At 44.5% G+C, this 144,179-nt stretch overlaps 1 long non-coding RNA gene across 2 annotated transcripts; it reads left to right on the top strand.

The window, feature by feature from the left end:
- Window positions 1–12,196: 12,196 nt before the first annotated feature.
- On the top strand, window positions 12,197–105,752 carry LOC139058381 (uncharacterized). 2 transcript variants are annotated; one of them, XR_011513378.1, is made up of 5 exons: window positions 12,197–12,356; window positions 29,950–30,079; window positions 32,175–32,310; window positions 105,353–105,544; window positions 105,650–105,752. It is a non-coding gene; the product is annotated as an uncharacterized lncRNA (long non-coding RNA). The 2 variants fall into 2 exon arrangements; XR_011513372.1 differs by lacking the exon at window positions 32,175–32,310.
- Window positions 105,753–144,179: the final 38,427 nt, after the last annotated feature.

The following is a 144,179-nucleotide window of genomic DNA, read 5'->3' on the forward strand; positions in this document are numbered from 1 at the left end:
GCTTCGTGATTGTTATACCATAGACTGGCGACACCCGCGAGGTAGAACAGCACATTGTTCAGTTTGGCTGGTTGGTTCCACGTGTTATGCGCGCTGACCCTCCCTTATGTGGTGAGCCAGTCCTCCACATTGGTGTCAGCCGCGCCATTGACGATGACAGGCTCGTGGTGACGAGGTATACCAGGACACGTGGTTGTTGCTGGATGTCTTTGTTGAGATGACAGGGTACGCGATCGAAGTTCCAGTGTCGGACATTTGAGCGCACAGCACTCTCCAACAAATGTGAAGGTGTTTATTTGATCAGACTGGGAGCAGCGCAGCACCGACAGTCTAGGCAGAGCACGGCCTCCGAGCGCGAGCGGCATTCACGAGCAAAAATGCTGAAGACGACCCCTATATGGTTCCAATCTCTCTCTCTCTCTCTCTCTCTCTCTCTCTCTCTCTCTCTCTCTCTCTCTATATATATATATATATATATATATATATATATATATATATATATATATATATATATATATATATATATATATATATATATTCCTCAAGCAGTTGTACTACCGTTGTTCGCGTCCGCACCTTGTTTGAATCATCGCAATGTACAACTGTTTTTCCAACCATTATCAACTCGGAATCGAATGAGTGAGATACAGTGCATATGTTTTTTCACATTGCATTCAATCAAAGAAGGCACAGGAGCGCGCAATCCGCGCCACGAAAGCGTCCTGTTTACGACAAACTTTCGCCCCCTTTTAATTACGGCAGCGGCATTTGGTGCACCCGAGTACAACTGATGTGGACATCTATCTCTCCGAATGCTTATCTTGGGCGATGTCTTGTGACAAAAAAAAAACTATACTGCACAAATTGGCGCGAGAATTACGGAAATAAAAAAATATGCTCGTTGGATCCATATCACCCTTTTTCCTTGCAGAAAAATGCTGGGGAAAGAAATGTTGCCGGTGAGGACCGCGTTCTTGTACGAAAAAAGGCGATATTTTTTGACGGGGCTAAACTAGAACATTAGAATTCATAAACTGGGTCTTCTTGTTTGATTCTTCGCAACCATAGATCAAACTTAGTTTTCGTTTTGTATGCTTCTTGTTTCCAGGAATAGCTCGCTCTAACACACTACACGCTTTAGGGTAGAGTGCCGTGCAATACGCCTTTGAAATAGATCGACTGTCGGCAATTTTTTCCAATAAATAGAGCATAACTCTGACGAACAAAGTCACATATTGCGCATTTAAGACATTCCAAGTTGTGGGTGCGGAATACTTTTCACGTTACGCCATGTAAGGGTCTAAGGGTGGGCAATTTTTTATGAAATTTAGGGAATGCAGTAAGGTTTATAACGGCATTTTAATTTTTTCTGCAACTCTCCATATTGTGATGATGCGCACTATAATTATATCTTGTTCCATTAACACATAAAAGCACTCACGTACTATACTTTTAGCATATATATGCAGATGAGCACGTACTTATGCCATACCCATAGGCTCTCATCATTCCGACCGTAACCCTGAAATTACCGGCTGCAAATACCGATTGCGTATTTCTTACTTCGGCTTACAAAGTATCGTGAAGAAGCTGAAATGTGTATTTGCCACCTGTTTTATGGTGTTGAAAAGTGAGGGGCAGCTGGTGTGCTTGTTGACTTGTGTGCGCTGTTCTGTTGTGAGCTATTAACGTGGTAATCGCATTTAAAATTGTGTTGTTCAGGGGAATTTCCGGCTGAAGTAAACATTTGTTGGTTTTGCATTTTTAATTTCGTTTCGTTGGTTTAGGAAATGTACAGTGAGAAGCTGATTCATTTGCGGGAGCATAAACCATGTCAGTGACCTTGTCGCAGGTAGATTTCTCTTGCTATACATGAAGGGCGTTGTTTTGTAATTACACCTTTGAATGTACGATGTTGTTAATGGTGCATTGTGGTGAGTTCCAGTTTCTATAATGGTGCTTGCCCTTTCAAAATACCTGTATGGAGGGATGTGATTTGTAGGCACAGCACATCTCGCCTATAGGTATAAATGAGTTAACAGTGTTAGAACGTTTCGGTATGGGGACAAATATGCGTTTTTAGCCAGCCAGCTAGCCAGCTAGGCAGGCAGCCAGCCTGCCGGATGAGATAGATAGATAGATAGATAGATAGATAGATAGATAGATAGATAGATAGATAGATAGATAGATAGATAGATAGATAGATAGATAGATAGATAGATAGATAGATAGATAGATAGATAGATAGATAGACAGACAGACAGACAGACAGACAGACAGACAGACAGAGATAGATAGATAGATAGATAGATAGATAGATAGATAGATAGATAGATAGATAGATAGATAGATAGATAGATAGATAGATAGATAGATAGATAGATAGATAGATAGATAGATAGATAGATAGATAGATAGATAGATTTCCGTGCTCCCGGCCCTTATAGATATCTCAGAAAACGTGCCAACTCTTTACAGCTTCTTTCCCAATAGCTTCCATTAAAACGCTTCACGGAATAAGGTGGAGGAGATATCAGAGGGAGAATGCAGGGATGTTAAGCGAAAATGTGGTTGGTTGACTATTCTATGCTGAGGAAAGAGATAAGGTGAACAGAAAGACGAGAGAGGAAGCAAAGATGCGGTGAGTTCAACCACACACGTAAAGGGCACCACGATGTCTAAAGCTTTCACACAAGCTAGTCGCCCTCAAGAAACACAACAGGGCCTTCCCAGCCTTGTGGGCCGGTGAGCAACTGGGACGGTGTTTGAGTAGCGCCTGCACGGACAATGACTGGTCGCCCAGTCATCGCAATGCGATAGACAACGGTATAAGACGAAATTATGCTCTACGCTCCTTTCAGTCGAGGAATAAACACTTTAATTTCTTGCAAACGGGAAGCTCATCTGCGCTTCACTGGCTCCAAATCACACCGACGAGACGATCAGTGTACCGGCATCGCAAAGAAAGCATAAAATGCAGAATGAGATACAGCCCGCCGTTCTCATCGCGGACACATTCACATCTCAGAACAAATGCCACGTTAATGATTGCGGGGGCGCTATCAAAGCCAGATATTTTTTAAGTTTAAAAAGTCGTCATTACGCTCCACGAGATGGTGTTTCTTACCCTGCTCCGGGAGCCTAACAATCATGTGTAATGCATCTGTGCAGACCCCCCCAACCCCACCCACCTCCCGTACCCATCTTCACGTTATACGCTGCCTTCTTTCTTGCAGCTTTGATTATGCGTTGGTAGTCGCTTCGAGCCGGACCCGAAGAAAAATTTTGTTTGAAAGCGCCGGCCATTATTCGCTGGCGAGGCAAAGCGAAATAACGGAAAAAAATGGGGGTACCGGCAGCTGAGATGGTTTCTTGCTTTTTGACCATGGGGCACTGTTATGTATAAATAAAAAAAGACCCAATGCCTTGTATATAGAAAAAAAAATTCTTTTATCTTCTGATAAAAAAACTTCACCAGCCTCCTTATGAGACATAACGTTTCAAGTTTATTTATTTTTCTTGCACGGTTGGAAGGTTCTTGCTGAAAGGATTTTTTTTTACATCGTAGAGAGAGCGAAGGGGCCTATGGTCCGCAAGAATCTCGTTTAGTTTACAGATGATACGTCCGCTTCATTAGCCACCTCGCCGACTGCTTCTCGTGTCTTACAAACTGCCTCCTGTTTTGCATATTTAATTACACATCTACTTATGATTGCTTTTTCCACTGCGAGTGTTACTTGTAATTTAATTACATTTCTTGGTTCCCTCACGTGTATGCTTCGCTTCATCATACTGTTATTATAAAGGGTATAAATAGGCGAACATTGTAACACACGCTTGGCTGCGAAAGAAACAGAAATAATTACTTTCTGCCTAGGATTATAAGGCAGTACGATGCACGCTTGGATAGGTTTTAATTACCGTTTCTCGACGACCCGATTCTTACTTTCGCAGCTCTTCTATTAATAACTGACTTCCTTGAAGAAGGGCGAAGTGGACAGCTGGTTGTGTGAACATTTATTTAACTTAATTGTGGCCACCCCACATACATTCGAAAGCCAGTACCTTCTTCTTTCTTTTCCTTCTTTTCTGTATACTACTCATGTCTATCTTAAATACACTTGCTTGAATGCGAATTAATTAGTACCGACATGCCTTGCTGATATTAATGTACTGAAGAAAGGATAGCTCAGCAGACATGTTTGACCCCGCAGGCAGGGTCACAAAGCCAATTCAAACAAAGCTGTTACTCAACACAGTGGTCGACAATGAGTGCAATATTGCGATTTCTGATGGAAGCCACATCCATTATACAAAATTTAGATTTTGCCATTATACTTTTAAATGTACATTTTGCGCATCTGCATAGGCCGACAAAACGTTCCTTCACCTTTCCGCATAGACAATGCACGTCCCCTGCGCGTTAATTGACGCAGCACCCTGTTTAGCTCACAGACACTCGTCCAGCCTTGAGCGGGATTTGGTATACGGCGTCCTTGGCACATTTCACGAAAGCTTCGGCATGCTTTGTTTCGCAACCACTTCGTCGAGCTGCCTTTCCACTGATCCTCAAGGGTAGCACAGAGACCTCATTTGGAGCAGAAAAAACCACAGGGACGCCATGCCTGTTTGCTACTTTTTGCATATATATATTGTAGACGACTTTATGCATATACCGCAAAACCATGCACTAAGTGCTGATGCCACTTTTTTTATTTTTTTTTACCGTTTTAAGAATTTTCTTAGCCAGAGCAGTGATGATCTCGCGGGGAAGCCGGCCGAAAGCAGCCTGTTAATTTGATTATAGAATCTGTCGTGCATTGAATGTGGGCATGAGTTTGTAAGAGCAAATTCCAGGCTCTAGCTTGCAATTGTCTTCTTAACTATCTTCGAAAGTTTAACCTAGCAATCGCTGCCAGTTTTTCGCCCTTCCAAACTGCCACATATTTAACTTTGTTAAAGTTAACAAAGCTACAGTACGCAAGTAAGTAAAGAAAACTACAGCAAGCAGTTGAAGCGAACGAAATCACTACACGTAAACCACCACCAATGAGGCCGCCTTTTCGGTGGTGTTGAGGCCTGAAAGTGAACGGTCAGAGTACAAGATTCGACTTCCAAAAGGGCCCAAAGGGAGGTGCAGGCAAATTCAGGATCGGATATCCGCGTACACTGCAAGATCCGCCCCCGCGAATATTTGATTCAGGACAAGAGCCAAAGTCGATACAGTGCGATGGCGCAGGAGTTTCGCTGACCAGCGAAAATTCCGAAACCAAAAGAATGCCCCTCGCTCATGCATAATACATGTGCTTATCACGCTCGCCTCTCGTCCGGTAGTCAGCTCGTGTCACCACATATGAGCCTTTTTTTATTTCTTTTTCTGTTGTTTTTTTAAGGCTTCTTTCGAAAGACGGGCATATATGCAGCGTAATTACTGTTTGTTGAAGCTTTAGCTACTATTTTTGATTCGTAGGAAGAAAAAAAGGCAAAAAGCAACTGTGAAAGAGCACCCACCATGTTGCGTCTACCCACCGCGAGCGCAACAGGCAAAGTACAGCCATGGAGCTCTCTCCTGTTTGAATAACGCTGCATTTGCGCTCACGATACCGATGCACAAAAGGTGTCAGAAAACTACGCGTAAGGACGTTTCGAGTTTTAGTAACAGTTTATTTGCGCATACGTATAGTTATTACTTCCTTAGTTTTTTTATGCAGGGTATGTTAAATAATTTTCTTGCTAGATTAACAGAAAATGGAAAGCGTGCCTGACAGAAGATTTCCATTTCTCCTGTGCCCAAAGTTATTAGAAGAAAAAAGTGTTGACACTGAACACTTGTCCCTTTTGTACTGTGCACTAGACAGGAACACAACACAATTACGGCGCACGCATATGCAGTTTTACCTATGGATATACGTTCTGTTTGAATGCAAATGACCGATGTACGCTTACGGATTGTATAAGTGCAAAAGTAAGCAGAGAAACAGAACCTTCAGTGATAAAGGCAGAGGCCACGGCGTGAGATACGTTCTCCTAGCCAATGACTATGTACCAGCCAAAGGGGAAAGGGAGAAACGAGGAGCATGGTGGATGACAATGAGGCATGCCGGGAGGGTCTGCTCGTAGCATAGTGTGCACTTCCATGCTATTTAAAGATCAAGTGAATCCGAAATGACCTCAATGCTGTATTTACACCATACTAAAGTGCAGAAAAACTTTAGTGTTTTGTGTGGTTTCATAAAGTGTGCCGTTACAACGGCTGTTTGATAACACGGGCAAGAGCCTCAGCCAAAAGCTATTGGTTGCCTACCTATTGAGGGACATCTGACAGTAATCAGAAACATTGCTACTGGTCGTATTTATTGTTGAGGAAACAACAAGAAGGAAAAGCTGGGGACACCGTAACTGTCTTGCATTTACGCGCACAATGCAGCGCGAAGGGAAGGTGATAGGGGAAATCACAATAAGAAATATAACACTACATGTGTATTGAACGGACAAAAGAAAGATTAAAATGCAAGTGGCTTGAAAGACACTTTTCGAATGCACGCGCCGCGCCCTCCCCCTCCCCACTCACACACACGCATGCACGTACACGCATGTACGCACACGCGCATGTGCACACACACACACACGCACGCATGCATGCATGCACACACACACACACACACACACACACGCGCGCATGCACGAATCAACCCAAAACTATCAAACGTTTTGGAAAAGGCCATTTTGGAGTGGAGCTGTATTGGCGCATGGCACTTGCAGATGTTCTAAGTTGAGTTGGGCGCAGCCGTCCATTCTATGGCTGCTTAAAGGCCACATCTCGCACTCCATGACCGAATTGTTTGCAGTATTTGTAGTGGATCATATTCGCAGTAAACATATTTTCCCGCGGTTTGCGGAATCTCTCGGTAATGAAATACGTTAAGCCTGGAACACGCAATTTCTACCCAAAAAGGGGCTAGCGCATCTTCTGCTCATACAATGAATTTCTAGCGATGAAGGCGCTCACTACTAATTCTTTCAGACCAACTCAATAAAGAAAGTAGCAGAAATGAATGCTGCAAGATTTCACGCCACAATTCCCTTATGGCAGGCGAGAAGCGATCGTCTGCGTACGAAGTCGATGCTCTATGCGTGGCCAACACGCATACACACACAGACACGCTCGCACAACGCCCGCCGAAAGGCAACGCCATCTTCCACGGTGCGGACAGCTCGCACCGGGAGCAGCAGGGCGTCACTGCGGCAGTGGCTGCGGCTGCGGCTCTTGCGTGGATCGATTAACTTCGCCCGCTCAATCTCCAGCAAACGATCACTTATTACGAGGTGGAGCGCGACATTCCGCGCGTGGTAGTGGCGGCAGCAACGCCCGCGGGACCGGTGTGTGTCTTCTGCCTCGCTTAATGAAGAAACCGCCATCAGTGCTGCCAGCGAGAGGGACGCGTGACTGGTTCCCTCGCTGTTCTCGCCACTTGCTGCCAGGAAAAGCGGCTCGCGTGCATTCCTGCGGACACGCCACAAATCCTCGGTGGAGCTCGGACGGAGCGAAGCGGCGTTGGCTGTAGATGAGTGCAGGGAGCAGCCCATGCAATGGCAGCGTTTGACTGCAGTCAATGAAAGGGCAATATGTCCGCGGAAACATTTTTTTCTAGTTGTGCTGTGTCGTTCTGCTCTGGTGCGTATTTCATGGTTGTTAGCTCGAGTGGGCGGATTCCAAGATTAAGTTGGCTGTACTGTTTTCTTGCCTGGCGTGTTCGGTATGTTATTATGTCGTTCGTGGGCAATAGCGGTTTATTGGTGCTTTCAGACGTGGTTTTGGCATTACTGGAGGTGCTGTCCTATCCACGATAGAGCAGGCTTAGACCTGATCTACAAAGCATTTTGTACGGAAGAAGCGCTCGTCGTTGATCAACCTTATTTGTTCATCAATGTTGTTCGAATCACATCAGCTGGAGCAGGTACAAGTTCGAGCTGGGAGTACCACAGCCCGGAAATATTTCCTGCCACCAAAATTTATATATTCGCTTATTACAGCAGCCATACGTACCCTTTGTTATACTTTAAAGCGTAAGCCTCAGAAGTGATAAATATAGGGCTTGTTTGTGTAAATGTCTTTGTCTGAATGTCAACCGCTACCTTAGCGAGCGCTCGTGTGTTTAGAAACGTGTTACGGGAATGGACGTTGCCTCAGCACACTTGGCCATTTCGAGCCACTCAGCCGGACGTTCTGTCATCATTCAGCTCCGTGTTTGAATATATGCCAGACCCGTCTTACTAGCTGCTTCGAACTGATTGATGGCCACGTTTATTTTGCAATACTAGCCTTCTTTTCGCCAACACTGTTGGTACGCTTCAAAGTGTAGCTGCTGAATAAAACCTGTACTGAAATTGCACAGGCGCCACCTCGCAGCCTGTAATGAGTTCGGCCAGTGAAAAACATCACTTTCAGTTTGTGAGCTCTCAAATTAATTTGCACTTTGTCATAGTTCGAGAAAATATAGGATGAAAGGCATTCTCTGTGCATGAAATAATCTCTCAGTTTCGATGGTGCGCTGAAATTCTTAAACATTCTATGGAAGTCTGTCGATAGTATCAGACCTTCTTTGATCAATTTTGGTGGCTAAATAGTAGCACGTACATTCGGTACATGGCTTAGATAAATATATAGCAAGTGTATGCATAAATGTATTTGTGTGGAATATAACGCCGACGGCGAAGATTCGCCTGGAGTGTCCGTTTCATTGCTATCGACATAAAGAGAACAGTGCCTTGTGACATCTCACTCCTGCTCTTAGGCCAAAGAAACGGCAACATACTAGTGCAGACAATCATATAATCATTAATTGTGCATTTTGTACACCAGTCTATGGCCAACCAAATTATCGCCGATGAACGTTCTGGCAAAATTTTATTGTAATAGGGCAAATCAGATCTGATGACAAACATAACGTCAACGCGGTACTGATTGTGCTGCGTCCTAATGATTGTCGGCATGAATGAATAGACAACTTGCTGCTGACGTCCTGTCTGGCCTAGTAAAGAACTAGGGTCCCTGGGGACCTCCCGCTTGGTATATATGTCCGGACAGGCAACTTCGGCGCTGGGAACGTGCAACATGGTACGCGCCACTGTGTATGAGCCAAGTTTTGGCCATTCACCCATAATGAATGCGCCATTGTGACACAAAGGGCGGAAAGCGTTAAATGTACTTTGATGGGTGTCGTACTTCTCTGTGCCATGCACTTCTCACCACCATTCTTCCCTAGACAAACGTCAGGCACCGGCTTCGTTTTTGCGACACAAAGAGCAACCAGTCGCAGGTTACGAGGCCGCGCGCTTGCCAACCCCTACCGCTGCTGCCTCGCAAATTGAAACAAACATTGTGCCATCTTTTTTAGAGCAGGATGTTTCGTTTTATCTGCTTTCTTTTGTTTCTGTTATCGTTCATTTGACATTCCCTGGGGCTTGTTCTTGCATTTTTAATTGTCTGTAAGCTTCCCATACTAAGCGAATGTGGACGTTCTCTCAGTGTTTAAATATGTAAGTGTTTCGGGACATTGAATACAGGCCTGGTCAGGTACGCAAGCAAAGTGAGCAGCTGGACTAGTTAGTTAGAGTTCATTGTTTGATGAACGCTTAAGCGCGGAAAGACGCACGAAGAAGAAGTACATGGGAAACAGCGCCAATGCTTCCTGCTGGCTGCCGTGTATTTAGTATCTAGTGGCATTGTTTCTAAAATGAACTAATAAGGCAAATAAGTTCTGCGGAATTCCGCAAGGTGGAGAAAGTATCGAGAAAGGGAAAGAATGTCGTCCACGCGAACGTAGTCCGAACCTTCAAAGGAAACCCTTACGAATTTCTCAGAAAGCGCATTTCGCCTATCTTCGCATCTCTGACCCTGTCAAATGTTTCCTCAACTGCGAAGCCCGTTGAGTTTGGCAAAAAAAAAAATCGTATGAGTTTCTTTTGAAGCTTCGTGCTACATTCGGGTGGATCACCGATCACAGGCACACGCGTGCAGGCTTCCTCAACATATCCGCAGACGCTGTCGTTCTGAAAACAAATCCGCACGCTAAGAAAAGAAATTTCGTGACCTACACCTGCAAGCCACCGGAAAATGGAGCACTATGATGCGATGTCGAGTTAAAAAAGAAATACTTGTTGCATAATGATAGAAACAAAAAGCAAGTCAGAGGTGGTGCCGAGGTGGTTCCATATATAACTATGTCTTTACAAGATAAAGTAGAGCAAGGGAAGGAAAATGCTAGAGCGCAAAATATATCGTAAATCTTTATTAACTAATGCAAGGTAGATGTCTATTATTCACTATAGCCACTTGATAGAGCGTGCCAATATAAATCATCATCATCATAATTCCTTTCAGGTAGGCTTGCAGCAGGCGCCAGAGGAAAATATTCATGCTGAAAGACACGTTCAATATCGGCGGGGGTGACGTTATCAAGCAGCAGATGGATTAGATTTGTTGACTAGCTGCCTTTTTCGGAGATAGGTTGGAAGAACAGATTAGCTGGAATGTGTTGGAATGGTACGTAAGTAACTGGGTGAAATTAAGTCATAATGCCTGCTTATTGCCTGCCCAACTATATACTTCATGATAAACCCATGAATGGACCAGACCACCGCCCACTTGCGGTCTTTTTTTTTCTTTTTTAACGACAGCAAGGAACTGGAACAATATGCCTGGTGAGGTTGGGCACTACTCCTACCTAGATAATTTCAAGGCTGTGCTCGATTCACTGTTTTACTAAATTCAATCCATCCCTCATGTAACACCCCGTCTCTGGGGTCTTCAATAAAAACAAATAAACAAGCTAATATGAATAATATAACTGCATATACTTATTTTTTTGGCGAGAAAGGATGGTACATTTGCTAAAGCTACGTTAACACACAGCTTGATGGGGTGGGGTGAGTGCCACGGCAATACTAACGACAGAGAGAGAGAGACAGAAAAGTAGAAGACAGGAAAGGCAGGGTGGTTAACCAGACGCACGTCCAGTTTGCTACCCTGCACTGTGGGAAGGCAGTAATGACAGAAGACACGTAAAGAAATCAAGGTACCATTCATTAAGAAGAAGCTCCACAAAGGGCATTCGCTAAGCAATAAAATACAGACAAGATGAGGCACTTCAACAGAACATAAGTAGAACTCCTAAAACACTTCAGCAAATAATTATTAGAAAGAGTCAATAATTTTTCTCGTTAACAAAAATATGTCTAATGTTTTCCGTGGTAGTTGGGTGAGCTCAGTGTTATTCCATCGAAATTTGCTTACTAACAGAGGGAGTGCGTAAGTTATGCATTGCCAGTATTAATTCTTTATTGTGGTTGTAAGAAGAAACCATGTGCCATATAACGTAAAACTATTCGATTGTGATTATATCACAATCTCCTGACATGATACTTATGTATCCGCCGGCGCAAGCATCGGGTGGTCACAGGGCCGTACCCAGGAATTTTTTTTCGGGAGGGGGAAAAGGGGTGCGCGAACTTCACCAGGCACGGAAAGCAGTAGGAAATGGTGGGGGGCTGGGAAGGCCACATGCTAACATAGAAGTTTTGGGAGGGGGGGGGGGGCATGCCCCGTGTGCCACCCATTGGCTATGCCATTTGGCGGCCACATGGAGAGTTGTTTGAACAGCCCATTCAAACGCTCTCTTCGTTTATAGAAGAAGAAGTCACCTTGGTTTCCTTTCAAACCGAGCAAGCATGAACACATCACACTCGATCAGCGCAGACACTCGCTGTCAAAACGCTGGTATGAGCAAGCGCAAGAGCAGCAGCGAGCGTAGTGACTTTTGTGCGGTCTATCAGTTCAACGCTAGAGTGGCCAGAACACAGCGCGCACTAAGCGCGATCCGTCTGTAGATCCATATCAAGATACGTTCATATGGAAATTGAACAAGAAGCAGCACTCGGCAGAAAACTGGCAACAGGAAACACGTCACGCCTAATGTTCGCCCTATCCGTTAGCTTAGGCGAGTATCGGAATAAAAACACGTAACATGAACTCACAGACAATGTCTTACATTTTTTACTCTTTCTCTTTAAAACTAAACAGTTATGAGTCTGAGAGAAGTTACAATCTGCAGCCTACTTATCTTGCGTCACCTAGCGACAAGACAATGACATTCCAGACGCGCCAGACGGTTGCGTCATGCGCCAGACACGCCACCGAAGTAAGCGAGTCTGGCTGTAGTACATGTGAGCGCTCACCTGTTCGGCGACCCATCTGTCATTTTCGGATGCAGTCTGTGGTCATAGCCTTCCGGCATATTCGGTGTTCCTTCTGCACTTTGACACGGTATGCCGTTGCAGTACTGGACAACGTAAAGGTGAGAAATTTTCTTTGAAAGTCATCTGCACTGCATTTCAAGCTATGTGCACTTACACGGCACGGTACTGGGGCGCTATTCTGGACATTCCGCCATTTTCTTCGATGCGTGACTAGGCGCGACGCGAACAAAATGACGCTGGTGGCCCCATTTTGCTTACGTAACGTGATGCCAACTTGACGTTTCGCCTAAGAAACTGAAATGAAGGCACTGAATGTAGCATTATCGGTAAAGCAAAACAGTTTTCCTCTGCAGTAAAAATAACGCAGCTAGCTCAAAGCGTATGATTATTCCGTCGAAAACGCTTCTCGCTTCCGTTGTTTGTTGCGTACAAGCCGTCGTCTGCTTCAATAGCTAGGATGTGTGTCCCCGGAAAATGGAATGAGTCATCGCATGTTTGCGCCAACGCGCTTCTTTTCTTCCTTGAGACAACATACGCGACCTACCAGTGGTGATGCGCGCACGTTCTAGGCCTCGTTATCGCTATCTCGTGAAACGCAAGTGACTCAGCTCGACTCGGCTGGCTGAGAAACGACCGAATAGGCTGTTTTAGCAGAGCGTTTTTGACGGTCCGCTCCGCTCAGCGGGCTAGCGGAAGCGCAAGTGCGCATGCGCGACCCGTTCAGCAGTGAGCGGGCGAGCGGACGGGAGCCCCCTCTCCGCTAGAAAGCTTTCTCAGCGGAGCGCGGCGAGCCCGTCAAGCGGGTCTAGCGAAGCAAAATGGCTGCCCCCAGTGCTGCTGGCCCGTCCACGAGGTCGTTTGAATCGGGATTTGTAAAGCGAAAACCTAGAGTACACTTTAGGAGACACGAAGATCTTCTTCTATTCGGGAGGTTGTGGCCATGAACCCGTTTCAGAACCATGCCATGTGTGCACATTTGTTTATGCGGACCACGTTTTAGGTGTACTGAAAGAGCAAAAAACCTTGTCTTGGCTACAACACAGCGTAACGGCTTTGTTAATGTAAGGATTATATATATATATATATATATATATATATATATATATATATATATATATATATATATATAAGAAATGAAAATGCAATGTATTGCGTGAAATGCCTTCAGACACTTGAGCAATTCCAAACATATTATTTTATTGCGGCAATTCTTACAACTTGAATATTATGTTCATAGCGGTTTTACCTTCTGCGGCAAGGTGGCGCGTCAGGCAAGCACATGCTAGAGTTACTGTATATGCTACCACAGGTAGCTACCTGCGGTAGCATATACAGTAACTCTAGCACATGCCTTTCGGACGCAGCCGGGCGCTCCGCTAAAACTGATTCTTCGCCCGCCGCTCCGCTAACTGTGAGCGGGTACGCGAGAGCGGTCCGGACCGTCAAAAACGTTCTGCTAAAACACTCTCACCGATAGCGTTGCGCGCACCAGAGGTACCCACTAGCGCGACGCAAGCGCCGGCGCTGCCATCTCTCGTTCATTTCGCACCGCGGGAGGAAACTTCAAGGCGCCGCCTGGCGTACATTTCTTTTTATAAATTATAAAGAGGCCGTTATCATAAATTTTGATTGTGCGAAAAGGCAATAATCTTGATTACAATACAAATGCAGCAGTGAAAAGTAGGCAACATTGTCGAAAGTTTGCTATGTTCAACCAATATCATTTCGTATAAACGCGTTCTTTTAAAGAATGATGACCCCAAACACAAATGCCCACACCACCCGAGAGCGATGCAAATACTATGAGCACGCGTTATGAACAAAAGATTTTCGTGGCGCCAAACGACGGGGAAAATGTGGCGATACGCATTCCTCTCGGCTGCCATTGCATATGGCTGCTCATTAGCATAATTCGCGCGGCTCGTTGCAGCAAAAATTATGGCGGGAAATCTCAGCAGTGGCGGCCCAGCACAACGTCACGCATCGTCAAAAAGACGTTTACGAAACAGCCCTTCCTGTGACGCTCCTCACGAGATATTCCTTCAGCCAATCAGCAAGCTGGCATGGCGCATATCTTGGATCGCCACCACATGTTCGCGCACATGCAGATGCATTGCACTGGCTTCTGCACGCTACCGCTCACATTCTTTTTGAAGCGCTAACAACACAATATATCCGCCAAGGACCAAAAAAATGTATTAATTCATAAAGTTTGCAGCTCTACGTCACGTTTCGTCATCTTGATGAAAACGCAAACTGACATTTCGGAAAACTTCCGTTTCCCGGCACAAATTTCAAGGCACGTGAGCTCTCCACAGCCAATCAGAGAGTAAACATGGCGGATAATGGCAGCCGTGCAGCCTCCATGTGTGTCGAGAATTGAGACCCTGAACGTTGTGGTGCAGTTAGCGAAAAACAGCTAGGCCGTTGTGGCCAGTCAGTATGGCGTGTACTGAATCTTTCTGGGACATGTTTGTGGCGATTTCGCTGACTCCCCTCATTAATGTAACTAATTTTGTTACTTTCTTGGATGCTTTTGAAGCACGGTGGCCGCACCCAGTGTTGCGATGCAGTTAGCGAAAAGCAACTCAGCCGTGGTGTGGTGACGCAGTTTCGCGTGTGCTGAATCTTACTTGGGCAAGTTTGTGAACGATTTTTATGCCCCCCTCCCCCACTCCCCCCCCCGCCCCCCTTCAACAACATATACCTCCTTTCGGTACTCACGCATATCGAAATACCGACGACAGATTGCCAAAAGTGATAACACGGGAGTGTGGTGCTTGCGTCGGCAGAACGCGGAAAAGGTAACGCCGAGGAGTTCAGAAACCGGGAACTTGTAACTCAAAAAATTCCGTCTTCTGAACGATTGATAACAGGCTCTGCACCCACCTATTTCTCATGGGCGCGAGTAGAAGGAATTCTGCGAGTGTCTGGCTGGGAGCGTTTCTTGTGACAACGTTTGCGTACGTGGCGTATCATCACGTCGGCTGAGGCCGAATTCTGTCGAAAACGGACAGTCGTCTGTGTATTTGTAATTTTAAACAGCAGGAAATAATACCCGTGAATCGAGGAATGCTTTGTAATCGGATGTTTCAGTCCTATATTATGTGTGGTAGTATTGTGTGGAATGAATCGGGTATTTTCTATGCTATGTTTGTAAAAGCGACTTGTTTTTGTTTGTAATGTCTCCTATTCCCCACTTTCGCAAGTTTCCCTATAAAGTCTAAATACCAAAATGGCACATGCTTGTAATTTACTTTTTTTCACCTGATGCCGTCCGGTGGACCTTCATACGAAAACTAGCGCTGCTTACTTGGTGCCACAGCCTTGGATGAATGCACCGAAAGCCCGGAACGAGTATTTCTATATAGAGCGAAATAAACACTTCCTCATTTTCGAAGGCGTTTTGCACTCCATGAAATCGCTCGTTGCACAGATTAGATGGAGCATTGTAAAGATCGATCGCACTAATATTAATTATGCTAAATCAATAAATTAAGAGCCATTCCACTTTGTGAAGGCGGACGACAAGCGGAGCTGTATATATAATGATAAAAACTATGTTGATTCTTGATCGGAAAAAAGACATACCACAATGAATATCGCGTTTACACGATTTTTGTAGTGTAAATTAATGGCACCGTCAAAGCTTTTTCTTTAATCTTTTAGCCTTTATATTTTTTTAGATTATTTGGTCGTCAATGTGACTCTCGCTTTATGATTTCTATGATATACGGCCTGTGGCTTTTTGGCGACACTGTAAAGGTTCTTGGTCAATGTGAAGTCTGTACATGACCTATTACGCGTAGTGGGCACCCTGATGTTAGTGGAACATCAAATGCGGAACGTTTCCAAGTAAAACGCCACGAACAGTTTTCGGTCTCGCTGAGACACATCTACTTTGAAATCACCCACAATAACCGTGGCAGCGGGGTCGGTAGGGGTTATCCAACCAAAGGTGCATACGACTAGGCGTTTGCGGCACGATCTCCATCCGCATTGCGTGCCGCCCACCGTCGCCGTGCACATTCCCGCTTCTATTCACGACGGCGTTCTTCTCAGGCGCGCTGTTCTTACTGAGTCCTCATCACACGCGGCTTACGCGTTCCGCGGGTGGAAAGGAAGTGAGATAAGGCTATGTGGTTTGCCTATAGAGTCCGCGATGTCAAACCCGAATCCATACTAAACAGTAACTATCCCGATCTTACTTTTTTATATGATATTTTTTATAACAACACGTTTTGACACTTCTCACGATTCAATGCAGCTGGGGCATACCCGGCGATACGCTTTTGCTTTATGCTTTAGATTTTTTAGCTCTGGGGTGGCCGACATATCTTTCGCTTACGCACACAAACCGCCATAACCTAGCGCATATAAGCTCCGCTGTCAAAAATGATTACTCACCAAGAGAGCACGCGGATGAGTAGAAGCACAAGCAAATGCCACTTCGTTCAGCGCAGCCGGCGTAATGCGTAGCAGCTATATATAGCGTTGGAAACGCGCGCACCTAAATCCGAAACCGGAAGTGTGGTTCAGGTGTTAATTCCCCCCGCTTGGTGGGCTACAGTCTATTCGGCTGCTGGGTCTATGGGAGTTTGCGGCTTCGTGTGAATGTATTTCTCTACAATACGCAGTCGAAGGGCCCCTCCCCCCCCCCCCCTCCTTCCTGCGCTGTCTCCCCGCTCTCCACTATATATGTGGCGCGCGAGATTGAGCCGCGATAGTTAGTTCCCTTTGCGCCTGGTCGCGAAATGCGCAGTTGCTGCCGGAGCTGCCGGAAACACAACGCAGCCCCCCTCCCACCCGTCCTCCCACGGCCTTTCCAGCGAAGGAAGGCGGATCCTTTGCTCTCCGCCTTCTTCCTTCGCACGTGCCAGATTGAGCCGCGATCATCCACTTCCCTCGCATGCTTTCACTCGCACATACAGCACACTATGCGAGGCGACTGTGTGATCCCTCTTGGATTTTATACGGAACATCGCAGCGACTATTGATTGCAATGAAAAAAAAATTAAAGCTCATTTCTTCAAGAAAGACGGTTGAACGCGAAGCTTTCCCCCAATGAAAACTGAATCAAAGTCGAAAGCCAACGACCACCGGATGAACCCAAGAAATGCTGAGCAACCCGATGCTATGCATATGTGATTTGATTGTATTTTTTGAAAGTTGAAGTAGAATCAAGGCACATTTCGTTAGGTTGCGTAGCCTCTATTTTACCCGCCGTGGTTGCTTAGTTATGGTCTTAGGCTGCTAAGGACAAGCTCGGGGGATCGAATCCCGGCCACGGCGGCCGCGTTTCGATGGGGGCGGAATGCGAAAATGCTAGTGTACTTAGATTTCGGTGCACGTTAAAGAATCCCAGGTGGTCCCAATTTCTGGAGCGCCCCCCTCCCCCCCCCCCTCCAACTACGGCGTGCCTCATCATCAGATTGGGGCTTTGGAACGTAAAACCCCGTAATATAATTTATTAGATCCCGTTCATCGCATGCTCACACAGATTTTCACGGACGACCTTAAACTTGCACAGTATTGCCTTGTGATCGCTGTGGTAGACGGTCAGAGGCTCTGCCATCGTAACGTGACACAGCCTGCTTGCAAACGTGAAATCAATGGAAGAACGGTGTCGCGTCGTGGGTCTCTGTGGCGTCTTCAGTTTGAGCGAGTAGCGATCTAGCATGAAACTCTCGATCGAATTGCCGGGCTCATTCACCACATTGATGTGAAAGTCACCGCACACGAGGATCGGCATGCTATGTGGCTTTAAGGTCTTCATCGTTTCTGTCAGTAACGTTTTCGTGTCACAAGGAGACGTGTATGGTCTGATATATACGCTGGCGATCACAAGACCGGTAGGCATCTCGACTGCAGAAGCGTCTCCCACATGGCTTCTGCACGCCATTGCCGATACACGGTATCTACCTTACGGGCACGATCACGCTACCGCTGGCGTTCGCATACGACAGCCTCTTCCGCCGCGCGCTGGACCCACGGCCTACCAATGAGGATGGCGGGGAAGGCATTTCGTGACGCACGTGATGCAATGCAGATATATACAGTTCGTCTTGGTAGCATGGCGTTAAGCCATCTTTCTTTAAGAAAGGGACCTTGATTTTTTTTTCCAGATCCTAAGACGAGCCCGTGTTCACGCGCAGCTGCTATCTCCAATATGCAGGGAAGCTCAGGTAATCGCTTCCGGGGGTGGTGTCAGGCCTAGCAGACGCACCTTGCGCTTCCAGTGAACTTTGTGCGCATGCGCTACACTTGCTGAGCTCGTCCCGTCGCGCCGTTATCAGGCACTGACCGGCCGGCCAGTCGAACTTGGCGCGGTACTGCGAATGTAAATTGTATTGTTCTACACAGATATGTAAGTTGGCTTTCCTGCAGCGCGTTTTCGCGCTCACGGACCAATCAATCAGACATACAAATCGTCGCCTTAAAAACTGACATTCACGACGTAGGTGAAAAGCGAATGGGTGCGAGAAATCTCTGAGGAAAGGTAATAAACTACTCGCCACGGAGAAAAGTATGTCCAGAGGAGTGTCATACGGCTTATGAGAAGTCAGCAAATAGGAACGTGTATTGCTTCTCCAGCAAAGGGAACGGCGAAGCACTGTCCTGGCTTAGTGGCAGTGCCCCGCATCTCTAACCCGGTTTCCTCCAACAGCAGCGCACAGCCTTCTTATCATTCCTGGGGGCACCCCGTTTATTGTTGCTTGTTGTGGGAGAGTATCTGCAACGCGACCTCCCGAATGCCGCGAGAAGGCCCGGAATCTAACGCACCATCCACGAATGAGCTTCTTCTATTCCTTCTCTTCTTTCTTTTGTTTCGCAGTGTGCTATCCAATTTTGTTAAACAACTTCCCCTCTTTCATGAAGTAGTTCTGCGGAGAGTTGCTACGAACGGGTGGATGTCTGATTTTTCCTTTATTCAACTTCCCCTCTTCTCTTTAGGCTTTTTTTTCTGCTGTACGGAACTCATACTGTGTGCGTCATTTAAAGAAAATGAAGCCATGAGATAAATAAACTTCCTCAGTTGTAGTGATGCTATGGGTCGTCATCCGGCAACAAACTAATCTAAACGGCTAAGTTTAAGCAAAAGTTTACAGTGAAGCTGGTAGGGCAACTTACATAGAAGTCTTCAAAAGCGATATATGCGCGTTTTCGGGAGTGACCTTGGAGGAGTAAATCATCCGCTAAATTTATATATTTAAAGAACGGTAGAAGTTTTAAGGGTTTTGTGAAGGAAAACTTTTTTAAGTGTCCGTAAAGTCTGAAGCGCCGCCGTTGTCCTGGGAGAAACAAATCTTCCAGAAATTTGACATTCGGAGATAATGAGATTAGCATTGTAGCTGGCATGCATAAAAATTACTTAGGGTACGATTATGAGCTTAAGAAATCATTCCTCTACTTTCGTTCTTTGCCCTTAAAGGGGGCGATATACAACAACGTAATACTTACATTTCTCGGTGAGCGGGAAGCACTAAACGTGCCATCGAAATTGAAACGTCTTTCTTTTCGTTTGACTTGGTCAGTGTAATAAGTAATAGTAGTAATAAGTAGGAGGACACCACCAACGCTGTATGCAACTCCACATCCGTCGGAGAGCAGGATATCAGTGCGCTCGCTGTGAACCACTGCCTGTCACTTCAACGATGAGGGTACGAGCGGACAGCCCGTGCGAATCACTTTCCTATCGCCCTCTCTGGATAATGGCAGGCTTGAGAAGAGAGCCTAACATGTTCCTTGCCGCGATGCCCGCTGAAACGTTGTGACGTTGGGACGCGAGGTGACGGCGCGGGTACCATGCAGCGGCTGCAAGCACTCGACGGTGAGCGCCCGATGGTGTACACGGCGACTATAGGTCGGCGCATTTCGCGACCAAGTCATAGACGCTACGATATCAATTTTAACGCGACAGCGTTAAGGAGCTCGTGTCTCAGAAAAGCCGGTGTCGTCGGCGTTGGCGTCGTCGGCGTTGGCCGTGAGCGATAAATCCCAGCAGGCACTTCATGAATAAGAAACAACTTCCAAGATGGGCAGGGTGCGAATCGAACCAGGGTATCCGGAGTGTGAGATGGAGGCGCTACCACTCAGCCACGAGTTCGATGCTTCAAAGCGGTACAAAAGCGTCTCTAGTGAATGCGGCGTTGCCTTAGAAACGAGCTGTTTCTAAGGCTCAGGCGTGCGTCGCTTGCTCAGGCGCACATTTCGTTGCCGCGCCGAACGCGGCACTGCTCGACGCCCACCGCGTCCGATGCGGGGCACGTAGTCGCTGCGCCGTAGCTCACTGTCTTACACCCCTTGGCGGGTCGACGGGAACGCTGTCGCGTTCCACTCTTGAAGGCGAAGCTTAAGCGTCCTCCAATTTTAACGCGACAGCGTTAAGGAGCTCGTGTCCCAGAAAAGCCGGTGTTGTCGGCGTCGGTGTCGGCGTCGACGGCGTTGGCCGTGAGCGATAAATCCCAGCAGGCACTTCATGAATAAAAAACAACTTGCAAGATGGGCTGGGTGGGAATCGAACCAGGGTCTCCGGAGTGTGAGACGGAGGCGCTACCACTAAGCCACGAGTTCGATGCTTCAAAGCAGTACAAAAGCGCCTCTAGTGAATGCGGCGTTGCCTTAGAAACGAGCTGTTTATAAGGCTCAGGCGTGCGTCGCTTGCTCAGGCGCACATTTCGTTGCCGCGCCGAACGCGGCGCTGCTCGACGCTCACCGCGTCCGATGCGGGGCGCGTAGTCGCTGCGCCGTAGCCCACTGTCTTACACCCCTTGGCGGGTCGACGGGAACGCTGTCGCGTTCCACTCTTGAAGGCGAAGCTTAAGCGTCCTCCAATTTTTTTTCACTTCAATGCCTGGGCAGACGAATTTTCGTCGAAACATTGACTGCGAGTTTGAACTTGTATGCAGAGGGGAGCCATGTTTACGGTGATGTATGAGCAAGCTAGGTTTAAGCTCGGTAAATAATTACAGCCTTACTAAAGCACTTACCTATAGATGAGTTCCAGAGCGCTATAACTGCATATAGCTCACCGCGTACAAAGTTGGCCTACTGTCGGAAAAAACTGAATGCGGCACTAAGTTTGCATTTCGAGGAAATAAGGGATATTTTTAGGGTTCTGCGTAGACAAAGTTTCAAGAACGTTAGTTAATTACGGGCTTGCTGCAATTGTGCGTCCCACGGCCGTTATCTGCAATGTTTGCCAGCTTCCCCGCATAACTGTATCTCTCACTGAGTTCTCATTCGGTGGAAACTGGGGGCAGGGTAAGAGTAATGTGCAACGAAAGCTTAGATTTTCTGAAAAAATTGCGGGCTTTGAAAATAATAACACATAGTCGCTCATTCCCTGTTTTCATCTGCGACACGAAGCGCATAAGCTGAATGAGGCGTTTTGTTTATAATAAGTCAAAGTAAACGTACAATTATGGGTGATGTTTACTCAAAGTTCGAACTTCGTGAATTATTTATGGCACTTTGACGTAAATTGGTTGTTGAGACTGGTACTTTCTCGAGCTGTAGTAAAACTGATTCCTCAGATAGTCCGGGAAAAACTTGTTTAGATTACGAGTGCCAGAGGTCATTGCTTATATACACATGAGGGTGCCGGCACTTGGTGTGTACAGAAGGAGACTGCGTGTTCCTGTTTGCGCCTGAAAGATCAAATTGCACGCGAAATCTTCAGCTCCCGCATTCCCAAGACAAAGAGAGAGAGAGAGAGAGAGAGAGAGAGCAAAATAATTGTTGAAACATACAGAAGCCAGCCAGATTACCTGTCCGTTTTGGTGACTGTGCACTGGAGGCGGGGGGGGGGGGGCGGAAAAGAGGAGAAAAGATAAGATAAATCATTGAGTACGTGATAGCAATTTGTTGAGCTCCATCCAATTTTGCAAGTGAGTAGCTGTTTAGATGGCAGGCCAACTATAAAGAACTTATAAGAATGATTTAAGCTTTGTGGATTCGGCAGCATAACATAGTGAATTGCCCATGTGAAGTTCTGTCTGTAGGTCTCGTTTCTTGAAACAGAGGACCCAAGCATGTGTTCATTCGTCAAGCTCTGAACCTTCTACCATGGGTAAACAAAAAACAACCTTGTTACCTTAGAACTGCGATCTATGCTGGAAAAAATGTGTGTGGGAATGTAGCAGGAAAGATGAGGACAAAGTAAGATTAGTTGGGAATGGCTACACGCGTGCCAATTGAAGTACAGGGCTCAAAGCAGTGCGATATTTTAATAAGTGTTACGGGTTAATGTCCCCGCGATTGCATATAACTTGTGCCTACACAGTGCGACAGCAAATGGGTTGCTAGATTGACGCTCACATGTACCTTCGTATATTTACACAATTTGTGTCGTATGGTTTCTTTGTACTGTCAATGTATACCGTAAGAAGCATTTCAATGACGTTACAGATAATACAATTCTTTTTTATATTCCAATATGTTATCTTCGGCTTTAAGTAATCAGTTATCACAGCTTCTCTTCCTCGATCCGTGCAAACATATCGTGCGGTGGAGCACTTTCTAACTTAGATGTTTGACGTAGTAGTTCTGCGGAAACCCGAAAGGTGGAGAGAAGTAATGAATAAAGGGAAAATCAGACATCCACCCGTTCGTAGCAATTGCTACAAACGAAATCCATACGGATTCCTCGAAAGAAAATCCTCAGAGTTGAAGAAAAGTTCGTCCTGGTCCGGGACTCGAACCCGGGACCACCACCTTTCCCGGGGCAGCCGCTCTACCATCTGAGCTAACCAGGCGGCTAGCAGATGGCAGTGCGAAGAATCTACCATCTGAGTGGCCAGCCGCTAATATGGTAGAGCGGCTGCCCCAGTAAAGGCGGTGGTCCCGGGTTCGAGTCCCAGACCAGGACGAATTTTTCTTCAACTCTGAGGCTTTTCTTTCGAAGAATCCGTATGTGTTTCGTTTGTAGCAATTGCTACGAACGGGTGGATGTGTGATTTTCCCTTTATTCATTACTTTCTAACTTACTGTGATAGGTTGGGTCGCTTGGACAGGTGTGATTTTTCTGAGAGGAAAATAAACGTCCCGCTCAACAGAAATTTGTTTGACAACCCTACGCAGTTTCCTTGCGAACAGCAACGTGCTTAATTTGATTTGGTTTGTAGGCAGTCACAAACCGTATTTACATTAGTTGTTTACTTTCCAAAATACTTCAACAATGGCATTTGTGAATATGCGGATAAGTGTTTTTACTGCACAGCTTTATGTATTCGTTGATTTCGCAGGTGGCTGCACTGTACTTGCCCTTCATGGTGCTACACTTACCCTTTCTCTTTTGCATTTTATCATTCCCTCCTTCTTTAGTGTAGCGAAGCAAACCAAATTTCCTGTTTGCACAAACCCCCTTCCTTTCTTCCTTTACAGCTCTATCTGTCCGTAAATGCACAGTGTAGATGAACTGCTATTAGCGGATGTGTTTAAGGAGCGTTTCTTTCTGCCCGTTTCATTTCTTATTTTGCTAATGTTTACATCTTTTGGTCTTGAATGTTGCGAGGTAAAAGGGCAGCCTGAATCGTTCAACTGCAGCATGGGACAGTTTGCTCTAATGTAGTCTGCCTTCCCGTTCCTCTGAAGTTATTAAACAAGAAGCACGAACACAGTGCTGCAGCTTATTGCGTCACCAGACAGTTAACAAAGCTGAATCACAAATATTTTAATGCGTGTCTTGCTAAATTATCGCCTATGTCTTCAGCGTAGTGTTAAAAAAAAGCAAAACCCTGTGTGCGCACAGGAACCAATAGCGGAGCCACCTCGTCGTTCTTTCGCCTGACAGTGCGGCACATCCTTCGTCGTGGCCCATGTCCTTAAGAAGGCAGGCCAATCGAAATAAGAGCACGTTCCCGAGAGTTCCCGTCACCAGAGCCATTGCTGTTTCGTTTTCTGCGCACTACCCCAAGGACTCAAAGCCTTATAGCCGTGTTATTGTGAAAGCCTACAACTGTGACGGCGGTAGACAACTGACAAAAAACCTCGAATGGGAGCTCAGGATGAGGAAACGAAATGAAGAATAAAGGAGCCACCTGCGTAGCACAGCTCTCTAATGGAATCCGGACAGGCGAGAAAAATGGTTCGACAAGTACGAGCTTCTCGGAACTGCACAGCGAGGTGGTGTGACACTGAGCGGTAATGCCTTATATCACCGTTGCGAAACGAGACCTGTATTGTAGGCAGATAGCGACAGGGAAGACGGGTATTTCTGAAGACAGTAAAATAAAAATAATAAATGTGAGCAGGCAGGTACTGCTAAATAATTAAATTTGGAACGAATTATAATATATACTTCAACTCCTGAGTACCACAGCTCACGCCTTATCGGAAGCAGTCGGTCGTACAACGCAACAAAGGACCAACGGGTGCCGTCTCTAAGGCAGACGACGAAGTTCAGCTGGAGTTTTTATGTCGGAGTTGTTAACAATGCAAGGTCCACGTATACATCGCACGGATTCTGGATGGCGGTAGTCGGAGCTCGTTTATCAGAAGACCTCGCTTTGTAGTTCCGCCTGTAGATAGTGGGCGAAAGCCGAATCTTCATTAACACTTTCGGAAACACCATCCTCATGCCATATTAAAGCACTTAACATCCTTCAGAACGCACTACATAGTCTACAGTTTCACAAGTTGCAAATGTGCAAGCTATCATGGTTTTAGCTCCTTGTCACGAGTCTTAGCTGATAAGCGTTCTATTTAATAGATTTGAATTGAAGGCACACATTCCCGGCTGACGAAGTGGCCTTCCTCTAGGCAGAGCAGAGCCCTGTGTCAGCTTGTTAATTCGAGATCATCGCTTTTTGAACGCCGTGATCGGATCCATGTACGATGCGCAAAGATGCAACAAATCACCGCTATCGATTCGGCGTTCGGTAGGGCGCTGCAGAGGCCACCTTGTCAAGGAGCCGATTCTGGAGAAGCTATTAGAGAAGTTACTGGAGAAGAGATACTACGGAAGTTACTAATGTTAAAGTCACTTCTTAGATTCTGAAACCCTTCTGTAAACTCGAAATAAGGTACATATTTCCTTCTGCCGTCGGAGTCACATGAGACCTTTAGTTACTTGTAAGAAACATTCCGTAGGTTCAATGTCAGATGCAGCTTTTCGCTGTCCTGGATTGAGAAACTTAAACAGCTATTCCGCAACACTCGTACTATGGCGTTCACTATCCTACCAAAACTGGCAAACTGGTTGTCGAAGTATCATGTCGTATAGATAAAGTATGAAAATTTATTGTAGCGATACGACAAAGTGACGCTCGACAGTATCTGTTGTTAGTGAATGGCTTTTAACTCGTACGTAGGAACGTTCGGTTACCGAACTGTCTACTATAATCCGCATCGGGAAAGCGTAACAGATTTTTTTGACAAATGAGTTCTTGACACTATACGACGCATTGTCGCTTGACCAAAACTTCCAGTCCTTCCAGAATTGCACATACAAATTGGCGCAAACCGTTCCAGAGCTGTTACAAATCCTACTTTGTTTTTGAAAGTACCCTGTCAGCATAAACTAGAGAATTCTAGAATGCATTCTGGCCAATCAAAATACAAGAGCCCGACTGAGATGCCTTCTCGTTTCTCTTTGTTTTTTGTTTTTGTTTTTGGTTTGACAGCGTTTGCGTCAACCAAAAATATCTCCAACGAATGGTACATGGCTCCCAAGAGAAGTACCTTATGGCAGCTCACGGAATCGAAATTGAAGGCTTATAACCGTCATGCATACGAATTTATTTCGCTGCAGAGAGCAGCAGATGAAGACATGTAAGTTGACTCAGCTACGGTTTTGAATCAGCAATGGGACACAGATATGTATTGCGTGAAATTTTCTTGGATGTCTGAAGGAAGGTGTCGAGCCAAACCTGAACCCGAACCGAAAACGATACCCGAGCCGGAATTCTAGCCGGAACTGAACCCGAACCCAGACCGATATCTTTAGAACGTTCCTGAAGCCTAACCTGAACTGACAAAAATCAAAACTGTTAGCGATTTGCCACGAAACGGTTCAAACATATAGGCAGATCGCCCTCGTGTTGAAGCAAGGTAGATCGGTGCGAAATCGTGCGCCGAGTTTGGTTGTTTAATTATCAGTTATAATTTCAGCTCAACGCTCCGTCAACCCTTTTCGCTTCTCGTGTTTTCCTGTAACGCACATGCTGCCTGGACCGAGCGTTTGTGCGGCTGCTTTCACGTCGATGTCATGGCTCTGCTCTAGCTGTGCTGCGTACCTACGCTTGCCGAAGTTTGTATCAAGCTGGTGCTCCGTTTGCATCTGCGAAGCATACTGTCTTTTGAAATGCTCAGTGCCTAGCGCCATCTTCGAGAATGGTGAGGTGAGCTAGGAATCCATGAGCGCGTTATTGCATTGTACCTAAATTAGAGGAATCTTTATGTGGAATTAAGCCGCATTCCATTTGGCTTAACGGGGCAAATTTGGCCAACGTGCCGCGCGACTTAATGTAAGCTGTGTGGCACGTTGCTATATGCTATTTATAACATCAGTTCTATAGCTGTTCTGTGGGCATTTTGATGCACAGAAAATAATGTGCGTTGTTGTGCGTTTTGAGACAAGTCTACGACATTTTGCTTCAAGATTTTCACTTGCAACTGCTGTACCTGTGCTTTACTAGTATATTAAACATAACAATATATGTCGTTTTTCGATATATCCAAGACACAGTTTTAAAGCCTACAGTGTTATATTGCTAAAGGGCAATGTGTCCTTTGCGAAGTAAAAGACCTAACGATGATTCGTTTGTGACGCGAAAATTTCCTTTTGGTAATCCATGCGCCTATACGTCTTGAAAGAGCAATATTTTCTACTAGGCATGTTCGGATATTCGAAATTTCGAATACCAATTGAATCGGCATTGTTCTACGATTCGTACTCGTTCGTGAATCCAGTAGTTGAATTTGTCAAATATTCGTTTTATTCGAAGAAAGAACAAGGGTTCTTCGCCGTCTAAAGACCAGAAAGAATTATGCAAACGAAGACTCATCTTGATGATTAATGTAAAGCATAACCGCAGTTGTGCAAACGTCATAGTCCTAAGAAACATACTGAGGTGGTCATATGCACAATAGTTATTTACCGTTGAATGAGCATGTCTCCTTTTAGGCAGCTTATCAACTGCGTTTTATTCAATTTATATGAATGCATTTATTATGTAACCAATTTTATTGTGTTTGCATTTCTTCAAAAGGAGGCGAGCAGCTGTAATAGTGCCTTATGTTCTTTCAATGATCATTATGCTATAACAGATTACTTTCGGACGCCCTATTCCTTCTTTTCCTTACTTCCAATGTCATCGTGCACCCGATTTGATCATACTGTTTTATGGTGCGTATGTGTCAAATAATATAAACAAGCCCTTCGTTGCCGAAAAGGCTCCGCAAAGTTTCTCATTTCACTTTTCAAATTGAATATATTTGATATTTCATTGACATCGGACGGCCATTCCTCTATCATAGCTTATTCGACTCGAACCAAAAATGTCGCTATTCGAATACCCCTATACATTTCTACTGTATTCCCTCTATTCATTATGGATGACAATAAAAGGAAAGTTGGAAAGGAGAGGTTACACACCAAGGCACTTCACTGCGTACCACACACTCTTTGCGCCGGCGCTGCCTAGGAAAAGCATCGTTATGTGTTTTGCTGCTGTAGCTGTAAAGCTTTATTGCTCAATAATATTGAGAGAAAAATGTCAGGGAGAAAAATGAGCTCCATGTGCCAGGGAGCTCATTCCAAGACACAAAGTATCATTGCTCAAGATATCATTTACTGTTTATCGATACCCGTGGAATGGCGTCGCTTTTCGTCGTTAATAAAAAGATTTCTTTTCAGGGTAGGAGGTATTCGGAAGGCGGCGGAGGGGAGGGGGGCGTGTAATTACAAATTGCACAAAGGAGGTCAAGGAATCATGGATACAACGGCACAAAGAGATTATGTATCTGTATAGGACAACTGGTGCGTGAAGCACGAGCTTAGAAGAAAGTAGATGATGTCGGTGGAAACTTGGTACGTTGTATAAAAATTTTAAGCCGGAAAAAGCGAGAAATACTGACACATGGTTCAACGTCGTAGCAACGCTCGTACGTCATGTTAATCTACCAAAGTTTAAGCAGCCGGTGTTGCGATTTTTGTTTCAACTCATCACATCGTTGACTCATACAAGTGAACGAAGTCCTTAAAACATTCATCCAAATAAAAAAAACACGATAAGCGTAAGTAGGCTTGTAGTAAACGACACATAAGACAATATTGCGTGCGCAGGGTTACCGAACACAAATAACGACTATTCCTGGAAAGCTATGCTGAATGTGTGGAAGCAATCTAAAGTTGGTCCTCTAACGTTTTCAGTCTACTTACGTCGGCTTTTTGACTATTTGTTAGGAAAAAAAAAAAGCCTGTCTGAGCCCAATGACAAGCTGATTTCCTCGCCTATCACATACGCATCTCTCCATGTGAGTCCCATCCAGAAGATGCTCTCTTTGTTTCTTCTGCTGCAGATTACCGTGTAGGTCGGCTGAGTAGCGTTCGACGATTTAAACCTTTGCCTTATGTTAACACCCCTATTTTCGTGTCTACACTTATCTGAATGATGTTAGATATTGGAACACGAGGCAGCTATCTGAACAGTAATGTGGTGTTGTTGTTTCTCTTAAACAGAGGGTTCCACGTGCCAAAATCACGAGCTTATTATGAAGCGCGCCATAGTGGGGTCTCCGAAATTATTTTGACCACCTGGTGTTATTTAATGTGCACCTAAATCTACGTACGCCAGTGCTTTTGCATTTCGCTCCCATTCTAATCCGGCGGCCGTGGCTGGGATTTGATCCTGCTACCTCGTGCTTAGTAGTGCAACACGAAAGCCACAGTAATGTGATGTTAAGAGCCATTGCATGGAGCCGTGTATGTCGTTAGTGTGAATAGGCCTTTCTCAATATTTTGAGATATCTCGAACTTCACAATGACCAGAGATAGTTCCACAGCCTTATCACGTATCACTGAAGCCATACATTCAAGCTTTAGCAGGCTACGAGCTTCTATATGTGCTACACGGTATCCGGGTAACCTAAAAGTCGGCTGCGAACCTAATGCCATGGACCATCATATGAGATTACAACTTTTACCCGGTTTGGTTCTAACCGACGAGAAGAGACGTTACTGTGCCGCCTGGGAGTAGGAGATTTTTTCACAAATGTCTGCTCATTCCTAATTGAAATGGTGACAGTGCCGAATGCAGCAGGTATGGTGTCGAAGAAACGAGCAAACATGTACTTTGTGACTGTACCACATACGAAGGTGAGAGGAGTGCCCTTTCGGACAGCTTTGAGGCACTTAGACGACATGCCTTTCACAGAGATAGTCTTAGGCCCGTGCCCACGTGAGTCTGCTATGTGCAAGGTCACAAAGGCGCTTCTCGTTTTCTGAAATGCACCAGCCTGTATGACCACCTGTGACTGACTCAGCGATGAACTCTTGTGTGTTTAACAGTGCAAAGTGAGAAATTTTTTCTTCCTTCTCCTCTTTTAACCCACTTTCCCCCTTCCCCAGTTCAGGGTAGCCTCCCATGGCTCTGTCATTGTTGACCTCCCTGCCTTTCCCTTATGACTTCTCTCTATCTCACGCACACGCTCTGTTAGTATTTCAGTAAGGCGATCTATTGCTTACAGGTAGCGCTAGTTCATCATCCTGGTTGGTGAAATTTCTGGGGAAAATGCAGATATTTGGAAATGTACCCGAGGGCCTCTTCACAGACCGTTTGGTGAGAGTCGAAGAACCGCTTCCCTTACAAACAACGAGGTAAGGAACATTTTTTTAAATTCATTTAAATCACGATGGCGTGATCAGCGTAAACGCACACAACGGTGTGCGTAATTTCAACGCGGTGCATTCCTTTGTGTTAAATACACGCATTTTAGCAAAATCATTTCACCTTTCTGAATGTGGGCACTAAGCCGATTGTAGCAAGTCCGTAATTTCTCATGCGCTGTCTTGATCTAGGAGCTTACAAGAAAGAAGGCCACTCAGTGCCTTTTTCATACCACTTCTCAAGCCAAGGTGCCATCGTCTTGTTTTTCCCAGTTTGGGTCAGAGTGCCTGGTGCACTGTGTCATATGTCCGTTGCAGCTTTTTTCCAAAGCACTGTGGGTTACACTTCTAGAAGGCTAAGACATTTTTGTTCTAAGCGAAAACCGCATCTTGAAATAACCTCTGTAAAGTTATCATGCGGCGATAAAGTACTCCTACTTATTATTCATATCGAGTAATGTTACGATAAATACCTTACATTAAAGGATGTTGCTATGGCCTGACAATGGGGCAGAAACAAATTATACCTTCTACTGTCGACATTCTTGATTATCTTGCCGTCACTAAACTGAATGCCCTGGGCATCTGCGATCGGCCCGCTTTTGAATCGCCTAATAATTAAACGTGATCAACTGGTCTTGTTATCTGTCCCGATGTTGCGTTCTGACATTATCCAATAATTTATCTGTTCGCTCACGTAGTCTCACCTGCTTTTCGACAAAGCAGAGAGCCAGGTTTGCCTCAGATATACCGCATTGTTAAAAAATAAGATGAAATTGGTGTTTTTAGGCTGATCTCCATATTAAGAAGTTGCCCATAAAAGAGGCACGACTTTATGTCCTGCGAGATTATTTATTAGAATAATCTATTCCAAACAATATATAAATAACATTACTGAATTTGTGCTAGTGACTGATCTGCAATATTATAAAGCCAACGCACACATATGTACCAAACTGGGAAGTACTAAACGATGTCGCAAATCTCGAATGGTGCAGTGTTTGTTTTCGCTAGCGGAGGCTTTCACTTTAAAAAGAGTTATAAGATTATACTCTTTGCGTGTGGAGGAAATTCCTTTGCTTTCTACAAACAGTACGAGCGTCGTAACTGCAGTGCAGGCGGTTCGAGGACTTCGCGACAATAAACAAAAGGATCACGACAGAGCTACAAACAATGATGGAATGTTCTTCTCCTTTTGTGTGTTCTTGTATGTATCGGAGCGATTTGCTTCTTTAAAATGCGGAAGTTATAACTGTCCGCTGTCTAAGTAAATCCCACAGCGAGTTTTTCGTTATAACCTGCCGCTTCATTTCAGCTTCAGTGCCAGCTCACTAAATTCTTACTTCCTCCACATTTTTTTTACTAAATTTAAATTCTACCATTTGTGTGGCAAGGCTTGTGAGCAATGGAAGTGAAGTTAAAGGCAAGGACAATTGAGGCGGGAACTAAACAGCTCGTATGCCGGGAGAATGGCGCATAGAATAGAGATGAGGAAAACAACGGACACTGGAGGGGGCTTTATTTTATGCCCCGCGTACAATCGTTTTGGGGGAACTTCATATGCATTCCGCCTCGACAAATAACTAATGCCCAGAAACGAGAAGCTCAGATGTTGACTAGGCGCAACAGCCAGCAGCTGAAATGCTTACCCGGCTTACCATAAAAAAAAAGGTTTACGGGAAGAGAAAGGAAAGGCAAACAATAGAATTTGTGGAATTTTTTCAGAGGGGAAAATTTATGTATAAAAATTAGAAGTCAACGGCGTGACCTATTATCTGGGTTGAGCTGAAATTATTTGGTTTATTCAAGCTGCTTTAGGATACTTCCTGTTTGCTATCCCTGAAAGCCACATAAAAGTCCGTCCGCTTTACTTCTCATATGGAAATGCCTCCCGCAAGCCGAACGTGACGTCACACAGATCTTGAGTTCACGCAATGCATCGTTTCTACAGTGGATAAGTAGCCAGAAGAAACGGTAAGAAATCGGGGGGCTTGTGAAGCGTACGCTACTGGCGCAACACTGCCTCTTAACATTACGCCTCTTAACATTAACTGCCTCTTAACATTAACATTACGCAACATTACAGAAAAAACATGGGTGCCGAGGATTGTGACATAAACCTCACATGATCACTTGGCTTGGCTTTCGGACTGACCTACGGAATGAAGAAATGACCTGCATGCTACGCTAGAGGCATTGAGAGACGGCTTCTAGCGGAAAAGGTATCATGGTTTCTCGCACAATGGCCTCGCCACATATCGTTTGCTATTACTCCGTAGGGAATAGCTCCGTTTGGATAATTATGTAAGTACCGCACTCTGAGGATACCGTTTTAATATTTTGAGCGTATAAGCAACATTTTCGAGAGAGCATAGTGAGGGAATCGTTAGGGAGGCCCTCACCCCTACTTCTCTCACTTCTCTACATTACTTCTCTTAAGCCTAGGCTCCTCCATACAAACCCAACATTTTAAAGCGAATTCCCGCAAAAATAAACATGTCCACAGTGAACGCTGCATTTTCCTCGTTCGATCACGCATCTAAAGGGCTTCTCGTTGATGCATCTTGTGACTGCAGTTTCGCGCCTCTTTTATACGGGATGTAAAACATATTATTTTGGACATATTGCAGCGATTAGTCAGAAAGTTCGATTGATATAGCTATTACCCTTGCTCGTGTTATTTGAAATGACGACTTCAGCTAGAACTCAATGACTCAAGCTTTAGTCAGAAAATGCTGTTTTATACAGGGTGTCTCACCTAACTTAAGCCAGAGTTTAAAAAAATTTGACTGTGACGTAGCCGAACAGGACCAAGGCAATGTCGTTTCCTGTCGCTTCGAGATACTCAGATTATTTTTTCGTTCCACCTAATTGATAACAATTCCTAAGTAATAAATTGACTCCTCAAATTCTATAATTAGGTGAATAATGTCAATGAGAAAACTGTAGAGCGACATGAAATACGCCCGACACAGCTTCCTGTTGCTCAATACGTGCTACACAAAAGTGTTTTTCCGAGCGTGAGCGAAGTCCGCGAATTGAAGCAAAACTGCCGCGCGACTGGCCACTCGAGGCACTTTGCGTGTATTCGCGAGCTTTTTTGATCCTCGGAAAAACTTTTATGTGGCACGTATTGAGCAACAGAAAGCTGTTTCGAGAGTTTTTCATGTTGCTCTACAATTTTCTCATAGATACTTTTCATGCAACTATAATATTTGAGAAGTTGATTAAATAATTAGGGGTTGTCATCTAATTAGGCGGAACGAAAAAAACTGAATATCTTCAAGTGACGGCAAACATTAGCTTCGTTCTGTCCAGCTACGTGGCACTCGCATATCCTTATACTCTGGTTACAGTTAGCTGGTACAGCCTGTATACGTAATTACCTAAAATACACATAGTACGTGAGCTACAACTACCACATTCTGTTACATGACAGACCGTCTTTATAATATCCTTGATAGACGAGTACAAAGAAACACGGTTGGGTTTGCGTATTTTTAAACGGAGCTTTTCCTCGTTACGATGTCTATTTACAGCAACAGCGAATACAAAATGTGTCTGCACGACAGGTAACGTTTTTCAACAGTGAACATCACTTTTAAACTAGGAGAAGCCTACCATCATTGTTTGTTCAATCAAGGATTGGTTCACGCATGTCAACACACGAGGTAAGAGATATCTCGCCTGAAATCGAACAAATGACAAGGCGTTTTCACAGTGGGCATTCTGACACCGCCATTGATAGTTTGCGGAAGTGAACAGATATACTTACGGTGCTAGCGTGCTATATTTTAGTTGAACTGTCTTTGTTTTTAGTTAATTGGAGATCACACTGCGGACCCATGATTATTGTATATAGCCTATGTTACACTCCATCATCAAGTTTCTATTGCCGCTTGTCCTACTTTGCGCTCCAAATCGCTGCTATTGGATATGGTCCTATTTGCCAGAGAAAAAAAAGGCGTGCTTAATCACTGCCTGCTTGTGTCACGCGCCCGGATGCAACTCCATCTCATCGCTCGTGTGCCCTCGCAAAATTACTGCACTGAAGAGACCGTATAAAAGACGACATGTTGCAGAGGAGAAAAAAAACTGTTCTTAGAAATTAACCAAAGTTTCTTAAAAGAAACGTTTATCGAATCCCACATACCGGCAAATATAGTCGTGTCAGGAGGTCTGGCGTACATTAAACGACAGTTTGAAAATTTTCGCCTATTTATGCCTACCTTCGAGATGATAGTGGTTCTAGTAAGTTCAACACAGCAAAGTTTGCAGTTGGGAAAGCAAACGACAATCGTCAATATTTTTTTTTGTCCGCATTACTACCTACGCGGAAAAATGCGCAGTGCACCAGTGAAACTTTATTATGGAAAAAAAAAAACATTGACAATGCGCTTTAACGCGAACATGCCTACTGTGTTGAAGCCCTACGATGGGCTCAAAATAAAATAAAATGTAGGATTAGAAAGGCTGTTTGCTCAGGATCTTTGGCAAGCGTTGCTATGAAAAAAAAAATGACACTAAGGCAACTAAATCACGAAGTATTTTGTTGTTAAAGACATTAACGAGCGCTAAGTGAGGATGATGTCGGAGTGCGAAACACACAGCAGAAACAAACGTTCTGCTGATTTACATTCTTCGTTTTACTGTCAAGCTTATTTCACTCTTGACTTCGTCCTTCTGATCTCCTCACTCTATTGTACATGACTACCAAGTCATCCGGAAGAAAGTAAAGGCTCCGAGACACGGTGATGAACAGTATTCAGAAGATCTGACTTTTATCCAAGTGTCCTTTTCTCAGACTCCTTGCTTATTACACAAAAAAAAGAAAAAAAATGAAATTAGTTACTTTTTTGTTTTTGTTTTTGGTGGTAAGAAGAAAATCCACGCTTTTTTTTATTTTTAGGTGACTATATATTTTAAATTGTCTGTCTGCTGTCATTCAACTGCGAAATTCTTCCCCACGTTGCCTAGATTGGCTGCTTGTCTGTAAATATTTTCCAGATTATTTATTCACGTTTGCATAATTTATTTCAAGAAGAATGATCGTGGCAATTTATTTGTTGCAGCGCGTATTATTTTACATTTTTTAGCTGACTGTGATACCAACAGTATCGCAGCGTCTCCCACTTCAGTATGTATTACGCATTGCCAATGTGTTTCAGTTTTATAACCTGTGCCTTGGCGCGTTATTACGGTTATAAATATCGCGTATGGGTAAAAATAACGCTATGTTTCGTCAATTTCCGGCCTTCTTCCCAGCCGTTCTCTCGCGCGAGTGTGAAAGCATACGCTTTTGCACTCCCAGTGCACAAGTACTGAATTTCTAAATTACATCTTGTAGTATGGGTCTTTTGAGGTATTTAATGGAGCAGTTGTACATCGTCTAGGAATGTCACCTTTAATACTTATTCTAAGGTTATTCAATGTTCTGTTCATGTAGAGTATGAAATTCAGTTTCTCTTCATGTGTGTCAACTTATATGCACTCTTGCTCTGCAATAACCTGCAATGCCTCCCGCTATGCCTCAAGTTTTTTTCTTTTTCCGTATTTGTAATCTGTCCCACACCGCATATTAATAAATCATTCTCTTCATGCAGCGATATATTTGTATATCACTTTGCAGGCACGTACCCAGGATTTTTTTTCGGGGGGGGGCCCACCACCACCACCACCACCGTCATCATCATCATCATCATCATCATCATCATCACCACCAGCCTGTTTTATGTCCACTGCAGGACGAAGGCCTCCCCCTGCGATCTCCAATTACCCCTGTCCTGCGCCAACCGATTCCAACTAGCGCCCGCGAATTTCCTAATTTCATCGCTCCACCTAGTGTTTTGTTGTCCTCGATTGCGTTTCCCTTCTCTTGATACCCATTCTGTAACCCTAATGGTCCAACGGTTATCTAACCGGCGCATTACATGACCTGCCCAGCTACATTTTTTTCCTCTTGATGTCAATTAGATTATCGTCTACAGCCGTTCGATCTCTGATCCAAACCACTCTCTTTCTCTCTTAAAGTTATGCCTAGCAGTCTTCGTTCGATCGCTCTTTGCGTGGTCCTTAACTTGCTCTCAAGTCTCTGCCCCATGTGCACTGGCAAAATGCACTGGGAAATGCACTAGCAAATGCATTGGCACTGCACATATTGCACTGGCAAAATGCACTGATTGCACACCTTACTTTTCAATAATAATGGTAAGCTTCCAGTCAGGAGCTGGAAATGTCTGCCGTATGCGATCCAACCTATTTTCATTCTTCTGTGAATTTCTTTCTCGTGATCAGGGTTCCCTCTGATAAATTGACCGAGGTAAACGTACTTCTTCACAGTCTCTAGTGGCCGACTGGCCATCCTGATCTCTTGTTCCTTTGCCCGGCTATTTATCAATATTTTCATCTTCTGCCTAATAATATTCAATCCCACTTTTACACTCTCTCTGTTAAGGTCTCCAATCATTTGTTGTAACTCGTCTGCATTGTTGTTGAATATAATAATGTCATCGGCAAACCGACGGTTGCTCAGATTTTTGTCGTCGATCTTTACTCCTAAGCCTTCCCACTTTAATAGCTTGAATTCTTCTAAGCACGCGGAAAATAGCTTTGGAGAAATTGTGTTTCCCTGTCTCACCCCTTTCTCTATAGGTATCTCCCTGCTTTTCTTGTGCAGAATTAAGGTAGCTGTAGAACCTCGTAGATATTCTAACGCGAAAGACGAGTCAGTAAGACGAGAAACTATTTACAGATTATATTTACAACAACGGTTGCAGCGCTGACCGGTTAGATTCACAGCGCGAGCCCAGTTCGTTCTTCCTCCACTTTTCTTGAGTGATGTCGCTTACGCGCCTCGTTCAAACAAACAGATACCTCACGCAGGTAGCAATATTTTCCAAGCTTTTTACGTAAGCGTTCTGTACTCCTTGATTACGTAGTGCCTCTACGATTGCTGATATCTCTACTGAATCAAATGCCTTTTCGTAATCTATATAAGCCACATAGAGAGGCTTATTGTACTCTGCAGATTTCGCGATAACCTGGTTGATGACATGGATGTGACCCATTATAAATATCTCTTCCTGAAGCCAGCCTGTTCCCTTGGTTGACAAAATCCAGTGTTAACCTTATTCTATTGGAGATTATTTTGGTAAATATTTTATATAATACTGTGAGCAAGGTAATGGTCCCATAATTGTTCAATTCTTTAACGTCTCCTTTTTTTGTGGATTAGTATAATGTCTGCATTCTTCCAGTTTTCTGGGACCTTTGCAGTCGATAGACACTTCGTATAAAGAGCCGCCAGTTTTCCAAGCATTATGTCTCCTCCATCTTTGATTAAATCGATTGTTATTCCACCTTATCCTGCCGCTCTTCATCGTTTCATGTCCTGCAGGGCCGTTCTGACCTCATCGCTAGTTATAGGAGAGTTTCTGTATTCTGTTCATTACTGTTTCTAGGTGAACTATCGTGACTCCTCTGGGTACTGTATACAGGTCAGCTTAGAATTTTTCCGCTGCTTTTACTATATCTTCGAGATTCCTGATGATATTATCCTTCTTATCTTTTAGTGCATACATCATGGTTTGTCCTATTCCAGGTTTCTTTTTTACAGATTTCAGGCTGCGTTCATTTTTTACGGCTTCTTCAGTCTTTCTCATGTTATAGTTTCGAATATCAGTTATTTTCGCCTTGTTGATCAGTTTTGACAGTTCCGCGAATTGCGTAATGGTGTGGGGCCGCCAGTCCCATACAACCCCGTAGAGCGCAGGACTCTGCGATACTAGACGTACTGCGCTCACCGCGAAAGGTTATAAAAACACCCACATAAGCACAGCAGAGAAGTGGCTACGTGAGGCGGTTCGACCGATAACTGTAGAAGCGTCATTCAAAACAAGTAATTGTTCTCCACTTCCGGCGGCCTTTTCTCTACTTCCTTTTTAAATAAGAAGATGTTGATCCATAAATATTCTCATAAACAACGGTTAACTTTTTTATTATTCGCTTTTGCTTGCAGTTTGGTTGTTGCCTTGGCTCTCCCTTAGTAGATCGCTTAATTTCTCAACTCCCTGCGATTTTTGTTTCCAGTCGCCAATTTTGCACGAAAAGTGCTACACAGTTAGGGAAAAACAGACGAGGTAACGGGCGACAGTCATCTTGCTTATGGGTTTAAGGGTTATTGCAGGGTTTCATGATGGACGCTCTTTCACATTATTTCCCACCTTATCTAACCCATATCACGTGTATATGGTTCCGGGCATCTGCCAGCGTCGGGGCGAGCCGTAACTCAAGGAAATAATGAAGCAAATGGATAAGTTAAACGCAATTGACGTTTTCTCCGGCCGCAACTCGTTCCATGAGACTACAGAACAGCTGAGTAACAGCCGCATCCCTCTCATGGTCCCAGAATTAGCCTAAACAAAGAAGGTTGAACTAACAAAAGCAACAGCTATGCGCGTGATGGTTGAATAGATGGTTACAGCTGAACGCATCTCGAGTTAATCGCGCGGGTGCGGAATCTACGAGAAAACTGACCTTCACATTACAAGAGATGCCGATAACTACCGCCATCTAAAAGGAGTGAAAAAGGCAGCATAATGCTGACCGATGAACAGCTGCAAAGTCTCAAGATTGATCTGGCGGCGCTTTAGGAATGTGTGAGGAGTGGTGGCGGGGGTGGGTAGGGGGGGGGGGGGTATGCCACTTGATTTCGGGGGGGGGGCCCGGGCTCCCCCGGGCCCCCGCCCCCCCTGGGTACGTGCCTGTCACTTTGTATTTTTTGAAATATCAGTGTTGCTTGCTCATATTATGTAGGTCTATATCGAATTTAATACCTCACATTCAACTGCCTTACCTAACATGATGTCAATTAAACTGCAGTAAACTACAACATCAATCAGCTTCACATCATCCTGTCAGTGCAACCAGTGAGTTGAACTGTTCGTGTATGAAGCAATAAAACGACGGACGCCGACCAAAAGAAGTACTAAAAAAGGATTAAATCTAAATGACGTTCGTGTATGTATCGCTACTTACATGTGGAAGCGACTGTTTGCATGGCAAATTTTGCGCGAACACTCCTTGCGTCATGATCTGCAATTATTCAATGAATAAACCAATTTATCAAACGTTATAGCTTGAGAATTGAAAATTCGCCGCTTGTCTTATCGATATAGGAATGGAACTCACCACTTTCCGACATTGTCGCTCTAACAGCCTCATCTGTTTTTTCTACGCGTGCTATTAACTTCTTAGACAGGAAACACTATTTAGTTTTTTTTTCTAAATCGGACATTAGTCCTGTGCAACCACTTCCACCTGTCGTCGTCGTTGTCGTCGTTGTTGTTGTTTCCTTTAACATTTCGCTTTGCCTCTTTTTCATATTTCTTGAAATTTTTGCACCACTGGGTATACATATTTGTTATCGCTCCATTGTATTTCTTTACATACTCTTCTCGTTTCTATTGCCATTTTATCGCGTATTTGCGTCCCTTGTGCTTTACACCCCTTCCCAACTATATGTAAGACCCCTATTGGCGTTTATGGTATGTGAATAAAAATATGCAGGACATTATAAATCAGTGTTAAGAAGTTGCACATCGTGTCACTGTCTTACTAGTGAAATTCTGCTTCAAACATTTAGAAAGTGTCTAATTACGCAGAACTTCTTTTTAACTGACGAAAACACATGCGCGACCGGGATACCACTACGTTGCCGCAAGAACGGCGTGGAAAAATATTTTCTCGTAAAGAAAAAGAAGCATTATGTTTTGTCGAAATTTAATAGTCGAGCTTCCTTATGGTACGTTTAATGGTGAGCAAAGTTCTTGCATGAATTAGCACAAAAGGCTGTCCGCTTTCCTCATGCTTACTTGTAAAGCATTTCAGTGATCAGACGTTTTACGAAGTGTTACACAGAGGCAGACCTTCTTACATATCTTATGTCTCAAGGTGTTCTTTATGTAAGAGAGAGAGAGAGAGAAGGGAAGACGGAAAGGCAGGGAGGTTAACCAGACTGAGTCCAGTTTGCTACCCTACACGTGGGGAGGGGAATGGGGAGTGAAAGAGGAAGAGAGAGAACTTAAGTGTAGGATGTCTATAGTCGGGCACTCAAGTCTGTTGCCCTCAGGTAGCGAAAAAGCGCTCGAACGGCTTTCTGTGCCAATGAACTGTGAGGCTAGGCTCCCAAGATCTTCGCTTCCGTAAATGGCCTGTCATCCAGTCTCTTTAAGGCACACTGGAGAGTCTCACGTTGATTATCGAAGCGAGAACAGTGGCACAGAAGGTGACTGATGGTCTCTTCACACTTGCACTTAGCGCACATTGGTGAATCCGCCATTCCAATACGGTAGCTGTAGGAGTTGGTGAATGCTACTCCTACCCACAGCCGACACAGCAGTGTTGCGTCACGTCGTGGAAGGTTCGCTGGTAATGTAAGTTTCAGTGATTGGTCGAGGCTGTGTAAGCGACACTTAGAGTTCTGTGGTGTATGCTAGCAACCTAACGTGATTGCACGAGCGAGACTGCGAAGCTCTCTTGCAGCGTCGACTCTGGATAAAGGCATAAGGAGTGTCGGTGAACCAGCCTGGGCACGTCGGGCAGCGTCATCGGCGAGGTGATTACCAACGATGCCACAGTGTCCCGGCAGCCACTGAAATATGATATCATGTCCTCTTTCAGATGCGCAATGGCAGGTTTCGTTGATTTGTGACACCAGCTGTTCATAACTGCCACGTCGTAAACTTCGCAAGCTCTGGAGGGCTGCTTTCGAGTCACAAAATATTGCCCATTTGTTGGGCGGAGCAGCGCGAAGAGCGGCTAGTTCAGAACCTGTAGATGTCGTTACGTGTGAAGTCTTGAACTTGATGACGACCGATTGAGATGGTAGAACAACGGCGTCCGTAGAATTTTCCGAGACGGAACCATCCGTGTAAACATGAATTCGGTTAGCGTATGAACAATGCAGAAGTTCCAATGTGATCTGCTTGAGAGCCGCGGTGATCAGGCTAGCTTTCTTCACTATTCCTGGAATAGCAAGTTACACAGGAGGCTTCTTCAAGCGCCACATAGGGGATGGCGTTCTTGTTGCGGGTGAGTGCCTCAAAGACAAAGAGTGCCGGTTAGCCGCAATTGATCTGGAGAACGCTGCCTTGGGTCTTTTCTCAGGCAAGCGAGCGAGATGGTGGTCAGGGACTCTGGATATATGGCGAACATGCGCCCGGACTGCGTCGATATCTATATAGGTCCTTATTGGGTTGTCTCTCGTGGTGGCAATTGTTGCCATGGTTGAAGCATTTCGAGGTAGCCCCAGACATGTTCGAAGGGCTTGGCCTTGAATGCGCTGTAGGACATGGATGTTAGTTTTGTTAGCATTGGACAGCACCGGTGTGCTGTCCAAAGCGACAATATTCTTCCGAGGGTTGACTCGTACGTCCTCAATGCCATTTAGCAACAGTCTCTCGAGTTCAACCGATACAACTTGCCTGTTGAGGAACCTCATGTTGTCGGAGGGTAGCACAGGTAAGAAAAGGATGGTGTACTTCGGCGAACTCTGCGGAGTTCTCATATTAGATGTGTCCACAGAGGCCCTAAGCATCCGCCGCTTTGCTTTCTGACTAAGGACAGTCACGTAGTCATCGTCGGAGCTGTCGTCGCTCTCGGTCGAGTCAATCAGGGTAGCCTCGCTGTCACTCGAGAGGCTGTTCCGCTTCCTTAAGGCTGCCGAAGCGGGCGCCTCCACATCAGGTGGGAGTGCGGGTGGCTCCACTTCCATTCCCGTCGGGCAGGGAACAGTGTTCCCCGGAAGAAAGCGAGAATTACCACAATATACTGGTGACTGCGAACAAACACTCAGCAATAGGATCACTTCTTCGTCTTCCTTCCTTCTATATGTAAGACGTCTCACTCGCAAAGTGGGGTCTTCTACGAGCAAATGGAATGTCGAGCCGGTGGACTATGCCCTATTTAAGTTCAGTTCCAACTCTGTGTGACCTGTAACATTGAATCATATCGTCATTCGTTATGAAACTACCGACTCGCGGTGTCCCCTTTCATTTCTTCAAGTGCTGACACTTCCGACGTGTGGCCAAACTCAGCAAATGAGTATTGCGCTGCTAATGATCCGGAAATGCACGCGACTTCGGGATGGTGACCATCCCGCGTCTAGCGGCTGCCTATTTTGGATACGCGTGCTTCACTGAAAAAATAAAGCATTCCTTGTGGTGCTTAAAGGACCACGTGTGGTCCCGTTGATTTAACAGTTGAGCACTTTCCTCCTTCGATGAAAAGTAAAGCGTTTACTGCGCAGGCAAATGCAAGTGGTAATACTGTTCAATCGGGCAACTGCTCTCCATATCAACTCGGCAACACAGCCCCTCAACATCCGCTTTATAGCTACCTAACATACCGCTGACGAGCTATCTCGACGAGCTTCATATGCAGAGGTACTGATGACAGAGTGCTTGCACAGGCCAGATATACCTGTACAAGAGACTGCGGAGATCGCCCGCAATTCTCTTTGCCGCTCTACGCTCACATCTTGCCGCAATTCCACAAATTCCTAGGAAGAATACGCCTGAGGCCATGCAGATGCTTTAATAGCGCCTGCATAAACTTAGCAAACTTCGCTCAACTTAGTATCTGTCTCGATCGGTCACTTGACTGAGAGCACCTCAGATCTTGATATATTTGAGGACATGGTATTGAGCAAAGGGGTCGCGACTATACAATACTCAAGCTTCCTGCACGCCTTCCAACGCGAGACCTAAAGCATCGTGATTTATGCGGAGAGAGAAACGAGAGGCATCTTCATAAGACGCACTGTATAGGCCAACACACTAGTGTCGCACTAGTGTGTCTGGTGTGTCACATGGAAGCGACCATATTCCGATGTACCTTAAGATCAAGGGACTATCTAAATGCTCCTCCGTGACCCTCCGGCGAATTGACTGGTCGGAATTTTGGTCACAAATGGAGGGAGTATCTCAGCAAGGGAAGCATTCAAGTCTGGAACACGAAATTCAAAAAGCCATGCAAGAGGCTACGCGTGCTTTTCAGCCTTTCCCGAAATATGCAGAACTTGAAGCCGAACTGCAGCAACTACGAGCCATTCGTCGGTGGGCTGAATGAAGATATAGAAGAACTGAATCCATCTATGATCTCAGAGAGGCAAGGCGGATGCAAAAGAAGATTCAACGCCGCATTGATGCACTATAATCTCAAAGATGGAAATGTTTCTGTGATCATCGGGTCCACGTCAGCGATTATCTCAGATATAAACCGTGCGTAGACTTCGCGTATCACCGCAACAGCGTGTTCTTTTGAAATCCCACGCTTTGCACCAAGGTCGCAGCGAAATTGACATTCCTGAAGAATTTTGCTCAAGACTTACCAGCTTGCAGCTCCAACGCGCACTTACACCATGTGCCACCCCTGTGCCACGGGATTCCCGCATAGATGTAATGTTTTCGGTGGAGGAGCTTGAAGCGGCACTGGCGACTTCCAGGCGCTCTTCGTATGCGGCGTTCGCCAATCTTGGGCAGAAAGCACGGCTCATGCTGCTAAACCATTACAACGAGTCTTGGCGCAACGGCTTGGTTCCACGTGAATGGAAATGCAGCCGCTTGGTTCCACTTCTCAAACCTGGTAAATCACCGTTAAACTTGTCATCGTACCACCCCATCGCTCTGGCCAGTTGCATAGGACAAGTAATGGAAAGAATGATTTCGACACGCCCAGAATAGTACCTGGAAAATTACAACGTGTAACCAGATGCTATGGCTGGCTTCCGGCGTGGGCGCTGATCTATAGATAATGTCATCGATTTGGTTACCTTTGTTCAGCATCAAAAACGTCGGAAACGACTCACTGCGGCATCGTTCCTAGACATAAAAGGCGCCTATGATAATATAGCACATTTTGCCATTATAGATGCTCTCATTGCAGTGAGGCTACCTTATGTCACTCTGAAAGCTTCCTTACTGAGGCAACCTCGGTGAAGGCTTCCTTGGTACTTCCTCAGCATAAGGAGCCAAACAATGAAATCTTCCTTACCTCACTAAGGAAGCCTTCATTGCGGTGAGGCTACCTTATGTCACTCTGAAAGCTTCCTTACTGAGGAGCCGTCGGTGAAGGCTTCCTTGGTGCTTCCTCAGCATAAGGTAGCTCCAAAGCTACCTTCATGCGTCCTTACGCCGCTCCTGGCCCTGAACGAGCGCTTCACCTCACTGCTTAACCACGTGTCATTCGCTTGCGTATGCGCACTGTCGCCCACCTGCGGAGAAGCGCGAGCACGGTACGTCTTGCCAGGCATGTTCGTTTCAGTCACGCGTGCGGCATGAAAGCATTGCTAGGCGTTGCTAGGCGTTGTAAGACGCCGGCGTGCCAGCGTTGCTGGAGCACATCAAGTTTTGCACTGTAATGCGCAACTTTTTTTGAACTTTTGTAAACAAAACTAGAAGAAAGCGTCCACGCTTCTCTATATTAGCTATTCTATTTAAAGATTGTGCGACGATGCAACATTTTTTAATAGAATAATGGTGTTCGCGGAAAGATTTGAAGAGATAATCTCGAACACAGGCATGCGCCAATGGCTCCTTACGTGAGGACGGGTGAAGGGAGCTTTCAGAGTACGCTTGCTTCTTCCATCGGTCCTTCGCTGTAAGGAGGCCTCACGTGAGGTTAGGAAGCGCTCGAAGGAAAGGAACGTTTTATTGTTTGGGCCAAGCTACCTTCATGCGTCCTTACGCCGCTCCTGGCCCTGAACGAGCGCTTCGCCTCACTGCTTAACCACGTGACGTTTGCTCGCGCATGCGGGTTGTCGCCCACCTGCGGAGAAGCGCGAGCACGGTATATTTTGCCAGGCACGTTCGTTTCAGTCACGCGTGCGGCATGGAAGCCTTGCTATGCGTTGCTAGGCGTTGCACGACGCCGACGTGCCAGCGTTGCTGGAGCACATCATGTTTCGCACTGTAATGCGCTACTTCGTTAGGTTTAGTAAACAAAACTAGAAAAAAGCGTCCACGCATCTCTATATTAGCTCATCAACTTAAAGATTGTGCGACGATACAACCTTTTTTATTGAATAGTGGTGTTCTGGTGTTCGCCTAAAGCTTTTAAGAGATAATCTCGAACCCAGGCATGGCGGCTACCGCTCCTTACGTGAGGACGGATGAAGGGAGCTTTCAGAGTATGCTTGCTTCCTCCATCGGTTCTTCGCTGTAAGGAGGCCTCACGTAAGGTTAGGAAGAGCTCGAAGGAAAGGAACGTTTCATTGTTTGGGCCTAGGAATGCCTTTGCGGGCTGCATGACAGTGTCCACAGAAACAGTTCGTGTGTACGTGCATGTGTGTGTTTAGGTTCTTCTATTCTTTTTTTATCCTCCTCTCTTTCACCTAGTGCATCCTTTTGCCCCTCCCCCAGTACAGAGTAGCCAACCGGAGATAATCTCGCGTTAACCTCCTTGTCTTTGCTTTGCCTTTCTCTCTCTCTGTCTAGCTTGCTTGAAACTCAACGCTTCTGTCTTCTTGGCCAGTAATTTCCCAAAGGATTGCAGCGGTATTAGTTACCATTGTCAGACGAAAAATTCGACACCAGGTTAGAAATTGCTCAGCAGAGGCTTGAACCAACGCGGTCGTACAAAAACTTGGATTGCCAGTTTGACGATTTCCAAAACAAGTGTTCTACATCTTCTGCGGAATGCCATTCGTGGGTGCTTTTACACTTCGAAAGAAGATACGGCCAGCATTTTAAAGTTTTACTCTAAGATTCTGTCGATATGGAGTGCGAAGTCAATGTAGCAAAGTTCATGATTCCTTCCCTCAAGATGCGCTGGGCCGCCCTACTTCACTGCGTCTTCTTGTAGACATTATGCGAAAGTAGGTCAATGTGCGGCTTAAGAAAACTGAGGCACTACCGGGAACAACACCATGTAGTGTTGTCATGCTGAAAACATGATCTGCAGATGATACAGCATCTGAGCAGCATGCGGAGGGTTTCCTCCGCAGGTGCGTGTACAAGTTTCGTTCGCCTTGCCTAATGCAGCTTCGCATTTGCTACAAAACTTCAAAAAGCTGCCCTGAAACAGTCCTTCGTCAAAATGGAGAAAAGTATTCGAAGTGACAATAGGCTCTTTCAGAAACACTTTCCCGCAAAAAGTAGATCAGTGCCTTCAACAGAAGCAGAGTTATAGGCAATCAAACACGACCTCTGCTGTGCACCAGTTCCTTTTTCAACGGCTTGCACTGCGAAGGCTACGGCGGGGTGAGGCGTGCCCACAACACTCCGACTTTTAAATGTCACCGTGGCGCGCAGTTTCAATTTAATTTTCGATGTTGACGTAGATGCCAAGACTTCTGATTTTGGGGCCCACGGCTTGCTAAACGTAAGTTAAGCGTGGTAGTTGTCAGTGAGCTACAGTGCGCTTAGCCAGTGGATTCGTGGCGGCACCCCACCGCGGCCGCGGTGTCTACGCTACATAGCCGTCCGCAGCCGCCAATAGCAGCCGTATATGGGAATTCGCTCCATTACGAAATAAAGCGTCCATTACAGAATGAGGAGCAGACGTCTGCTGAAAAGAGAGTTTGAGAGAAAGGTGACATCGCGCTCCGCTTGTGAGCTCGACGCACCACGTACGACAGCTAAAAATGGCTCAGTTGTCCACAGCAGCGTATGCTACCCGCAGACCAGGTCGTTTCACCAAGCCCGATGGGTTCTTCAGAGCCCCTTTAAATGTTCTCTCGCATGTAGGCGAGTATCCGAAAACGAGGCAACTGGTAGGCAATTTTCATATTCATCTTATAACCTCAATGGCCTCTCTCAAAGGCGGGTATTGTATTAGGAGTGGGTTATAGCAATAGAAGTATAACACTTTATTTTAATTTTTCCACTCAGGTAGAAAAAGGAATGCCATAAATAAATACACGTTTTTAACAAGTACACTTCTGTCAAGTGTAAGACGATTATTTATTACAAAGGAACAGATATGTCTTCGTAAAGGAACAAAGAACTAAATAATAACGAAATTAAAATGTTGCAGTACAATGTCATACCAGATAAACACGTCAACATATTGAAAACTATATTTGAAACAACCAAATGCGAAGCCGCAACGTTTGTAAACGCTTTGGAACATATGGCGGTGATCTGATGGGAAAGGCTGCTGCAGCCTGTGACTGCTCAGAAGTAAACCTGAAGCTGCAAAGGCAACGGGCACGTGGTCAGGTGAACTTCGAGCTCTATGCATTTGTCCTAAGGGTAATAAAGCTCCTAGAGGCCCTCGAAATCTAAGACAAGCCATCGCCAGTCAATTTCAATTTTCATGGTCACCACCTCTACACTACCGCATGATGAAAAGACTTAGCAGGCCCGAGTTCTCCCTGTTATATCGCCTGTTACATCGCTTAATAGCCTGCTATATCACTCCCTAATGGGGTCGGCGCGTGCTTTTACATCACTAAACCAGATAGAACTTGTCCCGTCGCCCTTGTGGATAAGATGTAAGGCTCAAGGAGAAGAAGAACATTATTTTTCTCAGTGCCCTAGAGTCAGTAAAGAATGCAATAATTTATTCCAACTGCTTAGCGTCGAGATAGCCCACATTTACTGTAGAATACATGTGATTTAATGTTAAAAAGGCGGCTTAGAAGTCGGCCTCAGGTACATTCCTCTATCCAGCTCCTAAGGGCTAGAGGGAGGACAATAGGGAAATAAAAAGAACAAGGTTGATGATGATGAATTAAGGACGCGGGAAAACGCATAGCGGCTTACTCTGCCCATGACCTAGTGACCAAGTCCGCACTTTTTCAAAAGGTGAGAAGAGTCACGATGGCCTGGAAATACATTACAGTCAACCCAACGCCTCAATTTAACGTCTTGTGAAGATGACTGGCTATCGAGGTGGGCAACCATATCAGCTAATTTATGTCACGCTTCCTAGTAGTACTAGGGACTTTACCATAGGACATGTTTTGTAGATTCTTGTGGCTTGCACAGTTCACAGTCTGGTAGGCTTAAAACTTAACCATCGTTAGTCATCTCTATTGCGAATTAGATCTTATCCTGATCTGATTACGCGCACGTCGCGGCTCGTACAGGCTCGTACAGCCTGTACGTATATGCTCGTACAGTCTACGCGCGCGAGCATGAAGAATTACTATGAAAGATATGGCGAGACATGTATAAATAGGGAACGCACTTGACCGATAGAATTGTGTTTGTTGTACCGTTTTGTTCATTACATATCTTTATTCATTCTGCTGTAAAATGCATATTATTTTATTTTCTCCTCATTGTATGCTGTACTTTGGTCTTTCGCCATGATTTTGGGCTTCCTACTTTACACAAGTGCTGTGTCATCGCCATCATGTATTTTTGTTTCTGAACCCCACACTAGCCTCTGGCTATGGGTTCAGTCAGTGTTTTGATAATTTGTATGGCAAGAGTAGCAATAAAATGAAAAAAAAAGTAAGGATGACCGATGACTTTGCGCGCCACCTATTGTTGTGATTCGAGTTTTTCTTGGCATTCGGGGTGCGAGTTTCCCCAGCAAAGCTTTTCATCTTGAGGTTAACAAAATCTAGGGAACTAAACTAGTCTAGACATCATGACAGTGCCCCTAAATGATTTCCGAGAGGAACACCACAGACGGGATCCGGCAACCGCATGCGAATGGTCAAACGGAACCGAGAATCCAGATCCCCCCAGAGCTTTTTTTTTTGCTTCACGAAAGACAGCACATTCCCTTTGCTTCTTGTTCCGTACATACATTCAAAGCAACAGCAAACTACACACGCACACATATGTGTAACAGCAGAATGGCATGCCGAACCTGTAATGCTGAGACCGCAGTAAATGGCAGAACAGAACAAAAAGCCAGGAAATTCAATGAGCACAGTAGTCAGAAAGTCAGAAGAAAACAAGATCCACACCAGGAAAAACAACTAAAACAGCACGACGAGCAATCACGAGAGAGGGCGCACGAAATGGAAAGCGGGGAACGGGGTATTGCCAAGGCCAATGGAGCAATCTGCTGCACCGGGTACAGAAGGAATTGAGCATGACTGAAGCGGTTCGGTGAGGTGAAGAGGGATCCGCGTGGTTGATGCCGCTGTGTAGAGAGACCAATTTGTGTAGCGGAACAAGAGACCAACATGCGCGAAGCTGGAAACAGCGGCTGCAATCAAGTGAGCTGTGCCCTCTGGAGACTGACTATACACAGCTGCAATCAGCATAGAGGGCACACAAACGCCATATATATTGCAGGGATATTTACACCCTGGATATAAACAGATAACTGGCAAGAGGAAGCTGCTCTATCCAGTACGCAAAAAAACAAAGAATGGAACTGAGATGTAGTCGGCATCCGTGTGTACGCTTGGAATTAAACAGACTGTGAAGAAGACACGTCTCGCCGTACAGCCGCATCGCCAACTCGCGACTCGGCTCGGCTCGCGCTGCTGGTTGCTGGCGTCTTTTTGGACGGTGCTTCGGGCTGCCTAACTGTTCCCAGTCACTGTTTCTTTTGCATCAGGAACCACTGATACACCTCTTCTCAAGACAGTATTGCAGTGTGCGCTTGAGTTGTTTAGAGCTGCAGCAGTATGTACCCTAACTGCAGGGGCAGGATAAGAAGAAGTAAATTTTAATGTAGAGAAAGGAGGGGAGGTCGCGCCTGGAGATCGTGTATCTAGCCTGCTACTCCTGACTGGAGAAAGGGGAAGTAGGAAATACAGGAAAAGGTAGGTGGCTGGTGAATATGCTATGGTACAATCATATATATAGTATACCTGTTGTCCAATACGCGGATGCGCGCTGTAGGGACAATACACGCAAGAGTAATCTTGTCCACACAAAAAGTTTCGCACACATTTCGCAATGTCTTCACGTCTCACAGGTTCTAGAGGCGATCGTCCAAATCAATCTCACGTAGAAAATTCAAGAGTGACTCTATGGCACGTTGGGTATGGTCAACTCTTCGCCACGCGCCTAAAACCTTTTCTTCCGAAAAGCGGTGAAAGTCCAAGCAGTCAACACTAGACTTAAGTGTTCCTAATTGTTTGAGGAGCACACCTTAGTAGTGAAGTTACCGCTGATGTAGATCAGGAGAGGTTCATGCAGAAATATTCCGCGGCCTCCTTCTCTCTGCGTGTGTAGATGATAGCCGAAGTTCGGAAAAGAACTAGTTGTTGTGGAGAAGATTGTAGGGCTCGCACAACATGCGATATCGTGGAAAACGGTTTTCATGGGTCCAGGCGGGTGCAAAAGGCCCTCCAACGTTGTCTATTGAGCTTGTCTAAAAACATCCTTTTTTTTTTGCACACGGGGTGACGTCCTCAAGTCTGATATCAATTCAGTTCATCTGTATTTCCTCATGGCGTGACGTCGGACTGCCCGCAGCTCTTCACATATAACGTCAACGAACGTTCTAGAATTCGATGTTTGGATTATGCGTGTTGTTGCCTGCATTGCTGCTGTAATGGGCTATTCAATCTTTTTCTGAGAAATTATGCCGTCGCAGGACTCTTCCAACTTGCTTTAAAATGCATCCCAGTCAGTGCGTCTCGTATGAGAACTTAGGAGTCTTGTAAACCATCTCAATTGTACATAAGTAGGTAGGTGATCACTGCCATACGTGCCAGCATCTGTGCACCAGGCAGCAGAAGACAAAAGACATCATGAAGTGATAGCTAAATCGAGAGCTGCTGTACATTGTACCACGAAAAAAATTTTGTTGAGCAGTCATTCAGGATGTCAATACCATTGCTGCTTGTGACGCCAAGAAGTTGTCTTCGTCGAATATTTGTGACCCTACTACCGCAAAGCTGGTGGTGCGCATTGAAGTCTCTTACAATTATATGGGGTCCTTGGCTGGAGTCAAGAACAAGTTTCAGGTGTCCAGAGTCAAATCTTCCCCTGGAAGGAATATAGCCACCGATGGTTGAGGTTGTCCGGCGCTTTAGCTTCAGTGTTACAGAAACGTATTCGTTGCTATTATGCACCGGAACTTGGTTTAGCGAATACGTTAGGTCACATCGCAAACATAGTAAAACTTTGTTAGGATTTGCACGTGTCTTAGATGCGAATTGTCCGTATCCAAAGAGCCAAAACAGATATGTTGTATTCAACTCGCATATCACAATAACTGGAAATCGGTGCTTCAGCACACTCTGTTTAAAATTTCCCAGGCGGCCCCATAGACCTCGTGTGTTCCACTCAAATATTTCGGAACGACTTATTCGTTCCTGCAATGATAACTTTGAAGTTGATGATGCCATGATGTTTGCTAGCTTTTATATAGCAGCAAGCACTGGTGCTAGTGCGTGGAGAATTCGCACTGCAACATTGGCAACAGGCGTCTGAACTCCTACAAGCCGCATTCGCAAGAAACAAACCAACTGTGGAAGCATTGCCATAATTTGCCCAGCTGACGATGAACGTTCATGTTCACGCTTGCGTTCCGGCTGCACTTCTGCACTCCGAGATGGCAGGCAAGGTCATATAGTAGTGTCCTTGGTGTTTAGATGAATAGACGCGGCTAAAGTTGTCACTGGCGTTTGAGGAATAGCAGGAGCGTGCGACGACTCCTCAGGGAGGTTCGGTTGTTCTTTTGTCGATGTTGATTTCCTCCTGCAATCACGTGAGCGCCTCTGGCTGCGGTGTACCTCGGTAGCCGCTTCTCTGCGTGTAGATCGATCTCCTACCATTTTCCTTAGCACGGACATTTCAACCTAATTTTGGGGAATCCTTTGACATTGCCTTGTGTGGCCCATCAAAGTTAGGGCACTTCAAGTCTGAGCCAGCACACTCATCGTGATCACCTCCACAGCGGGGACATGTCTTGTTCACGCACACAGCACTTACGTGCCCGTTTTTCTGGCATTTACAGCACTGCAAGGGCCGAGAGACGTATGAACAGACAGGATGCCTCAGGTATCCCACTATTACACGTTTTGGTAAGTTGTCTCCCTCAAAAATGAGCTTTATGCACCTCGACCATCCAGGACAATGTATGTCTGTGATATGCACAGTTAAGGAGGTTAGCGTTAGTAGATCGCCATTATCAATATCTATATCCGCATCGTAGATCACATCGGTGGTGGTGGTGCCTCCATGTACGATGAATGAGCGGACAAGTATATTTCCTAGTTTTGTTACAGTTACAAAGTGTCGAGGATAATTCGTGTAGTTACATCAAGAGTAAGTATGTTTCTTCTGGAATTAATTCGTTCCTCTCTGATTTGCCGTGGAGCCAGCCTCTCGAGATAGGCAGTGCGAGTTTGCCTATTGGGGGAATCGAGGTTGCCTGTAGTAGCGATGGGGGTGCAGGCGATTGTGTACGCTTGCTGTGAAGGCGGCTTATTGTAGTTACGCTCACTTACACTTGAAGTCCTATGAAATTTCCTCTTCAACCTGCGATTTGTGGCCTGGGTATATCCACCGTCGGATTTCATGTCGTCGACATCGGAGCAGCTCGATAACCTCGGAAAAGTCACGTTCGGGTGGTCGGACGCAGGAGACTGACTTGCAGCTTGGAGGCCAGTCCCCAACCTTGACGGAAGAGAGGGCGGAACGTTCGTCATTGCTTTTGATACCGTACCTGCTACGGGGGCGTCAGTGTGCAAAAATTTAACTGACAAACCAGAGCAAAGCAGGAATAGCAGCTAATCAAGAACTTGTCTTCTGAATGAAATGAAAACTGCCTGGATGGCCACGTTAGCATGGCAAATTATTGGCGGCGCAGAGAATATATCTGTGCTGACGGTCATATATTGTTATACTGATGATATACATTCTTGTGTTTTGCGTGCGAAAACCATAATGTGAGTATGAGGCACGCCGTAAGGGGACACTCCGCATTATTTTAGACACTTGGCTTTCTTTAATGTGCACCCACTGCGCAGTACATGTGCGTTTTGACGCTTTGCCACCCGTCTAAATTCGGGCCACACGGCAAGGATTTCATCTCGCAACCTCGTGCTGAGACACGTAACGCGAAAGCCACTAAGCAACTACAGCCGGTCTATTGTTCTGTTCAAGTAGTATTAGGTGTCTCAACGAAGACCGTCAGCAAATCGAGTTTACTGTAAATATAAAGAATAGATCTTAAATGAACCTGTTTTCCTCAGAAACCAACCGAGTTCTACGAGTAGGGCAGCATTGTAAGTACATCTTTTGCCTGGCGCCACGCTCACAAACACAGGGACAAAAATAAATGTACGGGACACTTCTGCTTTGTCCCCGTATTTGTGAGCGCTGTACTAACCGAAAGTTGAATGCGTACCAACTTTCTCAGTTCATCATTTTAATTGTGAATACGCTTTCGTATTGCAGGTTTATTATGGTGAGTTAAATTTATCGCACATTTGAGCCACATTGTTTCGAACGCTCAGACATTATTGAATTACGCTTGACGGCTCTGTGATGACATACCTTTCTGACTATTGTAAGTATTTCTAAGAATTCCTTTTCATTTGAAGAAAGAATTCAGGGAAGTGTAGGTGAATCCCGGAGTTGTCGTGATAACGACATAGCGATAAAGAACCGGATCTTCAGCAGGAATTTTGACTGCCTCGGCACAGATATTTCAGCGAATTAAGTACCAGCTAGCCGCGCCACAGAAAAGACCAAAGCAAAGAAGGCACAGAAACAAAGAGAGAGAGACATAAAATGAATAATATACAGGCAAGTGGGCGTGGACAGCTGCAAAATCGCCTTCGATTAGCTCCGGACTCTAACCCCTACGACTACGTCGCCAACAAAGGAGAAAGAAAAAGGTAGAAAAATGGGAGGTTGAACAAAACAACCAGTGGGCGAGTTTCGCAGAAATGTGGGCTTAACGACAGGTTGTGGCATTAAGCTTCGGCCTGTGTTTATGGAAGCGTCGGCTACTGGCAACGTAGCCATGGCCATGTATTATCTTTCCATTTTTTCTCAGGAATAGGCCCCCAGGAATAAATGTGGAAGAAGAAATCTACACGAAGAGCAAATATTAAACATAATAAACCGAACTACAGGATTAGAACTAATGGTGAAGTAGGAAGTGTTTGTGGATGCCCGGGATTTTACGGCCGCCGTTCCACCATAACTCAAAGAAGGAGTTGTTTACTACCGCGGCCGCCATGCGAGCGGTTCTGAGGCCCAACAGTCAATTGCGAGCGCAATGCTGCAAGTTGTCTCGGGCTAATCGTGGCGCTCAGGCATTGTACGAAGCGGCGCTGTAATTTGCCGTTTGTTTCATTGCTGCCAGGCTCGCTGCGTTTCCATTTTTGTTCTTTATCTACCTTCCGGTAGCTCAAGAGAACGCCGCTAAACAAATACTCCCCCCGAAATAAGGTAATCTATGTGAGGCCTGAAGTGATTACAACGGATGAAGAGATTACACTACAATGTGAGGCTTTGCGCATCCTGCAGCAGCTGCTGCCGTACTTTCATTTGTACACACATACACACACACACACAGAGAGAAAGAGAGAGAGAGGAAACAAAAATGAAGAAAAGGCAGCGATGTTACCCAGAAAAATTCCGGTTTGCTACCCTGCAAGGAGGAAGAGGGAAAGGAGGTTTAGAGATGGGAAGAGAGAAAGGCGACTACATAAACGGGAATCGGGGCACAAAATTAACGTGGCTCACTTGTCTATCCCAGCCTCTCTCGGAAGCCCGTAGACCGCAATAAGCGAGTAGCGCTTTGGCTTCCTTTAGTGCGCATGTCCATATTACCCACTGCCCTAGTATTCTTTGCTCGGACAGTGGCCCGCTGTCCAGTGTGCGTAGCATTCTGCACAGCACTTGCCTCTTCATGCTATAACCTGTGCCGGTGCACCAGAATATGTGAATTTTGTCAGAGCCACAAATGCCACAGGTATGGTTGTCGTCCTGTCCACTTATGAAAGCACCTGACATGGTAAACACGGCGCCCAGCCACAGCCAGTAAACAATGTTTCCTTACACCTCGGTAGCACAGGTGGTACGTAGATCTTCGAGTCAGAAGTGAGGGAATGTTGGCGACTATTTATGCAACACGTTCACATCCACTAGGTATGTGTAGAATCGCGTGCCACAAAGTGAAGTGTACCAGCTGTGTGTGTTCTTGCGAGTGTAATTTATACATGTCTGCCACTTGTGCGCGCAGAAAGGGCAGCTTGGTCGGCGCGATTGTTTCCGCAGACACCACAATGTGGCGGTATTTCAACAATGTTTAGTGCATGACTGTGTGTCTTTTTCTGTGTGGATGTGCGGTGAACTCAAACATTTTCTTTTCTTTTTTTGCTTAAGCCTCTGCCAGTTTACCTCTCGTGTTTTATTCTTACATTGTGAACCTGGTTTTGTCATCCACATAGCTGAAGCTGCTCTCATACTTAACCAGAAGGAAAGAAACCGAGGGGCTAATTTTTCTTATCGTCAACCATATGAAGGTAACAGATAATGAAGCCAAGGTAAGCATATGGATAACGGAATTCTTGGCGTTCAGTGAAATCTTTTAATATTAGCAAGAAGGTAAATTAAACTCGGGCAAACAAGTTCTTGCTGGTGGGAGACGAACCTACATCCTCCGCACTACGCGTGCGAAGCGTTCCGCCAATCGAGATACCGCTGTCCTCCGGCCCACTTTTTGGGGTATTTCTGTCCATATGCATAATTATAGCCCTGAGAGTATTACCTAGCGCCACTCTCGGCCATGGTGACGGTTGTAATCTTTTTAAACGCAGGCGCAATGTTCTGCGTCAACTTAGGCGGTGGCTGCTGGACAATAATCTATCACAAGCGTAACATTAAAGAATAAAAAAAAACTTTTTGCATGCATAATTCTAAAGGTGTGGTTTTGATTCCCATAGTCATGTAGTTGTCAGTTCGTGCATTTTAATATCCATTTAATGTGAAGCACTCTTAGCCAGCTTGAGGCAATTTGAGCATATCTGTTTATCCATCTGACTAGACTTCTACGCCGCGGTGCTGGTGGTGCCTAACAACTTTAGCCGCTGGGGATATGCTCGTGTTCGCCATGCCGTAATGGTAACTGCATCATCGTTATTCGATCTTGGTCATCTTAGCTCTGGTACTCGTACACTACCTGTGCTCGAGCCAGGTGGCGGGGGTAAGAAGACTGGGCCATCTCAGCTGCGGAACACCGGGTGGGGGGGTTGCCGTAATACGAACAGCGATTCAAAAGCAAGTTGTGTCCCAGCGTTGATTTCCTCTCGCCGAACAGCAATGCACTGCCTCCTCGTTCTTCCCCGCACTCGCACCGGACTTTCATGGCCCGTTATAGTCTTTACTAAGCCGTTTTATGAACCATCGAGGCCTGCTATTTCGTGCTGCACATGGAGTCTGAGTACTACAGCGCTGCGCCAAATCCCAGCATAGCAGCATTCAGACAACTACTTTGATCGACGACCGGCCTCTAGAGGGCCACCGTATTCATCGAAACATGCATCAATTCGGCCTTTTTCTTTGCTCAGGGGTTGTTTGAACAGCTCGAGGATGGCGCGCTGCTGAAGTAGTACAGGGTGCAGAGTAAGGGGAACGTCTTCGCAATGATCAAGTAGCGAGTCAAGCCCACGCTCTTTATTGCCTTCAGCATGTCCGTGATGTATAAGAAGAGTGCCTGCTCGATCTCAAGGAGAAAGTCGGAGAACTCGTCGAGGCACACCATTGCAGGATCGACACCATATAGCCAGCTAGTTACCTGGATAATGCTTCGCATGACTTCCATTCCCATAGTACGCAGGATCTTTATGCCTTTTTTCTTGTTCGAGGCCTACACACCAAATAAAACCACAGCTAACTTGTCAATATGCTTATCTTGGCTTCATTGTCTGGTTTGTCGTTATTCTTTCTACTTTTTCTTTTTATTCGGTTATTTGTGCCGCAAGATTATATTTGCGTTGTTGCACATTTTACTACCTTAGCTGAACCGATTCCCAATAGGGTGCATGTAAACTTGGCCGATTTTGTTCAAGTCCATCATAACCGCAGCGCTAACAGGACGGTGACAAGAAAAAAAAAGCACACAAGACAAACGCTGAGCTAACAATTGAGTTTATTGCAATCTGCAAAGAATGAATGCATGAAATGCAGGAACCTAATACTCTGAAAGAAAGCGCGTCATAATGACGTAAATGGACCAAAATGCACGGGTAAATATAGGGGTTTTCCACACGAAAGAAAAAAAAACATTAATTTTGCCTTTTTGTTTCTTCTATAAACTTTGTTCAATGGGAAATCAGTCTTTTTCAAGGATCTGCATTAAGCCAGTGGGCCTACCATGAGGGTCCTCACACAGATCGTGTCTTCTGTATTTATTTCTCGTAAATTGCAATAAACTGCCAGTCGGTAGTGTTATGTGCAGGCCTTGTTTAGGTCTTTGATCTGTGGCCGGCCCTTTTGCGCTGCCGTCAGAAGGATCCCGCAATTCAGCTGCAACTACGCCTGTCATACACCCCCCCCCCTCCCCCCACTTTTAGTTCACTGGATTTTTGTGTGGCTTACGGCAACGGGAGATAAAGTTGTGGGATAACGAAGTGAAAAATACCAACATAGACTGGTTCATTCTTTTAACAAATAATGAGCGTGAAAGGCATTACATCTCTCTCTTGAAGCAGCAGTCGTAGCTACGAACCACCAATCCGTGAACCACCCAGCCAGTCTGGTCGAGTGCTCCGTATCACGAGCAGTCAATTCCAAGACACGCAACCTACTTATATGCCTAGCTCTTACCTCGGTCAGTGATGTGCGCAGGGGTAAGTGTGCTATGCCGGACGAAGCGATGACGCAGCGAGGTGTTCAGAATGTCTATGCGTACGGGCGTGGCCACAGCGCATTGCTAAATTTCTTATTTATTCACAATAATGGCAGTTTCTTACGAGACCAAAGCAGGAGGGCATTAGCACTACAATGCAATGGAGCTACGTAACCGTATTTACCTGCGTACGTACTCCGTATGTACGTATTTACCTGCATAACCATACGCTACCATATTTAACAGGCGGCGTAAGAAACAGTACCTATTTTGAAACAATCACAATAATAGATACATGCAAACAGGACAGCCGACCAATTTATGCACCACAAAAAATAAACACACAGAGAAAGCAGCAAAGTGGCTATTTGGTATGAAAAAGAATACTGAAAGAAGGACCAAAAGAAACCGAAGTCTAGTTACTAAAGATACTTTCAATTTTCAATGTGAAACCCGCTAAGCATTCTGTGTTAATAATGGACCGGTCTAGATGATTTCATTAACTGATTGTCAGGGGGAAAAGCATGCCTCAAGCAATCGTTGTTATAAGTATTTTTAGAGTGAATTCATCTTTGTTTCTTAGCATTCGAGATTCTGCAAGAATAGTGTATTTGGACGCATCCGATCCGCCTGTGCTTATGCAGGAGTTGGTCCAGAAACCTAAGACGCTAAATGACCACCATGTGAAGTATAAAGACCTTAGGCTTGGTAGAAGGCAGTGAACTGTAATTGGCGTCCAGAACGGGTTGTTGAGAGTGAATATCTCGAGGGTTGATAAATTACCGGAGGTGCCCTGGGTGTTTGTTCGTCATTCGTAGGAAAGTATGTATGCTAGCTTCGTACTGTCAGTGGAGCGGCGGACTTCCTTCTCTTTGATACGCAAGGTGAAAGTCTTTTCATCGCGACGGATAGCACTGCAGAGTCCGGTGTAATTTGGCTGGACAGAAGCCCAGGTGGTGTCATTGCGGGGAAAGGCGTGCTGCTAGTTCCTTGAAAACAAAGGATGCAAGTATGGAATGATGGGCCACTGGTGATGGACGGAGGGCGTTCGTGGTGCGTCAGAGTCGGGCCATTTAATGAGATGGATCCGAGGTGGCCACGTCAGACGATGTCGTGAGGAATTCTCCGAGAGGGCGCCTCTTGAAGGCACCTCTGCCGGCGCCGCTTGAATGTTGGGCTTGAAAGTGGCGTCGAGACTTAGGTCCTCAGTAGGGAGATTTAGCCTGGGTGGCACACGATGGCTGCTTTGAATTGTCGGTCAAAGCGTTCGATCAATATGTTGGCGCAATGGTGGAAAGTGGTGGTCCTCATTCGCTCAAAACCGGGGGCTTTCCCGTGGACCCTGAAGAGTTATTATTTGAACTGCCATCCTTAATCGGTTGTGACGCGATGAGGGGTGCCGAACCAGAATACACATCCGTGAAGAAAGTCGACGCGACATCCTCTGCAGTGATCCTTTCGGGGGGCAATAATTTAGTCCATCAAGCGGAGTGAATGATGGTGGTGAGGCAGTAGCGATAAGGTCCGGCTAAGAGGTCGGATAAGAGGCTGGGAGATTGCTCCGAGTGGGAAAATGACGTACAATGTAATTATGATACGTTGTCATTGAATTCCCCATCACAATAGAACAAGCTATCTAAAGGCTGTCGCGTCAGGTGCTAAGAAGTCGCGTGTGGCACACGCCGAAGATTCTTTCGTTGTTTTATTAAAATTTGATCGCATGCGTGGCCATGCAGTGGTTCCACGGGCTGCAGTACCGCCCATTTCCATGCTTCCAAATGGTGCAAACCATTGGGCATATATTGCACTACATGGAAATAATGGATATGTAGAAGTAACGGATAAATGAAGTAATTTCGGCTCTCCCTTCAACTTCGTTATAACGAGGTTCGTGTGTATAAGCTCAGATGGCAGCCCAATTGGTAGATCAATTGTTCTGTCTCATAAAAACTGGAAAATAATTGGAGAGGGATCTACGTAGAGCCGTCTACCTGTGCGGTGAGTGAGAAGAGGTGCAAAAAGGACAGGGAAGAGGGGTTGTAAGCTCAGAAAGCTTCAGTTTCAAAAGAGAGCATAACTTTCTACTGCAGTACTACAGGGACATGAAGCAGGGGCCATATAACGTAAAACTATTCCAATATGTTTCTATTCCAATCTCCTGACGTCAAATTTGCGTAACCACCAACGCAAGCAGCGGGCGGTAGCCCGCAGGGTTGTCGGAACAGACCAATCAAACGCTCTCCTCGTTCACAGGAGGTCACTTTTGTTTATTTGAAAGACTAATAACATTGCCTACACTGAGCGGCTTGTCGTATCTAATTGGCTGAGAAGAGGCGAGGAGAACGCTCAAGTGGAGAGGGGTTCGATGGGGCCGAGCCACTGCACTGAAAGTCGATAACCGGATGAAGAGGGTGGTGCCGGCGTCTACGATTGGTCGGCTTTCCCTTACTTAGCTTGCGGTGGCTGGTCGAAAATCGCGGCGGCATGCAACGGAAGCTCAAGAATGACGCTAAAACCTCAGCAAACCTCAGACCCTCAGCAAAGAAGAGTTGGCAGAATGAGGGGGTAAACGTGCCGGAAATGCTCGAAAACGTTACAGGGCCACGCAAGAAGAATTACTATACGCAAATACACCCATTCTCTCCGGCAGGTGTGAGTAGCCAGCGTCTAAGCGATCGGCGGCAGCTATCTTTTATTCCTTTCGGTACGGGGCAGCCTGCGGCTATTCTGAAGAAAATTCAGTTTTGTTCGGCATATTAATGCATGTTTATCGCGTACACGTCACTTTGACGCGGTGAGTTCTTGCGGTTTTGTGACGTCATGTGACAGGCAGGTGAAGTGGGTGCAGCCCGAAAACTTTTTACCAATAGCCGAGGGCCGTATCAGAAATAACTCAGAAGGGGTCGAATCAGAAATAATTCTTTTTCTTTTTTCTGTCGAATAATGCATAATCAGTGTGTACACGTCATATCAGATGGGGAGGTATCGCGGTTATCGTGACGTCGCGTGACAGACAGGTGAAGTGGGGGTGGTCGAAAAAGTTTTTGACCAATCGTGGAGGGCTGATAGCAGAATTTGAATAGAAAAGTTTGGAATAGTTTTACGTTATAGCGCCCCAGCGCTCTACTAGAGCGTTGGGACAATTACGTTGTGTGGCTCCGACCTACGAAGCTACCAGAAAATGGCATCGACTGCGTGGATTTTGCGAGCGCCCATTCAAACGCATGGCTCCGACAAAGGAGAGCTGCAACAATGCAGCTCGTGGACGACGAGTCAAAGCACAGGCAAGTAGCGCTGGTGAAAAAAGGAAAGGAAGGCAACTGGCTTCGGGCAATAAGTGGGCTTTCTTTCCCGGGTTTCAGTCAGGTTCATCAAACTCTGAGGTTACAGAGTACAATTACGCTAATTAACTCTAATCTGCATTGAACCGAGTGTGGGGCGACAGATAAGAAGTGCGCATAGGAGGAAGGGCATGACAGGAAAGAAGCGGTTGTGACAACGAATAGTCAAGCATAAAAGAACACAACATAAAAAAATGATTGATAAATACCGGACTGAGAAGAAGGCGAAGAGCCACTCAGACTTAGAATCCGCAAAACAGCCTACGGCCAGACACTGGTGAAGCGCACTCGCTCATGCACCGGTAAACACTCGACGCCTTGTTGCCTTATGCTCACATATTTACTCCCCTCGGCTCAAATGTCAGGGCGTCCCTGGTGGCGGGCACATTACAGTGTGTCCGGATATGCTCGTATTCAGGTGAGAACTTGCGTGCTCTGTGTCAGAACCACACGCGCCGCGGCTTACTAGAAGAGAGATACAACGAGGTACTGGTCATTTTGGCAGCAGGCGCGGTTGTTTTCCTACGCCGCCTACGGCGACACGCATTGGTAGTGTCATTCACGGGTGACATGTTTACTTTTCCTGCCACGGCATATTGTCCTGCTTTTGTTTACCTCATTTTTTTGCTGCTCTCTGATTCGTCAATGCATTCCCGGCGACAGCCGCCGACATGATCGTCAGGACTGGTGCTAGTTGTTTGTGTGGAACCGGGGAACCACTTATACGTGTAGTATCATAGAAATGCCGCTGGATTGGACGTATCTCTTGAGGAGGTAAATTTAGAATAAATTATGGGGCTTTACGTGCCAAAAGCAGCATTTGATTATGAGGCACTCCGTAGTGAGGGACGGTGGATTAATCTTGACCCCTTCGGCTTCGTTAACGTCCATCCAGTGCGCGGTACACGAGCGTTCTTGCATTTCGCTCCCATCGAGAAGCAGTCGCTTCAGCCGCCGTGCGGAGGTGGTATGAATGGTGCGTTACTGGCAAAGGGAAGTTAAAAATTATTAATACAATGAGACGCTGCATTATTGACGATGAGTGGCTGGAAAAATGCATGCGCTAATGCCACTACCATATTTTTTAAGCGATATTTTCCTTGTCTCTTCCCCCCACATTGTGACTGCTTCCTGCTGCCTGCGGCTGTCTTGCTGATTATACAACTTGGGTCACTCGGTATCTGCCTGAATAGACAACTTGCACCGAAGATTAATGGGAATCTCGGCATGTGCCGCTGGGTACGTGTCCTAATACACAAGTTGGGGAATTTGAAAAATTGTTATGGATCATGGATTTACAGAAGATGGATGATGAGAGAGATTTATGGATGATGGATTAATACATGATGGATGAGTTTAGGAAAAACAGTCCAGCACTGGTTTTGTTCTGCGCTGTGCGCCCAGAAAATCCGTCGTCCTCTTCTTTATACGTTCGCCTCAACCAAGGCGTTACCCGGCCCGTTTGGCAGACGAAGCCCATCATGGGAATTAGGGCTAAGTGATAGTGACATCGCTTGAGTCGCGTAACGTGCCCAAGTTGAGTAGCGCTAGAGCGGCGTCCTCGTGACCTTGCACAGGCGACCACGTAGGTGAAATCAGTACCCCGCACCTCCACCACAAAACTGTTACGGACGAGGCGTGTTTATTTGCAGATGGTGGATGAAATAGAAGAGTCTCAGAAAAACAGTCCAGTGCTCACTTGGTTCTGCGTTTCGCACCAAAAAGATCCGTCGTCCTCCTCTTCTTCCTTTCGCCTCAACCAAGGCGTTCCAATATGAACATTTTAGACTAACTCCCCAGAATGAATATGAAGATGTAGGCTACAAAGAAGTGAATAATTCGTCAACAGAAGCATCCTGATCGTGAAGAAAGAAGCGAATCAAATGGTAAACTGCAAATCGCGTGGTGAGAGTTGCGCAACATAGATGTTAAAAAGAAGCGACTAGAGATGTTGATAGATGTAGAGAAATAGATGTAAATAGATAGATGTAGGTTGATAGATAGATGTAGATAGATGGATAGATAGATGGATGTAGATTGATAAATGGCTGTAGATATTGATGCAGATATATAGATTAGAGTGCGTGGGTGCATGGATAGGTGAGGTGGAGGTGGAAAGAGGGGGTCTAGAGGTGGTCTAGAGCGCCATTTCGCCAACATCTTCAAATAGGTTCGGCTCCCACCAAATGTTGTTGGTTCGAGTGCCCTAACTCTATCTTAATTAACTGTGCCTTAATTAACACCACAGGTCAAGGTTCTTAATTAAATTCGTCTTAATTAACATCACAGGTCGTGGGTTTGACTCCCGCCAAAGGTCAGGGGTTCGACTCAATATGAATTTTCATGTGATGAATGTCGATGCCATAACACCAGACATGGAATTTTTTTACCCATAAGCTATCCAAGGCTTCCGCCTTAACAGTTGAAGGCATAGATCAGGGTAAAATACAAAGCTTTATACAAAGCCATTTAATTAGGAGATAGTAAGGTTAAAGCGGTGAGAGTAGCATAAAAAGGTATCAGAATAAAATGAGGATGTAGGCATTTACTCAATTAACGTCTCCCTAAGCACATAAATTAATCCATTTACCACAAGCAGTCAGGAGACTGAAACGACAGACTTCGTTGCAAAGGATGAGGTAGAGAAGATAGTTATTTCAGAGTAGGAGGAAAGAGAAAACTTCGGCTAATACGCGGTTTATCATTGTACTTTCGTATTTGTGAGTTAAGTGGCTATTAAGAAGCTAATGCTATACAAAAGCAAACCCCGTCTCGAAACACACATATCCACACGTACATGCAACTGCAATTAGTGAGCCGCAGTCTGGCGAAACTTGCCTCGAGGTTTGGTCGTAAGCAGGCGCTTGGCTCCGCTTCAAAAAATAAAGTGGTATGGTGGAACGTAGGCGGAGGAAGCATGTGCGGCACAGATAAAATATGCAGGCCCATTCGGAAGTAAGAAAACCTTTAAAGAATTCCACAGAAAGTAATGCGAGTTCTTTAGAACTCGAGTGTCCTCATTTTTCTCAGCCTCTGGCTACATTCCATTGTCTTTTGTTCTCAGATTTAGATGGGGCCTACGTACACCATTACATCCGTGGACTAAAACAGTGTGCGCTTTCTTTCTGTCAATACGGCGTGCTAATGGCACATTATTTTTTGTCATAATATTATTTCTAAAGAGAGAACTTGAGGGAAATTGCTTTTCCGAGAAAAAAGAAAGCTCATTGGTGATCTTCAAACGACAGTATAGTGCCGTAGCATAAGGAAAATGATGCAAGAATGGCGATTTATAGTGAGCGCTTTTTTTGTGCGATTAACACGCCAAGATAACGGGGACCCATGCCGATATTATAAAAGAAGCTTGAACAAAAATTGCAACACTCGACTGCTATCCAGACAATGGCCGAACTCTCAACAAACAATTCCTTGCGGCATGTTTTGTGAATTGAAGAAGTAGTAATTGCTTATATAGCGTGAGAAGAATAGTTGCAATTACATCAAATTAAAGCAAGCTTATGGATATCAACCCATGCAATACAGGAGTGGTCACAACGCCGATACCCCAGCAATACAGCATTTCGCAAAGCGTAAGCAGAGATAACTTACTCAGAGGAAGCACAGGCCCACATCTCATTAAAAAAATAAAAGATAGAAGCATAGAAAAAAACAACGCGGAATAGCAGCACGCTCTTTTTGAAGGCGTGTGTGTTTCGCGAAGATCTCCCAACCGAAAAAAGTAAAACAGCATTATTTTAGCTTAATATATTCCGCCGACTATGCTGCTATGAAAAGTACTGAAGAAGCATAGACGTTTGCATTGTTGTCCTAAACACGCAGGCCTTATTGGGCACTGCAAAGGTAATGAAACTGGGTAATGAATAAAGATGTCAGTTTTCTGCAAGCATGAGTTTTAGAGAACAGACCGCGATCCTGTTCCTTTCTTTGTTGGAACATCAAGCAGCCAAGCTGCCAGTCAAGCTGCTTCTCCGCAGCTTTTTCCCCCTTGTTTTCCCGCCACAACCATGTACCTCCTTGCTTGTGGAAACAAATAAACAAACAAATAAATAAATAAATAAATATGTCGTATAAACACGGCAGCAAGAGCAGATAACGTCAACAAATGAGTGGGAGACAAACCAGCAGTCGGTGTGTGTTCATGGTGCGGGCCACAGAAAACTGAAGGTCACAAGACGATAGCAAGCGCCCGTGCTGCGTTATTCCCTCATCTCTGTCTGTGGTTTTCTGAAACCAAGTTCATGGTTGTATGAACTACCACATCTTCGTTTCTCCTTGAACTCCGTGCCGAAAGAACAGTTTGAGGCACTTTGTTTGCCACTATTCCCTCCACTCTGAGTGAAAAATGCATGAGAGGACTCGCGAGGGATTTTAGCTTATGCTTTCTCGAGCGTTAAAAGGTTGTATGAGTGAATTACATGCGCTAGTTCGCAGGAAACGTAAAATGAAAGAGAGAGAGAGAGAGAATAAAGTTTAATTAAAGGTAAGCGCAATCGCCGCGCTAGGTGGGCGGCCTGCTTATTCGAGGTAGCCTCAGGTCATGGCCATCTCTCTTGGCCGTTAGACATCAGGCTGCGATGTTTCTTAGGATCCGGGTCTGTCAGCTTGGCCTCCCGTTGCTCCATAGTTTGTGTTTCGGTGTCTAAGGTGCCATATTCTCGTACAAATTCCCGTACCACATCTCATAGGGTGTCTGGGACATCAGAGCATTTGCACATTTATGAATGCTCAGTGGGCAAGATTCTGCGCAATGAGATAGCGCTGCCGTATGTATTGATTTGCAATTTCTTGAGGACTACTGCCTCTTCCACAGTTAGGCTGGGGTGAGATGGCAGGTAAACTTCTTCTGTCTAGCCTGTAGTGTTACAAAATATCGGCGTACTTTTTGCGGACTTCATCTTTCCTCATGAGTGCGTCCTGTGAGGAAGCCCGGCACCTAGCATCGTAACCACATAAACATATATGGCAGAAGAAACAGCAATAGCATTGGTCATCTCAATCTACGGGGAGAGAGCAACAATGCTCAATCTTCACAAAAGTAGAATCTACAGGCAAGCCCTACAAATCCTCACAGCCGTGGTAAAGATGTATCTATTAGTTATAAACATAGTTTCGATTCCGAGCCACGAGACTCTGCTGGGGAATAAGGCAGCCGACGCCTCTGCCGAGCTCACGCAAAATTATAATAAAAAGGCAGTACAGTAGGCAATCCGCAAACGGAGAAAACTAGTAAAATATGGTTTTAGTATGAAAACACGCGCCTTTTTGGCGGAGCAGCATAAGAAAGGTATAAGGAATTTAGGTAAGAAGAATTTTGCGGACATATACGATTGCATAACAGACTCCGGGCCAAAATTTCTAATGGCAGTTTCGCATCACTTCCCAGCGAATCGGCGGTTCTGTGTTTTTTAATGCCTTGAACTGTTTACTAATGTCCTGAGTATCGAAGCAGTGATGGAACCTTTCTGGCGGAGCAGATTGATCCGGACGAAGAAATACTTGGAACAATGCTCCAGATATTACCTTATTTATTTCACTGAATCGTTATTCACCATATTTTATATAAAACATCAGGTACTCCTAAGTTAGAGGAATGTAATGACAAAACACTACCACTTGCTGAGTGGATCTTTCACGTAGCTAGATTAGTAATATAGTGAAGGAAGAAATACAGCTCGAAACGAGAGGATCAACTTAGTTTTCCTCAAGCGTGTCTAAAATGAATTGTTTCTTTGGCTATTTATCGCAAAAAAGCAAGTCTTGCATCATAAGCATATGATAAAATATTGTAATAATAAGCTTGGGTATCATACGTAATCAACATTTCAGAGCCAACCTTTTCCATGTCAGTTCCTGATCTTATGTGCAAGAGTAGTGGTGCGCATATTTTTTCTCCGCTTCAGCATCATTTATCGTTTCGCAAGCTGGCAAGGCACCATAAGAATTTCGAAACCGGAGGGGAGGGGGGGTGGAAAATTGTGTACATCAATGTGTGTCATACGCGTGATACGAAATGCACTAATTAAAGCAGCATGCAAGTCCAATGTGAATAGGAAACTCATACGCCACAAGCTGATAAAACGTGTATGATCATCTGTGAGTGAGCAATTATTTGAAATGTCAGCCAAAAAAATTGGGCAAAGGAAGAGAAATACGAAGATTCGAATATAAATAAAATTATGAATATTTATTATGTCTTGCGTACTCTATCGAAATTTAATCTTGGTGAGACGAGGCCACATATACATTATCGTACGCGGCTGCAGCGCTCTTTCTGTCAAGGCAAATTTTATATTTACCGATGCGATACATGTCTTCTCTGGGCCATAAGCTACAATACCTTTCTCTGTATTGAACTACTGCAGGAAATTATCTTAGACAGACATACAAAAGAAGCATTTCTATGAGTTTCATCGCATAGGTGCTAAGTGAACAAAGTAGCTTTACCAATCAATATTTGCGAGTTGCGCGATGCCTCAGCGGTTTAAAACTGATGTGACCGATTTCTCAGAGCACCGTCTTTGCCAACAGTACGCATGCCCGAGCTGTCCCTCACACTTTTTCGTTTCATGTTTTATTTTTCTCCTCCACTGGTGAACTTCGCCGCTACCAAGTTTCAGGAAGTGCATTCGGCGACCCGTGAAGCGTGGAGATGATTTCCGTCCAATTGCTATCTCCCAGAAGTGATTTGTCTGCTTGCGTTCTTTTTCTCAACACCGACGTGCGAAGATGCACAAGCGCGGACGTATTGCAACAAATACACGCACATCCATAGGCAAATGTGCGTCGCGCATACCCCTCGGTGAACGGAAGGCAGCATTGTGGGTGTTGTACTGCACCGGAAGAATTCTATACGTGTTGCTGCAAACAAATAAAGAGCATGTGATTTCGTCACAGACAACACCAACCTGCAATTCCGCCACTCTACGCGACATGATTCATTTGGCCAATTGTTCGCATGGTTGAGCTACATTCGCTGTTACTTCTCAATTATAAGTCACACATCGTCAACAGCATTTGCGCGCCACTGATCAAGAAGCTCTGCAGGCATCCCCTGAGAGCAAACAGGAGATAAAAAATGAGATCAGTGGCGGCGTTGACATTCACAACGCCAATATGCCGAAGGATATGTGTGCGTACTACTAACGCTGCGCTGAGATTGCAGTGACGAACAAATATCCGCTCCTCGAAGAAACAGTCTATATATATATATGTGTATATATATATATATATATATATATATATATATATATATATATATATATATATATATATGTGTATATATATATATATATATATATATATATATATATATATATATATATATATATATATATATATATTTATTTATTTATACACATATGAACTGTGTGGATTGAGAGTTCCGTTTCTATAGGAACGGATCTCGATGTATCCACCCAAGAAATTTCAAGCTGCACTGGGACGGTAATGCTAGGGTATATCAGTGCACAGCACGCAGATTGAAAGCTTTACGGTGAATAGGCATGCCTAACTGAAGAAACTTTGCTTCCCGAAAATGACGGAGAGAAAGTACGCGGTGAATTGCGTTATCAGTCGTAACGTTTTAGATCATACAACTGCAGCTAATAGTTGTGCAGGAGTCGCCAATCTTTGCTGTTATTCGCTTTCATTGCTAGGACAGTGTTTAGTATAGCGGGATAACAAAGTTGACCACACAATCTATAGCACGCAACCCTTTAGGCAGAAAATATGACTGTCAGTGGTTGGTCCTGCACATAGTGACAGTTCACACGAGTGGTCCTCTGCCTTTTATCGTCCCTTAGAGATCAATTTCTCCAGAATAACAAAGGCACGTTAAGGTTAGTGACGCTTGGAAATGAAATGACAAGTAGAAAGCTGCAAATCGCACTCAGGTTTTTTCGGTATCGGTGTTTAATGTTGGTAATGAACTCCTAAAACTAAAAACATCATGAAATTGATAATCTCTGAAAGTAGGAGTAGAAGAGAAACCACCAGCGTCCAAACCACGTAGCGTGCGTCGTCCTGATATTGCACATTTCAAGTAGTAATTAAAGAAAAGAAAACGCACTAAAAGAAACCGTCGAAAATGCATTAAAGCTGTATAAGAGAGTGACGCATCACTACGGAATTTCAATGGGCCTAGTTTGGGCCACTGTTCGAAATACGCTCAAAGCTTCGCAAATGTACCACTATACAGGATTTCCCACTTAAGTTATGCCAAAATTTTAAAATGTACGAATGCCACCTAGCTGGACAGTACCAATATAATGTTGGTTGCCGCCGCTTGGAGGAAGTCCGAAATGTCGTTTGGATTCTGCATTATTTCATAATTTATTAGTACTAATTTATTTCTCCCGTATTCTCCTTAAAGCAAAATTGTCAATCAGAAAATTGTAGGCCATCATGAAGAATGCCTGATACATATTTGTGTTGCTCTATACGTGCTACATAAAAAAATTCAAGCATTGAAGAAAGCCAGCAAAACGCCAAAAAGCATTTTAAGTGTTATTCAAACTGCAGAAACAAGGTAGGTTGAAGCCAGAATCAGGAAGTTTACGCAAAATCGTGTACTGGCCATCATTCCCACACTGGCTCAGCTGCCCTACTCGCTCCTGACGTAGGCACTAGTACCTGAGTTGCCTCAAAGAGGTACGTTTTGATTTATACCAAAATAGGGCTTCCACCATTTGTCGAAAGAACTTGTGTACTCAAGAGGAAAGAGAACAGCGCAAGCTGTTCCGACCCAAAGTTCGGCCTTTTCTCGCGTCTGGCGCAGATGGGTGTGTCGCGTGGTCCTCCTCGCACATGGCGGACATTTGCAAGAAAATGCACTGTGGGGTTTGTTTCGTATAAGCTAAAGGTCTCGCACTGACGTATACAGAGAGATCAACTCAGCGTACCGAGCTTCAGATGCCTTGGCACGCTGGCACATTAGCATGTAACCTTTATATTTGAGCTGGACTCGTTACAGATGTGTCATATGGCTCAGATTTGTTAAACGCGTCACATGAAGAGCTTCTACGCTGATAACTGCTCGCGCCGTATCAAAACATGAACTAGAACGCGGAAAAACCTAGGTGAGAGTGTGCATGGGAGTAGGGAGAAAGAACGCTAGCGCAGAAAATTTCATAGTTTGCTCTTTTCAAGGATGGCCAGCGCCCAATGTATAGTTCCCAACGCAATCAAATGTTGGAGAAAGGCGCGCTGCGTGGAGCTTGTGCAGCATAGGTAGCCGAGTCGAGTAGTAGAGAAACTTCGATCACCATCAAGTAGCGGCTCTGCAGTTACCAATAAGCTAAACCATACTCTAAGGCATACCTTAATGTCTCAACTCCGAGGCTTATCGACATTAGTATAACGCAGGTTACGAAACAGAGCCTGTGGCGAACTCGAGTGGCCGAGCGTGTCCTAGGGCAAGTTGTCCAGAACTATCACTTAGGGCAGAGGCCGGCAATACTTGTTTGTGCGCAGCTGCCACATTACAGAGAAAGAAAAAAAAATAATATGCCGAGGAGCACTTGCACATCGAACGGACGTAGTTCATGTGCGACTTGGCGACTGGCTTGGACACTAATTCCGCGGTATGAGGATAAGCCGCATCGTTGTGCGAGGACGTTTGTCGACCGGCCGGCCGGTCGACCATGTAGAACTGGAGCAGCGACGTCTTAGCGTCAGTCGGGCGAGAGTGCAGACAAGGGAAAAGCATCGACCCAGCTCTTTCTTTCGACGGGCCGTGCTCTTCACGAGAGAAGGCTATACCAGTGCTGGTCGCGATCGAACGCCATAGTCGTCACGAAGATCACTTGCAGAAAGATGTCGTGCCGGCAGCCTTTATTACGATTGTTTGTAACGTTTCCAAATTATAACAGAGAATAAGTGATTAAACAAATTTGCCAATTTAGCTGTAAATGGCTGCCAAATTTCAAATAAGGTAGCCTAGGGAGCAACTTAGGTTTTTCCTAAAATTTAAATTACATTATTTATGTATGTATTTATTTATAAAACGTTCAAAGTACATAGCTCTACGTAGGAGAGGGGAGGGGCGAGAGTAAATTGCAGGAGTAAACAATGCAGGATTATTTCTGGGAATTCACAGTGCAGGGAACAAAATAATATTGAAAAAACTAGTAATGTATACATAACAACCGAAAAAGGGCACATAATACGAATAATTAAATCCACACAGAAACACGCAGGCTTGTGCCCGAGAATCGGCAGCCAAGGATCTCGAGGCAGCGGATGCGGCATAAAACATGCTGAAACGCATGTAAAATTTGCGATATGCGTGGTGTGCGAAATCCTGCTCAAGTGTGGAGGCGTCTGCGTGCGTTACAGACCATTGCGTGAATGAACGCACAGGTGCCCGTTCGCACCTGCCCGTTCAATTCGGAATAAAGAACGAGCGAACTTGCCCACCCATTGCCTTACATGCAGTGGATGTGAGCATACGCTTAAGAACGTAAAAATTCAAGTAAAAAGTAAAAATAAAACAGCGCATGAGCTTTTGGAGGCCTACCACATAAAGGAAAATGGCGATGTTTTAGCTACACTTCTGTCAAATTGTACCAAAAAGAAAATATTTTGCTGCGCAGCTGTTGTTGAGTACGATTTGACTTGGTTTTTTTTTAATCTCCCCCTCCCATTCTCCTCATCCTTTCATTGGCTGCGATTCTGCATATAACCTTCACACAAATAAATCCAGTTGATAGTTCACGCTCTTCCTGTCTCGGTCGCCTTTTCCTGTGATTATCTTTTTTTGAATGCGCAACTTGGTTCCTCAAAACAATGCACCAACTAGCCCAGCAAGAAGTTCTAAACTACGGAAGTGGGCGCTTAGGATATCAGCACTAATGCCTCGATGTGATGAGCCATGTGAGCCAAAGACAACAGTGGTAACCTTCTCGCTCGCTACGAACAACGGCGCACAACTACGCCACAAGAAAACACGTCTGTGTGTTTCGTGTGCTGCACATTACGATTGCCGAATCCTCTCCTTCAACATCTTCACCAGATATCTTAAGTGATTGTAAACAGCACAGAAACCTTTGCTTACATCGATTCCTATATTAAGTGGGATCTGCGTAATTTTTTCGTCCACTTCCATTTTCTTTTTTTTTTATTTCAACACTTCAATTAACAACCACAAATAACTTCCCCAATGCGTATCTTCGCTTCATTGTCTGTTGGCTTCTTATGGCTGTGATAAACAAAAATTGGGTCCTATTGTTTCCTTTCTCGTTCACTAATGGAAGTCATATGAAAGTGGTGTCCCTTTGAGAATTAGGTCCAAGTGTATACACCATGTGAGCTCAAGTGCTACATTTAGTAGATTATGATGTGGGCTGTAAAACAATTGATTAGGACTCTAATTAGGGAAATATTTTTTCGTCAATTATGCATTTCGATTTCTCGCGCTAGGAATCTCCACCTATGCGAGTAATTCTGTTTAAGGTCTCTAATTCCTCTTTAGCCTATAGTTGCACAATACTGTATAGCCAAAAAAAAAAAACGCCGACTGCGTGATGACTGATTGTCTGACTGCGTGCAGACTGCGCGATGAACGCAGTGCACAGAACAAAGAATATGTCCTGGTGCACTCTGCTAATGCAAGCTGGCTTCTATACTTGCTTTTTCCTCAAATACATCGAAGTAGCCAACTTACGCTCTGGTTTTATTTTCGTGTTCGCGGCTTTATTCGTCTTTATTCCACCAATTTTCGTCATGGCCCTATACCTTTTTCGATTCAGCAGTGTTCCCGCCAGTCTCTCCCACACTATTGCAACTCTAACCTTTCCCGATTCCGGAGCGTCCTCGTTGCTTCACCAAGAGATGGGTTTTCTCCCGTTTCCATCCAGTTATGGTTGACTCCGCCGATAGCAACAGCAAGGCAGAGGCTTGAAGCCCAGAATCATACTGCATTGCGATAGACTTCCAAGAAGCTTCAGCTATATATATACTGTGCCATTGGCTACCCGAATAAGAATCTCCAGACCTTGACGGCTTACCCTGCTTGTTTGTGTTCCCCTATATGACATGCTCTTCACCTCCCTGAACATTTTGTTTCCCGTCCTTTATTTTTTTCTTTTTGTCGCGTCCTTCTTCGTCTGAAGTCACATTAGCGATCGGTCTAGGGAAAATTTTATTCTTGGGTAGTAAATTATTCGTAGTGAGCTGAGTAATGGAGACGGGGATACCATGGAAACGGATGAAAGGCTACAGCAACGACGCTCAGAAAACAAAATAGTGACACCAGAGGCCGGTAACCCTTGACAGCATGTAGATGTAGTAATTGGCGCACCCCTGCAGCACAGGCATCTAACACCAGGCGCCTCGTACGCAATACAGCAAATAAAAAAAAACGGAGTGCCGGCCTTATTGCTTCCTCGTCTCAAAGGCAGGCTCCCAGCCTTTTCATTCCCGCACCATAGGCTTTGGCTATAACGTGAAAACTTGAGCAGTAATCTATGCTTGTTTTTGCCCTAGATGCCTACTGATTCGATAAGCTATTAGTCGTTGAATATGAAAGCGCCTGAAAAGGAGGTGATTAAATTCATGTGATGCTGAGAGGCTCTACGACGTCTAGTGCATTGAATCGAGAGCCTAGTGAATAGTCATACATACAGAAGCTGATGAAACAAGGAGGATGAGGGAAGGAGATGCTTCCAGTGCATGCAGAAACCCGTAATAGACGACGAAAACAAAACAACTGCTGGTAATTTAAGCTGCTTACTGTGACGACACCGTGAGCTCAGCGACCGGAATAAACGTGGAAGAGAAGTTCAAATCTTATACTTCCGGCTGCAATCAGCAGAGCATACCATTTGGTATTAGTACTGCCCAGTAGAAAAAAAGAGTTCTTTATATTCATTCTTGATGCCCAAGTATTACTAATAAGGAAGAAATTATCGTAATCTTGAAAAAACTCAAACGTAGGAGTGCTAATTGTTTGATGATTATAACTATATTGCCAGAAAAGCAACAAGCATCCTTATAAATCGTGGTAGATGAAATGATAAAAAAGGGATAAACTAAACAACAGCTTGATTCACTCCCTCGTTTAGCATGTGGGTGACTGACAGATCTATGTGTCTGGTAGAGCTTGGAAATTATGCCGAGGCTTTTCATATCAGAAAGAAAAGCGAGGATTTTATCGCCCACCCTTCCCTAACATTCTCAGGTAAAGGACGTGTATCCATGTTCTGCATGCAATAGACTGGCGTAGTTCTATGGTACGGAGTTTCTTTCATTCTGTAAAAGCATATATCTCTAACTCTTTGCCCGTTTCCATGGTGGGTCGTTGGTGGCATGCCTTTCACCGCAGCCGGTGCAATGTTCGCGTCTTCTTTTGCAATAAAATAGCAGGGTTCTCTCATCGCGGAGCACTAACAGTTAATATACGTGATTAATACAAGCTCTCACAAAATTCCGAGTTTTCGATACTGCGTTTGCAAAGGTGTACTGAATATTTCGTCAAACTTTGACTATAGCTGTTTTGCAGGTTCTTAAAGTAGGCGGTGGGCGCTACTGCCAACGTTACGCCCACAAATCTCTACTCAACAGCGAACATTGCATTAAGTATCGACGCACCCTCAGCCTTCGTATACTATAAACTAGAGTGCAGCTGGGTATAGAGAGTTGGAAGTCCATCGTATTTAAAGCTGCCTGTTGAATGATTTTCGATATACTCGTCCTATGTCGGTGAAGAAAACCAGTAACCGGAGGGCGTGGTTCGTCACGGTGGCACGATGCACTTTGACGCGGAAGTGTAGAAGGTTCACTGGTTTTGGATCAAGTGCGATAGAGTAGGAAATGAAATGCGATACGCTATTGTTGGCCCCAAAAGCGAATGCCAGAGTTTTAGAGTTCTCATACATCGATATATATATATCGATGTATGAGAAGTTCTGATAGCGATGTACGAGAACTTTGAAAGTATATGTATATATATATATATATATATATATATATATATATATATATATATATATATATATTCCTGGTTGGTGTTATTCTAAGGCGTGGATTTCGCAAGGTGCATTAAAAGTAAAAAAAAAGTGCCTACAATCTTATCCGCATATATTTGCGTGCTTTGAAATCCAGTGGAGAATATCTTAACTATAGAAACACAGCACAAACAGTGTTTTCGAAATGCACGCACTGCCGAAGCAATTTAACAAAATAAATTCGATTACGGTGCATCCAAGTAATTCTGCACACTAAATACAAAGACGGAAATATGAATTAATGTATTATAATACGCAGAGCCTGCGTCTCGTGCTCATTAAAGCAGAATTTTAACTTTACACAACGCACTGAGATGCCCATCGTATATCATCCATGATGCTACTGACGAGGAATGATTCGAAGAAAATTGAGAACTTGTGGCCCTCTAGCTACGCTAGCTATTTTATTGGTAGAGTTTTTCTCCGGTATAGTAATTGTTCACTCCAGTCGTAAAAAAAATTGCACGCGTCGCAATAATAACAGGCTTCTTGCTAATTTTTTTTAATTTTTTGCTTATACAGCTTCCTCACTAACACTGCTAATGCGAAAAAGCTGCAGACGCATCTGAGACTTTCCCGATGTTCTTTACTCCAACTTTTTAGACGAGGAGGGAAGTAGAGACGTAAGTTAAGGCTTCGGCCACTGTTGTAAAATTGAGGCATCTGCTTAGAATGAAAATCTTTACTTTTATACATAATTGTTGGCCCTATTTCATATAAGAAGGAGGTGTCGTAAGCAAACCATATTTATTTAGTTCAGGGTTCAGGAATTTTAAAGTACCACGTTCAGCCTAGGCAAATTTACGCCTCTACAACTGAAATACTTGAGGTAGTACTTCTAAGAACTGCATGGAGAAAGAGGAGGGCTTAGGCTAGGCTTGAAAAAACGTTGTAACGCGTAGAAATATACAACACCGTAAAATAGTGTTACAATGCTCCGCACATCTTGGCACGAGCTTGGTGACTGGCCTGCTCTGCACTTGTCGCTATGAAGGGTGTGCAGGTTATGTAAATAGATTTCTCGCTTTCATTCTTCCTCCCGCAACACACTTGGTGGAGGTACCGCGGACTGCTCGTGCACGACGGAGATCCGAAGCGTGCGCAGCCTGACCCGCAGGAACGCGTCGACCGTCGAAGCCGCTGCACCGATGGCCAGTGTGCCTACAGAAGCGACCACGACTTCAATACTGGCGGTCGTCTCATCCCCGCAATCCTGGGCCATTTTCCGGGACTGGTGGGACCGGTCGATTATGTCGGCCAAAGATGGATTTCTATCTAAAAGGAACGTTGCCAGTTAGGTTTTACAGACACGAGGAAGAACTTACCAGCTGCGAGCAATGCAAGCATAAGCTGTGCGAATTGTTCGGGAAGCCCCTTGGCCGTAAGCGAGCCGCGAAGGATGAATTTGGGTCCCGCGTCCAGGCATCCACCGAATCATATGTAACGTGCTATCACGCTCAGTGTTAGCTGCAACGTGCGACCGCTTCGCCACGCGATTTCGCGTTGTAGCTCATACTAAGCGCGAAAGTACGTCTTGACGTTTGCTGCCTTTACCGCAGTGTCCATCAGCGGACGCCAGAAGAAAAAGAAAAGGTGAACCATGTACTGAAGAACAGAGCAGACGACACTTGTAACCTCCTAGTGTACAAGAATCATTGCACCATCGCCGACGTCATTATGAATGCTGGCGCTTAGAAGAAGCAAAAGGCCTATGCATTGCACACCGATTCACGCGTCTACTAAATACAGCTGTAACATCGTCATGCGAAAATCTTCATTTTGTTATGAGTCGTGCGTGTCCGAGAGATTCGTGTGTATCGTTGACGAGAGGTCGAAGCCGCGCAACCATTTGGCTCCCAGACCTATCCTGGTAACGACTGTATACCGACGATTAGCCTGGTAAAGTCACTCGTTCGCAAAGAGCTGGCGAACCTACGAATGCAGTCAGTCTGCTCCGTAAACCACTCCGACACCTGCGCCTTTACTCCATCGCTTGGCCACTTTAGTACGCCCCTCGGCGGTCTTGTCGCAACCCAGTGCAATGGCGAACACCTAATGTGTGGACGATATGGTTCGTGGCGTAATTTCGGCAGTGCCAAGCGCCGAAGTGCGGAGAGAAATGTAAAACAGGCTAAGAGAAGAACAAATATGAGCACTGTTTATTTTTTGCTCTTCTCTTGCTATTCCTTCATCCATTTTATCTTTCTTTCCGCTCTTCAGTGCTTGGCGCTGAGGAAATTGCACCATGAACATGAGCCAACTCGCCCACATCGCTATTTTTATTCAGTGCGATCTCAGTGGTGGAACAGCCATTTCCCCTTTCAGCGCAGGGCCTGGCGCAGGTCAAATAACGATTTGGCACAGTAGCAAGCATTTTGGGAGCAGGGTTGAACGCACAAATGCTTGCCACATGCCATAGAAACTTTAACTGATATAGTTGATATGTTGTGGAGAACAGTTTGCGCGATGCTTACCCTGCAACCGCGATGAGGTAAGAACGCGGTGCTCCTCCACACCACGACGCACAAAGGGCGCTAAGGCCGGGTTTCTCGACACGGCGCAGATAAGGCACCAGACACAGATCGTCAACAAACGCGTGTTTGTTAACCCAGGATCGAACACATTGTGACAGCCATAGCTTGGGGGCAAAAGCAGACCACAAGAGGAGGCTCTCTGAGGTGCGGAGTCGGGTTCCGGCCCTGACCTGATACCACAGGCCAACCTGGGTCGTGATACCACAATTTCCAGCCGTGGTTAGAAACCACCAATCGATTACGCACTCATGCAATGAACACGACATCATGCACTGAACACGACATATGCAATATACTCATCAATTCATGCGTGTTAAGGGCTTGTCGGATAGGGGCCGCATAGGCTGTGCTGCCGCAAATAAAAATAAATAAGTAGCATCAACGCCACTGCGCATGCGGGAGCCACAAATAGTTTTTTTATTGCATCGGCGATGCTATTCCACCAATCAAGCCGTGACTCAAACTCGACGCAAAAGTTTTGCGTCAACGAACAAGGCAGAACCCATCGAAGTGGCGGCTCTCGCCGTGTACCACATTCGACTTGATTGGCTAATACCATTCTTAAATATGCACCATGTGCGATTCTGATCGCAGCGGCTCTTTCGCAAAGCCCTGCTATCAACCATAAACATAGGCAAAGCTTAACTTTAATCCTGGAATGTGACATCCTCCTTCGGAAAACTCCGCGGCACCACGCGGGTTCGATGAACAGCGAAACAAAGCACCAGCAAGGCGGTATAGCGGCGGTACATTGTGCGTTCTCAGAGGAAATTGTGCGAATGACGAAACGGACAACTCAGACGGGCCTATAGAGTCTATACGATATCCTATACTATACTATACTCTACTATACTATACTATACGATATGAATATATATATATATATATATATATATATATATATATATATATATATATATATATATATATATATATATATATATATATGTATGTATATATATATGTATATATATATATATATGTATATATATATGTATATATATATATATATGTATATATATATATATATGTATATATATATATATATGTATATATATATATATGTATATATATATATATATGTATATATATATATATATGTATATATATATATATATATATATATATATATATATATATATATATATATATATATATATATATATATATGTATATATATATACACGCTGTTATCATGGCATTCGTGTTTATATATGAACAAAACATTGCTGGCGTGTTTCACTTAGTTTGCCAAGGAAAACAAGGAAGTGTAGTTTGCATGCGGCTTTTGCACACTGAAATACGTTGATACGTTCTCGGAGTTCTTCATTTTTATTACCATGAGCAAACTTCCCTTAGCAATGAATCGCGTGAAGTGAACAGAGTAATGAGTCGTCGTTGAATACCCTACGAGTGAAGCGAAGACCGCTAAACGATAACAGTGTAACAGCCATTGCATTGATAAAACGCTCCTGCGTTCATGGGGATGCAAGACGCATGCGAACCGTGCATGATTGGCAATTGGGCTGACAAAAACAGGATTCAACAAATGTTCCAGCCTACTTCTTCAAGTGATTCATCGCTCGAAACCTCAGACCATCGTAAACAATGCTTTTGGCTGCTGCCATTCGTCTCTATCACTGTTGGGGCAGCAGCAGGTAAGCACCACGGGCAGTGGGGCTGCACTGACGCTGACATTGATGGCGTTGCTTAAAAAAAAAGAATCTATTACATGTCGAAACCACGATATGATTTTGAGGCACGCTGCAGTGGCGACTCTGTTAATTTGGACCACCTGTGCTTCTTTCACGTACACGCAATGCACAACCCAAGGGCACTTTCGCATTTAGCCCCCCACCCTCCATCAACTTATGGCCTCCGTGACTGGGACTTCACCCCGCGCAACGTGAAAGCCACTACAACACCATGGTGAGTTGGTTTTATTTACCGACCTGTCACGGAGGAAAACCAAAAATAGCAAGATGGGGGCAAGTTAGATGACACTATGCAAGAAAGGGTGTTGCGAGCGTAGGAGAGAAGCCTCTCGCACGACGTGCGGAGCATTGACTGCTGTTTCGACAATGTGCGACAGACGGCAGCGCACACCGCTGTCGGGTAATCGGGCCGCGGTACGCAGACGGACTAAAAGCGAGGAATGATTGCCGGCGGAAGAAGAAGCACGCTATGGCCTGCCTGCAGAGCAATGACCATGTTCTCTGGTATTTTTTAACATTACTTTGGTTGCTTTGTTCTGCTCTGTTGTGCGCACTGTTTCTATGGTAATTGAGCTATAAGTGCGATTCAGCTCTTCAGGCTTATGAATATAACCACAGTAGTGTGAGAGTCAGCAGACAAAAAATGATTACGAACTACGCCCACCTCACTATTACAGCAGCTCCAAACTTAGGCATTTAACTTGTGCAATCACTTCTACGAGAACGGGGTGCGAACAAAATTGCACATGGAATCTTGGTTAAGCGCAATACAATAAGGATGAAGGCGAGATTGATATATGGTGAGTGTAGCGATGATTTTTTTATAAAGCTTGCTTGGTCGTCTGCGCTGTGTACTTACAGCACCTTGTACCTGAACGCATTCATGAATGCTGCTAAACAAAATGCTTAGCGATTGCATTTGCGAGAAAATATTGGTCATAAGTTCGCTATCTGCATCAAGCGGAAACCCATATGATAGGGCTCTAAAAAAATCAGCCAGGAAGAAATTGATCAATGGTTGCTGTTGGCGTGCGTTGGCTTCCTTCATCAAGTGATCATTCATTGCAGCTGAAACTATGCGCAAATTTAGGATACATGATCTCGTCGTCACTTAAGTGCTTAGCTGAACATAATAAAGTGAAGGTGAAGATGATAAGTAATGATTATTATGCGATGCAAGCAACTACACACATTCTGTTTATGATTGTCTGTGGCGGTTTTGATGTTGCAAGTTCACGAATTTTCTTCCATGTCACGCCAGAAACTAGAGTGGAGATGCGACCTGCGATTGTATTTTCTTTATTTACCAGCATAGGAAGAGAGATATTGACATTTATAAACTGTTTGGTGCACTCCTTATTGTTTCTGTAATGGGTCCAGAAACTACAGGCTCCGTCCAACTTGTGGAAAACATGGATTTGTTATGTCCAGAAATATATTAAAAATAGTCCTTTTGTCTGTCTACGGGTTTCCTAGCGTGCAGAAATAAAAGGGTGTATAGGGCGGCTGAAAGGAGGCAAGAAAAGTAAGCGGTCTAGAATATAAGCCACAGAAAGCAAGCCTTAAGTGCTCCATCCCGGCTGAAAGGGAGTGCGTATTGACTAGGGGGAACGTCTTGCAGCGATCGGTTTTTGGACCTAAAGTTCAGCGACCTCAAGAAAGGAAAATGTAAAGCGGAAATATTCATACTACGTCAAAAAACACAAGCAATCGTCATTTTAGGAGGCAGAAATCAATCTTACTCACTCGTGTGGTTCTATCTCTCCAGCACGGACGTTGTTAATGCAGGGCGGAGGACACATTTGCGAAAAAGTAAAGTAAGAATACTGTGTTATCAGGAATTAATGCAGACCCTCTGAGATGGAGCGTAATGTGTTTAAGTACTCAACACGTTTAATTTTGTCGTTGCTTCTGTTGCTGCAAACTGACGTCTTTTTTTTTTTAGAAATTTTGCTGTTCGCCAACTTCTCATCGTTTTCTCTTCTAGAATTTACTGTTGTAGAACTTCGCGCTTCCATACTAAAGAGAACCCAGCTCTGAATAGTCAGGCAGACAGAAACTGCATTAGAGTGGAGCCTTTTGAGGGGACAACGAATCACTTTTTATTTGGAGGCATGTAAATTAATAAATATAGAAGCCTCAGCCCGCACCATATACATATATCAGGCAACAAGTGAATCAGTAAGAAATCGCTTGTGCTATGCCAAATAAACTTTGAGTAGATCATAAAACAACAACAACAAAAAGACAGTGCCTGCCACCTCCACATTTGGTGTCTTGTCGTTGCAGCCATGCCTGGAAAGTGTAGAAGATGCAGTGCCGCACCAGAGTGCTTAAATACTCTTTTTTCGCAAATCTCCTTTCTACATGGAACAACATGCTTAAAACAGTTACTAATTGCGATTGAGCAGCCGTGCTATGTGCACTGTAACAACTTTGTTGTTACTAATATTTCATTTGTTCTACAATGTTTGTTTGCTGTCATTTGTTTTGTCACACTTCTACATTGTAATATGCTAGGCTTTGTGAAATCTGCATGTTGTTCAGGTTATATTAAATTACCTGCCACCACGCACCAGACAATGTAATACAAGCTGGTGCAAAGGGACAATACAATTGACCTTCAATTTTATACAAGAAAATCTAGGGTGTTGATTGTCGTGCAGTCAATATTGTATAAATTTCTTTTCAGAACTCGCCCTAGCCCAAACAAAGACAATTAAAATGTTACATGTTGCTAGAAGTGAAAAACAACTTGCAACAAAATGTTGCATTCTGCTTTTCAAAGTAGTAGTCATTGCAGCAGAATCGACAACTAGGCTAGTTGGTGCACTTGCAGCTTGAATGCTGTTTTAGCTCACGAAATACTAAAAACAAAGAGAGAAGACTAAAGAGAAACGAAGAAAAGCGAAGAGAAAAGCGCCTTGCCCTGTCGTCTTCTTTTTTTGCACTTCTTTCCTTTCGTGCGCTAAAACAGTATTCAGGATGAAGTAGTCGTTAACTCGGTGTGCTAGGAAATATGGATTGTCTGATTAAATGTTCTAGCACGTACACGTACTGTGCTCAATTAGTTAAACCAAAAGCCTGAGGCCCTACACCGTAAAACTATTCCACCCTGTTCTTATTCTAGTATCCTGACATCATATTCACGTGACCGCTGGTGCAAGCATCAGACGGTGACGTGGAGCGTTGTTTAAACAACCCGATCAAACCCTTTTCTCGCACATAAGTCATTTGTGTTTGATTTCAAAGCGAATCACATTGCCTGCATTGACTGTTTTGATTGCGATATCAATTAGATGGACACTCCAGGGGCATTCTTGCCGTCGTCGTCTCCGCCATGATGTTCAGTGTGAAGTCCATTGGGCACAACGCCGTCTCCGTGTCTCGTATGCTGCATGTGCGAGTGGAAGCGTGCGAGGACAACCGACGATCGCGGCTCCATCTTGCGAGCACGAGGATGGAAAGCGGGTGGGGAACTGCTCAGTATTCCATCACGTGCAAGCCACCGGGAGGAGGAGAGGGAGGCATTGTACTTCTGCAACAACTGCGTATTGCGCGGCAGCGCCCACCCGATCTTGAAAGCGACCTGCGTTGGAGGCAAAGTCTAGGTGCACTTACGGCTCATATACCTTTGTGCGCACTGCCTTCTCGCCGCTCAGTTTACGTTCACGCGATAAACAGCACAAAGGCTATTTGCTCTTTGCTGCTGTCGTGCTTCCGCACGCCAGTGTTCTGACTGCTGGCGTGCGCGGTCATCGAGTGTTAAGCGTTCATGTTTGCCTGCCGCGCGGACATCGTGCTTTCTAGTTTTGCTAGTAAACCTGCAAGGCTACACAGCAGATAAAACAACTGCCCTTACTTAATATAGCTGTCTAAATTTAAATAAAATTAGGTTATGGGGTTTTACGTGCCAAAACCACTTTCTGATTATGAGGCACGCCGTAGTGGAGGACTCCGGAAATTTCGACCACCTGGGGTTCTTTAACCTGCACCTAAATCTAAGTACACGGGTGTTTTCGTATTTCGCCCCCACCGAAATGCGGCCGCCGTGGCCGGGATTCGATCCCGGGACCTGTAGCTTTGCCTTGCGGGCAAAACTATATATTTTATTTGACTTTTGTTGTTTGTGAAGCAACATCATATTTCTTTTTCTCTTCAGTTGTCGTGCCAACGAATAAAAGGCACTTCTTGAATGCTACGAGGCAACGACTGAAAGAAATCAGTTTCAGTCGCTCCACAGCTCAGTCTAAAGGTTGTTCCTCGTGATACTGATATTTTCTATTTTCAACGCTGTTCTTCCGTGTGTTCGGGATTATTTCAATTTCTGAATACAGTGCCTGCGCCGTCTGTCTTCAGTCAAAGGGGAGTACGCATGAGCGGAAACACACAGAACAGCTTTCGCCAGCGCTCGCAGATACGAGAAGCTGGCCGGGGAAGGAGAGGCTCTAAGGGAAAGGCGGGAGTGCTCGGCCGATGCACTCTATATCGATGACCTAGAATCGCTCAAATGGACGGTGAGTGTTTCTGTCACTGAAACTTTAGATCTATTTTGTTTCCGCTCTCCTTTGCTTTTTTTTTCTTTTAAAAAGACCGGTCACTGTGACCTTTGCTGATTTGTTTTCCTTTCTTCTGCTTGCGTTATTCTCCCGGTGATTATACTGATATGTTGCTCTCGTGCTTGTTTCGCATGGTCCTGTCGACGAAATTTAGCAATTAATTGTTTTCGCTGCACAAGAAAGAGTGCGTTATAGAGGAGAAAATAAATATAAGAAAAGAAAAGAGGAGGAGCTCCTACGCACATCAAACTGACAAGATGCAGTAAGCCAGTGGACATGTGTCCCTACAAAGGGGTTTTCTTCTACCGTTAGATAAGGTTAGCGCTGTCTATCCCTGGCTGTTCTGAAGCATGACTTGCAAGCAACGCTCAGCTCCTTTGGTCGAGGCATGCTTGCAGTCTTCGCGAGTGCAGGAGCCGCTGTCCAGAGGAGAGAGCGATGCCCGGAGTCCAATAATTGCACCAACGAGCGCTCGCCTACGGAACAGGTGCGTGACAGGTCCCGTGGTAAATGCGCCTCTGGGGCGTGAAAGGCTATGGAGCTTCCAATTTTCTTCAGGGTAATGTGGCCTTCGTGTCCACAGGACGCAGGACCCCAGAGTTGTCGTATGGTCTCGTGATTCACTTTAAATTAATCCTTTGAGAGCAGCCAGTCTGTGTTACCTATGTTGTCGAGTTTACAAGTTATTTTATCAATTCACAATCGTCACAAAACCAAGAAATCCAGTTTTAAGTTTCATTGAACAACTACGTCTATGGCTTCATGATTTTTAGAATTATACATACCAGGTCTTCTTTATTTGTTTATTTGCTTAAGCATAACTTTTTCGGTTTCATTAGAGCAAAATTCATTTCCTTAAAAGTGATATGAAAACCTGAATATGACCTTGTGTCACCTTGCTGAGAGCTTGCTATATAATGCTTCACATTAAAAAGAATAACGAGAGGCTCTCATTGCTAGCTAAAAAAAATTCTAGTTACGATGCAATGAGAGATGAAAGGAAGCGATAAAATAACAGGACGAGGAATACACTACGACTAACAGGAGGGACAAAAAACATCATTCATATAAAAAAGGACAGAGTGCCCAGACAGACGTAGCAAGCATACGAGTAAGCTTTGCTTAATAATTAAGGTGTCGTTATTCATGCTTTGTTCTTAGTTTTAAACTCGCATAGCAATGAACGTGCAAGTAAGCATAATGCATGAATAACGCATTTCTGACTTAATATTCATTGTGTAAGTAACCGTGCCGAGTTCATAACTTAACCGATTCCTTCTAGGGCATTTTGTTTCAGATCAAGGGGGAAGTGCACAGGTGAAGCGAATGAAATAAACTGAAATAAACACAAACGGAGCGGGAAAGATTTATAGCGCTGGGAACGTGCTGGGGCTGCGGCAACGAAGAAAAAATAATGCATACACGCATTTCATTTCACTCACCCGAAAAAGGTAAACAAGTCCACGTGTCAATGCCCCCCTCTCAAAAAGCATCGTCCCGATGCTACAAACCTAACACAAAAGGATATTTGTGAAAGATAAACAAGTCCACGTGTCAATATGGAGCAATCACGTGAAATTCCATCGTGATGTGCCGTTATCATCCGTCTAAAATACCTTTGGCATTGAGTCGGTGGCTATCGGCGAAGATGCTGTACGACAACACCGAAAATTGATCCACGTGTTTCAGTACGTTTTCGCATTCTCGTGACCCTCGCTCGGCACCGATGCACTTAGCAAATCAACAATTTGGAGGATATAAGCTCCTTGGTTACATAGCACCAACAGTAAGCGTTGCGAGCTCACCATGGGTTGTAGTGCGTATGTGATGAAGGCGCATGCACAAAATGCCACTATTTAAAAAAAAGCGTTGTGCGATTAAGAAGAACGTTATAACGAAGCCATTAAAGAAGTACAGATCAAAAAAGTACGAGAATTCCACTGGTTCGTTTCTAGAATTCGCCTGCTCCCAGCCGGTACTATAAAGAACCAATTCGTTTGGTGAAATGTGGAACAGCAAGAGTTTCGAACGAAATTTCTCGTTTTAAATATTAATCCATTTTACTACTGCTTAGTGGAATTTGGACACGCAGCAACATAGAAACTTTTAGTATAAAAAGGGAATAGTTCAATGAAAAACAGTGACGATGGTGTGGAACACCCTCCCCACCTTTAGCGCCAGTCGAGAAAACAGCGCTGTCTTGCATCCCAGTCGTCGTCGGGCAATTTCGATGCACTCATGAATGGTTATAACATCCAGTCGAAACCAATATTAGGAACCAAAATAGTTTAAACATTTCACGGTGCAGCGAACCATAATTAACATTTTTTGAAGCTGATCGAACCAAAGCAATTGGTTCGATCATTCACTCTTTCACTCTGTGTAGGTCACATGCCAAATGATCGGAAAGTGGGGAAGGTTGTTTCTGTCTACAAATCTGGTGAAAAACATTGCCCACCAAATTGCCGCCCCATATCATTAACAAGTGTCCCATGCAAAATCACTGGGTATGTCATTTAATCCCATATCAGGGCATTTCTTGATAAAAATTACTTTTTATCCACCTCAGCATGGCTTTGGAATGGGCTTCTCATGCGAGACCCAACTCGCCATTTTCATTCATGACTTGCGTGTTAACCTCGCCACCAACACGCAAACTGATGCCATTTTCTTAGATTGCGCAAGAGTGTTTGATAAAGTGCCGCATCAACGATTGCTAACAAAACCAAAGCAGTTAAGCCTGGACCACAACGTTCTGATTTGAATCAAGGAATTCTTGTCTAACCGATCTCAACACGTCCTTGTTAATAATCATACCTCTGACCCTGTTCCTGTAACATCTGGTGTACGACAAGGTTATGCTCTCGGTCCTCTCCTATTTCATATATATATCTATATATTAACGACTTGCCTCAACACTTATCTGGACAAATCCAAACGTTCGCTGACGACTGTGTAATTTACCTATCAGTGTCTAACCACTGCGACGCAGCAAAACTTCCGCATGATCTAGACTGTGTCCAGGAATGGTGCGACCGGTGGCTAATGACCATTAACCCCACTAAATGTAAGGTTGTTTCCATTACCCGCCAAAAGCGTCCCGTTACATTCACGTACACAACTGCTAACGTATGTATACAAGCTGTAACATGGTTCAAATCCTTAGGCGTTACTTTGTCCAATGATCTGCCAATGCATGCACATACTACAAACGTCATATCATCGACAAATAGAACTCCCAGTTTTCTGAAACGTCACCTTCGTAACGCGCCTCAACACAGTAAATTACTGGCCTATAAGTCACTTATCCGTTCGAAACTAGAGTATGCGTCAGCCTTATGGTCCCCACATCAAGTATGCCTCGTAGGTGACCTTGAAACGGTACAAAATTGAGCCGCCAGATTCGTTCAGTCATCTTATCCTCACGAAGTCAGTGTTACCGCCTTCAAAGTGGAATCTGGACTGCAAACTTTATCCCTCCGCCGACGCTTAGCAACACTTTGCCTATTCCATAAGCTTTACTATTAATCACTTAACAGTGCTCCTTACATCACACTGCCCGCGTACATATCTCCTCGCACTGGTCACCAATTGCAAGTTTCCTGTACACGTGCGAGAACTGTTAATTTTTCAGAATCTTCCTTTCCTCGTGCAACCGAAGACTGAAACGACCTTCCTCACAATATTGTCGCCTTCACCTGTCCATAATGTTTTTCTGCCAATGTGACTGAGTACCTGTTGTCGCGAATGTGAGTGTTCTATTTATTCTTTATGTACACCCGCCCCATATGTAATACTTCCTAGTGGAGTCTTCAAGGTAAATAAATGAAATGAAATAGCGTTCCTCGAATATGTCTTTCTATAATCTATTCTTGGAGGCATATGTGTTTAGTATGTGTTCTTGTTTTAATAGTTGCTTTAAGTGCCGAAGCAGAGCAGGTTCCTAATATCTGGCGAACAAAACGTCTGAGCCTTGCATTGAGAACACTGCAGAAACAAGCTACGTCTTGCTTTTCGATCGTTGTCGACTGCAATTTGCCTTCCCTGCATTTTTTTGTGTTTTATAGTTGCATAGAGCACATGTCGAGTATTTTCCCCTAGTGTTGTTTTGAAATTATCAGCTTTAAATAGAAGGCTAGCACAAACCAGACATGGACTTGAGGAGAGCACCAGAACACAGAGACAGAGTGCCGTGTCGATGTGACAAGGTGCTCTCCTCGTGTCCTTGCTTAACTTACGTTACACTAGTAATCTAAGGTCGGACATCAATATGATCGAATATATTACTTTACCAACTATTATCACTAACGCCTATGCAACAATTTGTCCATGTCACCTGAAACTGAGTTTCTTAACTGTAACAAATTCTGGGTTGCCTCTAACGATTTTATGAGAAGTGCATAAGCTTCCATGCCTTGTTTCCGCGGGATGACATGGCCATGAACTCTTAGACACGTGATCAAGTGTTACGACCTATGGTCGTGTGTGAATGTTCCACACACAGGCGCACACGGACAAAGGGATGAACCCCGCGCGGGACATACACACCGAATATATGAGCTCCTGTGTTGATTGCATAGGAACAGAAAGTGCGCAGTACCAAGAAACGCTCGTTCGGCTTTTAGCTGTATGAGTCTGTCCTCTTCGTGCTTACTTGTTTTAGAGGAGGGTCAACACGATTATGGTCGCGCCCTTAAGGGCAAGCTCGGGGTGGCGCGGGTAAATAGTTGCGCAGGCCCGATCGCACCGGCACGTACTGTTGTTTTTTATCGCAAAGAATGTCTTGCTACGGCCAGCTTTGAGCAAGCTTATAGCACATAATTCTGACTGCTGGTTTGTGTGTTCTTCGATATCTTTGTCGCCTTATCGAAATAGTGATGCCAACAATTGTTTCTGTCTTAGGTTAGGGTGAATCTCAACGTACTCCTAGTCGACTGAATTTGATTCCACCGTGTTGAATACATGACAGCAAGCAATGGCCGCTGCTGTACTCAACTTCTGCCTTATTCTTAAACCATTTGATATAAGCCATGGACTCGAAGATCCCGAAGTGCCCTATGTTGCAAGTAGCGGTCTTCTGGAAGACCGATTAGCTAAGGCGCCTTATTATTTAGCACATATTAGGCTAAAGCGTTCAAAGCAGCGTCTGTGTGTTATGACCGTCTAATCAGTCCGCTAAAATTTAATCCCTCATTGTACCTTGTTCCTGCATCAACAAAAACTTATTTGTCCCAGTAACATTGATATCGGCACGGTCATCCAAACTGGCCTAAGAATTGCTCAGGATTGCTACAAGCAATCTCCCTAATTTTATAGTTATGTGAGAGCCTGAAATCGAATCAACCGCTTCATATTGCTTCGCCTCGCTGCTTATTCGTCTTTTCAATTACCGTCCGGCCTCAAATTCTCGAATTTACAATGCGTAAGCTATAATTGAATGCCCTCCCCGCCCCTCCCCCAGTGTTGGCGGTGGGGGGAGAGGGCAGAGTGGTTTTTGGCCTTCACGTGTTGAGCAGATCATTTCCTCTGAAACGGCGATAAAAGAACGATGAAACACGGTCCCGCGTTTCGGGATTTAATCTAGTAGGCGTAATTAGGCGCAATGCCCTCCTAACGATGGCAGGGGTCGAAAGGTCAGCAGGTACTCAGTAAAGGTGTTGCGCCAGTGTGTGTGTTTATCTGATGTTTTTCTCGTGGGTGCAGGAAAGCGAGTCTTGGCCCTATCATTTGTCAAGAAATTAGAGAAGTCGAACTACTTCAATCTAGGTGTTTTTTTTCTTGGTCCTTTCGTCTAATGAAGTGCGAATGTTTTATGCTGCTAATGGAGCCCGTAATCCGAGGTAGCAGAAACATCGCGCAGTAAAGTCAAAGCGTGAGGGCGCGCAGATCTGCTTCTTGAAGGGAACATGCACACGGTGGCATCGAAAGCGATTTATTTAACGCTCAGTTTGCCAACTCTAATACTGCTTTAATATTAAAACAGAGGGCTCGTTTCTTACGCTTGGCAATTTTCGAAGGAGAAAGTACAGCTGACGCCACCTGAGCATACCGCGTACTCACGCTCTTCGTAGAGCTGCGAGTACGCACTCTGGAATAACTGGACTGATTACCTTCACGGAAGTTTTCGTGGCACAGCGAAAGAGCGAAAGGATAAAATGTGGAGCATTCATTTTAGATTTTCAAAATGTTCGCGACAGCTTGAGACATATTGCTGGTTCGTGCTGGTTAAACGTTGACAAAGGTTCTTTCCGCAGTCGCAAAACCAGTTGTTGCCCCGCTACGTATGCTTGCAATTTTGCTCTGTATTTAATATTTTGTCATCATATGATACTCAACCCGGAGGCCTCATGATTAGTTAAGGACCAAGATATTTTGGCCAGGTCTCAGCTTTGGGCTCTGGCCACAGAACTCGAACGTGTTCGAACCCTTTCAATGTAGCATGATGTGTGAAGATCGAAACTGCTGCCTTGCCCACCACATCTTCAATGCCGCTCTGTGTCACACAGTGCATATACCCTCCGATGGTGGTGCAAAAATAGCTCCTTACACTAACCGTATCTGTAAGCAGCTACAAGACATTGACAACGACATATCATGCACTCTGTTAAGTGAAATAGTCCTGTTACATTGGCAGAAAATTTGACCGTTATTAACAAGGCACCAAGTGAAGGCCATTCACTGCACTACACGTAGGGTTAAAACAAGCCATTGCCCCGGCCATCAATGAATTATTTCATCAGGATTTCATATTCTTAACTTTGACGATATTTTATAGGTGGAGTAATGTGCGCACTTATTTATCTTTTCATTTGTGAAACGTCGATTATGTTTTGTTGCCTATAATAAGGGCTAGCATGATTTAGTGGCATATGTAACTGTGCGAGGTGGTTCAAGTCTGAGTGGTACATATTAGCGTAACATGGAAATAAATGCTTATCGGGAGGAAGCAAGGAAGAACGGAGCGCACACGCTAAGCATGATGCAGCGTTTTCTACATGTGACCCCCGGGAAGTTGTTCCGCGGAACAAACGTCTTTTCTTGTAGACAATAAAGGATTTGCACATGACTTACGCTCCAGTCAGACATATGTTCTGCAGATAGAGACGAATACATACAATACGTAGGTTCTCTCGTCCACGACAGCAAATCCTTTACTACTGCTTATGTAGCATTGGCGACGCCAGTCTACATGCTTATAGGTGTCACTTAAAGAACGCCTGGTACATAAAGTAAATCCGAAGCACATAATCACACCTTCTGTCATAGCACACTGTGCATGCTTTGATACCTAAAAGACCGACCGTTTGTAAGTGCATATGTACGGGTTTGTAGCAGCGTTATCAAGGATGAGATTGCCATAGGGACGGAGTGAACCAGTGATAAAACGTGCTCTCCTCAGCGGCCGGGGTGGGCACTACATCTAGTGCTCTACTTGCCCTCTCCGCTTTCCCCACAAATGTAAGCATAGACGAAATATTGCGCATGCCGTTATTGCATCGGGCATATATATGGCGTCGAGGCCGTTGCACGGGCTGCAATCGTACTAAACAAAGAAGTAGGCGCAGCGGCATGCGTCCCATCGCGAGTTTTTCACAATTGCTTTTCACTTGTCTGTAACTCCGGCAGTATACGAAGACCAGGGCTTATAGCGGCCCTCACAGGTGCCACGTGTTGTACCACTTTTTTAAGTGCAACGCAAGAACATAAATTATTTTCTTGGTTTACCAAGGGTAAGAGAAAGCGTTAGCCCATATGAGGGAAAAGCAGAGGTTAACAAAATTCAGCACAATGAGGCAAGGACCATATCAAGGGCAGTTAAGGGGACACTAAAGTGAGACAATAAATCTGTTTTGACTAATGAACCCTGCAGGCAGTCATTTAAAAAGAATAGTGTGATTATTAGATGAGAAAATGAAGGTCCAAGTATCAGTATTTGAATTTCGCGCCGAAACCCACGCTGACGTACCCCCACCGGTACGTCAGCGTGGCGTCAGGGATTCCAGAGTATGTTTTCGCATTTGGGCCGCGTTGGCTTAGTAAAGGTTCCCGAAACTTCGCATGTTTAATATTTTGCCCCTTTAGAACACAATGTAGTCAATCTGTACCGCTATATATAATTAGTAGGCCCTAGAAGATGCCACCAAAATCCAAGACGTTACAGCCCTCAGGTGCGGAAACTTAAGTAGGCGTCGCCACCCGTATTTCGTTCTTGCGCTTTTTCTGGCTTACCAAACGTCTTACCATTGTAAGAGTGGTGTTTTTGGTGTTGTAGAACCGTAATTTACTGATGAAGAAAAAATAATTTTTCAGCTGAGCGTCCTTTTAAGCTGTTAGTTTCAAACGGCTCCGGTGACATTAGGCCAGTTGTGTCGATACTGCAGACGTGGAATGCCCGCACACAGCTTCGGCTTGTGAAGGAGTGAAGAGTATGGGGGCACACCTATATTTAACAAATTCGAGCACGTATATGTAAACTGAAAAGTGCAAATTGGTACATGAGCGCTCTCAATACGGTTTGGAACGCGATTAAAATTTGTTTGAAATGAGTAAAGAACGTCTTGCCGATGGTCGCGGGTCACTCAGGACACAATGAGAGCTTGCAATAACAGCTACAACTATTTATTTGCCTTAGCTTGGTCGCGTTTCAATCGATGCGGTTTTTTTTTTAAAGTAAAGTATTTACCATAGCACGGTGTGTCCTAAGCAGTGTTGACAACATTTGTTCGAGTGTATCACTTACCTGAGAGTAATGAATGGCTTAACTTTCGAAATATTTTTCTGTAAGGTTGCTAGAGTTCTCACTAGAACTATCAAACCAGATTTAAATGTTATGTCAGCTCTGAAACACCATGGTGTAGGCTAATATGGCGTAGTGAATCTACAAAAGCATTTCAGTTCATCTAGTTAAAAAATTGTGAATTTATCAGCAGATTGTAGTGGGCTTTTATATCACCATTTACTAAACAAGAGCCACGAGACCTCAAATTATGGGTTGGCTGTCAGTAGTAACTTAGAAATCCATGGAGTGATTTATTAAAAAAAAAACGGTAACCTGACATTCCCAGAGTAACATTCACTTGATATAAGTTATTCCACTAAATCTTTCAGTGTTCAACGCTAGAAAAAAATTTGTGCTGCGTGCTTAGTCATGCTGTTAAGGCGGCGTTGAGAATTACATGATCATAGTGCAGGTAACGTTGCCGCCATATATCTGAGAGCTCTGTGCAATGATCCTTACTACACAAAAGCGGTCTTTTCACATTCTCCTGAATGAGCCCGGTCGTTTCGACATGTACGGCTTTCTACAGTGTATCGGTCTTGTTATTTACTTGTCACGTTCTAAATTTTACCGTGGAATGTATTGCAATTCGTGTAATACATATGATATTTAGGAGACATTGCCAAGGGTACGCGGCGCCGGCTGTACCTTTTCAGGTAGAACAATTATAAACAAAGCACGGATAAGTATTCCTAATTTTATTTTTATTCCTGCAAAGGTGCACTAACCAGCTTTCTTATTGCAAATACAGCATTCGGCGCGGTAAAACCTATTTTAATTGGTTTATTAACGAATAGAATAAGGAATGCGTCTTGAGATCACAATGTGAAGACCGTTGTTTAACTAGGTGGTGTTAATCGCAGCGTACAGGTCGGTCCAATGTTAAAGGGACCACGCGAGCGCGTGGTTCACGCTGCGCGAAGCGCCTTCTGCGGGAAGCATCAGAAACCAAGCGCACGGGCAAAAATTGGTCGGCGGACGCCGCGCGTCGTCTGCTGCACCGAACTGCCCAACCACTTTGCTTGCGCGCGGCCGCCCTGTCGTGAAATCGCACGTCAAGAGGATCCACTTTAAAAAGAAACATTTAGTTCCATGCATTGCCAACCGTGAGGCGTAGAAAGCACATAAGTACACCCAGTTCTACTAAAGTGGCGTAGTATACGAATAAGCATGGGCAGAACCATATAGGTTAAAGAACAACTGCTGAAGTGGAAACGATGTCCCAAAGGTGAAGCCGCACAGGAGGGGCACGATAAAATATAAACAAACTCCAAAAATTGTCAACAAGCGCTTTTCACACACTTTTTACGAGTTAATCAACCTCCTTGGTTAATCATGGCTTATTTTGCCAGACAGATAATTATCTACATGTATTTCTGTATTACTGGTTTTGGTGTGAAATCTGAATATCCTAGCATAGTGTGTTGTGAAAGACATCAATATTCAAAAGTTATTATTTTCGTTGGGAACAACCAGCTTCTATTTTCTAATTAGCCTAGCATTACAATAGCAGAGTAAAATTGCTCAATTTGTAAGCGGACATCACCCAACAAAGCTCTATTTTAGGTGAAGTGGAGGCAAGCATTGGATTCACCTTTCCAGCAGTTTTTCTTTAACCTCCTTGGGTGGAACTCTGTTTTGCAGAACGGTATTTTTGGACACGCCAAATAACGTCGCTGTGCTGAGTCTCTCGCGAGCAGTTCACAGACGGAAGCACATTCACAACACCGTCGATAACTGCAAATTCTTCTCTGTATTTGCGTATACTGGGTGCTTCACATTACCTGTACCAAGGAATTTTAACGAGTGGTTAGCCGCAGCTGAATAAAAGTAATGGCATATAGTTTGCCATCCTGTGGCGCTCCTTAGGGCATATTTTTTATATTTTGCGCTTACTTAGGTAGTTAGGAATCATTATGAAATTTATTCAGTATTCAATTTAGGGTCAAGTGCATATCATTATGTTGTTGAGGAGCTTCAGAAACGACCGATAAAATTTTGTGGCAACGTACATACTGCGTGGCAATATTTTTCAGCGTTTAAAGAAAGCTCGAGAAATTTAAAATTAAACCACGTGACTGCGCTCGAGCGCTATGGCATTGCTATAATATTGCTATCGCAGTGCTAAGCGGTCATGGTGCACAAAAGCTTGCGTGTTATCTAGGTGTCTTAAGGATTAGGGAAGCCCTATCACTCCATACAGGAGTACGAGTTAGTGCAAGACGTCCTACGCTTATGTGTGTGCCCACGCGCGTGCACCCAGGAATATGCAGAGTGCCTGTAAAGCGTGCATCGCTACACAAGACGCTGGGCTTTATGTCCATTAAGTCAGTTAAGCCCGCGGAACCTATAACTTCGCAATAACAAGCCAGATTGCTAGGCTAAAAGAAGAAACTGGAGTAAACTAAAAGTATGCGAGGGTGTAATTAAACGCATGGTTGAGTAATAGAAAGCGGATGATACATAAAGCATCTGTGGTATCGGCTTTCTGCGTATCTGCAGAAAGACTTATAAGTCTATATATGAAAGCGAGTCTGGCTGGACGTTCTATGAAGGCACTCTTAAGTACTCGTGTTCTTGTTGTTATTGTGGTGCTTTGAGAACCAATGACGGTCTAAAATTATATTCTATGAAAACCGTTTTTATTCTGTAAGAGCGAGATATTTAAAAATAAATTCTTGCCAAATTAAAATAAAAACAAAATGATAATGCATTCCACTCTGTGAAGGTGCAATAACCAGCAAAGCTGTTTAGCACACGACAAAGTGGCGACACAGAATTATCAAAGGTGCGACCACATTTAATGCCTTGATCGGTGGTCATCGTAACTATAAGGTGCGCACACACTTTTATTTTTATACATTTCTGTTCATTCATGTTAGATATTGATTACACACATTCGTTATATACGTTCGTGTTTTTATTTCGCAGTATACTGAGGCAAAGAATTTGAACTTGAAATCCCCGCATCGACTGGCATTGTGCCAGTTCCGTCAGAGCCTTCGCAGTGGGAGGGGCACTATGGGAACGCTGGCACAACAGCGTCAGGGGAGCAAGCTGCGGAAAAAGACGATGACGACCGCGCGAGCAATGGCACGAACCATTGCTGATCATAGGTTTTTTCTCCCACACATGAAAATTTCTCAGAACCTTAGCCGTAAACAACTTGGCTGTAAAAGGAAAACCAAATACCGAGAGCAGAAATGTTGACTCATGACATAAGGCCAGAGGAGCGATTGATAATGTTATTCGTTTGGTTTGGAATATATTTGAGACTATAAGCATTGGCACCGGACATCCTTTAGCATTTTTTAGCTTTGTGGAAAAGGAACACCTTGCGTGGATAGTGACTGAGCAAACATGCACTTAAGTTTGATTTGCGCAGCTAAGCGATTAGTGAACTGGCTTGATTGATGTATTCTCAGCTAACACACGCAAATGGATCAGAGTGCCATCCGTCACCTCGATACTACATAGGAGTGAAACATTGGTTCACTTGGCTCCACTGCTTATTCACATTTCGCTGGGAGGGGAGGAACGAAACCGTGGCAAAATGTTTGGCCATTGTTTGATTGCACGGTAACGTAGCAATCACTAAAAACGACAGATAAACGCACACACCTGTGCATTTCCTGAAAGTTTCTTTCATTCTGCATTCCCAGACAAACGAACAGTGTTAAAGAAGAGCGCTTACGCTGTGAGCCCGATCAAGGGAGGAGAACATGTTGCACACAGGGGGCAAGGGGTTTGGACAGTGGTCGATCCCGCTTTCTCCATCACAGCCGACCAGGCCGGTATGTCTTTCTGCGCCGGCAGAAGCCATTGCAGTCAGCGTTTAGAACTCCGCGATTGATCATCCATGCGACCACCATAGTGGCGCCACGTTGCGGTCGTCTCTTTCATTCCCTTCCCTCAATTGCTAGCACGCTCCACACCACGCATTTCTAGCACTACTCACACAGACGTCTTTTCTTCCCCAGATGAGCCTTGGGGAAGGAAAGGAGAACTGTGGGAAGGCGTAAGCAGGGCTTTTACGCACGGGCTGGCGCAAGGTATAACGAGGGGGCCATCCCAGCGCGACATTGGGAGCCTTTCACACCAGGGATGACTAACCCATTTGTCAGATGTCAACGCATAGGCGCTTGGCTTACGGCTTCGTCAAGCTATTTGCCATGCCTAACTGGGTGGTACAAGCGGCGAATGCACTGCTCTAAAGGCAGTGCTCTAGGATCTTCGTTTCAAAGGCGGTCGTGTCTTTCAGTAGGACTGATAGTGGTAACCCAGGGTGCTGTACGAGGTTGTTTAGAAGCTTAGCCGTGACAGCCTGAGCGTGCTCAGAAAGCAGAGAAGAAATATTGCGCTGCATCAGGACAGGACAATGACCGTTGCCGCTGACTAGTTGTCGTGGTGGGCAGTGGCACGTGAAGAGCTTCCGGTCGGCTTCCGTTTGTACGTGCAAGTGCCGGCCCATTGGCTCATGCGTAGTCTCTGCTCATATCGCTGCTGCCTAATCTTCAATAACGCGCTGCCTGTTTCCGCAAACGCAAAATGTGGCAGAAGCGAGCTTAGGAAGCACTGGGACTCGAAAGCTTGTTATGGTGGTTGAAAGTGAACAATATATGTGGTGAATGCAGGCAGCAGGAGGAGCAGGTGATAAGACCGCTCATCAGCACATATACCCCCCCCCCCCCCCCCTCTCCCGAAACAATAAAGAATAGTGGATATCGAGGCACACCTAGCTTTAAAATGCGTTCTGTATGTTGTCTCTATAGGTCTCGTTGTACTCATTGCTTTTATACGACACGGTATGTAAGTCGAATTTATATCAAAGCAATTATCAAGCATTACCTATGCTAACACCTTCCGAAATAAATGCACGCATGAAATATTTGAGTAAACAGACACGATTTGTCTCCTTGAATATGTGCAGAAGACAAAAGTTACAAACTTAAAAAAAATACGCGCATCCCACGCACTGTCGGAATCGATGGAAGGAAATGTTTCTGTGCTGTATGTGTCGCCGTAGGATTGGCGGTGATTTTTCGGGCGCACCTTTATGTCATGCAGCGTTCACTGCTATACGAAAGTGGTTAGTTGATGTTAGGCGTTACCTTGTGTGCACTACTTGTGTTTGTCTATGTAGTAGGAAGCACATGCGGCCAGACGAGTTTGCCTAAGGCATTGTTATACGTCGTTGTGCATAGCCTGCAAAAAGGGTTAGTACTGTCATTGACTCACACGGGCGCATCGCATCGTGGCAGAAGTCAGATTGCGTGGCTTTCTGTTCCAAGCTCCCGATTTTATTAGGAGGCACGTTGTAGAGTGGGACTCCGGATTAATTTTGACCACCTTGAATTCGTTAGCGTGTACTTAAACCTATAAGTACATGAGCCTTTCTTTTTTCCTTTTTTTTCATCTTTTCTTGCATTGCGCCCCCGTCGACAGAAGTATAGAAGTGTTTATTTGATGGGCCGTGCTTCCGTAGTGTCGCCTAGACGCTGCGGTGCTTTAATACTGCTTTACGTCTGCGCACCCTACGTCATTCGACTGCTCGACGAATTTGTATGGGGTTTACATTTCAGAAAAAAAGCAGAAATGTACCGCACCGTACCTCGAATTTAAATTTATACAGTTTGTCCGCAACTACTGTCGTGTGCAATAGTAGCGTTTCCTGTTTTTAATAGGCTACCTTTACCTTCTGGCGCGCTCCACTCACCTGTGCGAACTGCCGCGAACAAAGAGTGGCAAGGCTGTTGTTCACTCGTTGCGTGACTGCGTCGATTCTAGTAATGCTCTGTCTCCTCTCGCTACCTCCTTTTTACCCTTTTATCTCCCTCCCCACTAGACTGTTGCGTGTTAGTGCAAAGGTAAGCGCTGCAGCTTCTTAGAAGTTCTTGTGGCTGGTCCAGGGATAATTACAGAAGTTTAGAGGGTACTGTGGTGACACCACGAAATTCCAGAGGGCATGATGATGATGCGATGGAAACGACCAGGCGAGTTTCTCACGTCACCTTTCCCCTCTGCTGCGCTCCTTCCCTGTATACGCACGCTCTCAACAATCTCCGGATGGCGTTAGCCATCCTCGTTAGCAGCGGCAGCAGTGTAAAAGTCGAAAGAAGAGGCAAGGAAAGTTTCGTTAAAAAAACGAAGCAGGGGTACATGGCATACGTGATATTCAAATCTGTAATCTAACGCTATTATATATGGGTTTCCAAGGTGCGAAACCGGATAACGATTTATTCCGAGGGAGCAGAGATTGATTTTTCAATTTTGGGTACTAACAAGAACAAAGAGACTGTAAACCATTAGTGCTGCCATCTTCTACGCTGGTAATGCCTATCGGAGCAATGCCTGCCGAGTCTATAACGAGAAGCACTATTGATCAGCTTCTCAAATTGTAGAAGCATGTGTCAACTATTAGATTTTGTCTTTGCAACTTACAAAATCACATAACACCTGAGACAAATAATGCGCAGCAAGTTCTCAGTACATAAATGATTAAAACGTATCAATGCTTGTTGCTGGGTTAGTTGTTTCATCTTATTCAGCATGGTTAAGGCGCAACCACGGGCGGAAAAAAGCTTTAGGAGATAAATATAATAAACTAGTTGCAAGTTACGCTCTTTCCTGTCCTAAAGCTTTTTTTCCGCCCCTGGTTGCGTCTTAACTTCGCGGAATAAATGATTACATGGCGATGGGAAAATATGCTCCAGAATAAAGTAAGCATTACTTGTCCTCCAGGTGCATGTTGTTGCATGATGAAGTGCAATATGGTATATAAATTCGCGGACACCTCACGCTACACTTGAGAGAAATGTATACGTCAGCATGCGGCCATTGTCCTCTAAACATGTGCATTTTCCCAGAGCACCTCCGCGAAGACCGTTAGCTTTTGATTAGGCATACATGAAGCAATGTTTGCGAGATGAGAGTACACATACAGTGGCACACCACGCGAACAATAAGTTGTTCACTGACCGCAAAAAGGATTAGTAAGAATGACATGGCGTGAGTGTTCCAGAGATTATTCAATGGAAAACTCGGTCCCGCTGAACGCGAGTACTGCACAAATAGTGCAGTGCCGTGCCCGCCATGCATACAGTGGACAAATACCGAATGCTCAAAGCTGTTTGCAAAGTGTTCAGTTTTGTATATGTAGTGGTTTCTTTTTCAATGTGAGCACCGTCAGAGGGCTACACTTATACATACATACATATATATATATATATATATATATATATACACACTTATGCGTTCTTAAAGTTCCCTTCGTTTCTTGCTTTAACTTTCACGTTTCCCACAATTCAAGAGCGGCTCAAGCCGTCACTATATTCGCGGCAAGGGTGGGACTTGAACTCACGAGGGCTAAACTTCGTGCCATCGGCAAAGCTAAGTGGCATTGCTAAGCGCACTATTCTTCCGTCGGGTACTTCGCGCTGCATCGCTTCATCTTCAGTATCGACTTCAAACGGACTTGACGTTGCCAGACCAGCGCGAAGCCCTTATGATAGGGCTAGGTAATACAGAAAGCAGCTACACGCATCACAATGAGTGGGAGACACGCTACTCAACACACCATATGTGGAGACACTGAACAGAGTCTCAATATGTCCACAAACGCTGCCTGCTGCCTAGAAAGAATAGTCATAGATAGTATTTCACAGAGGAGAATGAGAGGTAGGATAGCCTGAGCCTGCCCAAAAGAAACGGTATATTCTTGTCACCGATAACTGTTTCTCGGGTTCCAGTAGCTTGCTTGCTCATGTTCCCTTTCTTTTTTCAGTCCCTTAACAGTCTAGATGCTGAAATTTTCACAATGGAATTGTTTTCACCAACATGTAATTTTTTTTTTTACAGTGGTGCTGCATATGGCTACGGTAACATAGAATTTTTGTGTACGCACACGAAAATTATCATCATCAATAGGGTATACCCCCATGAGCGAGAAAAAAAAAAGAATGCAATGGCTCACAACTCCGTAAGGTGGAGACTACAACCACTCGGCAAAGTGAAGCGCACAGTGCCTACATTCTTTCTAATCACGCATACAATGTACAGAACAGCATGCAGAGAGCTGACTACATCAATGGCTCATACCCCCGTCAGGTTCATGGCTACTCACTGCGCGTGGGTTAGCTCGATGACCGCACCCCTGTGGTCGTTGTCAGGAATTGTAATGTGGATGTGTCAGGAAGGAAAAGGGAGTGGTGTACGTGTTTCGTCTTGCAGACATCGCTTGCGATGCTGCACTGATCCGGCAAAACCGGCGAGCCAGCGGCGTAAGTGCATCAATTTGACATTATCAAAGAATGTGTTTACAGTTGCAAGTATGCTGATCTGTGTATATCATAGCGACCACAAAGCCATTGTGACCGTCGTGACTAAGTGACAATGAATGATGGAATGAAGTCTTTGCTGCATGTTTTCTTACCACGATATCTACTGCTCCGCTGGGCACCCACCTTTGCAAGGCGGAATGGCCTTGATTTCTTTTCTTTTTTCATTTTATCGACATTCCTTCTCCAGTTCAACTATTTGTCGCCGCACAAAGAAAGTTCCTTTGTCATTTATTTTTTTATTCACGCATAACCTTACACATTGTTGCCCAGGAGGCTGCATAAAAGGCACAATGCCTAACAAGAATACACCTGGTTACCATCCCCACTCCCCATCGTACAACACTCCTTCATTTAATACATTAGGCATTCCAGAATAATTTATCACAACCAATAGCCACGATTAACATAATCTGTACATTATGTTAATCTACAGATAGAATAAAAATGTAGCGCATAAAGATTTTGGCCGTCCAGCATAGCAGAACGCTATTGGTGTGGCTCTCGTGGAATGCCCTCAATTCGCATCCATAATTCCAATTTACGAAGAGTGCACGCTCCTGTTTTGTGTTAAAGGAGCAACACCTCATACGCCCGAGCCTTATCCCAAGGTGGTCTAAGAAGATTATACGCTCCAGGTATGTGAGGGATACGTATCGCGCTTTGATAAGGTTCATGGTAGGCTCCGTAATTGCAGCACAGTAGCTCATTATGTGCTCATCTACGCCACTTTGCATGCCGCAATATTCACAAGGGGGCACTTGTGCTTTGGTATAGGAAAGGAAGAGATGGGATTTAAATTGCGTTACACAAAGGATTATCATCATACTTATGATGACCTAGCTCACATCTAATATAGATCAATGAATCAATATCTTTTTTTTTTATTACGGATACAGGACAGCCTATTTTTATACAGTGAAAACCCCCAAACCAGTGCAAGAGTTTATTTATTTCAGTTTATTTATTTTAGTAATACTGCCAGCGTTCGTTTGAAGGCCCTTGGCAGGAGTGGTTCTTACATGAAGCACAGAAAACTACAAGGCAATAATACAAGGCAATAATAACAGAAACGATTGTGTGACGCCAACAAACACTATACTTAAAAAACAAAGTCAGGCTCAAGGAACCGCCAACGAAGGATGCTGCGCATTTTATAGACTACAATGTCAAGCCTTGCACACGAGTGATTAGCATGTACATGACTGAGTAACATGGCTCCATTTTCCAGCATATAGGACTAGCGAAGAATTGCAGGATGTATGAAATAGATACAAATATGATAATACTTTTTTAGCAGGGATTAGAATAAGAATCACGCTTAAAAAATTTTATTCGCTAAAATAGGAGTTATCGTTTTAAGGCAAACAGGTGAAAGGGAAGAGGCTGCTTGTACAAATAAAATCATCTGGGCGATGCGGTGCTGTGAAGTAAAGTGTTTCAAAGCTTTGTTGCAACATGTAATCCATAGTTATGCCATGCTTATGGCACGTATAAGTGGTATGGATAAAGTAGTGGGCGCTTTCGATAGGCTAGCGTCATTGAAGCGCATCCAATAGCATTATGTAAAAGTTTGTAAGCAAATAGTAAAACTGCTTCTGCTTGCTGCGCAATACTGCTTATACGAAGGACAAAAAAGAAAGACATACATGTGCGCCAACTTTCAAATGTTTATTATTCGCTGGTGCACGTCAAATATATACGCAAAGGCTAACTGGAAATAAAAAGAAAACGAGATGAAAGACGAAAAAGAAGCCAATCTAGGCGCATCTTATTTGACAATGACAAGTATGGGTTGTTCTAACATCCGTCTATGAATATCAAATCTGCTTCTCCCAGCGCTGCAAAAGGTGTGCTAGCGTGGTCTCCGGAGTCATTCTCAGCATGAAATACGCTTCCAAAATTTCATTTCCTTTTTTAGATTTGCATCTAGCCAACGCCTTGGTGCATCGTGCGCAATGTGTCGCCGAATGTCCTGGTGACTGTAGCATTTTTGTCGCATACTTGTGTTTTAATAACCTAATTTAATTACATCTGCCTGTCTGACCTATCTATGCTTTTCCGCACGTGAAAGGTATCTCGTACACAAGGTGGTCGACAAAATCCAAAACCTGTTTTCTTTCGCGTGCTTTCGCTGCAGTCGCCAGGATATTTGCGAACGCATTGTGCACGATGCGGCTGCGAGTCTATCTTTTAAAATAACCAAGGCGTTGGCTAAACACGAGGTCGCGGGTTCAAATCCTGCCCGCGGCAGCCGCATATCGATGGGATCGAAATACAAAGACGGCCGTATCCCGTGCATTGGCGGTAGGTTAAGGAAACCCCGGCGGTCAAAATTAATACGGAGTATTCCTCTATGGCATGACTCATGATGAAATCGTGGTTTCGGCACGCGAAACCCCAGAATTATTTCAAATTCACTTCAGGCAGTTACCTCTGCTTTCCCTCTGCTTCTGCACGCAGCTCCATCTTCCTTGAGGTGTGTTAAAACGATAACCATTGCCACAGTGTCCCCTGTGGCTCTCCGAGGCATTCTCTGTATGTTTTCGGCGCTGTTATGATAGTCGTCATGCTGACGAATTATATTTGGTTGTAAGTACAGCAGGCCAAGGCTTAATCTGCAGGAAAGGGGGAGAAAGAGCGGACGCGACATTGTTCTGGCATTCCCGCACACGCGCCAACAATTCACGATGCTTAGCGTGACGGCGCACCGTTATTTACCCTCGAAGCGCGCATGTCACGGCAAGCAATTGCACACTGACGGGTGCTGTTTCCGTGCGAGCGCGCAGTCTCGTGCGCGAGGGCGTGCGACCATAGTTTAGCGCTTGCGCGCGATCTCTGAAAGCCCGCGAAAGTGCGGCAAAGAGCAGGAATGCGTAGAGCACGCTTCTAGACGGCGCTCGGTTTTCCTGTCTGATGGAAATTCTGCCCATACATGTCCGTCAGCCCCTTTGAAGGTGGCACGCTCACGTGCCTCTCCACACGTGTTTCTGTTTATTCCTCATTTATTATTTTTTGTCCTCTTTGTCGCCTTGCGTGTCGTGGTGGGCGAATTGACATTCTCGCTCCATGGTGAAGGCAGCGCGTGTACATGCTATGTTCGATGTGGGCTTCAGCAGTTTGCGTTGAGGCGCATGTAGTGACTACGTGTGGACAAGTCATTCGATTAGAATTATTTTTGTGGGCGGGTTGTCGTCGCTGACGCGAGCGCTTTGCTTTTTTAGCATGCGTAGAGCAGAAAGCAGTCCTCTGCGGACGCAGGGACGTGGAAACATACGATATTGTCTAACACTGGACGATAGGAAAGAAGACAAGAGACGGTGTAGCGTGCGGTTCTTTAAAATTATTATTAGTGGAGTATGCTAAGCGCTAGCAAGGCAAAAATAAAATAGAAGCTTGGTGTACATATTAAGGTCTGTGTTGAACATTGATGTATTAAGAACGTGCTGGTTTGTAAACATCTTTGTCCCTTGCACGGAATTATTAATGTCCAAGCTTAACGCATGTTGTTGCCCAAACGAACACAGCGGGATTTCAAAGAGTACATGTATAATAAAATGGGCAGGACTGGTAAAGTTTTAGTAGCATGGAAATCGTTTCTATTGCACCCATTGTAAAACTGGGACGTTAAACAAAATACATTAAGTCCTGCAGGCCTATATCGATTGCTTTTACCGTGATGAAGCTGCCACGTTTAGATCGCAGGTTGCAAAAACAACATATTTTTGTAGACATTGTCAGCGGTTTCAAACGTCGACGTATCTCGACTGTCGAAAACAATAATTGCGTATCTTGCATCATCACTACAATTTGTGTGAGAAAACAAGTACTGTGCCTAGAAGATTGATCGTTGGCTCGTCAACTGAATTTCTATATATCGCCGAAGCAAATACGTTGTAGGTTAACAAGCGCAAGGCTTTGCTTTGTTGAGAGACAGAATAAATGCAAAACCTAAGTGTGTAATGTGGCCGACGTTCTTATCATGCGAGAATTTTGCAGACTCCATTCACGTCGCTGCGTGTGCAACAAACTCCAACGAAGACCAAATTTTGCTTGATGCACATTTTATGGCAACCGTCCATCCCTCTTAGGTGGTCATATGGCGAATGGTTTTCCTCGACTGAAAGATACAATCTTGCGCATTTTGTTTTCTATTGCGCCGTCTATTGCGACGTGTTTATTTCTTCACTGCATAGCAATCAGCCGGCTGTCTATTTTTTGCAATGCCATGTTTCCCACAACAGCAGCACTACGAAAGGACTGGCTAAATCACATATTGGCGTCGTCACGATGTCATCGGATGTAGTGGGACGTCGGCGTTGCACGAGAATTCGTTGCGTATTCCTTAGAAGAAGAGAGATCCATGTATGTCGGCCCACTGATATATGACTTTATGACTATCAGCGTCTGTCAGCTGGCATCGTTTTCCTAATCCAGTAAGTCTTTCTACAGTTGCTCTTCATAGGTGCTCGTTCTTGATTTACATATCGGTTATTTACATACGGGGTGTTCTTTATTTGCATATCATTCATTCCCCACAGGACATGGCACTTTCTACCCCTTGGAAAAGTCGTGCAGAAACGAATGACAGATGATCCACGCAGCCAACTGACGATGCCATGTAGAGGAAATTCTGATGAGTTATGCTTGCCTTCTTCTTTTCATCGGCGTCGGTTGCGGCATCATCGAGTGTATTGCTCGGTGTTACTTCCAGTGCAAAAGGAACAATTTCGGCATCAAGCAGCGGGCCCAGTCCTCCTGAAAAGGCAACCGAGAGTTCATGTACCTCAATGGACTGTGATCTTGGGGCCGCCCACTGGTGCACTGTCAAACACAAAACAAAATGACCTCATAAACTTTACTACATCTTGGGGTATTGATGGCGTGCTTCTTCTTTCCATTAAGTAATGTGAGAATGAAGTGTTGGTTTATTCTATGCCTGAGACAAATTAAATAACGTGAGCGAAATAAAAAGAACTGTTGTTGCTCGGAAATGCAAACCAAGAGCCCGGGTTGCTCATTTCCACCGCAATATAGAGAAAGCAGTGCTGTCGCGACAAGCAAGCCAGACACCAGGAGAGAACATTTCGTTATCAATAGGTTTCTCACCACAAAAAAGTTATGATAATAAGAAGCAGGCAAATAAAAGACTAGAAAGCTGGTTGTTCTCTAAAAGGGAATGAATTTTGCAAGTATAGGGATAATTTAATATATTTGCAACATATCGGAAGCGACACCGACAAAGTAGTATTTCACGTACCAACAAAATCTCGGTGACCTAAGTTTACCCCAAAGTTAGACATGAGCTACATGTAAAAAAAAAAACATCTACTGGATATTAACTAGGCTTTAGTCCTATTTGCTTTCTGTCCATATTTCACATTAAATGTCCAGTATCTTCTGGTTCTTCTGGTTCTTGCGTTCGAGGTAAAGCTGAAACATCACATAGGATAACAAGGAGAGAAACAGAAGCAGGCGTTACTCATGCCGCGAAAGTCAGCACGAGGAATGGTTTTCGCTTTGACAGACGGTGCTCGGAAAGTGCCGTTACTATACAATGTAAAACTGCTCCGCCTTGGCGAAACAGCAGAGTGCAGTGCATGTCATTATCCGTGCGGGAACAATAATCCGCACTCATAAACCGGGGCAGACACATTGAGGCGTTGCGATAGAGAAGGCAAACACGCCGACCGTCTCCGGAGGCCCCCTAAGAAAACGAGTTTGCACAAACGAAACCGTAAGTAAACGAAATAAAGCAACACAGGGTCACATTAGTCGAGTTCAGCCTCACTCGGCTGTTTAGAAGGATTGTTTTTCACCCAAAAATTGCACACGTGATACATCATTTGTTTTGTTTTCATTTATTTCTTGTTGATCCTCACTTACAGAGTGATATCGAATCTATAATTTCTCGAGCAATGAGTTATAATTCGCTGGTAAATGTTCATTAGGCTTCTTGCAACAAAGTGTGGAAACAAATAAATTGTAATTTAAGATAATGACAACAACAACTTTAGCAAATTAATAGATAAAAGAACTCACCCTAGTCCTATGATGTCGTTCTCTTTTATACGCGCCATTAAAGGGTCGGTGTGCTACTAAGAATTCCAATGAAAATGTCGGGTAGTTAACGTTAATATATTGTTGAGAAAGCGTCAAGTAGCTCGTTGAAAGAGAAAGCCGGCATCGGTCGTCTGGGCAAGCGAGAAATGGAGCCTAAATTCCCATTGGCTGCGACACCACGTCGCGAGAGCACTTCGACGGATCAGAGCGGATGAATGGTAACACCAGGGGGATATTCTGTAAGAATCCACCTAGTGGCCTGTCCATTTCGGCCGCTGCTAATTGAATGCAGCTGTACGAGAGAGGAGGAGGAGACGAGTGGCCCTAGCCAATCAGCAGCGGCCAAAATGGACAGTCCACTAGGTGCACTGTTACAGACGATTAAATTACGATTGATTTGATTCCACACTTAACTTCAAGAAGCCTAATGAACATTTACCAGCGAATTATAACTAATTGTTCGAGAAATTATACATTCGATATCGCTCTGTAAATGAGGTCCCCCTGCTGCCCCAGTAGCGCGCCTACTGTTGCATGAGGGGAGAGGGCATCGCCGCCTCGCCATGTTACTCTCGCTCTCCGAAACCTGCGCTATCCGGGCGTTCCGTGTCAGAGCAAGCTCTAGATCGCCGTATATCTGCGCCTGGGTAATCGCTATGAAGAAATTAATGCATAAAAGAACGCAATGAATTCAAAATCAAAAACGTTGGGAGCAGTGAGTTTCGATAGGAGAAGCCGAGTGTTTTACCTACCGGGCTATACGGGCGAAGCGTTGAGACGCTTCGCCCGCTATCACTTTTCTGCGAGGAGTTCATAAATCGAACGATTGCTCAGCGGCGTTTAAGCGCACATTAATGTTCACGGATTCACAACTAATAAGAAGTGCTTCGGCGTCCTCAGATTTTAACGCGACAGCGTTAAGGAGCTCGTGTCGCAGAAAAGCCGGTGTCGTCGGCGTCGGCGTTGTCGGCGTTGGTCGCGAGCGATAAATCCCAGCAGGCACTTCATGAATAAAAAACAACTTGCAAAATGGGCTGGGTGGGAATCGAACCAGGGTCTCCGGAGTGTGAGACAGAGACTCTACCATTCAGCCACGAGTTTTTTTTTCTTTATTGCCAACTTGGCACAATACAGTGAAAAACACCATCATAACATCACATTAAAATGCTAGCTTGTGTCTGGCTAGCACAAGTGGGTAAAAAACGCTTTACGGTCAGGAGTTCGTCCAGATAAACACACCAATCTGGCTTTTCTTCCTTCTGTTTGTACACACCTCGTAAATATGCGATGCTTTCGTTGAAGTTGTCCCGGGCTGACCTCGCGTTGACGCCCGCATTACGCACTGACATTCTGGTTTTCCAAACACTGTGCATTACTAGAATCATTAGCATATCGTACGGCACACCTTCGCTTTCGACGGGAAGAAATCGAATGCCGTAGGGTGTAAGCGGCAGTTCCTTTTTCAGGGCTCTTTGCAAGATGTCCCATAAGAATACGGCATCCCAACAATCGAGAAACATGTGCTCGATTGTTTCAGGCCTTTTGCATATTACACAGTCAACCGACCATGGTACCAACAACCCTTTTTCCTTTAGCCACGGTATTGTAGAAAGTATGCCACTATGGAGCATGAAAAAGAAAGTTTTGACTGACGATCGGATAGTCACACTTTTAACCCTTTTTAACACATTGCTGCCTGGCCCAGGATTGTACATCCTTCGATACAAGGGAACAGGCATCATCACATCAATTAGGTCTTTGTAGAGGCGTTTTCTCTTGACCTCGCTGAGATATTCCATTGAAAATCTTACTTTTAGAAACTGGACAGCCGCCACAATTTCATGCATGTATCCACGGACATTGCGTTGCATGTGGGCGTATGATGACACAATGACATCTGGCAATGCGTTCGCCAATCTCACTTGCATAACACTTCTTAAAAAGGATTTCTTTGATTGCGATAATATACAAACCTAGAGACAATTTGTCTCACGAACAAATGAATCAAACCCAGTCCTCCCGATCGCACTGGAAGGAACAAATTTGTGCGGCTCACCCTTTCCCATGATGAGTTCCATACAAAAACAGCCAACACTCTGTGCAGTCGTTGAATACTCATGCGCGACATGTGTAACGCTTGCAAAGCATACCATACTCGAGCAATAATAAAAATGTTACACACTGTGGCACGGGAAAAAATTGATAGGTCTCGTCCTCCCCATTTTTGTGTGTTCTCTCGAGCCTTGTCTGTCTGTTCTTTCCAGTATTCTTGTGTATCCTTGTAGTGTTGAAGTGGTACGCCTAGGTATTTACTTGGAGTAGTCGTCCACTGAATGTTGGCGTACGTGACTGGCACACTTTCCCATTCACCATGCCAGAAACCCTGACATTTATTCCAGTTTATTCTGCTCCCTGTGTATTGACAGAACGCTGTGGCATCTTTTATCGCATTTGTTACACTTTCTCTATCGGTACAGAAAACAGCTATGTCGTCGGCGTAAGATAATATTTTGACTTCACAAGCCATAATACGAAAGCCTTTTATTTCCTCATTTTGAATAATCTTTAAACGAAATGGCTCTAAATAAATGCTAAAAAGTAGTGACGCAGAGGACACCCTTGTTTCACCGAAGAGACGACATGGATGCTTTTGCTGACTTGTTTGTTAATTATAATTGAGGCAGAGCATCCAGTGTACGACATTTTTACACCTTCCAGTATTATTTTCCCTACATTTACATATTCCATAATGGCAAACAATATTTCGTGCGTAACAAGGTCAAAAGCTTTTTCCAGATCTATTTGGAGCATTGCCACGTGGTTGGAAAAAACATCAGAACACTCCAAAATATTTCTTGCTATATGAATGTTCGTCGTTATGCTCCCACCTTTAATTCCGCACGTCTGGTGTGGTCCGACTATATCTTTAATAAAACCTTGTAATCTTCTTGCCAAGACCTTCATGAATATCTTGTAATCTACGTTAGAGAGGGTAATTGGCCGGTAAGAACCTACCAATAATTGCTTAAGTCGGTCGTCCGTTTTAGGAATGAGAATGATATGTGATTGACGGAAGGAAAGGGGAAGCTCTTCTACGTCATATGCTTCTTGTATTACCGCCTGCAATGCCTTAGCTATAGGAGTTTTAAATTTCTTATAAAACGCTGAACCCAGTCCATCGGGACCGGGCGACTTTCCGGGGTTCAAATCATCGATTGATTTTTCAATTTCCTTTAATGTAATTGAGGCTTCTAGGACTGATTTTGCATTTTCATCTAGGTGCGGCATAAGTGGAAGAAAAGCGTTTACAAATCCCTTGTTTACTTCTTTCCTTTCACCAAACAATTTACGAAAGTGCTCTACGAAAGCGTCTTCTATATCACTTTTCTTATCTGTGACTACACCTCGGTACCTTATTTCTTCGATTTCTTTTTTGGTCGCGTATCTTTTTTCGTCACTAAGGGCGCGTTTGGTGGGCGTTTCGCCCATCCACAAATGCTCTGCACGAGCCCGTACCACTGCTCCTCTATAATTTTCGACATCGATAAGCTCAAGTTGTCGCTTGACGTCTCGAATTTCTTTACTGCGCAGGCTGGGGGTAACACTTTCTTGGCTGATCAAGAAGTCTAACTGGGCTTGCAGTTCTTTTTCGTGTTTTATTTTACTGTGCTTAAGTGCAGAAGCCCGTTCTATCGCCTTAATCTTTATTTTTTCTTTGAAACGCTCCCATCTGCCAATTATGTTCTGGTGATCTTCAAGTAAGTCATTAAGGTTTTCCATTGCGTAATGTACGAAAGGTTTGTCATCCAATAGATTATCATTAAGTTTCCAGAGCTGCCAATTAAATGTACTTTTTATTTTTTCTGCTCCAAGCGAGAAAGACACTAAGCTGTGGTCGCTGAAAGAAACATGATTGACTGTGTAATTACTGCACAAAGGTACAAGAGCTCTATCTAGTCTAGCGTGGCTATTTCCTTGAAAATGAGTGAATTGGGGGAAGTTACATGAAAACAAAGACCCCATGTCATCTAAATTGTGTTCACCCACTATTGCGCTTAAAAATGTTGCACTTTTATCTCGAATAGGTCGTTTGTTCACTCTATCTTCTGGTTCACAAACACAGTTGAAATCACGCAGTAATATGACCAGCTTATCGCATAGCAGGTGTTTTTCCATTTCCTTGAAGAACACTCGCCGGTCATGTTCCTTGTTTGGTGCGTACACGTTAATCGCCCTCCAGTTTTTCATTGCGAAGGTGAAATCACAAACAATATAACGACCACTTTGACTGACACTCAAAGATTCCTCAACAATCTCAATAGAATTTCGAAGAAATAGAGCACAACCTGCTGACAAGCCTACTGCATGACTTATGGCAACATTGTACCGATTTCTAAAAGGTGATACCATGCGATCACTTTGTTCCTGCGTTTCTACCTTTGTCTCTTGAACTGCTACGATATCCAGCTCATTTTCTACTAGCAGGCGACTAAGCTGGTACTGACGTCTCCTAGACGCCAGACCTCTGACATTTATCGTCGCTATGCGTAGTGCTGTGCCTGATTTTAACGCCATTTCTTTTTATATATTCTGCAAAATGATCGCATTACAGTACCCCTTCACTAAGCCACGAGTTCGACGCTTCAAAGCGGTACAAAAGCGTCTCTAGTGAATGCGGTGTTGCCTTAGAAACGAGCTGTTTCTAAAGCTCAGGCGTGCGCCGCTTGCTCAGGCGCACATTTCGTTGCCGCGCCGAACGCGGCGCTGCTCGACGCTCACCGCGTCCGATGCGGGGCGCGTAGTCGCTGCGCCGTAGCCCACTGTCTTACACCCCTTGGCGGGTCGACGGGAACGCTGTCGCGTTCCACTCTTGAAGGTGAAGCTTAAGCGTCCTCCAATTTTATTATGTTCGTTACCTAATAAGCCAGAATTAGGTCACCTACCTGGATTGTTATAAATATCCCACAGCGTTCAGTAGACACGAATAAAAGGAACAGCTTATTTGAGTCTTGATTATTTAAATTACGATCAGGCATTTGTAATGACTTCCTCTGTATACGTTGATTCAATTTTCACTCGAGTCGGCTCATTGTTAGCCTCAACTCCACCGAATTGCCATTCAAATCCTTTATTAAGAGGTACAGTCGCGGGAGATTAGTGGCTACGGTGTGGCGCTGCTAAGCTCGAGATTATGGGTTTAGTCTCGACCTCGGTCGCCGCGTTTTGATGGTGGGAAGTGCGACAAACACTCGTTTACATAGATTAAGGTGCACGTTAAAGAATTCCGGGTAGTCATAAATAATCCGAAGCCCTACGGGGCATCATATCCTTGTTGTGGCACGTAAAACCCATGATGTTATTTTTGCTTTTTGATTCAGCGCATACTAGCATTCGTAGTAGTAGTCTTTATGCCGGCTCATCTCTCCCAACCATGATGCGCCATTGTTCTCGCTCTGTTCTCCACACTTATGCGCACACGAAAAGACATTGAAGTTGACTTCTGAATTGCGTTAGTGCTTATTGGACAACACGAAGCACATCTGCCATTGTGGCGACGTATCGCAGGTATACTTCTTTTAATGAGCCAGCGTGCATAATCTTTAAGCGAGCTGATGCCACATTATCGCCAAAATTTTAAATTTCGTAGGGCGTATATGAAGAATGACAGAGCGCCTTCAAATTCAGATGACAAGCAATGTTTTGTTTCGGGTAGACTGGACAAACGAATGTCTTTTGTTATAGCAGCGTCTGAAGCTAGGCCGATTCGCACGCGGCCACCATAAATTGACAGTTGACCCGGGGAACACAAGACAATATGAAATGGCGGTGGACAACACTGCGCATCATCTATTGGTCTCATCCTACCTTATTTGCCTTTTATCGTTTGGTAGGGTAAATTGTGACCTATTTTTTAGATGCATGCTACCTTCAGGAAGACTTCAGATGCTTGCGCACGCTTTTTCCCTATTTTTCTCCTGTCTTTTCTTATTTTTTTCATTCGTGGCATGAAGGGATTGTCGATGACTTGGTGGGATGGTAAAAACAATTCCACGGGGAGTCAAATGCCCTGCGTGAGTTTACTTGCGTTTCTTCTAATTTTCTTTTCTTTTTACCGTTTTGTTGTCAGTTTTACAGTTGTCACAGTCTTCATAGGAGGAGAAGAAATGTACGGAAATACGGGAAGGTTAGCCACTTCTCAGAGCGACTGGCTAACCTGTGCTGCGGAAAGGAGGTAAGGAGAATAAAAGATAATAGAAAAGAGATATTACAAGAAAAGGGAAATAAGGAAGAGCAAAAATAAGAGGAAAAGGAAAGGAGAATATGGAACTGCTTAAAGTCTGTCTCTTAGAACAGTCATTTGCAAGAAGCGTAACAACGCTCTCAAAGCCTTCTGTGCTGAGGATGGTCTCAGCCAATGTCACAGGACCTTTTTCCCCGGCAAAGGGCGTTGGTCAGGACTATCTAGCAGTCTTGAAAGTTCGTTCCTGGGCGCACAGAAGCGAGCACACTCACAGACAAAATTGTCGATTCTTTCCTCGCAGCTGCAGTAATCACATGTAGGGCTGTTGGCCATTGCGATCCAAAATGAGTACGCATTTGTAAAGGCCACGCCAAGCCACAAGCGGCACAGAAGCGACTTCTCAGCTCTAGGTAGTCTTGAGGGAAGGCGGAGTGGTATATTCAGATTTAAGTTCTGGAGACGAGCATTGGTAAACTCCGTCGGGTTTCACTGTGCAAGGTTAAGCTCACGTGAACGAAGGCTTCTTAGAATATTGCTTATACAAGCATTGAGGAGAGCTATAAGCGTGTTTTACAAACCGCGTGTGGAAAATTACCCTATGTCTTCGAAGATATCAGCGTGCCAGCAAGTTGACGCTTGCGAGAAATAAGGGGCATCTTTGGATTGACGTGCGGGGAATATTTTGAGAGCATCAGTAATTATTGGTGTTGCAAAGATCTCTTCAGGAAATGCTCGAAGCCACTGTACAGTCGGTGTTCGCTTTTAATGTACAGTGCCTAAGAAGGTGTTGCAGTGCCTAAGAAGTGCGTTGGGCTATTGTCATCGTTCTCGCGGTTCTTGCTCGTAAAGCAAGATCTTTTTTGCTATTCTGTCCTGCGGAATCCCTCAACTTGGAGGAAGTATCATGAAAGGGAAAAATTGGTAATCCACCTGAATGTAACGCAAAGCTACAAAGCAAACCCATACGGGCATCTAAGAAAGAATGCTTCGCATTTGAAGAAAAGTTCGTCCTGGTCCGGGATTCGAACCGGGGACGAACGCCTTACCGGGGAGGGTTTCCTTTGTATCTTCGTGCTGCATTCGAGGGGATGACAATTTTTGCCTTTCACAACTTTTTATCTGAAGATACGTAGAAGTTCCAGAAAATAGTAAGCAATCACAAAAGCCATCAATCGAGACTCCTTTCGCCCTATATAATTTCGTATTGTGTTTCACGTCTAAAAATATTCTTGCGCCGAATATATTGCAGCCTTTAGTCGCATGAGGGCGAGACGGCACGATGTAATTTCACCTTACTTGCTCTGTATGACTTTCCTTATCTATACGCCTAGCAGACGCATTCAACAGTCGTTCTTTGGTACATTTCTCAATCGACCTCACACGCTGGTTAACACCAGTATACGGACGTTCTGAGTGAAAACCGCACCAGTGAACTGAAATGACCTCCTTGGATTTCTCTTTTCGCAATCTTTAATAGGGACGAAAAAGAAGACTGAAATGTTAGAAACCTCAGCACTGTCGATCGCACTCGCACACGCGGGGCGTTCGCAAAGGGATTCGGTTGACCATTCTGGTCGACCGAATCCCTTTCGAAACTCTGTCAAACTGGTCAACCATTCAGATGGTTGACCAGCGCAGCTGAAAAATGCGCCCCGGTGTATATCGCTAGGTTAATAACGACGGTTCTTTAAACGACGGCTTGGTAGGCTACCGGATCCTCCGTACGCAGTTGCTGCTTGCGCTCGGCTGCACGAGCCTGTTTCATAGGCGTATTTATAAGAGGGGGGAGGGCAAGGGGGGCACTTGCTCCTCCCCCCCCCACTTTTGAAAGTGGGCACTTTCGGCTGCACGCTGGAAAGTCCAACAAACCTATAACTGAAGCTAAATATTTTTTTCAACAGTGACCACATAAGTAATGCTTTACTTTACTGCGCATACCCTGCTTGGACAGCGAGGTTTGTTCTTTGTGTCTTCTCGGGACGCTGTGTAGCGGACGACGTGCGGGATTCGTCATAAACGCTCGAGTTGCGGAAAATGCCTGGCACTGGGCAGTTCACCCCCAAAGAAACTGTCAGCTTGCGCAACTTACATCATGTCCAGTTTTGGACATGGTGGAATGGATATGGTGATGCACTGCGCCGCGGGCCCCAACAAAGCTATGCTTAAGCATATAGAGTGCATCGACGTCGGCTGTGTGCTTGTGCAGCTCTTATTGTGAGCGTTTGTGTGAAGTTAGTTGATTCTTTTGTTGCTTTTTTATCGTTACAATTTCCAATGCCCATTTATGTAGAATGTCAATACTGTATCTAGGCTATCCCATCCAGATTTTATTCAGCCAAGTGCTTTCCTCAGCAGTTAGTGATTTCAGACAATGCCTTCCGGAGACTTCATGACCGCAGAGATTTTGGACCACACGTCTGCACCCCTTGCGACCGTGGAAGAGCAGTCGCAAGGGTATCGACATTGTCATCACCAGGACACGCGTGCCATCTTCAAGACTGTGCCGCTATGCTGCTGTAGTTGCAAAAGGTATCATAAAGGGTATGATTCATGTCATTATTTAGCAGGAATTTAAATGAATATAAATAGGACGTCACAATTCATTGGACACATTTACATTAGCTGCAGTAAAGTGGAGAAAATTCACTCGGAAGCACTCAAATAAAACAGCATAACCATTGACCGATGTTCTAAGCGCGTCCGCAGAAGACTTATCTGGCCGATTTTGGGGGCATCTTGAATTTTTCATTACAACAAGAACGTACTTTCAGACCATAAGTATCTGTACGCAAACTTCTATCTTCTTTTAGGAAAGCAGCTGAATAATGATAAACATAAAGAAAGGCTTGGCGAAGCCAAAAAGAAGAAATAAAATAGCTTTTCGGAAAAGAAAACGTAAGCAACGTATGCTTGTATCTGAGTAATTGCACGTGACCCGACGGTTCCGCACTGATAACAGCAAATGATATTCATAAGCCTGCGAGGAATGCTAAACAGGCCGCGGGCCACCACTGGATGATGTCCGGTCAGACCGCTGGGTCGTTACACGGGCACTGCATTCGGAACAGTGCTTTTCTGCCTCCCTCGCAAACGCGTCTTCTATTTGCCGACTCCTGATGAGCCACACCATCCTCTTCGGCGGGTGTATTTTCGTCTTCGGTCATCTTGGTGAGCACCAGCATGCCTTTGAAAACAGGGATCTTTTCTCCGTGCTCGTGGTACAGTCGTTCATTGTGGCGCGATTACCAATCTTTCCGCCATGCCGCACGCCTTCACTATGCTCGACAAAGTTCCTTTATGGAAAAGGAACGTTGGTTATTGCTTTGGCAGGGAGAATGTCTCATGATTCCTTCCTGGAAAAGAAACCGTGCAGCCATTTCAGTGACATCGGTACTAAGGTGAGTTTGCTGGAAAGACAGTCGCCATCGTTGATCGGTTGATCTTAAGCACGGACATTATTCTACGAGGGAGTGACAGGATTTCAGTTGGTTGGGTAGCTAACGTTAGGTAGAGACGCCGAGTTTCAGGCTTACAAAATCAGGAGGTTTCCGATTTGTAGGCAACAAACAAAACTGCGAATAAGAATTGTCCAGTTACAAGCCAGAGCACCCGGAGCATCCAGAGGCACCTTCCAAAATGCTGCACTGTTGCCCTTTATAAAGCAAAAAAAAGCATTCATGACTTGAAAAAGCGACAGCTTAAGCCTTGGTAAGCTGAACTGTTCCCCTGATTCTGTAGTACTGTACTGGGCAGGTTGCGGTATACCGTGAAGTGTAGCTAGTCTTCCTTCACTTCTAAACAAAAACGTAACGAAATATCTTGATCAATTTGGTTCCTGTGTTCTTCCTCGACGATGTATTCTCTTAGTCCGCCAACAATCACTGGCGCGTACGAAGAGACCCAGCCAGAGATAGTGAATGGAAACAAAGAGAAGGCAGTAATGAGACCCGTTCCGGTCGTTCCGGCAACGTACCGAGAAGAGACGGCAACTGCGATGAGCTTTGTTACCTATGAATCCGCAAGACAAATGATGCGGCCATTGTGGTGGTTGCAGCGGTATGTGCACATAGCGTCGCACCCCTTTCACCGGAACCACCTTGTGTGGTACAAAGGCATGTCACGTCTTGCGCTATCGCGGTGGTTGTGGCATGCTCCTGACTACTCGTTCAGCTCTTGGGCCTCTGCCGTACAACCTTCGGCTGGATGTGTAACCGAAAAAAAAAAATCATCGGTTGGTGGTGGTGGTGAAAACTTTATTGGACACAGGGGAGTTGCGGACACGCAGGTCCTTGGGCCCCCGCACGGCCCCACTGCACTCAAACGTTCATGTCCCGGAGGCTCATGACGCTGGCAGCCCGGCCTGTGGCGATGGCTTGCTTGGCCGGGTCCTCGGAGCGCAGTAGGGTCTCCCAAGCCTCCCAAGTAGTAAGGTGCTCCAGGCCCCGCGGGGGAGGATCCGCCGGGCAGAGGAAAAGAATGTGATCGAGAGTGGCTCTGGGGTGGTGGCAGAGGGTACAGGAGGGGTCGGTGTGGACATGGTGATAGCGCGAGCGTATATAAGGGGAGGGTAAGGTGCGTGTTTGGAGCCGCCTCCAAAGTGTCTGGTGATAATTGTCGAGGGAGGGATGGGGTGGGGGGTAGAGCCGACGCTCGGTTTTGCAGGCTTGCGTCAGTTCAGTGAATGAATGCATGCGCTCCCGTGAGAACCCTGGATCGGAGGCCGCCGGTGCCCGGTTGAGCAAACCTCGGGCTAAAGCGTTGGCAGCCTCGTTTCCAGGATTCCCCGAGTGGGCAGGCACCCATATGAGCTCCATGTGGCGGGGCGGGTGTGCAGCGAGAGAGTTCAGTATGCGAAATGCAGGGACGCGAACTCTCCCGCGAGCAAAATTTAGTATGGCAGTTTTAGAGTCCGATAATATATACCGGGCCTCCGTGCGCATAATAGCTACGGCAATGGCAGCCTCTTCAGCCTCCTCCGAAGTGGCAGTTGGGGATATGTGAAGGGTGGTAATCGGTTGTAGGGAGTTCGTGATGGCAACAACCGCGTCCTCACCTGTGCATGCGGCATCCACCCACACAGCATCCGGTTCCGTGCCATAGTATTTGTGGAGCGCTCGTGCGCGAGCTCTGCGGCGAGGTTCATGGTAGGTGGGGTGCATGTTTTTAGGGAGAGGTTTAATAAGAAGTTCGCGGTGAATGCGGTGGGGGACCTGGAGCTGTGTGGGATCATCGGTTCTGTTCGGGTTGAGGCTCAACGCACTCCGATTTTGTTGCGATTGTGTTGAATATCGGAGGACTAAAAATTTATTTGTGTGATAAGCATCTACTATCTCCCTTTCCCTCTTACCTTTTCCTTTCCCTATGGATTTTGGCTTTTAAAATATGGGGGTGCAATGACACTTGTTACAGTGTCCTGCACCCATATTGTAGAGGCTTATCACATAAAGGAAGGAGATAAATGTGTAACCACTCCCTCTCTTGCCTTGTCGGGAAAAGAAATAACATTTTTGGAAGGAATATTATAATGTTGCTGATTTGCAGATGTATTTGCGACTGGTGTGCGCATGACTATGCTGAAAAAGGTATAAATGTCCGGTGAAGTTCAAATAAGCTTCCTGTTGGCAGTCAGCGCTTGTCTGTGGTATTTGTTTCCTTGTGTGATCGTCTTTATCGCGCTGTTTAACCTCAGTTCTAAGTATGAAACAACTATCCCTCATCGAGATCTTACTAATGCACTGCGAAGTGCAGCAAGCTGCGCAGCAGTCGACGTTGTCTGGTGCGATGCTTTAAACTGAATGGTCACGGTTTTTGACGGAAGGATCACAGCTCCTGTAGATCCCTCCGCAGTTGTCGAGCCGCTAGCGTAAATCCTTGTATGTCTCGTGCAGCATGAGTAGCGATAGCTGCTTGACACTTGGCGACGAAAAGTCCTGCTTTCGTTCGAATTCCCGGTACTGAGAGTCGAACGTGTGCGTGAGCCAAGCACCAAGGAAGTGGAAGGAGCCTCTGTGCAGGCGTATTATCTCTAGGGACTCGGTCACTATACGCCGCTATCTCCTGGAAAAAGGAGGCACTGGGCCGGTCTTTTGGTAACACGGCGAGGGGGTGGAAAGAGGCCCAGGCAACGTGCCTGATGTGTGCTCCGAGCCCTTCCAGTGTCATCTGTGTTGTGACCAGTTTATCTGGAGCTTTCGTAATTGTCTCCGCTGTTGATGTGCAGCATGGCGATCCGAGACAAACCCTGAGTGTCTGCGCCTGTGCACTTACGATATTGCAGATTTTACTTGTGCAGGTATTGCTCAATGCAGGTAAGCTGTACTTCAGATAATCGAGAAATAGCGTCCTGTAGAGTTGTTACGAAACATAAAAAGCCTCAAATACTCCTGAAATTGTCACGCTCTTCCTGCAATACACACAACCTAACTAGTACTGAACTTCACGTCTTCGAGTCCTGCGTATAATAGGCAACTGTACTTATGAGCACCGTGATTATTATGCAAAAAAATGCGGGATGCATTGCACGTAGGTGAAGTCACTGCATACATATGTGTGAAGGTTTTATTTACTACACAGGCTCATAACAAATAACTAAAAAAACAAGCAATAGTGGAATGAATTGCCTAAAACTTAGACCTCGCATGCCGCTTGTTTGTTGAGCTCTGACATAAAGTATGCTCAAGGGTCTAGTATTCGAAAAGCGCAGTTTCTCATGAATCTCTCTCTGTTGTTGACTTTGCACGCGTCTCAGTGCCAAAATCTTGTCTAGCTCTCAGAATATTGATTTCTCTTCGTTGGCATAGGACTACTGCAGATATGTTTTCGTGTTTTCATGGAATTGTACATGCCAATGCTCGAATCCCTGAGTTCGAGTGGAGGAAATAACATCAATTATATAGCGAGCCCTATTACATTTAATCTTACCAAGCTCCGATTGCTAAATTATTGCATTCTTGTTTATTTATGGCTGAAGTGATGGATGGCAAATCATTGTGAAAAAGCGCTGAGAGGAATGCAAAAGTTATTTCCCGCAACAGTCGTTCCATACGCTAAAGTTCTCGCCCCAGGCTAGCACAGAAATTCTGGGAGAAGATAACAAAAAGACGTCACATTCAATCCTGAAAGTGTTCGAGAACCAATGATTGCGTTTCTTTTTCTCTTGATATGCCTGTTTGTTTCACTCTACCTGGTCTTCCTGCCCTATTTTTTTCCCGAACAGTGTGATCAAGCAAGTGCATTCTACAAGACTCGATTTCTGTGCGTTGTTGTGGTACCCAAACTATCTCAGCTCTAAAGTACCTCAGTTTCCTATATAAGAATTAAACTTCAAATGAGTTCGTGGCATTTGGTAGGTGATTTGAAAAAAAAAGAAGTGCTCATTTCCTGCCTCCGCGGGATTCTGCCACAACAGATACCATCACCCCATTTTAATTTAGTAAAGCAATGAAGGGGGCTAGCTAACTGAGCGCAATATAACCATGAAAGGCCATTTTAATTGCCATCTTCAAAAAGTATTAAGAATTATATTCAAGCGCGAAATGTACGATTTCCTTCCTCACTCAACGAAATAAACACTCTTCACTTCTGCATGTCTAGAAAGATGATGCTTAAACATCCAAGCGAATATTTATATTCTACCATTTCGTGGAAATACGCCCATATTAATGGGAAAGGAAAGTGCAGTACGCTGAGAGACTAGCTCTAAATGCCTATCGGTGTATCATTATGAATGTTATGTCTATCTTGAATGTATAAAAACTCAGACCTGTTCCAGCTATCCGAACCTATCCCTGTGTTAAATCGCCATGTTTAAGAAGGCTAGAACTATTTAGAAGCAACGGTACTTCCACTACCACCTGTTCGATGCCATGATTAAGAACAAAGTGCAGAAATATTCCATTCTGGGCTATTGAAAGTGCGCACTTGAAAATACTTCTTTAACCAAAATACAGTATTGCGAAAAGCGATCTCATTAAAATCAGTCCGGCGTCCCACTAACTTGCCTCGGTGAAAGGTCACCGCAAGGGTTCACGATATAAATGAAGATGGATGCGGCTTTGAGCGTCGGACCATCCGTAACTGTTGGCGAAATCATTTTTAAAGGCATTATTTATCGCCTGTTCGCTTAGACGCCTGCACTCATCCGTCTTTCTGCAAATTTCACCGAAACGAAGGCTCCGATTATTCGAAATTCTAAAGCCGCGTCGCACATATTTCAAATAGTATAATCCTTCTATTTGAGGTTGGGATAACGGAACTCATATATATTTAGTCATAAAGGGCAGCAAGGCTTTGCTTGCTGCACAACCTATGTAAAGAGGGATAGTATGGTCCGTTAAGACACTTTTTTATTCCACGTTTCTTCCGGAGGACCAGCAATTATCAAGGCTTTGTACAGCTTAGACAGACAGGAAATGGTTCAGTGAAAAATATAAGAATAGACGCATGGCATGTAACCAAACACCTGATTAAAATCATAGAAATAGTGTAGGCTGAAATTTCGGGAAGCGATCACCGTTATTAGCGGATGCATCGTAACAGTTAAGTCGGGCTATGTCATTTTTCAATAAATTTTTTACCATACCGAGGTCATTGTAGCGCAATGAAACATGCTCTATATCTTGTATAGATCTATTCTTTCCTGTTTATTTTTTTCTGGGGTGACTCAATATGCCAGTCGTTAGTAATCCCGCTCACTCGGTCCTGTCCTCTTCCTTCTCCAACTTACCTAAAAGGAATTTTTACTGTTTACTGTATTTTCTATGAATTTCGGATTCTTAAAGGTGGTGTATTCAGCGTCGGATCAGGCAGCATGTCCAAATGTTCTTTGTTGGTGTTGTATAGCAGAGCACCACGTTCGTAAAAGAAGTCGATCGTACAGACCATGTATCGTCGGTATCTTATAACACGTAGAAACGTACTGAGTGAAATGGTTATGTGGAACGTTTGCTCTAAAAGCGCATTACCATTTTTTGAACAGCAACTTTTTGTATCTTTTCCTCACGATTCGCCATACGAGTTGAGCATAGCTTATGTGCGAAGTGAAGAGAGTATGATAATAAAATACGTTTAATTAAAAAAACAAAGTCTTCGGCTTTACATGCCTAAATCACGATGTCATTATTAGGAGCGCCGTAGTGGGGGACTCTGGATTAAGTTTGGCTACCTGGCATTCCTTAACGTGCGTCCAGTGCATGGTAAACGTGCGTTTTTGCATGTCACGCCCATGTAAGTGAGGCCGTGTGGCCACGATTCGATCTCGCACCATGGGGCTTAGCATCGCAACGGGAAAGCCACTACACCACCACTACGGGTAATAAATACCGTTTACAAACATCAGTAAGTTAAATCTATTTCATTTCAGCCTTCCTGTAATTCGTACAAGTTTCTGAATTACAAAATCTAGGTGCTGATATTATATAAAGTGTTTGAAAAGCGTGTGTCTAGGTCTATCATGTTATTTACGACTTCAGTAGCCTTATCATTTAATACTGAAACGGATATTTCTTGGAGGATCTGTAAAAATAAAAGCTGCTGCTTTTATTTTTTACATTTACATCGACAAAGTTTTCTTGTGGCCAAACAGACTAGCTGCGAAAATAAATTATTTCCAGCTTCCATTAGGCTAGAGTAACGCATAGGAAATAACAATACACTGATGACATCACCTCTTCGCTTCACCTGTCCTATCCTAATATGCAGCCAAAACTAGGAAGAATTCAGAAAATATCTTTTATGGCTCCAGTTATGAGAGTTAATTAGCGAGATGCTCCTGCCATAAACCCACAATAGCGTCGGTGGGGCGACTGCTAAAATGATTGTGTGATCAAGTTCCAGGTACCTAAGATGCCTAAGATCAAGATACGGAAAGGCAAGGAACAATACACCATGAGACTACATGCTTGCTGCTCGCGGTTTATTATGCAACCTGTAAATTTTCTTGCGTTCATGAGTCTACCCCAGTTTTCTTGCGGGTGACCTCACCACTAATGCTAGTATTATTCGCATTTTCTCCGACTATTGACTTTAGAGCTTGCTGATCGCTTGTCTTTTTCCTTTTAAAAACCTATTTTTCTCCGCTTCTCACTCTACGACGGCAACCTGTCTTCCTGATTATGATGGAAATTAGCCGCCCTATGGTGATTTTATTCTAGTGCTACAAATGTTTCTGCATCTGATTGGTGAAACAGTTTGAATATTAAGCTTGGATATTGCACTGCGTCTACTCTTCGGCAAGCTTTCGACGCCCTGCGTGCTCAAACTCACGAAGCTTGAATTGTTAGCGAGTTGAGACATTACCGATAATCAGCATCGTCTTGAGGTTTATTTTCTCTTTTCATATTTCGCTTTTCGCATATCTTCCAAACCGTTCTGTGCGCCGCACTTTGTCTGGAACATTTACGTGGGCTTTCTGGTATTTCCAAGCCTCGGAGGGGCAAATCCAATGGGGATGCCAGCTCCATTGAGGCATTGTGAATAAAAAGCCGCTACATACACAGGGCGGAGGGAGACAACACAGGGCGGTAATAGCAACTGAATTTTTAATTGAAAAACAGCCTTGCTTTTGAAAAACATGGCTCGTGTAACCCGACTACCAAAGGTAACCAGGATGAAGTAACCGTTCTTTTTTGCTGGTTTTCTACTTCCTCCTGGTTACTTTTGGTTGTCGGGTTAGACGTGCCATCTTCTGTAAAAGCCGTGCTGTTTTTAATGAAAACTCACTTGATATTACCACCCTGTGCTGTTGTCTCTCTCCGTCCTCTGTCTGTAGCGGTTTTTGATTCCCAATGTTTCACCAACTGGCCTACAACATTACCTTGCTAAATCCATTGAGGGCGAATCGCCTGTACTACATGCCTCAACTTTCGAAGAAGAAATGATAAGGCTCCTATCTTAGTTTTGATTCGCCACCTGCTTCTTCTGTAACGTAATCTGAAATCCATCATGCCTGAACACTTCGTGAAGACGCCAGTGCATAACCAGCGAGCTTTAAATGTAACTAAAAAGAAAAACAAAAAAAGAAGAAACCTGAACGAGAACAGACAGAACAGCCGGCAAACACCGGTGACACACCGTGTTTTGAGCCACTCCGCACACGAGAGGCTTATGCGTAGGCTTCGGATCGCCGGCGTGCAATTATGGAGCGTGTGTGACAGGCGTTACCTCGGGCACATTCCGCAACGCGCGCGACATCCTGCGTGACCAGAATTGTCGGAATATGTGCCACTTCCTTCTGCCTGTCCGCTAACAACGGAAACATGTTTCACGGCGCTTACGCCGTCTCTCGAGTGCGCGGAATGCCAGTGGCTCTCTCGCTGACAAGCTGGCAGCAGCGCATCGCGCTAGAGGTGAACGAAAAGAAAAGGTAAACAACCTAAAGTATTAAGACAAAACTGGAAGTTTTTTTTTTGTAGGAAGGAGAGCACGAGCGAAAGTGTTTGTCATTGTGTAAGAGAGCATGTTAGGAATAAATGCTCGTGGTCATTCATCACATGTCCCGCATACCAACTCAGGAACTTGCACTTGTTCTCTACCGGCAATGTTGTTACTTTTTTTTTCGTGTAACCTCACCGGAGAGCTCAACTAAAGGAAAGGACGTGGAATGAATGCGGTCGGCAGTGGGTGTGCGTAAAAAAAAAAAGGTGACATAGTTCGGCGTAACCAAATTTATTCTTGTAACTCTGTTCGACGCAGATTCAAAGGAATTGGTTTTTTATTCTCTATATAGATTTCACATATATCTACCTCATATATAATTAAAATATGATATAGCGATAAGAATATTCATCCCTGCGTATCAAAAAATAATCAAGCAATACACATTTGTGTGGATCTATTTAAGCAAAGCTATCCTAAAGCGGATAATTAAATGCTGCACAAATAAATATGCTGCGTACAATTATCTCTATTTTTCTACTGCACAAAGGTGAATAATACAACGTGAATAAACAACGTGTATAATAAGTGACAATGTTATTGTCACTTATTATTCACGTTATTAGACCCCACAGGGCACAACTATAACATCATACGATGGTGATGTTCATGCACTACATTGTCGCAAGCTGTGCCGAAATGCAAATGCTAATTTAAGCATATGCGCATATGTGAGATGTTACCACAGCGACATCAGCAGGACGAATGTTTCCCACTACCGAAAGCAAACTTCGATTTGAAAGACTGAAAGAGTTTCTGTCGTTTAAGTAACAGTGCAGTTCTTATTGTCTCTTGGCGTGGAGGTTTTACATCATATAGCGTTGTTGCCTTTGTAAACATAATCACTTTCTTTGAACTAGAGTCACATGAGGGTTCACGCAATTTATTTGGCTTTCAGCAACGTTGAATGACTGGATAGTGCCCTTTGAATGTGTTCTATAATCACTGTGTGAACAACGTCAATTGGTTTGCACGGGAAACGTTCGGGATCGCTGCAATAACGACAGACAAGCGGACATGTCACGTGGTATGTCTTGTATTTCTCAGGCGTATGAAGCAAGCGGCGAAACACTAATGCCTAATAGATAGAACGTTGGAAACTGTTTAGTTGGACGTTTTGCAAAGCGCTCTGTAACTTTACAATAGAAATATTTTGCCTAACTTCGCTGCTTCCGGAGCTGGTTAATTAATCATGACTAATAACGTGATTAAGCAGAATACAAAAAATAGTGTGACTTAGTCCATACAATAGTCCGCCACATACATTTGGTTGCGTCGTCTTAGAGTGCATCGGCACATTTTTAAACCCTGGTCAAATTTACCGGGGACAATCTGTATATGAACGAGAAGAAGAGGGGTTTAACCGAGGGGCCCAATTTTTATTATACTTATCATGAGAAGCGAACAATCAAAAAGACCATGGGCAAGATAGGGGAAATTATTTGTACTTACCAACTGAATTAAAGAAATGGTAAATAAATGGCAATGAAAGGGAAGAAAAAACAACGATCCCACATCTGTGCAGTACGCGCGCGATATTTTGTTGGCTTCGCACATATATATATATATATATATATATATATATATATATATATATATATATATATATATATATATATATATATATATATGTATATATGTAAACAAAGATGCGTCGCAGATTTTTCCTATTGGTAATTTATTGTTCTTCGTCATCATTCTTCTCCCGTATCTCACGACGTTTTCTGACGAGAAGCTCCTATACTTTTTCGCCCATTGCAGCCAGAACATTAGGCATTTTATCTGTCAAATCGCATCAGTTTAATTAGGCAGTCTCTATTTACTTCGTGTGGTTTAGTGCATTATCTTACTTTACTTCTGCGTGGATCCAGTATTGTTCTTTATATTTTAACAGAATGTGGCTGTCTTAATGTGGCATTTTGTAGCTATTATTTATCTTAATTGCTTTGTGATAGCCCAGGTGTGCTTGAAAGGCCAAATTTTTTCACCATTCGGCAGGGCACGCTTACATTGTAACGAAATATGGGCTTCATAACAGGTATGAAAGCTTGAAGCACAGCAAGATATATCGGTCATTGCGTGGGCCTTGCAAAACCACCTTCTCTAATCTAATACCGCGGTTCATTGGGCACTGCTTAACCTTTTGTTTGTTTACCTAACCCAACTCTAGGGACTCAATGTCCATCTCATAGTGAAGGTGTGGTCGATGTCGTCGTAGACGCCTGTTTGCCTTGACAGAAGAAGCAACTTCTCTCCATATTCGCCCAAAACGGTGGCTGCTGAAACAGGGCCAGAGGCGCAAAAAGCGCGCAGGTACACCCAATAAATCCCAAGAGGAATCGACAAACGCCATTCGACATGGGTTTTCGCTACATCATTCGAAAGAGAATAAACTTTATTGAAAACTGTCTTTTTTTTACTCATGCATTACCACATGGCACTAACCACAGAGCACCTAGTTCTTCTATTATTATCGCCATTTCTTTCTTAAAAATCATGATTTGCTTATTTTCTGCGAGAAATAAAGTAAACGAATGAAATAGGGACATCTATGCCCGTACCAGCAGTACGCCTCTGTCATGAATGCCCGGATAAAAAAGAACAAATAAAAAAATGGGGATGGAGGTAACAAGCACGAGTGCAGTCCTTCATGTTGTGCTCCTGAGAAATAACACATACCCGCCATGAGCGCTACAGTAAAATATAGAACATACGGACATAAATGATTGTAACTAAAACGGAGCTAAAGGATAAAGACGGGGAGTGCGCTGACTAGTTGGTAGCTGTCTTTAGTTCATGAGCCGACCGAATGATCTGATTTCCCGTGGGCGATGAGGACCGAGAAAGAATGAGGCAGAGTAATGACGAGGCTGTGCCAGGAAGGCAACGGTGTTGGTGGTGGTGCAGGCGGGTGGCTGGGGCCGATTGGTAAGGCAATAACAACCATCAAGTAACCATGAAGCTAGAAATATACCGGATGTGATGAAGGCAATTCGAAGAAATCTAGCTTCGACGGGAGACTCCTACATAGCTGTGGTAAGTATATGTGAGAAAGAGGCACCGGAGAGACAAATTCGAGGTCGTCACCTGGCTGTTTATCCACCGGTACGGCCGGGTTCTTTTCTAGTGTGTCATCTGATGGTTTCATCCTAAATCGGCCCGCTATATGCCGATTTTCCGATTCTCTCTAGCGGCAAGCGCTCTGTCAGGTGTCAAACATAACACGGAATAGAATTTTCTCAATCAATTTTTGTTCCACTTCCCTAAGCTTTACACCGTTATCAGAAGTTCTGACACATAGGTGTCCATCCTGTCACTTATAGAGGCGAAAGCGTTAAATGATTGACTTAGTGAAAATCCCGGCGTCCCGCGTATATAGCAGTGAACCGGCACCGAAATTCCCATTGGCTGCGACGCCATGGCGCAAGCGCGCCTCGACGGAGCAGAGCGGGCAAACGGGCACACCTGCTGTCTCAGTAGCGCATCAGGGGAGGTATTCTGCAAGCGTTCACCTATTGCACATATCTGTTTTGTCTGCTGCTCAAGTGCTGATTGGCTGGGACGCGCGTCTCCTTCTGACTCGTACCCCTGCGTAGCCAATCAGAACTTCAGCAGAAGACGAAAAAGACGTGTCTAGCGGATGGAAACTTACGGAATACCTATAAACGCTGATAAGAGTCGGATCAGGTCCGATAAGGTTGATAAGAGCCTATAAGAGTTGATGATGGTTCGATCTAGTCCGACAAGGTCGATTACGACTGATAAGAGTTGATGAGTGTTTTTATTGTTTGGATGGTATGACAACTCCAAGAGTTCCTGCGTGAATTTTTTTTCTTTGAGGTTTCTCCTATAACTGTAGTACCTCTTTTCCGTGAGTTATACTCGGTGGCCATCCAGTAGCTACAGCATGACTCAACATATCACCCCTTTATTTTGTTCTCAGTTTGGTTGTACTTTTGCGTGGAGTACATACTAAATAAACACGTCCCCCTTCTTTCCTCTTCTTCCTCCATCTTCGTGTCAAATATTTTTTTCTTTTTTCTCCCAAGAAGGTTGTTGCAAAGGTCGAAATAGTAGAAAGACTGCCGACACATACTACACCATCGTAATCGTGAAATGATAGAGCACACAAGTAGGCAAATGAAACGGAAAGTCAACATCCAAAATTTCGGTATGGAGATGCAGTAAAGTGCTGCGTGGTATCAGGTTTAGCATATTTCACGTAACGTTATCACTAAGCCACGCAAGAACATCGCTACGAAACACACACACACACACACACACACACACACACACACACACACGCACGCACACGCACACACACACACACACACTCTCACACACACACACACATGCACATGCACATGCACATACACACACACACACACACACACACACACACACACACACACACACACACACACACACACACTCGCGCGCGCGCACATAGATCTGCGACGCTAGAGGAACAGCTTGCTCACGTATCCCTTGGCCACTTACATCTATGCCATGGCAATGCTTGATACAATGCTTTTGCTAGTGAAGGTAATCTAAAATCGTGCGCATGACTCCGAACTTGACAATGCTATTATTAAGGTAATGTTTTCCTTTGTTATCTTCTAAGTGTTTATATGAACAACGTGACCCATTCGATCTATTTCATTGTGTTGACACAAGTTACCGAACGAAGGAGAAACAAAGGGAAACGCTGGGGTCCTTTTTCTCCGTCTTCGTGCTTCCTCTTTTTCATCAAGCACTTGCGAGAGAGGGGAGAAAGACTGCAAGAATAAGGTGAGTGTTAAATTATACCAAATAACAGGTAGGATTTTTGTCGTATTTGATGATTTGCTAATTGGTCGAAGTCACGTCTATTTTGCCTGCAGAGGTATAATGAATCTGGCAATAATATCTAAATATTAGTAGCAGAGCGGCATCATCATACAATCATAAAACATGCACCTTATATATTAGTTATCGTACCTTCTTCTATTACATTCTTTATGTTTCTACTCATTTGCCTTCGATTGTGTAAGTTAGACCTGTGTGCGAAAATGAATAAAGCGTTTCGCAAAAACATCGCTTTATGCGTTTTCGCACACAGGTCTGCGCCTTCGCACATGCTTTATGCGCTTTAAGCACTTCTTTATGAGTTTGGTGAAGGCTTCAGCTTCGTGCTTAAGTATGGTCGACAAATTTCAGGGCTTTAAAATTGATTCACAAGACGCTCGGCCGCGTCAATTTTTTTCAAGACATTCATACGGTAATAAAATAGAAATGCTTCATTAACCTTAGAATGTGTCAGTTACTACTAAACTTTACTTCGGGCCTTTTACGATAGGAGGCATGATTATACCTTGCCAAAATATATATATGATAACATAACTAGGAATCGCGTATGCTCCACAGTGGCTTTATTTATTCACCACGATGAGGCCTTAAACAAGACGTGTTTTAACAAATGGAAAAACAAAGAAAAGCTAAGAGACCATGCACATAAAATTGAAAAATGCAATACATACTGCCACCAAAGCAGGCTGAAAAAAGGAAATAATAATAATAACAATAACTTCTTTATTTCCATCAGTGAGGGAGAAGAGTGTGGGTAAAAGTCGCTTTAGAGGCAAGCGACCTGACCAGAGCCCGCAGCCTGCTTTACAAATCTATGATAAATCGCAGTCTGAAACATGGAACTATTTATCCATGCTGCCGTTTCTGCTCTCTGTTTTCTGCCACGCTAGCACGCTCACAGAATTTCTCGTGTTTCCTAGTGACGGCGTTTGAAAATTTAACTGGCAGGACAGCTACTGCGACCGCGGCTCTAAAGCTGTTACGCGAAAGTTTAAATTTACGATAATGGCCATGAAACTCGCCCAAACCTACAGTCGATATAATGTTCGTTCGTCACTGTCTCCACCCTCTACATTTCCGGCCTTAGCCGTCTTTGAACTTTCTTGTTCATTTTCCATGTATCAGGTTTTAGTAGATCGCAGTGAATTACGCACTGCGGCTCGTAAAAAGGCTAAACCGAGAACGTTGCTGTAGCCTATGCACGAAAGCAAGAACGATCGCGCTTAAACGAATATGGGTGCAACACGGGACGCTCAAATTCCTACGCGTTCCGCTTTCTTACCGTGCACATATAGCTTTCGGATAGTAGCTTGTATGAGAAGAGCTCCCAAGTTTGCGCCCTCGCTTGCCTGCGAGGAGTTGTAACTCGAAGGACGCCTCAGCGACGTTGAATTGGGCATTACTGCTTTCGCGTTCACAACTCATAAGGTGCCCTCGGGTTTTCTTTTACGGCGTGATTGAAAAGTGGATTAGAATAGAAATGAGACGCAAATGTTACTTTATTCAATGCTTTTGCCAAGGAGACCTTGAGTTCTCCAAGTTTATTCTACGTCATCTCCTGTGGGCCTTCTGTAGAACGAATGCGCTAGTTCTTTGAGAGTCTTCTTTAGGAGGGAACAGAAAAAGGAAATTTTATCTCAAAATTAAAGGTTAATTTTGGACGGCGGAAAGCGTCGACATGTTTAAGGATTGTCGTGAAATATTATGTTATAAGTAAGCGCTTCATACCGAATTGCTTACGAAATTCTAAACCTACTGCAGCCAGTTCATTTAGCATATAATAATGTTTCCCAACCTATAGAGGAAACATATACATAATTTGCTGGTAGTCGCAATACCGGTATATAAAACTCGCCTATTACACAAGAAATAAGGGAAAAAAGTAAGGCATTGGAGTTTTCGTCTTGGACAGCTTCATCGGGTCGACTGATTTCTTTAAAAGAACTTCTCGTATATCAGCCTTACATTGTAGCTTTTCTCATACAACAAAACACAAGGTGACCTTGCCATCACTGCGTAGCCTGCGTAAGAGAAGATGATGGCGCTACTTCTAATCTCTGTGGAAAAACAAAAAAGTCGAAGTACAGAAACATAGCGGCAACAACGAAGCCGGAGGAGTTTAAATATTGCGCACGTAACCCACGTCTGGTATGAAAAGACTGCGATAACTACTTCGTTGCTAACGTGTAATTTTGTTTATGGTAGTTTTGTGGTCTATTTATTTATATACAATTAGCTTTTTTTGTGCCGATGCTCTTCTTCTGTACAACGTGACTCTTCTTTTTCTTTTCGCTCTCTCCAAACCGTCCTTTTTTATTTAAATAACTTGTGTTACATGTGAATCACGAATATACCTGTGCTTCTTTTATGCGTCGGAACGAGATAGTTTTTCTGTTCTCTTTCGACTGCCTGTAGCTAGAACCATGATCGCCACATGCTGGGTCAGCTGTTATGCCAGAAACGTCAGTATCCAGACCACTAGATGGTTCCTGGACCGTATAATAAAATATCGAATAATGCTCTTTCTTTCTGAAACGGAAAACAAGGAACTAAAACAACTAAATATGCTAACCTTGTAATGTTGTCGCCTAAGGCATTTCACATAACAGTAACTAAAGGAAATAGTTTTAAAAGATCAGACACAACGTCATATGTCAGGAAAACTAAGAGCGAAGAAAAATCAAAACAAGAAACATATCGCCATTTTCTTCTGCATATGTCTCTTTAGTGGTAAAGTTTCGGTAAGCTATAGCTGTTTCTCAGTGAAAACAAGATAGGAAAACTAAATTTTATGACTGTACACGAGCGTTAGCTGGTGCAGAATTATAAAATATGAAGATGTATACGCAGGTGCAACGAGGACGTCACGAAAATTCATCGCAAGTTGTGGAAAGTGGAACGCACCTTTTGTTTCAAATTGGCAGTGTGAACATGAAGAAAATGCGGACGCAAAACAAGAAACAACGAAAACCTGGGCATCATCAGTTCTTATCACACTGTTACAAATATGCCCAGGTGCGATAAATTCCGAGCTAGCCAGGACGAAAACATCTATAGAAACCGATATCTTCACACAAGAGATATCGATATCCTAAACAATTTCTATTAAAAAAACTGTGATGATGCAACGCGCCATGGAAAGCGGTTTAAGTGAAGCGTTAATTTGTATGTAGGAAGAACATTGTTCTAGCTAAGCGATGATATTCGAGTACATGAGCACCCTTCCAACTTTGGCAACGTTTTGCCGTGGCCAGGAATCGCCTCGTTGAGCACAAATACAATGCACCTCCCACGCCTGGGAACCACGGAAAAGCGACGACCGTCTGGGTACGACGGGTTGGCTTACTTCGCAGACTTTCTGAAATAAAAAAAAAGACAATAGCTCAAATGTTACCAATCTGACATTGTTGCTTAAATCAATGTCGCATAACAGAAAGTGCTCGACTTGTAACGGATAGAAGATTTCCAGGACATATTGGCAAATCGGCAATAATGTTAGCAGCAACATTCTCAAGTAGTAACTATTTCGAAGAGGACAGTGTTTGAATGCACATAAATAAATTACTTCGATCAAAACATAGTCATTCAGAAATTTGTTTGGTACCATGTCAATATTATCAGCGCTATAAATTTCAAAAGCTGAACTGTGTACAAACTAGCAGAAAATAATTTGCGGAACTATAGGCCTTCTTTGTTACCGGAGCTGTGAAAGCATGATGTAAAAGAAAGGTTCCCTTTATCGCACAAAGTTCAAAACAGAACACAATTTTTCACTCAAGTGACTGGCTCCATTCATTGGGTTGGAGAAGTAACACCCTTCGATTAGAATAACCGCCTTTCTAAACCACTTTCTTTTTTTCATCCCAGCCTCAGCATGACTAACCATTATAACTGGTATGAAGCATTCGCCTCTCTGCGAATACCTGGTTAAATAGATGCTTAGGTAAATAAAGACGTGGAGGTTCTACTCACGCAGAAATTGCAGTAATGGCTTAGCACACTTGTCGTCCAAGAGCCAACACTAATAAGTCTTTCTGCACCATTAGTACCTCGGCAGCTCTAAGTATCATTTCGTGTGCTAGGCGTAACCAACACAGAAGTCTTATAACCGTAAAACTATTCCAATATGTTTTCATTCAAATCTTCTGAAGTCGAATTTGCATAAGCGCCGACACAAGCATCGCGCGATGACTCTCAGCGTTGTTTGAACAGGTCTATGAAACTCACTGCTCGTTCATAGCAGCTATTTGTCTGCTTCCAAAGCGAATAGCATTGCCTCACTCGACAGGTTTTTCTTGCCTAATTGGCTGAACGGAAGGGAGAAGCGTGCAGAAGTGGAGAGGGTTTCAGTGGTGCTGGGCTAGCGCGATGAAACCTGATGAGGACGGTGATGCCAGCGTCTGCGATTGGCCCACTTCTCCTTGCTTAGCTTTCGGTCTCTGGTAAAAAATCGCGGTGTCGGGGCAGAAACGCAGCTAAAATGGATCCTTAACGAACAAAATTTGGCACAGCAATGTCGTGCACATGCTGAAAGAGCTCGAAAGCCTAATGCTAACAGGCATTGCTTTTTATTGACGCAAATGAATCCATTCTCCCTGGCAGCTCCGAGTAGCCATTGCTAGAGCGATTTGAGGACTACCATCTTCATTTCGGAACAGGGCCGTCTCCGGCTATTCCGAAAAAACAAGCAGCTTTGTTCGGCACATTATATAGTGCATTTTTTATGTGTCCATGTCACCAGGACTTGGTGAGTTTTCATAGTTTTGTGACGTCGGGTGACAGGCAGGCGATGTGGGCGCAGCCCGATAACTGTTGACCGATGACCGAGGATCAATGGCGAAAAAGGCGTAGAAGCGGAAATAAATGTTTTTGTTTCTTCGGTCTAATCGCGCATAATCAGTGTGCACATGTCACATCAGAGGAGGAGCTTTCACGATTTTCCTTACGTCGCGTGGCATACATGGGTAGGGGAGCTGGAACGAAGAAATGCTGACCGATTGTGAAGGGCTGGTTGCAGAAATTGAATAGAGAGAGTTATAAATAGCTTTACGGTACAGCGTCCCAAGAATTTGATGTCTGCTGTAGAAACCAGATCAAGATACTTTGTGCAGTTAACTGAACCTTCGGGTGTCGGACACCAGGCACATATGCCGCGAGAAGCCGCAAGAATGGAGACAACACATAAACAGAGGTAATCCTCGTTAACGATGCTAAAAATGTGTGTTGATTCTTAAATTTTGCGTTTTATAGAGGAAGCAGGAAGAAGATAATGTAAGCGTAGTGAAGCGCATAAATCAACGTAGTGCTTTAGCGTTACAGAAGCGGCCAACCCAGAATTTTTTTTAATGGGCGGGCTGCAAGTTCTTGTGACACGCTCTCTAAACTCACGTTCAGCTTATTGCAGAATAAGGCATCATAAAGGCGGGGAAATGTGGCCTATTCGATCACGTCAACTACTAACAAAAAGAGGAAACGCCGCGTGCCTCAAAAGCTTCCTATGCAATGAAAGACAAACCGTAAAGATGGCGGCTTCAATTGTTGGAACCAGACAGAATTGGTAGACATCTCATTGGACGGGCTTTTTGGCAGGACTATGGTTTTGCAACACGTCGCATGGTCATTCCACGCATGTCATTTTTTGTGCTTAAGGACTCACGTGCCATCCATGCACTTATCCAAAAGCATCTTCAAATGAATTTCCTTCTTTCACTGCTGCAGCTCGTGCGCAAGCGGAGTTTTCCCGAATGTGCTGTTTGCTGCGTCTGTCTTTCGTATCGCGAGGCGAAGGTGTTCATTATACTGCACGGCAAGGCCCATGCGATGCGCTTCGACCGACACCATTTCCTGCAGAGGATATACTGGTGCCCCCCTGCGCTCCGCAATTCCCAACTTGTTGATCCTCTTTGCGCCAACGGCTATTCGGGCCTAGGGACTCCTGGGCGGAAACATATCCTTCGGCAGATTGAGCCTGCTGGACGAACACAACCTGCTCCATGTCGCCTTCCTGTTTGGATTTGAGGTTGCGCTGCCTTGTTCAGCAGCCAAAATTTGCCTTTTTTAGGTGTGGGCTGGCACTTCCTTCGTGACATTTAACAAACTAGATTACCGCCCATAAGTTACACTTCCTCTCGGGGTCTTGGCGCGTTACGTCGTTCGCTGGAGAATTTTATTTTGCATCTAAATTTTTTTGCGTGTTTAAAAAGTTGCCCGGGTGCAGGCTTTCGCAATAATCCTTACGTATTTCCGTTCATTATCCCTTCTCCTCTTTCAAGTTTTCGTAAGTTTGTATATTTAAAACATTGTTAATTAGCGCATCATAGGAGTTTTCTATTAATAAAGGGCACGCCCCTTGGACGCAAAAACAATAGCATTCGAATTAAGACCACAGGTAAGCATGTATATAGATCGGCTATATACGATATTCCGTAGATATTGTTACCGCAAGTGATTGGTCGATAATATATATATATATATATATATATATATATATATATATATATATATATATATATATATATATATATGTGTGTGTGTGTGTGTGTGTGTGTGTGTGTGTGTGTGTGTGTGTGTGTGTGTGTGTGTGTGTGTGTTTTCAAAGAATAGAAGCACGCAGGAAAAATGATGCAACATTACCGACGTTTCAACTGGTCGCACGGCCGAAGCTTCCATAGAGACACATTTTCTTCCAACGTGCTTTCGCCCTTTGAACTATTTCACTGTCGAGTCCTGTGATTCAACGCTTTACTACATATACATACACCAGAAATACATATACATATGCAGGAACAACATATACATATTCCAGAAAGAAATCTCTGGAATTTCATTGATTTGTTATTTTTATGACAATAAAAATCTTAGCAGCTTTCACATTCGCTCTTTACAAAAAGTTTACTGTCATATGATTATGAAGAATTGACACATTGAACGTGTAAATAGAGAAAAACACCCATATGCATCTATCCACACTGACGAACACCTATTGTCGGCGCACATGAACTAATGAACAATGAATTCTCATGACAAGAAAATTGCTACAATTTGCAAATAAATTTGTTCATTGTTCCACATTGTGCGCATTGTTCCAGTGTTTACTGAAGCATAAGTTTAGTGACGCCTTGCAGATAGCAATGTGCTTGCCAAAAGTTAAGAATATTCTGAGAGGATAGGGCAACGTTAAATCAATACTGCATTGCAATACTGCAATGTCCGTAATTGGTCGAAGCATCCAAAATGGTACCTCGAGAGAGGCGGTATTATTGAAGACTGCGTTCTCTAAACACGCCAACTCGTCATATCTTGCGAACCTAATGGAAGTGTCCTATCAGTGAATAAAAATACTGGGATTTATTACATACATCCCAGCTAAGACTGCAAATAACAGTGTTGGAGGCCCTCGTCAAGCAACCTAAGGAGCTCTTTGGGGGTTTTGTGGTTAACGTTGCGGTTTCTACTGGAGTTCACCTGCAGCTCGTTATTTACTTGCAAGATTGTAACAGTACCCAAAGTGCTGAAGAGTAATGCTGAAATATTTGAATTATCGGGGGTCGTCCAGCTGAAAATCAGCATTTTCACAAGCATCGCCTATCCATTTATTAATTATGGGATTCAATTTCGCGCCAGGATGCAAGATAGCAAGCCAGGAAAATGAAGAGAGAGAGAGAAAGGCAAAGGAAAGACAGGGAGGGTAACCAGAGATTATCTCCCGTTGGCTACCCTGTACTGGGGGAGGGGCAAGGGGACGCAATAGATGAGAGAGAGAGGGATTAAAGAAAGAAAAGAAAACTAAACACATACAGGCACGTACACACGAACTGTTTCTGTGGGCACTGTCATGCAGCCCGCAAAGACATTCCTAGTCTTACACAGTGTCACCGTACAATCGTACGTCGCACAGTGTACAGTCACCATCTGTCGGAATGTCCCCTGTCTTTTAAGTACCACAGCGTGCCTTCATAGCGGATCGCGCTGATGTTCGCGTAGGCCAGTTTCCAAGGATCTTGTTTCCTGTCATTGGGCGCTTGTCCAGTTTGTCTAGGGTGGCTGAGAGGACTGCTCTTTGCGGGTTGAAACGAGAGCACTGAAAAAGAAGGTGCGCAATTGTTTCATTGCATCCGCAGCAGTCACAAAGTGAACTGTTGGCCATTCCGATAAGGAAAGAATTCGGAATGGCCAACAGGACAACCAAATTTTACCAAAACAGACGCAAAAGATAAAACAAGCAGCAGTCTTGAAGTGGCTCTGAACTCATTTGATACGGCAGCTACGTTCACTAGACGAGAACACCACCACCTTATTTTTCCTTGCCTGTTTTTCCTCAAAGCATTCCGCTCACCCCTTACGGGTAATGGCCAAGAAGCCCGCAGTTATAAACTTCTGGGTTGTGTGTGTGCCTGTGTGCGTGTGTGCGTCTGTGTGTGTTTTTGGGTGGGCCTGTGTGTTTGCGAGGCGGTGCGGCCGAAGCGTAATACATTAGTTAAATTAAGAACCTGAAAAATTAAATATTTGACGGATAACTACAATTCTAAAAAGAGAAGGAAAAGTGATCCTTCATGAATTAGTTGTAACTTCATCTTCTTTGTGGTGTACGCAACTTCATTTTTGGGTTTTGTTTTTTTTCTTTTTATTGTTTTTTTGGGCGTTTTGTGCAATTTGGAAATGCATGAACGGGCTTTTGTATTCCCTGACTCGCCCTTTCTCAGTAGGATCGTTTCTGTTTCATTATGGTGAGGTTACCTTGTGGTCAGTTTATGAAGTTTCGAGTTTCGAGTTCCGCAAGGCCACACTGAAGTTTTCTGTTACCACGATTTAGTAGGACAATGGCATTCCATATTACATTTAAACATAACGTTTCGTTGGGCCATTCGGTTTCCTTAGACCCGTCGTGGTTGCTTACTAGCTTCGGCATTCTACTACTAAGCCCGAGGGCACTGTATCAAATCCCGGCCGAGGCTGCTGCATTTTAATGGGGAAGAAATGAAAAACACCCGTGATCTGTGCATTTGGAGCATGTTAAAGAACCCCAGGTGGCCAAAGTTAATGCACAGTCTCCCACTACGGCGTTCCTCATAATGATATTGTGGTTTTAGCTCGTAAAACCCTTGACTGTAATATTCAGCGCTTGTGTAAATCACTGCTTATTCTGCCAGTTAAAGGCCAGTGGCTACGTTAAAAGTTTCTTGATTTCCGTGCTCCGTAATTCATTTCAATCGCCCCGCGTGTGAATTGTTTTCTTCTGAGGCCCAAGACTGTTCCTAAAATTGATGTCAATGGCGAAATGACACAGTGCCACCTACAAGATTGTGGCAAGCAGGTTTAGCAATTAACCCGACGTTGACGCATGTGATGCCTACAGCCATGGTATTGACGTGCATGCGTGACCTTCGCTTTCGAGGTGGAGTAGATCTCCAGAGACGTGCAGTTCGTTTGGCTACAAAAGCGACGAAGTTTAGGCATGATCGGGCCCCGCTCGCTGCGCTACGTCAAAGCCACGACAGCATTCTGGCTTCGGCTCCTGTCATAATGGTTGCGCGTACACATACTAGCGTTCTCACTGAGCAGATGTGTGCACACAACACGGTGATGACCACACTTGTGCGAAGGGCACTGACAGTAAACGACGAGATAAATCTAGCTAATGCTTTACTTGGGTGCAGAGATAAGCCGACAGTCTTCCATCTGTCTTATAACGTGCACTTATGTAGAGTTATGACGGCGGTAGCGCCACTGCTGGCGTTCCACTTCATGCCAACGTTGTCACACCAGCCTGTATGTCAACCTGATCCAAGCCTACAACAGGTGACTGCAGCGCCGCCGCATGGAAGGGAACCGAAGGCCGTAAAAATACGTCGGTGTTGTAGAGGAAACATAAGTTGTAATTTAAAACTGTACATTTGCTGGTGTTTCCTCAGGGTGAGTAACAACTTAGAGTAAGGGAGAGGAAACGGACGTCACGTACCTGGATTGTGTCGCTTATTCGTTTCTGAGGATATATATTCTGTTATCATTTTCTGCACTTCTCACTGTGGGCAGCTATATCTCTCTTTTTGGTTTGTCTGTTATCGACATAAGATCCTCGTATACGTTCCGAATTCGCTTTTCTTTGTTTCGGTTTCACTTTTTCTGTTGTTCGTCTAAGTGTATTTTATCACCCGTTCCCCGTATCCAATCGGTCTATCGCTATGGAAACACTTCCATTTCTGCCTGAAGCGATGCATGGTATTGCACAAAAGCTTTAGTTGTTTTTCTACGGCTGTTACGAGGACGTTTCAAATTTCTGTCGCTGCTGCAATTCCTGCCATTCGTTCTGCGGGTGATCGAACTGGTAATGCCAGCATAAAATGTCTCTCGATTTTGGCTTCGGCTCTACTATCTCAATGGAGTTTTGGTTGTCTTCTAATACTCGGCATAACTTGCGCAAAATAGCTACCGAAGAGCCGCCTATCCTCAATCTTCGTTCACAATAAGCACAAGCTTCAAATAAATAGAACAAGGCAGCAACACGAGCGAAAAAATGGAGAAGACTAGTTCTCACACAGAGAACGTAAAAGTTTGAACACGCATGAAAAATAAAACAGCGTAAGCGAATTTATACTGTCCTTTATCGATCCCAACTTTCCATCCAGCTCCTTCCAACGTTCGTCGTCTACCCTGTTTTATTTCCTCTTTTTTTGCGGCGTGCTTTGCGGCCATTGCAATAGTCAGACATGGCAAATTCGGTTTTTCTCATATTAGACGGCTTTTCGGTTATTCGTTTGTCCACTAGTGCATCCGCCGATAGCTTTCGTTGGCTGTAACAATTGTTGCAATTGTAACCGCAAGAACGAAGGAATACACGTTCTTTATGCTTTGATCTCATATTTTGCACATGGTGCGGGGGTGATACAATGACGTCAGTGACAGTGCCCGGCAGCTGCTAATTGTCCGCGAAAACTACAAAGAAATAGGTAGTATGTGGTGAGAATAAAAGCAACAGTTTGTATGTTCGTACCACCGGAACACCCGTACGCACGTGCACACTGCGTAGAATAGGAAAGCTAGGCACAGAGACGTACAATGCCACAATAAGTAGTAAACGAACGTTACCCCTGGAAAACTGCAAAATTTACTTCACATTATATTTTTTATGTTATTACAACCTACACGCATATTTCTATATATTATATATATATATATATAAATATATATATATATATATATATATATATTATTTTATACGATACAGGGAGAAATAATGGTAGGGTAACCAGATGGATGTCTTTAACGAGGAAAAGAACTTCTACTTCAGACGGGACGTAATACGAAGAAGTGGGCAGGACGAGCGGTAACTAGCAACTGCGGGTTATAACTATGAAACATTAAGCAGCTAAAGGTCGCATCTGCGCGCAGCCTGCCTTGGCATACTGAAGAACAGGATGAGACACACCTGTAAGAAAGCACCCTAGATGACTGTGGAAAGTGCCGAGGGGCAACACACAGCTATGACTGGTTAAGCAAAAACCGAGTGTCTTTGTCTAGGAGAGCCACCGAAGGCTCACCTACACACATGTCTACGCCAAGTCTGCGCATGTGTGCCTCTTGCATAATTTCTCGCTATAGTCTAGAGTCTTCCCGTCCTACAATGATGGCTTGATTGAATTCGGGGTAGCAACATTTGCGTTCCCTGCTGTGTCTGGGAATATTGGCACTGCTATCACCCTTAAAGGAGCGGAAATGCTGCCGCAGTCTATCACTAATGCATTGGCCAGTTTGACCAATGTAAACATTGCTGCATCGCAGCGGAGACTGGTACACCACACTCCTGGCACCATGCAGGTACTGCTACTGCTGCTTAGTAGATTAGGCGACCTTGCGCGGACCACCTGTCACGCACCTACATAGTTGGAATAACTTACCAGATGCTGAGAACAGTAGTCGAATGCCCTGTTTAGCCGCCACCTTCTTGAAATTGTGTGCCATTTTGTACACATAGGGCGTGTTTTCTACCGAACCATTGTTGAGGGGGATCACCTGCTCCTGCCCACGTGCCTTGTTCCGCAGCTTCCTCAGGAGTGATTAGCTCACTGCCTGAAGAAGGGCTAAAGGAAAGCCTGCCTGTTTCAACCTATTTACTTGGGTCTGAAAATTTCAGATGTCTTGTGCTGGCGTGACTTCAAAAAGGCTCACCTCAAATAGGTGATAGCTACGCCTCTATTAATTAGTTTCGAATGTGAATAGGAGAATGGTAAAATGGCCTTCTTAGAGCACGGCGTCTAGGCCGAGCACACCCCGTCAAGCATCTCAAGGGAAATTTGTAAGTCTAATAACTGCACACTTTGCTCTTGCTGCTGTACAAAGGTAACATTTAAGGATTTGCAACAGTGCTTAAAAACTTCTATTACTTCCCCAGTAACACTGCTACGACTCGCTTTGCCGTCAACAGTTATCAGGATTACGAAATCTTCTACATATTTGGACACTATTTTAACACCAAGGTTGGTGGCGTCAAGTTGCGCTTGAAGCTGGCGGTCAAACCTGGCCAGGTAGATTTCGCCCAGGATAGGCACTGCACACAAACCTATGCAGGTGCCCCGTTTCTAAGTGTACAGGTTACCTTCAAATTTTCTATGAATTTGTAAACGCAACGCCTAGCCACAGACGGTATAGCATGGTCTGTTCACGTCGTGGTAACCCTGGCGGGAGGTGCATCCTTATGTCCGGAGACAGCGAACGCAACAGACACATGGGGAAAACATTTGAGTCCCACAGGGGCAAAGTACAATCACGGGACATCAATCGCAGCCCAGCCGCAGCGTCTGTTCGCGAAAGCGGAGTGAAGACTCGTTGACCACTTTCATGTGCAGATCGGGCGGCTTCGTCGGCGTGGTCATTCCCGCTGTTGTTTCATATGCTTTCCTCATTGGAATGGCCAACAGCCCCACGTGCGACACATGCAACATCGACGAGACGCTCACACATATTATCTGTGTCTGCCCGCGATATTGTGCTCAGAGACAAGTAATGTGCAGAGTACTGGACCAGTTGGACAATCGTCCACTATCAGAACGAAAAGCTTTAGGCCAATGCTCCGAAAGAACATCCGCGTTGAAGGACTTACTCGCCTTATTAAGGTTCCTGCGGTCTACGCGGCTTCACGACAGACTCTAAGAATGCCGCCCCTACCGCTCTGTAGTGTACGCGCTTTGTTCGTGCTTGTCTCTCTTTCTTTCTATCTCCCTCTTCCACTCTATTTATCTTTTTATCCCCCTTAACTCTTCCCCCTGTGCAGGGTAGCCAACCGGAACTACCTCTGGCCACGTGTGTCTCATTTTGTTCTTCAGTATGTGAAGGCATGCTGCGTGCAGATGCGACATTTTGCTGCTAAGTGTTTCATGGTAATAAACCGCAGTTGCTAGTTACCACTCGTCCTGTCTACTTCTTCGTCTTACCTACCGTCGGAAGTAGCAGTTCTTTTCCTCTTTATACATGTCGGACCAACTGGCCCCACGTTCCTCGCTCTTGAGATGGATGTAACGTTGGATGACTTGCGCAGAGTCTGATATATGAGAATGAAAGCAAAAAATTAAAAGGCAATGGAAGAGCACATGCACAGTAGACGCAAGATGCATAAAAACCCGGGTGGTCGACGAGAGTTAGTTCTAGTTGACTACACTGCCTGTGGGTAAGGGGGTACGGAGAAAAAAAGAAGAAAGATTGCGTAAATGAAGAGAAAAATGAAGATGGGAGTACAAAGCAAATTACTAAAGTTGTTTGCGTCTCTCCACCAGAGCTTTACTTATACCTTTTTAGTCTTAAATTCCATACGTAAGTAGAAGAAGAGCACTGTTGACCGGTACGGTAAACGCCCCACCGTACTTCCTACTACCATCAATTCATCAAGCGATGAGCCAATCTGATGAATTTGCAGCTTGGACTGCGCATCTTTGAAACAAGTCCCTCTAGATAGTATAGCCTTTTGTCTTGGCCGTCTCTTCACCTTCTTCCTTTAAACTCCTGACCCATTCTTGAAAAAGAAATGCAAGGAAAAAGAGAAACGAGAACATCATTTTTGTAACGGCATCGAGCACAGGATGCGAACAGAAGGAGGTCAACACATAAAGTACGGCAAATAATGAACTGGGGGGGGGGGGGGGGGGAACGCATCAAGATGGCAAGCTGGCATGCGCACTTTGACAGGGCCGTCAGCATAAATTTATTAACCGATTTATTGCAGCGAAGCTTTCTGCTCGAGCCCTCCTGCATTTTGCTGACCGCAGTTGCTTCTAGGTGCGTTGCTGTCTTTGTGAATAGTTCATACCTAAACAAAAACTGAATTCTTTCTCGATTAATGGATGAATTATCGGTTCTCCAGCACAGCTACCCGATGCTGTCACAATTGGGCCACAATCGCACGTATATATATCTATCGTGCCGCCGCCAACTAGTTGTCTTAGATTACACCGCGTGTTTGAAATTGCGTAGCACGGGTGCGCCAGGTCAGCTACACG

The sequence above is a fragment of the Dermacentor albipictus genome, chromosome 1 (genome assembly GCF_038994185.2).
Source record: "Dermacentor albipictus isolate Rhodes 1998 colony chromosome 1, USDA_Dalb.pri_finalv2, whole genome shotgun sequence".
In the NCBI taxonomy this organism is placed as follows: Eukaryota; Metazoa; Arthropoda; class Arachnida; order Ixodida; family Ixodidae; genus Dermacentor; species Dermacentor albipictus.